Source organism: Zootoca vivipara, chromosome 13 (assembly GCF_965207765.1).
Source record: "Zootoca vivipara chromosome 13, rZooViv2.hap1.1, whole genome shotgun sequence".
Taxonomy (NCBI): domain Eukaryota; kingdom Metazoa; phylum Chordata; class Lepidosauria; order Squamata; family Lacertidae; genus Zootoca; species Zootoca vivipara.
The window spans coordinates 25,170,301-25,312,454 of NC_142596.1; the positions used below are offsets into that span (position 1 = coordinate 25,170,301).

At 45.0% G+C, this 142,154-nt stretch overlaps 5 protein-coding genes and 6 non-coding genes across 11 annotated transcripts; 4 read left to right on the plus strand and 7 right to left on the minus strand.

Annotated features, from left to right (window-relative positions):
• The first annotated feature begins 3,353 nt into the window (after positions 1-3,353).
• Positions 3,354-43,644, plus strand: MAP2K1 (mitogen-activated protein kinase kinase 1). Its single transcript, XM_035131171.3, has 11 exons — positions 3,354-3,692; positions 19,313-19,523; positions 21,351-21,497; positions 25,995-26,072; positions 27,031-27,082; positions 36,849-36,973; positions 37,729-37,936; positions 39,492-39,556; positions 41,039-41,100; positions 41,912-41,957; positions 42,225-43,644. Exons 1-11 carry the CDS (start codon positions 3,613-3,615, stop codon positions 42,336-42,338), a joined length of 1,188 nt encoding a protein of 395 aa, XP_034987062.1. The 5' UTR covers positions 3,354-3,612; the 3' UTR covers positions 42,339-43,644.
• Positions 43,572-50,525, minus strand: SNAPC5 (small nuclear RNA activating complex polypeptide 5). Its single transcript, XM_035131172.3, has 3 exons — positions 50,400-50,525; positions 46,019-46,108; positions 43,572-45,442 (listed from the first exon to the last, which is right to left on the minus strand). The coding sequence occupies exons 1-3, from the start codon at positions 50,487-50,489 to the stop codon at positions 45,341-45,343; spliced, it is 282 nt and encodes a 93-aa protein (XP_034987063.1). The 5' UTR covers positions 50,490-50,525; the 3' UTR covers positions 43,572-45,340.
• On the plus strand, positions 46,297-46,373 carry TRNAR-CCU (transfer RNA arginine (anticodon CCU)). The gene has a single exon. It is a non-coding gene; the product is annotated as a tRNA-Arg (tRNA).
• Positions 50,526-50,573: 48 nt separating the features above from the next.
• On the plus strand, positions 50,574-54,972 carry LOC118093057 (tigger transposable element-derived protein 1). The gene is made up of 2 exons (XM_035131795.3): positions 50,574-51,838; positions 52,077-54,972. Exon 2 carries the CDS (start codon positions 52,090-52,092, stop codon positions 53,095-53,097), a length of 1,008 nt encoding a protein of 335 aa, XP_034987686.1. The 5' UTR covers positions 50,574-51,838; positions 52,077-52,089; the 3' UTR covers positions 53,098-54,972.
• On the minus strand, positions 54,967-61,043 carry RPL4 (ribosomal protein L4). The gene is made up of 10 exons (XM_035131859.2): positions 60,989-61,043; positions 58,696-58,867; positions 58,272-58,378; positions 57,820-57,958; positions 57,244-57,368; positions 56,846-56,975; positions 56,399-56,555; positions 55,749-55,832; positions 55,289-55,409; positions 54,967-55,203 (listed from the first exon to the last, which is right to left on the minus strand). Exons 1-10 carry the CDS (start codon positions 60,989-60,991, stop codon positions 55,054-55,056), a joined length of 1,188 nt encoding a protein of 395 aa, XP_034987750.1. The 5' UTR covers positions 60,992-61,043; the 3' UTR covers positions 54,967-55,053.
• On the minus strand, positions 56,718-56,788 carry LOC118093331 (small nucleolar RNA SNORD18). The gene has a single exon (XR_004693622.3). It is a non-coding gene; the product is annotated as a small nucleolar RNA SNORD18 (small nucleolar RNA).
• Positions 57,044-57,111, minus strand: LOC118093332 (small nucleolar RNA SNORD18). Its single transcript, XR_004693623.1, has one exon. It is a non-coding gene; the product is annotated as a small nucleolar RNA SNORD18 (small nucleolar RNA).
• LOC118093333 (small nucleolar RNA SNORD16) lies at positions 58,027-58,126 on the minus strand. The gene has a single exon (XR_004693624.1). It is a non-coding gene; the product is annotated as a small nucleolar RNA SNORD16 (small nucleolar RNA).
• On the minus strand, positions 58,458-58,529 carry LOC118093330 (small nucleolar RNA SNORD18). The gene has a single exon (XR_004693621.1). It is a non-coding gene; the product is annotated as a small nucleolar RNA SNORD18 (small nucleolar RNA).
• Positions 58,943-59,043, minus strand: LOC118093334 (small nucleolar RNA SNORD16). Its single transcript, XR_004693625.1, has one exon. It is a non-coding gene; the product is annotated as a small nucleolar RNA SNORD16 (small nucleolar RNA).
• A 153-nt stretch (positions 61,044-61,196) lies between the features above and the next one.
• On the plus strand, positions 61,197-86,287 carry ZWILCH (zwilch kinetochore protein). Its single transcript, XM_060282473.2, has 18 exons — positions 61,197-61,534; positions 65,256-65,307; positions 66,057-66,152; positions 66,242-66,357; positions 67,307-67,503; positions 68,202-68,281; positions 69,087-69,257; positions 69,449-69,520; positions 70,045-70,138; positions 70,551-70,603; positions 75,272-75,377; positions 75,549-75,628; positions 79,366-79,522; positions 80,781-80,809; positions 82,303-82,439; positions 83,318-83,413; positions 83,515-83,633; positions 84,743-86,287. Exons 1-18 carry the CDS (start codon positions 61,449-61,451, stop codon positions 84,826-84,828), a joined length of 1,827 nt encoding a protein of 608 aa, XP_060138456.2. The 5' UTR covers positions 61,197-61,448; the 3' UTR covers positions 84,829-86,287.
• Positions 86,288-142,154: the final 55,867 nt, after the last annotated feature.

Consider the following 142,154-nt stretch of genomic DNA (forward strand, 5'->3'; position numbering starts at 1 on the left):
ACACATTACCAGCTTAAAACTCAGCTAGGTTGTTCTTTTTCTTCAATTTGGATTGAAGCTGGCTTGAGGGGGAAATGCAGCAAAATGCAGTGTGTGTGTATCCAAGAGAACAGGTTGCAATATAGACACAGATTGTAGCTCATGTAATGTGTGCACCACTTTCCAGACCAGCAGTGGGAGCACACTGGATGCAGAGTAAACAGAAATATGCATGCAGTCTGAATTTGTTCCTTTGAGTTTCTCCCAGCTACTTTCATTACTTCTCTTCCTTCCTAATTGTCCTGGCATGACATTTGGCTCTGGATACTGCAAAACTCTCACGGTAATAACAATTTGCTTCTAGCATCTCTGCAATGTTTTTAATTAGGTTGATGCTTTTTATGGGACCTTTATTTATTGCCAAGATTAATCTAGAAAATATAAAAGCAATGCTCATCCTAGATCTTATATCAAATTTCTGCAGTTCGTTATGCTTTTTTGTACTTAAAAAGTAGGTATACCAAATATTAAACAAAAAATTTCATGTTAGAAAAAGAAATAAATTTTAAAAAAAATTAAAAATTGTCCAGTAACACCTTAGAGACCTACCTGAAATTGGAAAAAGAAGTACTGTAAAAAGAAGTACCTGTATATGTAAGAGTACCAACTCTGTCCTATAGGTTCAGGTGCACACACATTGCTGTATCCTATAGGGTCAAGGCAGCTTACAGCAATATAGTGGTTGGACTAGGACCTGGGAGACCAGGGTTCAATCTCCATTTGGTTATGAAGCTCACTGGCTGGCCTTGGGCTGGCCACTGTCTCTCATCCTAATCTACCTTGCAGGGTTTCTGTGAGGATAACACGAGAAGGAAGAAAACTGTGTATATCTCCTTGTTCTCCTTGCACAAAAGGTAGCATATAAATGCAAATAAAGACCTCACAATCTATTGAATTCTATGAGACATTTCTAAATAAACGCACATTGGTCCCCTGTAAAAATTCTTCCTGTCATCTAGGAAAAGGCACTGATAGAAATGCATAAAGCGGTTGTATATGCCCACTGTGTAGCTTGGCAAAGGAAACCATACCAGGTCAGTTGTGTTGACAAATAGGAGGTGCAACATGATATTGGGTCATCCAGCAACCTTGGCACAACATCACAAAATGCACCTATCTTTACACCGCCTGTGGCTTGCAGTATCATTGTTTAAAAAATAAAAATCTAAAATGGGTGCACAAGTATTCCAGACCTCACCTGGAATACTGTGTCCAGTTCTGGGCACCACAGTTCAAGAAGGATACTGACAAGCTGGAACGTGTCCAGAGGAGGGTAACCAAAATAGTCAAAGGCCTGGAAACAATGCCTTATGAGGAACGGCTTAGGGAGCTGGGTATGTTTAGCCTGGAGAAGAGAAGGTTAAGGGGTGATATGATAGCCATGTTCAAATATATAAAAGGATGCCATATGGAGGAGGGTGAAAGGTTGTTTTCTGCTGCTCCAGAGAAGCGGACACGGAGCAATGGATTCAAACTACAAGAAAGAAGATTCCACCTAAACATTAGGAAGAACTTCCTGACAGTAAGAGCTGTTCAGCAGTGGAACTTGCTGCCAAGGAGTGTGGTGGAGTCTCCTTCTTTTGAGGTCTTTAAGCAGAGGCTTGACATGCATATGTCAGGAATGCTTTGATGGTGTTTCCTGCTTGGCAGGGGGTTGGACTGGATGGCCCTTGTGGTCTCTTCCAACTCTATGATTCTAAGTAGGGAGAATACTGTTGTACTCAGGTTCTGCTTGTGGGCTTCCCTTTGGTTAGCCTCTGAGAACAGAGTGCTGGACTACTGTAGATGTGTCCCCTTTGGCCTGATCTAGCAGCCAGACTCTTCTTGTTCTTAAAATCTTGAAGATATTTGGCTATGGCCCAAACAATAGCAAAGTCTCCCTGAAAAGGGCATTCCTGTCATGCTTCAGGCATTGGACTTCTCATCAGAGGAGGAACAGGAGGATTCAACCCCAGAAAGTGTGTTTTAAGTAGTCCAACCAGAAGCATGGATAATACAGGAGAGGCCACAGGGGGCAAATCAGCCTGAGTTGACAAAATACATTTATTTGGGCACTGAGGCTTCTTGAGCCTCCTGGATCTACGGTAGGGAGCAGTACTCCCAAACTGTACCAGAGATCCTTCTGAGTGTGTGCAACCCATTCCACAGCTCATTGACATCCAGCTGTTCACCCTCAAGCGACCCCCTCCTTAGACCCTAAGGGGGAAAGCACCTCTGCAGAGCAGCTCCAGTTCACGTAATGTTCTAGAGCAGGCACGTCCAACAAGTAGATCGTGATCTACCAGTAGATCACTGGACGCCTGTGGTAGATCAATGGCAGATCACTGGCTCTCCCCAAAGAAGCTCAACAACTTTGGCTCCCCTAAAAAAGCTCATTTTTTGCCCTGTACCCCCCCCATGACACTTTCCTTCTCCCTAAAAAAGCTCAACAACAACTTTTATATGAATGCCTTAAAAACGGGTCTTCCTCCTCCCCAAAAAGCTCAACAACTTTGACCTGAACCCCACAAAAGGGGGTAGATCACAGCAAGTTTTTAATTCTGTAAGTAGATCGCAGTCTCTTGGGAGTTGGCCACCCCTGTTCTAGAGCTGTGATTGGTGCTGCCAAGTCAATTTGTGCCACCGAAGAAAACACAACAGCAAAGAAGCACAGCTGATGCGCCTTACTTTAAGTCTCCTATAATAAAGGAAATTATAGGAATCCAAGAATCTAACTGAGAAACGAGCCAGATCACTGGTCCATACAGCGCTGTCTATACTGTCTACTGGCAGCAGATGACTCTAAGGTTTCAGGCACGAGGGTTTTTCAAACCCTTCCTGGACACGCCGGGGATTGAACCTGAGACTATTTGCCGCTGTTCTTGTCCCAGAAACAACTTGCCTTGTTCCGGGTACTTGTAACTCAGTATTCATTAATTGATTCATTTTTCATTAACTCAGTATTGTCAACGCTGATTACTGGGAACGATAGGAAGCACCCCAGGAGATGGTGGGGGTGGGGGAATTGAACCTCTGTCCCGTTTTGCATGCGAGGTCTGCCGCTCAGCTGCACCGGCTCTTCCCGGGCTGCTCTGGCCCCGGAGCGCGCCTTTCGCGGCCCCTCCTTGCCGCAATTTCCCACGCATTCCGGGCAAAGTAAGGGGAGGGAAGCTTCACCCCTGTGCAACGTCCATGCGCACGGCTCTGGGCACATGCGCCCTGAGCTAATCCGGATCCCTTCGCTCGTCGGGGGAGGACCCTCCGCCCTCTCGCGCCGCTGAGGCGCTTCTCTCCCCGCCTTGTTCTTTAAAGCGCCCAGGAGGCGAGCGCTCGCCTCGGCACAGGAGCTGCAGCCGCAGTAAACGCCGCCCAGAAGGTGGCGGAGCGCCCAGGCAGCTTCCCAGAAGAACCTCGGAAGGCGCAGAGCGAGCCGGCGCCTGCTTTGCCCCGGGCTCCTCCGCTCGGCTTCCGAGCCTCGAGGAGGGAGCGCGCGCGCCCAGCGCAAGGCAAGAGGACCGAGCGCGGGGCTCGGCGGGCAGAGGCAGCGCGGCGGCGCTTTTGCAGCCAATCTCCTCGGAGCGCGCGAGAGAGACCATGCCGAAGAAGAAGCCCATGCCCATCCAGCTCCACCCCGCGCCCGACGGCTCCGCCATCAACGGGACCAGCGCGGCCGAGTGAGTCAGGCTGTGGGGACGGAGGGGGAGGCAAGCGGAGCGCGACCGGGCTGGATTCCCTCGCCGGGCCGCCCTTGCGCTTTCCTGCCCTCGGAGCGCGCCGTCCCCTTGGGAGGGTTTCGTCTTCTTTCCCCGGACTTCGGTGGAAGATGGGGGCGCTGGGGGAACTTGGAGGGGTGGGGAAAGACGCCCGGCGGAAATCCAGGAGCCCCCTCGTTTCCTTTCGCATTCTTAGTTGCTTTTAAAGTGGTTGTTCGAAACTGTAGGCTGAAGAGCACAGAAATATGCTTGTGCGTTAGGGCTCGTGTGTAGGGGTCGTTTCAAAGAAAGGGAGGAAATGAGTGAATGGACTACTGACAACTCGGAATCTGCGCTCATTAAACCACTTTATTCTCTCTAAAGAGAAAATTATGGCTGGAGATTAAGTTGTAAACTGCCCTAGTGCAAGGAGGACTCGCTATTTCAGCCTAGCTACAGGTTTCTCTGCTGAAGACCGTTGTAGCGGACTTCCCGGAATGTTTTGTAGCTGCTACATCGCTAAAAGCAGCGCCTGTAAAAAATAGACACTTTTTAAAATTTATTTGTGAGTTGGCAGAGCCTTTCCACACCCTCCGGCTCCAGTCTGCAGTGACAGTTTTGTGGCCGCCAAAACTGCATTAATTGTTTGCAGGAAATGCTACTTAAACGCGAAAGTAAGACACCTGCAATAATATGTTTGCATAACCCCACGGAATCGCCATACTGTGCTGTTGTTGCTATGCTGACTACAAGCTATTCTAACGAAGTGCATGTTCTCTGACATCTCCAGATAACAGATCTGAAGATGTTCTTGTGTTTGCACATCACAATCCAGGCGCTGGGGATGAAGGGTGGAGTGTGGGATGAAACAGCAAGCAGCTCATTGCCTTAGCCTCTCATTTGAAATGGTACCAAGATGTTTGCATTAATCAAAACTATTGCCTTTGATCGTCAGGATTACCTGTGAATTGACAACTCTGAGTGCCTGGAAAGTTCTGTATTGAAGCCCTCTGCCTAGTGAAGGGTGGGGGAATGAATAATACAAGTACAACAGGTCCCCAATTTCCTCTCCATTGCAGTGCTGAGATGTACGCAATGGAATTAACGGAATCCGATATTGTACAGTATTTCTAAACTCAGATACAAACTGATACAAACTTACACTTTCAGGACCGATGGGAATTTTTTTGGGGGGGGGCATTCTAATTGGAATTTATCAACTGGCTTTTGTACTTTCTGAATGCTCTCTCATAGTCCCAGGGTCAAAAACCTATATACCTACATTTAGAAATGCAAGGTTAAAAGTAAAATGCAATTTTAAAAGTATGTACTTTTAATACAGTTTTCCTTTAGTTTTTCTTAATCGCAGGTTGATGTAGAAACTGTAGGCCTACACAACAGAATCATGCAAAAGTAACACTGCCCAGAAATGGATTGATTCATCCTTTCCTAAAGTGAGAGTTCTGCTGTTGCTTTGTCAGGATCCTGTAATCCTTTTCCATTTTTCATACGTGTACATGAATTGCTGTTGGTCATAACCACCCACATAATGTTTTTATATCCTCGAGTCCATTTTTTAACGATTCCTGTATATGTAGAAAAATGTTTATCATTGGATATCCACATGACTCTTTGAAGTGAGAGGTTCCCCTCAGAAAAAGGCAGGGTAGATATGTATATATATATTCTTATTTGTTTGTAAAGGTCTATCTCTACCACCATATCATAAACTATCCAGGCATTTTTCAATGTTAAAACATACAATACCATTTAAAAATAAATATATATATATAGATAATCATCAAGGTGACTGGCTATTCAAAATAAAAAATTAAACAGCTGCAAATAACAATATTTACTTTAAAAATCCACATGGGTGGGTGGACAGACTGTTTCTGGTGTGCCATTTCCCCCTTCAAAATACTTCCACAAGCAATCACAGTGGCAAAAATTGTGCTACGGTCAATGGAACGATGAATCAGTCTTCTGGAAATGGCCAAATGCTATTGAGAATTGAACATAGGTTCTGACTCAACCTGTGTGCAAACTCAGGCTGCTAAGTAAGCTCAGCAGACATGAGATAAAAAGGGTAGGACCTCTTATCAGTTAGTTACTAGGGTAGGATGAGGAAGTAGAAGGCAAAAGTACGGTAGGTTTCACAATGAAGGAAGGAAGTGCTGAGCTTCTGTAAGAAGCTGGTGCTAATTTAACATTCTTAAATGGTCTGTAGTCATTTGGGTGATGTTTGGGATGGCCAGGTTTGCAAATGTCAGCAGATTGCTCAGGATGGTGAAAACCCAAGCAGAATCTGGATCTGGAAAGCTCCAGGATGATCTGTCTGTATTGTGTGAGTGGGTAACAAAATGGCAAATGAGGTTAAGTGTAAGTTAATTGCAAAGTGATGCCCATTCAGATACACTGATGGGCTCTGGTGGTGCCTGACCTTGAAAGAGATACAGTATTGGGGACACGGTGGATAGCTCAGTGAGAGTGCTAATTTGGTACCCGGCTGAAATGAGTGAGACAAATTCTGTGCTGGGAAGTATTAGGAAGCGGGATGAAAACACTGTTTGGAATTCTGTGTGCAGGTCTGGTTGTCTGCTCTCAAATGAGGATATCTTAGTTCTAGAAAGAGGTGCAAAAGATGGCAACCAACACCCTTAAGAGGTTGGAGCACTTTTCCAATGCAGAAGGGCTAAATAATGTTGGACATATTAATTTGGGGGGAGGCTAAACAGAAGTCATAAGAGAGGTTTATAAAATGATGCATTGTGTAGGATAGAATAGGTAAGATACATGGAGTGGATAGAGAAACATTTTTCTCAATTTCTCAGAACTTTAGAACTTGTAGCCACCCAGTGCAAATTATATATAGCAGGCACGCCCAACTCTCTAGAGAATGCAATCTACTCCCAGTATAATAAAACTGGCAGTGGTCTACCAATTGTCATTGCCAATAGTTCTTGAGCTTTTTGGGGGGTGGGGACCGGAGTTGTTGAGCTTTTTTTTAGGGGGAGATGTCAGAGTTGATTAGCTTTTTTTAGGAAGGGAATACTACACTTGTTGATGGAGGAAATACAAGCTGTCTCAGCAGCGATGCTAATTAGCACCAGGGGCAGGGGGCATGGAGATCGCTCTCAGGAGCAACCAGGTGAACACTTTCAAATATCCCGCGATCAACCTGGGACACCCTGGCAATCTACCTGTCTATCACGGCTGACCGGTAGACATTGTTGATATATAGTCCCTTTACCTTTTTAAGGGACCCAGGTGGCGCTGTGGGTTAAACCACAGAGTCTAGGGCTTGCTGATCAGAAGGTCGGCGGTTCGAATCCCTGCAATGGGGTGAGCTTCCGTTGCTCGGTCCCAGCTCCTGCCCACCTAGCAGTTTGAAAGCACGTCAAAGTGCAAGTAGATAAATAGGGACCGCTCCGGCGGGCAGGTAAACGGCATTTCCATGTGCTGCTCTGGTTCACCAGAAGCAGCTTTGTTATGCTGGCCACATGACCCGGAAGTTGTCTGCGGACAAACGCTGGCTCCCTCGGCCTATAGAGCGAGATGAGCGCCGCAACCCCACAGTTGGAAACGACTGGACCTGATGGTCAGGGGCCCCTTTACCTTTTTACCTTTAGTCTCTTTAAAAGAATTCTTCATACAATGCATTATGTCTACCTGGAAAATGCTGGTGCGGAATGTATAAAAGAGACCTGGTTTGCTTAAGGGGTTCAGACTGAGTCTCTCAGATCGGGGTGTCACATGAGCCATTGCTTGAGGTGCAGTTCTATAACCCATCTCCTTTGTCAGATACCCACTTCAGGAATTGTTTGGTTCTGAGTGTCTGTGCCTATTGTTGTTGTTGTTACATATTTATTTGTACCCCACCTTTCCCCCTGACGAGACTCAAGGCAGCTTACAGATAAAAGCTACAGTCGCTAAAAACATAGGAAAAGCAATCATTAAAAAGCAATTAAACATTAATAGAATGAAAACTATACACATATATAAAATCGTGATTAAAATTTACAAACGGTTACAATAAAAACAGCACGTCAGCAGCCGTTTCATTAAAAGCAGTCAATTCCAAAAGCCTGCGGGAACAAGGAGGTTTTCACCTGCTGGTGGAAGGACAACAAGGAGGGAGCCAGTCTAGGTTTTGCAGGGGGGGCGTTCCAGAGTTTGGGAGCAGCCACCAAGAAGGCCCTTTTCCACGTCCCTACCAGGTGTGGCAGTCTGTGGGTACTAGTAATGACTGTTGTCATGAACAAATCACTATTTGATCAGGTCTGGGCTGTCTGCTGTAATTAAGCTCCATAGATATGGAGGACCATTTTGATGGTTTGACCCTGAAGACTGTTAGAGCTTCAGAACTTCCCACAGATTTGGCCAGCAGTCTTACCAGGGCCATAGCCTACCCCTGGATCAGGAGGTAACCTGGGTCGTTGGAACGACTGCTTCCTAATGTTATTGGCCAAGCCATAGAGTAAATTTAGCTAAATGGTTTTTAGCTCTGCACCATATCAATGAAACTGCAAGGTTGACTGTTGGAGAGCAGATGGTGGAAAACTAAAAGGGAATACGCTCAAGCACAGATTAGAGCCCATTTTAGAGCTTATACTACTGCTGTGGAGAAAGCTCGCTTCACCACCACCATTGATTCTGCACAATGCCAGCAAATGCAGCCCTTCTCAGTGGTGAAAGGCCTGTGCTGCAGAGGCCCAATGGATCAACCTGTTTAACTCTCAAAGGCCTATAGGTGCCTTCTGCAGATGAGATCACTCATGTCAGCTCTGGCATAGCTTTGACAGAATCTGAGAAAGATGCAACTAGAACACCGTCTGGCCCTGTTATGAATTATTTTTAGCTTGAACAGCCTGAGGTTGTTGATAAGTTGCTTAGAGGGTTGAGACATCGTGCTTGCTTGTTGGATGCTTACCTTTCCTAGCTGATAAAATTAGCCAGTGCCAGGTTAACAATCACAGGAGGTAAATGCTTTTTTTTTACTTCTGGTGTCAAGATGTTGGAAGGGTGGCCCTGCATTTTAACTTGCCAAATTTGTGACCGCCACACCAGTAAAGTTAAAGGGACCCCTGACCATTAGGTCCAGTCGTGACTGACTCTGGGGTTGCGCGTTCATCTTCGCATTATTGGCCGAGGGAGCCGGTGTATAGCTTCCAGGTCATGTGGCCAGCATGACAAAGCCGCTTCTGGCAAACCAGAGCAGCACATGGAAACACCGTTTACCTTCCCACTATAGCGGTTCCTATTTATCTACTTGCATTTTGACGTGCTTTCGAACTGCTAGGTTGGCAGGAGCTGGGACCAAGCAACGGGAGCTCACCCCGTCACAGGGATTCGAACCGCCGACCTTCTGATCAGCAAGCCCTAGGCTCAGTGGTTTAACCACAGCGCCACCTGGGTCCCTCTCGCCACACCAGTGGTGCCTTTTAAAAATCATTTTCATGGTATGCTTCATTCAGGAGGGAAAGAAAGTATTTTCCGTTCTTTAGACCAGCCTTTCCCAATCTGGTGTGCAGCAGCGGGCTGCTGAGGCTGCTGGGAGTTGTAGTCCAAAACGTCTGAAGGGCACCATGTTGGGGAAGGCTGCTTAGTGTAGACATTGGATAGGAATATGTTGATTTTATTTGGAGAGCTTTAATTATGCAGCTCAGAGTTGGTAACGCCAGAGATAAAACTAGGCCAGCTCCCAACGTCTCCTTTCTATGTTGGTACCGCTCTATTATATAACATTTTTGTTGTTGCTCCCAACATCATTTTGTTCTTAATGCTTTTTCTATGCACGCCTGTTCTTCTGTTCCTCCATAAATATATTTTTGTCTTAGATGGGAAGTATGTGCCTTGCAAGCAGCTCTCAGAGAGGCGGCTATTGCTTCAGAAGAGGCCTTGTGCCTCCGGCGAAGGGCACGGGATCTGGGTGTTAGCAAGGTGGCCAACCTGGTGCCTTCCAGATGTAATTGGACTGCAATTCCAAACATCCTGGAACACTAACCATGGTACATAGGTGTAAGGGGGAGAGAGTATAGAGAACCTCCCCCTCTCATCAGGAGTAGCTCCTCCCCAAGCAGCGATGGAAGCGCGGACTCTGAAGAGGCTAGTCAGGAAGCAGAGAGAGAGTGCCTCTCTCTGGCAGCATGGTCACTCTCTCTGGCAGAGTGGTCTCGGCTCCACAGCCCCGGCTCCACAGGCAGGAAGAGAGAGAGGCGGAAAGGGGGGAAAGGGAAAGCACGGAGCGTAGACCTTTTCCCCCGTTTCCGGAATTACGGAGGAGGAGAAAGGGGAGGAGATTCGCTGTCCCGAGGCTATTATGTTGGGAAAAATCATGAAAAGGGGCAGTGCCGGATTCTGGATCGGAATGAGCAGACATGTTTCCAACACCCCGTTACACTGTAAATAGAGTGCACCAATAAAGACTGTTAAAGGACAAGCATGTGGAAGGTCGTTACTCTGGAGTAGTCGCAACAACCCCTGACAGTAGGAATATAGGAAGTTGTTTTCTGCCAGGTCGGATCACTGGTCAGTCTAGCTCATTGGTCTTCAGCTGGTGGGTCTGGAGTCTGGACTACTTCCAAGCAGTATCAACACAGTTGTTGTTGTTGTTGTTTTAAAAAACGAGAAGCTATAAGTTTCCCTTAGCTTTGTATCTTCACAACACCCCTGTGCGGCTGGACATGCTGAGAGATTGTGACCTACCCATAGCTGCCTAGTGGGCTTTGTAGCTGTGTGAGGATCTGAACATGGGTCTTCTTAGTCCCTAGTGGTGTGGCTGTGGGTGTGAGTGTGGATAGGTGGGTGGGTGGCACACACACACACACACACACACACAGAGAGAGAGAGAGAGAGAGAGAGAGAGAGAGAAAGAGAGCTGCCCTGAGATTAACACATCATGCATCTGATAGAGTGTACTTTAGTTCATAGAAAGCTTATGCTTATAATACATTGGTTAATTCTTCAGGTGCCAAATGAGTCCATTTACTAAAATTACAGTCTCTCTTTTCTATATCTCCGGTCTCTAAAATGGCCTCACTTACATTTTTGTCTTCTAAGTGCTTGTTGCTTTTTTTTTGGGGGGGGGGGAATCCATCTAGTTTGTTTAAAACAGTCTCCTTTCCCATTCCCTACTGATAATATGTTAACCAGTCCACCCTGGTTGTGCCAGGGTGTACTTTGCGAGCAGGGCATTATGAATTTAGCATAATTCCAAGCTAATGGTGGAACTGTTTGTTATTAAATGTACTATTCAAATCCACCTTAAATCCCTATTCAGTTCCAAGCACAGATTGGTGAGCCAGCTTTCCAATCTACCCCCAGGAGAAATAAAATATTCTCATCAGTATCCATTATAATTATAAAGAGCTAGGTAGAAATGTACACGGAAAAGTGTGTTGGCAGTGTTTCTTAACCCTTGTATGTGTTGTCACATGAGATTCTTTTAAAATGAAATTTATGAGCAATTAATTACTGTACTGTATGTTGGTGAGGATGCAAAGAGAGATGGGGGGGGGATCACCTCCAGGCATCATTCACCAGGGTAACCTCTAAGACAAGTTCTGGATTCTCTGGGAGCATGTTGCTTCCCTTGGGTGCAAGGGTTCCTGGGTTCAGCCTGCAGGCAAGGCCATTCATAGAATCATGGAATTGTAGAGTTGGAAGGGACCACAAGGGTCATCTAGTCCACCCCCTGCAGTGCAGGAATCTTTTGCCCAACATAGGCCTCGAACCCATGACCCTGAGATTAAGAGTCTCATGCTGTACAGACTGAGAAAAGATTTGTGTTTGAAATTTGGATACAAAAAGATGCTGTGTGATAACATGAACCATTTTGATGCATTTTCATGTTGTTAAACTGGAAGGAAATCCAGTGATGGGAGTTAAGGACACATTTTTAGATACAGAGGACCAGTGTTAGCAACTGAGATATGAAAGCTAGGAGCTAAATGGCACCTTAAACCTAGGTTATGGGTGCAAGAACGGAATGTCTAGGCACATTTTTTTATAACAAGAATACAAAGCTGAAAATGAATGAACTGCAGCTAAAATATTATGTTCATTTTTCACGTGGTCTAGTCCTTCTCCTGCCCACCCCCTACTATTATTAAGAGGGTCTCTTCTCCAGTCTTCAGAGAAGAGCTGGAAGCGGGGAGACAGAAAAAGGCCCTCCTTTCCTTCCACTCTGCAGTTTTAATCTGAAATCTTAGGCGCAGTACTGCGCCCAGAGCTCAGAAACTGCTCCAGCTAATGAAATTCCCTGTTGCAAAATACGCCTAGAACAACGGGAGTTTTGAACACTGCAGAGGACTTTTTAGGAAGTGTCAGATCATCCTGATATAGCACATGCTTTGCATTCGTGAGATTTCACGCCAGTATCTCCAGATAGGACTGGGGAGGTCTGAACCCTTGAAGGGCCACTGCCAGTCAGTGTAGGCAGCGTTGGGCTAGGTAGCAAAACAGTTTGACTCAGGATGAGGCAGTGCAAAGAGGCAGTCAGCCAACCCTCCAGGGATGTGAGGGCACATTTGGAATTTTTAAAGAGTGTTGCAGGTGTGGGCAGCTGCAGGAAGTTGCAAGTGCAATCCTGCTGTGTGTGTCTTTGTTGTCATTTTTTTTAAAACTCGCACATATCACACACACACACACACACACACACACACACACACACACACAGTGTGGTAGGTCCAGGCTGCTCTACCCACATCCAGTCCAGGGAAAGTGACTGATAAGTGTGAGGGAAGTCTTTCTGCAATGGGCAAAAGATTGCTTTCGCCTAGCATTCTCTTCCACTCCTGACAGCAGCCAGACAGATGTTTCTGGAAACTCCACAGCAGGACCCCAAAGCAGCAACCTCTCCATTGCTGGTGGTATTCTCCTGACATCTGGTATGCGGTGGTTTCTCTTGTGGCTAATTTCTCTGGCCAAAAACCACTTTCTTTTGGCAAAACGTCTTCTGCGGTGCTGGCTTCTGTCAGCTCCAGAAGATTCTGTTCTGTTTTTATTCATATGCTAAGCAAGGCAGCCTTGCCAACCTGGTGCCCCTCAGATGTTTGGGAGGACAACTCTGGCGCTGATGGGAGTTCTCATCCCAAACATCTGGAGGGGAGGCACCAGGTTGGCAAAAGGCAGCATCAAAGACTTTGGTTGAGTCTGTCAGGAAGGGAAGCATTCTTTGTGCAAGTGCTCTCCGATTAATGTTATTATTGGAACTGAATGGTGAACTTTCCCCCTGCCTTCCAAGCAGGCAAATTTCCCTCCCTTCCTCACCCCAACCGCAAAAGGGTTGCATCCGAGGACACGTTGCCGCCGAGAATCGCATGCCAAAAGTCTTTGCTGGCTGTAACCCTGCAGCAAAGCAGCAGCTGTTCGAAGGGGGAAAGGGACCATTTGCCGCTCAGAAATTCCTAGCAAACATCTGCTCTCGGATGGACGGAAGGTCTCTCTCCTACTCTCACAGCCCTGTCTGAACAGGAAAAGAGCAAATTCCTTTGGAACGTTGTTGGCTGGCATTCCTCTGTGACTGCGACACGATTTATGGCCTCTCTGAGAGATTTCATCACTTCTTAGACATTCCATCAGGAGTGTGTGTGCGCACGCACTAATGTCAGGGGCAAGGAGGGCTCCAGGAAGCTGATTAGCTTAATCTTCAATCTCTAGAGGAGATTCTCCTGTGAAGCAAGTCGGGGGGGGGGGGAATGCTTCAAATTCCTAGGAGCCAAAATGAAAATGTTAAAGAGTCAGCTGTACATCGTCAGAGTAGACATTTAAATGCCTACATGCTAGTGTAGTGGATTTCCTGCAGTTAAACACTCCAGTTGTGATAGAATTGTAGAGTTGGAAGGGACCCTGAGGATTGTCTAGTCCAATCCCCTGCAATGTAGGAATATGCAGCCAGGACCGAACCTGCAACCTTGGCATTATCAGCACCACATTCTAACCAACTGAGCCATCCAGATGGTAATGTTCCAAGACAGCTTTTATTTGGTCGCAACAGTGGTTGCTGGGGAATCAAAAAAAGTGGAGTCCACAGGCCTATACAGTAACTTATAGAGGCTCATATAGAGGCATTCCCTTGCCTTAGGGAAGGGAATTAGGGAAGCTTTTAATCTTTAAGAAATTAGTGTATTTTAATATTTCTGTTGGAAGCCACCCAGAGTGGCTGGGGAAACCCAGCCAGATGGACGGGGTATAAATAAATTATTATTATTATTATCATCATCATCATTAGCTTGATGCAGGTGTAGAAATTAAGCAATGTTCTTGGAGGGAAAGCATGCCTGCATTATCAGAGCTTGGGTGCCTGATTCAGCAGGAAGAATTCATTGTCTGCTTTCTATCAAGCTGGTCCAAGCCTGAGATTTTTCCTGCACAAACCTTCTTGACACATAGAATAAGCAGATTCTCCTAACAATATCCTTTCACACGCTTTTTACAGCTCTCACATATAGGCTACCTATCAATGTGTTCATCAATACATTTGCCCACTGCACTAGCATCAAAAATGTCAGAGAGCCCAGGTGGTAGGAGCCTGAGTAGGCCCTGCTTGTCTGCCCACCCCTGCTTGCTGCTAGGTGAGAGCACAGCCTAGGGAGCTGCGTTGCTGCTGTGTGTACCCAGATGGATGGGGGGAGGGGACCCTGGAAGAGGAGGAGAAGGAGGTGGCCTCAGGAGAGTCTTGGTGCTTATGTGGGACTTGCTCAGCTGGTGGCTATTGCAGTAAAGTGATTTTTTTCCCCGGGTAGTGGTGCCAGTACAGCTCCTTGTCAAGGTTGCTAGGAATGTCTCTGCCCAGGAATGCCAGTGAAGAGAACAAGGAAGCAAAAGATCAGAAAGATCTATCTGTGTCTGAGATCCTTGAGGGCTGCTGCCAGTCAGATAGTACCCTGGTATAAGGGAGTTTCCCAGGCTCCTCAAGGCTGAGCTGGCTTCTGTTACCGGTATTTCTTGAGATGCTGCTCTTGAAAAGCAATTAAAAATTACTTTGCCCTCTTGTTTCAGCCACCATGTGGAAGCAAGCATGTATTGCTTTTCAAGATGCATGGAGCTCTCTGAAGAATTTCAGAGTTTTCACTCTCCCGCACCAGCAATTTTCCCAGTTGCAATTGTTCATGCAAATTGTACTGTCAAACACCTCCTACCTTTTCAAAAACAGACAGGTGCGTAGGTGCTTTAGATGAGCACTCGTGCCTTTACGCCTGTACCCCCAAATCTGTGCCAGTAGATTTGAAACGCAGTTAGACATGATACGATTCATGCAATTAACCATGACAATATATATATATACTGTATCTTTAAAGAGCAAACTGCAGGCATGATGTAAAATTGACCACACGAGGCAGTGATGGCCACCAACTTGTATGGCCACTCAAGGAGCATGTCTATCGAAGCTAGGGGAAAGGGGGTGTGGTTAGGGAGAGGTGTGGTCCGGAGAGAGTTCTAGAGACCAGCTCAAGAGATCTGGGGGTTCCATTCGATTCCCGAGCCTGACGGTCCCCACCCATGGCCTAGCATGTTGTTCTAACTGTTGAATAACAAAGGCATAACTGGGAAAGGCCTGTTTTGCTTCTTATCTTGAGGGGGTGGGCAGTAATCTGCTTAGGCCCTTAGAATGGCTTGCTTAATTGCGGAATTTGTGGAATGTGGGTTCCTCCCTTTATCCCTATGTTCCATCCTACTCCTGCTTGAAGGCAACCACCCTGCACTCTGTGTGGCGGATATGGCTTGCTGTTATTTGCTTCTCTCTCTGCCAGAGCAGAAACCTGAGAAATGGTGCATCCCCCGAAACTAGATTCAGCACAAGAACCACGTAGCTGTTTCTCTCTCTCTCTCTCTCTCTCTCTCTCTCTCTCTCTCTCTCTCTCTCTCTCTCTCTCTCTCACACACACACACACACACACACACACACACACACCGCAACTTACAGTAGAAGTTTATTTTATTTCATAAATGCACATATTATCTGTAAATAAATTGGCATTCTGACCTGGAATTGCATTGCATTTTCAACCTACAGTGGTCAAAACAAACAGTTTAGAATGAAGCGTTTTAAATGTGCAGCATGGGTCAAATGTATCTGCGCAAATCTCTGCGAATGGTGCTGGCAATTTTTCTCGCATGGCTCTTGTCATTTGACCAGGATATTCTGTCTCTGGCGCCACCTGATCTTTTGCTGTGGAAGCTCCCGGGTCCTAGCTCAGCTGGCTCTGAGCCAAGGAGTTCAGCTGACCAGGTGGGCCCTGCCAGCGGATGCTCTTTCAGAAGCCTGAGCTGCTTATTCTGCTCTCCTGCCCTGTCAGAAAACTTCCAGGGCAGGAAGTGAATAATCAGATTGCACTGACATGCAAATATTTACTGCCGTGCGATAAGACAAGTGCTCTGCTCCTCCTCTTAATGAGAGCCGCTTCTAATTTTGTTTTCTGACTGTTGGGATAAAGGGGTAGAAGGCAGCTGTTTCCACCTGTGCCTCTTCTTTCTTTTAGCTGATGCATTGGTTGTTTTGCAGGGGCTGTGAGAGAGAAACTCTGTTTCTTTGTTTTAATTGGGGGGGGGGTTGGCTAGGAAAACACAATCCTCTTGCATTCTTTGTGTCCCAGGCCTGAAATAGATGCAGATTTCCTGTTTCAGGAGATGTTCGGTTTCCCATCTTTCTATTGTAACAGGAGGAGAGTCATGTGGCAGGTGGAACATGGCTATTATAGGCAGTTCATGTATGTTGCATAAACCCTACCATTCTATGCCATTGCATAGAATGCAATCACTCCCTTTTTGTTTGTGAAATGTGCTAGTCTGAAAACTTGGGAAACACATGTTGGCAGTCGGAGCTTGCAACCGATTTGCCGCTACTGGGTTCACTTCTGGCCAGAGGTTAGCTAGCTACTAGTCACGACAACTGAACAGGGACAGCCACACTGAAAGCCCTGCTCAGAGTTATTGTGGAGCGGGTTTCGGAGATCTTTGGGACTTTTATTTATTTATTTTATTTCACAACCTGTAAAAGCCTCATGAGACTCTTGAGAGTCCCATGGACTGCAAGAAGATCAAACCTATCAATTCTGAAGGAAATCAGCCCTGAGTGCTCACTGGAAGGACAGATCGTAAAGCTGAGGCTCCAATACTTTGGCCACCTCATGAGAAGAGAAGACTCCCTGGAAAAGACCCTGATGCTGGGAAAGATGGAGGGCACTAGGAGAAGGGGACGACAGAGGACGAGATGGTTGGACAGTGTTCTCAAAGCTACGAACACGAGTTTGACCAAAATGCGGGAGGCAGTGGGAGACAGGAGTGCCTGGCATGCTCTGGTCCATGGGGTCACAAAGAGCCGGACGCGACTAAACAACAACAAAAACCTCAAAGCAGATTACTAAAAGGAGAAGCTGTCCTGCAGACCACAGTGGGTATATAAGGGATATGCCTCTGAAGAAGCCCATTTGCTGGGTTTCACAATCAGGGAGAATGCCTGGAGGTTTCCCATTGGGGCATCTGGTTGGCCACTGTATGAACAGGATGCTGGACTAGATGGGCTTTGGTAGATTAATAGCCTTTGACTAAGTGACACACAGTGAGCTTCCTGACTGAGTGGGAATTTGAACCCTGATCTCCCAGGTCCTAGTCCGACACTCTAACCACTACACCACATTGGCTTCCCATAGTACTTCTGCTATGGGGCAGCTATATATAAATTAAGTAGGTAATGAAATATGGGGAAAGCAAAATGTCACTTTGTGAAGGATCTGAAATGTTTTCCTTGAAGCTTGAATTTGTTTTATTCTGGATTGCTTTATCTGATGTTTTAGTGTGTTGTAAACTGCTTTGAGATTTTTTCCCTTTAAAATATGAAGCGGTATAGAAATGAAATTAATAATAATGATAATAACAACAACAAGAACAATAATATTTCATTGTAAAAATAAATGGTGCCTAGACATTCTGTTGTGGTGACTGTAACCCACGTTTAAGTTGCCTTTTGACAATTAGCTTATATATCTGAGTTTCTAACACTGATTATTGTTCCGCACATGCAGACAGATTCAGCCCTTGCTTAGCCACATCCTCTTCATTTGAGCATAGTTCTTTGTTGATACATCCTCCAAACTTCATGGATGAAGGGAAATGCAAGCTGGCCGCTGTTTCGTTGCTGGCAGGGCTCACTTGGGTGCTTAGCAAATCAAGTGGCTTTTAGATGAGTGGTGTACTTGGTAAAAGGGAGTCAGTTCAAAATCGGCAGGAAATGACTTGTAGCAACCAGAGGTGTTGGCGATCGGTGTGGATTCTGGAAGGGAAGCTGCCCTCTTGTGTTTCCTTGGTTTCCTTTCAGTGAGCAGACACGTTTTATTTATGTAGGAAGGGTGGGCGAGGGAGAAGCGCAAGCAAGAAGCTTCCATACAGCGTGCCCATGGTTATGTAATTGCCTTTGAATTGGCACAGATACGCATCTGAAATATTTACACAAGCTCTGCAGGGTATGATTGCACATTCTATCTGCCCCCCTCACTGAATCCGAGAACCCTTTCTGCAGAGGTAGTGATTGCTCACTGGAACATGAGTTAGCACTGCTGAGTCAACGGGACCACACGGACAATGGAAGAGTTGAGTCAAATATTAACTCCGTTTCCTGTCCCAAAGGGGTGGCTGGCTTGAATCCAGCTAGATGTTCTTATGCACAAATTCTTCCTTTTCCTGTTCATGTTGCATCCGCCGCCACCAAACATGCAAGTTCTGCATGTGCTCCAGTTCTGGGGAGGGGGAAAGGAGGCAAGCAGAATGCGGTATTGGGCTCAGCTGGTTTTCAGATTCCTGACAATTTCAGCTTCCAGTTAGAAGAGAGGTAAAGTCTCCAGGTCTTGTGGTTGCAGATAGATGCTTGGAAGCGCGTTGGCAAAAGCTGCCGGAATCTCTGAAACTTGCAGGAAGTGAGGTGGCTAAAGAGGATTTCTAGAATGTGTGTGTTTTCAGTATCCCGCTAATATATTTGCCCCTCCCTGCGACTAGCAAAACCACAATACATTCTGCTAACAGTAAAACTGAGTAACAAATGTATAAAATCATAGAAATTTTGCCAATTTCCATGGCACATGTGACGAGAGAAACAGAATTGCACTTCCTCTGGTGCAGAATTCAGGTGACCTGGCTTAGAATGTTGATGTTTCTGGCAAGGAATCTACACAGCTCTCCTTTTGACTTAGAAATCCTAAACAGTTGGAGCCCTGAATACCTTGCTCCAAGGGCTCGTGGAATGCCTTTTCTGTGGCTGTGCCACAATTGTGGAGTGTCTTTCCCTTGAGATGGAGATTCATCCAAGTCCCAACCTCAGCATTTCCCCGAGCCATTCTGAGATTGGTGCAGTGTATATTTTCCAATACTGTGCTAAGGAGGAGTGGGATTGGTTCTGAGCCACAGATCAGGGAGTACTGCTACTGCTTCTGTTTTACAGCAACTGCCACCAGAGGCAATTCCCTCACTCTTCCTAATGGTAGAGCTTGCTCTGCTGAATTGCGTTGGCTCCTCCCTCTCCACTTTCTCATTTAGCAGTGTCTGTGAAGGTGACTCCAGTTCAGTTAATGGCTATTTCTTTGCTTTCTCTCTCTTTCTCCTCCCAGGACAAATTTGGAAGCCCTGCAAAAAAAGTTGGAAGAGTTAGAACTTGATGAGCAGCAGCGAAAACGCCTCGAGGCCTTCCTTACCCAGAAACAAAAAGTTGGGGAGCTAAAGGACGATGATTTTGAGAAAATAAGCGAGCTGGGTGCAGGAAATGGTGGGGTGGTCTTCAAAGTCTCGCACAAACCTTCTGGCCTCATTATGGCAAGGAAGGTGAGCATTGTTACTGACCTTATAGACTAAGGTTACCAGATTTTTTTCCAATGAATCTGGGGACACTTTAAATACATACATACATACATACATACATACATACATACATACATACATACATACCGGTACATACTACATGTTCGGGACGTTGATGCTGCTGTGATGGCGGTGGCAGAGGGGCGGCCACCGCCTTGACCTCAACCACCACGTTTCCCCTTCCTCCAAGGCTTCTATCTCCTTTCTCCATGAGCCTGGGCAGCCCCTGAGTTGTTAGTTCTTCGGTGGTGGTGGTGGGAAAGCGGTGTGCGGTGGGTCAGGCATGAAAGGCGGAGAAGGAGGGTCAAGAGCAGTGGCGACAGCGAGGCTCGGGCAGCGCGATGCCTCCCTTCCCATCGGAGCAGCCCCAATCCCATTCCTACTTGTGTGCAAGCAGGAGGGGGCAGGGATCCCTCAGCTGGGAAGGGAGGCTTCCCATTGCCTAACTGAGAGGTCCCTGCCCCCTCCTGCTTGCATGCAAACTCTTATAGCAGGCATCCCCAAACATCGGCCCTCCAGATGTTTTGGACTACAATTCCCATCTTCCCCGACCCCTGGTCCTGTTAGCTAGGGATCATGGGAGTTGTAGGCCAAAATATCTGGAGGGCCGCAATTTGGGGATGCCTGTCTTATAGGCAGCGTGAAGCCTCCTTTCACAGCTGAGAGATCCCTGCCCCGCTCCAAGTAGGAGTTGGGAGGCTGCTCCGATAGGTAGCATGAAGCCTCCCTTCACAGCTTAGTTGCTGGGGTCAGGGAAGGTGGAGGCAGCCCGGAAGCTGCATCTTAGAGCCCCTGCACCACCAACATATGGGGACTTCCGAGCAGCTCCTGAAGCCAGCCAGAGCCAACTGCTCTAGGCTGCTGAGACTGCCGCTGCTGTGTTTCCCAGGGACATTAGATGAAATCCGGGGACATTCCAGAGATGGAATTTGTCCGGGGACTTATTCACAAATCCGGGGACTGTCCCCGGAAAACGGGGACATCTGGTAACCCTATTATAGACCAGCCCTTCCCCAACCTGATGCCCTCCAGCTGTTTTGGACTACAAATCCCATCAGTCCCAGCACAACCAGCACAGGATGAGGGAAGCTGTTTTGGCTAGCTTCCCATTGACAAATTTGCCCTGTGTCTCTCCCTGTTGACCCATTCTGTAATCTTATTTATAATTTATTTTATTTAAAAGCACCTACATATAAACTGATTAATATTTAAAAATCTCTAAGTGATGTATAAAAACAATAAACAGTATGACTAAAACAAAAGTACATCATAAAACCAGTAAAACAGTAGTACAAATTTAGTTTAAACCAAATAAAATTGGGAATTCGGGGAAATGAAACGAATAAAAACTAGGAATCCCAAAGGAGCCCAGGGCAGCAATATATCAAAACATTTATTATTATTATTTTATTCAGTACAAACTTAAAATAAATGCATGAAAAAGCAATCAAATGTCCACATAGTTATTTATTTCACAGTTGCCATTTCTACCAGCTGGCAAATTCTTGAGTAAAAGTCTAGTATGTTTTTGGTACGCATCCACAGAGATCAGTCAGTACAGCCCATAATTCTGGGAGGAGGATGTTCGGATCACAGGTGTTGTCCTCTGTGGCTTCTAACATTCAGACTTCACAAGGGATTCCTCCATAAAATGCACCTTTGTAGCTCTTGGGGTCAATCTGTGTTTGGTATTTTATGACTTTTCTGCCTTCGTAGAGCAGACCCTGCATCTGGGGTATGCTTATTTTCTTTTAAATGCCCCAGAAACTTATGGCAATTATCATTTTGCAGTTAATTCACCTGGAGATCAAGCCGGCAATCCGGAACCAGATCATCCGTGAGCTACAAGTCTTGCATGAATGTAATTCTCCCTATATTGTGGGCTTTTATGGAGCATTTTACAGTGACGGCGAGATCAGCATCTGCATGGAGCACATGGTAAGTAAGCCTTTTCTCTCCACCCCTCTCCCAGCCTTTGGGCTTGTTCCCTGATTAAAGGCTTCCCCATTGTGTGTCTTCATGGAGAGGTGGATAGCTAAGTTAGTAAAGCATGAGACTCTTTAAGCTCAGGGTCGTGGGTTTGAGCCCCACATTGGGTGAAAGAGTCCTGCATTGCAGGGTGTTGGACTTGGATGACCCTCATAGTCCCTTCCATCTCTACAATTCCATGCGGTTGAATACAGAACAGCTATTTGTGCATTCTCAAAGTACCAGAATTTTGGGTCCTCACGAGGCAGGGTTAAGGCACACAACATGGTGATTTGCATGATTAATGCATAGAGCTCATTTACACCAAACACCGAACTGCTTTGGTTAATCAGAACAGCCCTGCTGGATCTGGTCCAAGGAGGCTCACCTAGCCCAGAATCCAGTTCTTGCAGTGGTCAACCAGATACCCCAAAGGGAAGCAGACAAACAGGATCCAAGTGCAACAGCATTTCCCCAACTTGTGAATGCCAGCATTTGGTATATGCTTCTGACAGCAGAGATGGAACAGAGCCATCATGACTTGCAGGCCATATCCACTGCTAAACCTACTCAGCATAGACCCATTGAAATGAATTAACATGACAAACTTGGGGGGGGTGAATGTCAGGATCTGCTCTTGAATAGGGCTAGCACTGGGTGCATCCCTAAAGCTTCCTCTTCCATGGATTTGTCTAATGACTTCAGAAAGCCATCCAAGGAGTGCTTTAACTGTGTGTCCTGCTCAAGAGCTTCATCAGATCTCTTGGTGGCTATTGGACGGAAGCACAGATTGTATATGGAAGGACCTGTGACGAGGTAGGAACACAGGAATCTGACTCAGACCATTGGTCCGTCTTACCTCAGTATTGTCAGCTCTGATTGGCAGCTACTCTCTGGGCTTTCAGACATGAGTCTTCTCCTGTTGTCCCTGGGGATGCTAGGGATTGAACCTGGGGCCTTCCGCATGCAGCGCAAGTGCTCTGTCACTGAGCTATGGCCCCTCCTGTCGAGACAGTTGTAGGATTTACTGCTAAGGCGAGTTCTTCCTTATGTGTGCCCTACCCAAACTGAGAAATATAAAGTACGAGCTTCACCCTGAATACAAATCTATGTAGTATCTCTTCCATACTGCTCCACTTCACCTCGTATTTTTATTTGGCATTCACTGCTGCATTTGTCGTTCTCACCTACAGGGAAGGAAACAGTGAGCATGGGCTGTCTGGGGTTGCTCCCATCTTCCGTTTTTGAACAAAACTAGAAAGTTCTCCTTCCATATTCTCTCTCTCTCTCTCTCTCTCTCTCTCTCTCTCTCTCTCTCTCTCTCTCTCTCTCTCCCTCCCTCCCTCCCTCCCTCTCTCCCTCTCTCCCTCTCTCCCTCTCTCCCTCTCTCCTCTCCTCCCCCTAATGTTTCAGGTTTACCATTATTTTAACATTTATTTTCACTCTGATAGAGGAAAAAACGACACTTTGCTCTCGACATCTGCCAGCCTTTGTCGAGCCAGATGGAACCCCTAGTTTTAGAGCACTAGTTCTCCCCCCCCCCCAATTAAAGGTCAGCCCAAACCCTCCCTCTCTTCAACCCCAGTGGAGGCGTCGAACAATTTCACATGTGTGACCAAATGTTGTTGTGCAATCCGCCCCTCCCCCCAAAAAACCCCCCAAAGTCCCAGCTTTGGAGCTAGATGAAATGGTGCCTACAAAAATAGCTGGCATTCTGAGCACCACGATGCATGGTTATTTCTGCCCTACTCTAACAGAAGTCTTTGTTTTATTTGCCCTTTCTGTTGCGAATGTTTCTTATGAAATGAGAAGGACATGAGTTTTTTTATTTATACTATATTCACGGAAAATGTACTTTGTAGGAAGAGCAGTGAAGAACTTAAAATAAAGGTGTATGAGAGAGAGGGCAGGAGGTAAAAAGGACCCTTCCAGGCTTTGGGGTTGTTGTTTTTTGCAGGTGTAACCTACAGCTACCTATCTATTTAGGGTTTCCCAAATGTGGCTCTCCAGCTGTCATTGGACTACAACTCCCCAGTGGCGTTCCTAACCCAGCTGGTACCGGGTGCGGTGCCTGTGCGGCATCCTGTACAGACTGCGCACACGCAGCATTCAGCATGTGCAGAGTTTGCACGAGGCGCTGTGTGTGCGCAGTCCGCACGGGGCAACGCTGGCATGTAACATGGTGCCGCGCGAGAGTGCGGACGGAGGCGAGGGGCAGGCCGGGGAGGGGCGCACCGAGTGTCACCCCTCCCAGGGTGGCACCCGGGGCATCCCGCCCCCTTGCTACGCCCCTGCAACTCCCATCATCCCTATCTAGCAGGGGCAGTGGTCAGGGAAGATGGGAATTGTAGTCCAAAAATAGACCCAAGTTTGGAAAACCCTTATCTATATCCTACCTTTTCCCCCAGAGCAGGGCAGTCTCGAGCAGGTCGCGCGCCCTGGTGCTGAGGGGCGGAGATCGCTCCGGCACCCCGGCCCGGCGCCCTGTCGCACCGCGCCACCGGGGGTCTATCTAGAGCTGGCCCTGCCCCAGAGCCAGGACTCAAGTCGGCTTGCAAAAATTTAAACAAATACACTTGAAAGAAACGTAGCTGAAAACATAAAAAAAGCTTAAGTAATTAAACTAGCCATGGAATCAAAATGATATAAAAAGCATATCTAGTATTGCAGAATAGTAGTAGTAGTAGCAATAATAATAATAATTAATAAGGTCCCTTCCAGCTCTACAATTCTGTGATTCTGTTCTATGAAATAACTTTACCATTCCGTTCACAATGACACTATCCAGATGAGGAGCTTTAAAGTGTCCTGGACCACCCAGCTTGCTCCTTGCTTGGGCAGCTTTTTCATCCCTGCGTCTCACCCACACTGTCTCTTCCTTAGAGGAAAGTTAGAGGGTTAGTAAATAAATTAACTGCAGAGACTGTTTGTCCCTTGTTAATCAAGCACTTCAGGAAGTCTGGAACACCACGAACCTCTCCACCACCCTGGAAACAGACGCTTCCCGGCTCTATTTGTGAAAACAATTAAAATAAAGATTTTGATTGGGTTTTTTTTTCGTGCTGTGGAAGAGAGATGGGCTCTTTTTAAAGCCTGTTCTTTCCTCAAAATGGTTGTGCTTTGCAAAAAAAAAAATTAATTAATGTGACTTACACCGTTCCTCTCCCCTTCTGCCTCCAGCTCTTAGCAACAGCAGTATATATTTAACTTGGAAAGGGTGTGTTTGCGTTCTGTAACAGGCCCCGATAAGCAAGGGAAGAGATTTTCTTTCAAAGACTGATGTCTAAGGATAACAGGCTTTCTGTGCTGCTTAGTTATGTCTTGCTTGCCTTCCTTGCTCCACCCCCCCCCAAAAAAATCCATGTTTTGGCAGGTCATGGGTGTCCCACTCCTTACCTAACTAATTCTGCCTGACGGAAGAATGTGCGCTCTGCCCACAGCTGTACAGAACTTCCATGTTCAAAGGCAGTATACCCTGGAGATGCTGAGGACCAGTGGGGAAGGGCTCCTGCTTTTGTTACCTGCATGGACCTCTGGACAGGGGTGCCAGGTATATGGGACTCCAGTCCCCTAATATTTTGGGGCAGGGGGCTGTGCACCCCCCATATTGAGGGGGCCAACCCCTCAACCACTGCCGCCGGGCACCATCCGCATGCCCCAGCCCCAGCCTCCGCCTGGCAGCCCAGGAGCCAGGTGAGGGCTGGGAAGAGGGAGGGTGATATTCGCCTTCGCTCATCCCAGCTTCCACCTGGCAACCCAGAAGCTGACCCAGGGCTGGGATGAGCAAGTGCGATGGCACCACCTCAGGTGGGTGGGGGGCAAGTCGGTGCCCCTGCCTCTGGAAAACCCAACAGGCTGACATGCTGTTGGGAAAAGGATGCTAGAGGATGTTAGGCCCCTGCCCCATTTTGATACAGCATGGCTCTTGCATTCTCATGTTGTGTGATGACCAGTAACCTGTTGATTAATTTGTTTAGAAATGTGGAAGTAAGATAAGGTATTGTTAATTCAGCTGTAATCTTATGCAGTGCAAATTCTAGAGGGTGTGTGGGTGGCACGGGGGACACACCTGCCAACCTCCACACTTGGGTAAATAATGGCTTTATTGCACAGAAACATGCTGGTGGAAATGGGTTTCCCTGCCTGCCATCACCACTTATGAACCTTAAATGTGTCATCCGAGTTCAGAGGTTAATGGGATGAGTTACAGAAAGTTGTGTGCCTTTTACGTCCTCAGGTTGTGGGTAAGAAATTGCTCTGTGTGGCCTTCCTTTGTTCTCTCCTTTTGCAGAACTATTTGCCATTTGATTTCATCAAAAACATGGTCCAGCTGTTCCTTTTCTGCTATCAGATGTCAAGCTGCCTTTTTTCCTGCCCCCTTCAGGCCTTTCAGAGTGTCTTTCACACTTTGAGGATAAACATGATTAACGCTCTGAATGTTTAAGCATTTCTTCTTCTTCTTAATAGGACGGCGGCTCCTTGGATCAAGTCCTGAAAAAGGCTGGCAGGATCCCCGAACAGATTCTGGGCAAAGTTAGCATTGCCGTAAGTATGTTGCTTTGGCATTTTAAAGCAAATAAAATCGAAATGCAGTCGGTGATGGCAGGTCAAGTCCAGAAGGCAGAGACAGCTGGTTGAAAGTTTCTGCTTGAGGCAAACTGAAATGAGATGGACAGCTATGACTCGTGCTTCTAAATGTATTGCTTTCCCCCTTTTAAATAGACTGTCTTTAGAAAGACACACTTGGCACAGGAAATATAGCCCACATAGAAGTTCCATTATCACCAGAAGCCTTTAGTTGACTGCGGCAGCTTCTGGGTGGGACAGCCACTACAGTCACCCACAGAGAACTCATTTGTTGTAGTCTAATATGTCCTTCCTGTTCCCCAGCATGTGATGCAACTTGGGGTCAGAGGGCAGGCGGATGGGAGAGAGAGAGAGAAGTATGTGGTGCAAGGAGAGACTCTCCCCATGCTCATTGCTGTCTCTGCATCTGTCTCCTCCACTTCAACCTTGGAAAATAGCTTCCCAAACCTCCCTAAAGTTTATTTTGCTTATTTTTATTTATTAATTAAATTTGTATACCTCCCTTCATCCAAAGGCCACAGACCTGCTTCCTTTCCACCTGGCCTGGGAGGACAGGGCCCTGACTGATTCAATCTACGAAAGCTGAGGCGGCTGAACAGATTTTTGGGTTGGGGTATTGTTTAGGGGGTTCTGCTGCTATTATGATTGCCCTACTTGTTTAAAATGTTTTCAGCTGGTTTTTAACTGCTTCATAGCTTGTGTGTTTTTAATTTGGGGCGTGTGTGTTGCTTTTTAAAGCTTAAATTAAAAATTTTAATTTAATTCTGCTGTATTCTACAAGCAAGTGGAGCCAAATTTGAGGAGTTGTCCTGTAATTCTAAATTCATTTAAAGCACAATTCGTTACATGGAGGAAGAGCATTTCATTTCAATTGCTATTTTTTTGTTTTAATTTAAATTTTTGGTTTTGGATGCAGGTCATAAAGGGTCTAACATACTTGAGAGAGAAGCATAAGATCATGCACAGAGGTAAGGATGCAATCTTCCTTCTTTACAATCAAGTATATTCTGCATTCCTTTGTCTATGCATTTTAGCTGCATTTACCTGTAGGTGTCTGTGAGGTCAGCTCAAAGGATGATAATAGTCTAAGAGAAGATCCACTGAAGTTAATGAACATGACTAAGTTAGGCCCATTAATTTTCAGTGGATCTACTCTGAGGACAACTAGGGTTGAGCTCAGCCCATTCGGAGGAGTGTTAAAAGAATTTTAAGGTCTCAAATATAGAATAAATATTCATAAATGCACACATATCTAAATATATGAACCATGTGTCTGAAATAGTATGGGAGAGCAATCCTGAAGCCATTTTGACTCTTCCAATGACCTCAAGTATTCCTCTGCAATAAGAGAGGCAAATATGGAAAGCCTTCCCATTGTCTTTTTGCTTACAAATCCTGTCTTAAGGGTGTTTTTGTGTATGAATAGGGTGAGCCTGTGACCTGGATTCAGGAACTAAAGTATTAACCATCGTAAAAGAATGGCTAGGCTGCCCAGGTAATGCAGTGACCATTATCAGGTATCCTGGCAGACAGGATTTCTGCTGTAGACCACCTCCTTCTGGGATGTATGTATGATGGTTTGGGGGGTGGTCTTGGGCTACAGGGTGGGCAACTTCAAAAGTCTATATAAGGGCTTGTGCACCATTGTTCAGGGTTCACCTTCCTGTGTGTGGCGAGTGGGGACCCTGTTGCAACAGTTCCTTTAATAAAGATCAGGCTCACTAGCCGCTTTACTTCCCAATATACAGTCAGACCTCATGTTATGTCCGCTGTGGGTTATGTCTTTTCAAGTTACGGACGTGCCGAACCCGGAAATCCCGGAACGGCTTACTTCCGGGTTTGGTGTGTGCGCATGCGCAGAAGTGCTAAATTGCGCTTTGCGCATGCGCAGAAGTGCTGAATTGCATCACGCATGTGCACAGATGCGATGCTTCAGGATGCGGCCTTTTTATGTTGCGAACTGGCCTCCGGAACGGATCCCGTTCGCAACCAGAGGTACCCCTGTACTCTGGTTGGCCTCTGTTGTTTTCTCCTACTGATAGGGAACCCAGTGTGCTGCGTCATGTGTGTGTTTGCCAGGGGAACCTAGAGGGGGCACCACTTGGAGAAGGCTGCCTGATGGAGTTGTTGTGAGGGTAAAATTGGGCTGGGATGGGGAGGGAGAGCCATGCCTGATTCCTTGGAGAAAAAGGCAGGGCACAAGCATAATAAATAAGCAAAATTAAACTTGGATTTCGAGGTTCCTGCTTGCAGTTTGAAACAGGATGTTGGACTTTGGGCCTGAACCCAGCAGGGCTGCTCTTGAATCCCAGTTACAAATTGTAAGGACATACTTTAGGCCCCATTTGCACCATATGCTTAGAGCACTATTACTGTATACCACATTATTAAACCATCACGGCTTCCATAAAAGGATCCTGGGAACCTACAGTTCCTAGAGTGGTTCAACAATCAATCCCTCTTCCCAGGGAACTCTGGGAATTGCTGCTCTTTGAGAGGTCTCTCAACCAACTCTAGCACCCTTAGAAAACTACCATTCCCATCATTCTTTGGGGGGACTGTTTGAAGTCTGTATGATAGTGCTTTAAATGCATAGTGCAGATTGCGCCAGAGACACTTGTTTGCAGAGTTGTTTGCATGGTTGGTGGAGGGGGTGAGGAGACTGGCGCTTTGCATCATATTATTATTTCCAAGGCCAACTTGTTCTCTTCTCTTGCTGCTTCAGCCTTTCAAGGTTAAAAAGGTACCTACAATGTACGCATTTAAAAAAACCAATTCTCACCTTCAGATGCGGTGTGAATTTTGCCTCCTTTGTCAGCTCCCCAGCTGCTCCCCAGTTCCTTAATAGTGCCCGTGTCCCAACATAACCCCTCTTTCCATAGATCCCCTGCAGCCAAGCACCCCTGGGGGGTTTATAAACCTGGAGGAGGCTGTTTGCAAAAGCCAATATTCCAAAGGTGTGTTTGTGTCAACTTATTCTCCTCCTGACAACCATTACTGGATGTTCGGACAGTGGAAATCAATAAAACCGGAGAGCTCAGATAAATAGGAGATTAAAAGACTGAGAAAAAAGAATTATATGAAACTGCTAGAACAGTCATGTTGGGCTGCTTAAACTGGTCTACTGATTCAGGTCAGCAGGGCCAAGTATGTTAAAAACTTCTAAATTGCACCCACTCTTTACCCTGAGATGATCTTTGCATTTATTTACTTATTAAACTTGTAAGCCACCCATCATCCAAATATCTCAGGGCGGTTCACAGAATAAAAATACAAGATAAAAACACAAAATACATAATAAAAACAAGAACAAACCCAAAACAAATCAATAACTTCCGTTCCCCCTGCAAACACATTATTATTTTGTAAACATTTTTATTTGATTTCACAGATATAAATTTATAACAAAATACATATCCATATGAAGAGATTTCTCTGAATCTCGGGACTTCCCCCCATCCCCTCCGTTTTCAACTGCATATTATAGCCTATATTTTATATCTATCCATATTGTCCATAGTATTTGTTACATTACAAGTGAGATTAAAATCCTGCTAATGTTTTCATCTGCTTACAGTGGTCTCCTAAGTAAATTACAAAAAAAAAAATCCATTCTTTCTTGAAGTTTTTGTCTTCTTGGTCCCCAAGCTTTCCGGTCAATTTTGCCATTTTGATGTAGTCCAAGAGCTTGATTTGTCATTCCTCTCTGGTAGGGATTCTTTCTTCTTTCCATCTCCCCGCAAACACCGTTAAAATGATGCACGATGTCAGTCAGCCAAAGGCCTGGTTGAAGTTGCATGCTTTCACCTGGCACCTAAAGGTGAGCCTCCCTGGGGAGAGTATTTCACAAACTGCAGAAAAGTGCAATTCCTCTCCACTTGTGTATCTCCTTTCCTGTGGATTAGGCTGCCCATGCAGGACACACACCCAGCCGGCAGGGGGTGATTCTGTGCATCCTTCCCCCAAAGAACCTGGAATTTGTAGGTTTTATTCTGTTTTCTGTTTGCCTTGTTTCGAGCAGGAAACCCAGCCTTGGCCAACCTTTTGCCCTCTGGATGTTGTTGGGCTACAAGCTCCTAGCAGTCAACACTGGAAGTCTTCAGTAGGCACTGAAAAGACAATAACTGGACTTAACCAGTTTGACTGGACTTAACTGTCCAGGGGTCCTTTACCTTTTTACCTTTTAATGGGAGTTTCAAAAGGGAGGTGCCACCCCATTAAAGGTCCAGTTCCTGCATTGTATGGAACGGTGTGGACCTCCTGGTGAGATGGTATCCTATAGAGCCCAGTTATGAATATAAAAGGCAAGACACTCATTTCGGTATCCTAGAATATAGGATAATACAGTTCACATTTTTTAAGGGTGGTGTGTTTCACTCAGACATCTCCTAACATGAAAACAAAAAGGTGAACATTAGAAGCTGCCTAATACAGAGTCGACCTATTGCTACATTTTGCTTAGTATCATCCACTCTGACCGACAGTGACTCTCTAGATGAAGTTTCCCAAACTTGGGTCTCCAGCTGGTTTTGGATGACAATTTGCATCATTCCTGACCGCTGGTCCTGCTAGCTAGACATGATGGGACTTATAGTCCAAGAACAGCTGCAGACCCAAGTTTGGGAAACCCTGATCTAGACTTTCAGACAGGAGTCTTTTCCATCCTGCTTGGAGATGCTGGGGATCAAACTTGAGACCTTCTGCATGCAAACCAGACTCTCTACCACTGAACTATGGTCCTTCCCTTAGATGGAATGACTTGCCCACCCTACCAAAGGGAAAGGCACAGCAGAGGACTGGAGATCCTGACTCTTGCTAACTTCCTTAAATATGCTGAAGAGCCTTTGGGTCCTGGTGCTGGCAAGGGAGTGATAAAGAACTAGCACTGTACCCTTGCATTAGTCTAATTGACTGCATTTACGTGGGCTCTTAGCCAGCTCCTTCTGCAGCTGTAAAGCACTGGGTTGTTATGGCAGCCAAGATGCAGGGATGTGAGGTTTGGAGAAGCAGGTGCTAAATATTTCATCTGGGAGGGCATAGATCAGGCATGTCAAACCTGCGGCCCTCCAGATGTTTTGGCCTACAACTCCCATGATCCCTAGCTAGCAGGACCAGTGGTTGGGGAAGGTGGGAATTGTAGTCCAAAACATCTGGAGGGCCGCAGGTTTGACATGCCTGGCATAGATGCAAACTGTACTGGTGAAAATCTACTGTATAGTGATCAAGAGGGCTGCCACTTCTCTTGGCTGTAATGACCATTCATGTGAAAGCTTCAACACATGTCAGACCAGTGGAGATAAGAGATTGCAGCTGGGTGCTTCCTTTGAAAACTGAGAGTGAAAATAGGGACAACCTATTCCATAGTAGTAGTAGTAGTAGTAGTAGTAGTAGTAGTAATAATAATAATAATATATTTTTATCTTGCCCATCTTACTGGGTTGCCCCAGCAGCTCTGGGCGGCTTACAACATATGTAAAAATGTAAGGAAACATTAAAAACATTTTAAAAACTTCCCTATTCAGGGCTGCCTTCAGATGTCTTCTAAAGGTTGTATAGCTACTTATCTCCTTGGCTCGGAGGTCGCATAATTTTTAAGTCTTCCCACATGATGGTTTGGCCCTACTGTTCCATTGTGGGAAGTCTCCATTTCTGGTGCCAGAGGTCTGCAGGAACATGCAGTGGTGTCATGGAGAACCCCAAGACAGTGGTGCCTCGACTTACGAATTTAATCCGTTCCGAAGGCACCTTCGTAGGTAGAAAAATTCGTAAGTCGAAAAGCGCCATTGGAATCGCGATTTCCCATAGGAATGCATTGGAAACGGAAAAATTCCAGCAACCCCATCTAGAAATTCGTAAGTCGGAAAAAACCTATCTAAAACTGCCGCGGTTTCCATTTGAATGTCGAGAATTCGTAAGCGTGCGGCCTCCAAAGACCTTAGGCAAGCATACATAATTTCTCTCCCTTAGTCCTATCACAGCATCCTTGTGGGGTAGCTTAGAAGGAGAGAAATAGAGATGCTGTGTGGCTCAACAGGGCTGTGAACCCCAGTTGAGTGATATTCTGAGGTTGTGACTTTTGTCCCATAATACCACTTCTGGGGTTGTGAAATCAAAGAGCAAAGACGAGAAGCCTTGTCCCCCGTTCATGTTTGCGTGATAAAAGACTGTAGGAATTCAGCTGGGAATTCTTGCTTTTGATCCAGGGAAACTGTTTGGGAGGGAATGAAAACATGTGAAGCCTCATGAGTGGAGGAAGTCTGTTGACAGGCAGCACACAGGCAGTGAGGCTGGCGTTTCGGAGGACATATTCTGTGTCCTGACTGTGCAATCTGTCTAAGCAGCTGTAGCTTGCAAATGCTTATGTCAGTGGGGTGCCACGGGCAGAGAGTCCGGGACTCTGTGTGTGTGTGTGCAGTGTTTGTGTGGAACACTTGCCATTGTTTTCAGAAGACCCCCTCTGCTCAGCCCTTGAGATCTCCCATATAAAGGCTGTCAACTCCCAGGACCAGGGAAGGCCTCTCTCTCTCTGCTACCACTCCAGCTCTGATTGGACAGTACAAGTTTATATAAACGGATGGGGCCGGATTCTGTAGAATCCAAGTCCTTTGTGATATTACTATTGGTCTGCAAAGTGCCACAGGATGCTCTTTTCAAAGACGTGTTTCTTCTTTACATGAACAAGCTGTATCTGAAGAAGTGTGCATGCACACGAAAGCTCATACCTATGACAAACTTAGTTGGTCTCTAAGGTGCTACTGGAAGGAATTTTTTTTAAAATCCCCCCCGACTATGTCAGACCAACACGGCTACCTACCTGTAAGCTGTTTAGGTTCAGTCATCCTTGGAGCAATCCACAAGGAGCCTTTATTGCATAATTGCCCCATTCGTAAGTCGAAAAATTCGGTTGTCGAGTCGTTCATAAGTCGAGGTACCACTGTATTACGATGAAGCAGACTGACACAGCAACTTCCTGTACAGTAAGGGAATGGACCAAGCCAGCCCAGCCATATCGGGCTCCCACCCCACCACTGGCTTCATCTGTGCTTCACATGTTAGAGTTACCGCTTGTATAAGTCCTATATGTCTCAGGGAGCAAATCAGCTGTCTGTGCCCTGAAAACTCAAGGAGTGATAGCCAGTGCAGTCAGTACTGTACTCTGATTAGATCCACTGAAATGAATGGACTTGCATCTATTGATTTTTGCTCTGAGTATTGCCCAAGGTGTGCAAAACATGCAGGTCGGTTTTCATCTGCACCCTTTCTTGAGAGGCTCCTTGGGTAAATGATGTTCTGGCTCTCAGAACTCCAGGTGGCAGGTGAAGCTGTTGGAAGTGCTGGAGGAACGTGGAAACTCCTCCTTCCATCCTTTGTGCTCCTGTCACAGGGAGTGAGGCCATAGCGAAAGAACACACACAGAGCTACACTGCCCTGGAAGTGTGTTACTCAGCACTAGATAACGGTAGCACAAGACGTTGATGTCCAGTGAGGACGGGAGTCCTTTGTGCTGAAATGTGCAAATTAGTTGAGGATTAAAGGTTTGGTGGTACACCAAAGGGATCATGGTGAGCTGACATGATCCCAGTCTCCCACCACTCAATGAGTATGAACATCCACATAGGTTTAACATACATAGATGTTCCTATGTGGCAACTATACCACGGAGATGGGCTTTGACTCAGGAGATTTACTGTTTTCCCATCCACCTTAGAAGCCCAGTAGATGCAAAAGACTTAGCACAGCTAACCCTCTGGAAACATCAGTGATGTTTTCTCTTGTCCACTGTAAGGTGTTTTTTTTAAAAGAAGAAGTGAGGAAGGAACTCTGGGCCCTTGACTTCCCCCGCCCTGCAAGTAGAAATTGTGAAAGGCTGCTACTGCTTCCTTGAACTTCCACCACTTTTCAGCAGCTCCATTTCCCCTCCTTACCAGAAGAATTGATTGCAGAGATGCCTGCTTATTTCAGAAGGCTTAATGCATTGCTAATGACTGGATAAGTGCTCTATTCTACAGTGGTGTCCTCCGCCTACAGCAGAAAAGATGAAAAGAATTGCTTCCAGTGCCTGAGCATTCATAAATAGTTTTCAGTTGCCTAGTTACAGACAGCCTTTATTTAAGGAAGCAGGGCTGCATATTGTGGTGGCTTGGTTCAGGCAACCATGTTTTTCTCCAGTGAGCCTTGATTTCTGCAAAACCAAAGGACTCACCAAATGCTTTTGGTTCATATAGTTTTGTTGGAAAAGTGTGGTGGATCAAAGTTGGCCGAAGAGGTCTGATGAGCGATGGGCTCCATCATGTTTTCCAAATTTTTTCCAAAGATGATGGCTTGAAGAGCTTCTTGCTTTGGATCCCTTTGCACAATCAAGTTTTGGTTTTTCATCCCATAACTTGGTGTTTTCAAAAATGTTTTATCACTTACTGTATTTGTGTGGCGGGGGGAACCTAAGTTTTCCAGAGTCCACCTGACATTTATTTACTACTGCTGTTGACTCAGCCATCCATATGCCAGGTAGATCAGGGTGTAGTTTTCTCTGCTTTTGATGCTTTGTGTATGTTGAATACACTGAATTTGAAGTGGGAGGTGGTTGACAACAATCTCGCCACCTGCCTGTTAGTGTGCAAACAGTCCTTGCTTTATTATGCATTGAATCCAGCAGAATCGTTGCATGTGTGGAGCGGCTTCCAAAAGTGCAACAGAACTTCTACCTCTCCTTGCACCACCCCAATTCTGCCCCAGAGGGTTGGAGGAACCCCCAGAACAGATTTGGGGAGCATCCAGAAAGAAGCGAGAAAGGAGTTACATTGAACTCATGGAAGTCGTTCTGCTCATTTAGTGACTTATGATATTATCAATAATTTTATTATTTATATCCCGCCCATCTGGTTGAATGTTTTTTAATCCCAGCTTTCCTCCAAAGACCTTAGGCAAGCATACATAATTTCTCTCCCTTAGTCCTATCACAGCATCCTTGTGGGGTAGCTTAGACAGAGAGAAAGAGAGATGCTGTGTGGCTCAACAGCGCTGTGAACCCCAGTTGAGTGATATTCTGAGGTTGTGACTTTTGTCCCATAATACCACTTCTGGGGTTGTGAAATCAAAGAGCAAAGACGAGAAGCCTTGTCCCCCGTTCATGCTTGCGTGATAAAAGACTGTAGGAATTCAGCTGGGAATTCTTGCTTTTGATCCAGGGAAACTGTTTGGGAGGGAATGAAAACATGTGAAGCCTGAGTGGAGGAAGTCTGTTGACAGGCAGCACACAGGCAGTGAGGCTGGCGTTTCGGAGGACATATTCTGTGTCCTGACTGTGCAATCTGTCTAAGCAGCTGTAGCCTGCAAATGCTTATGTCAGTGGGGTGCCATGGGCAGAGAGTCCGGGACTGTGTGTGTGTGTGTGTGTGTGTGTGTGTGTGTGCAGTGTTTGTGTGGAACACTTGCCATTGTTTTCAGAAGACCCCCTCTGCTCAGCCCTTGGGATCTCCCATATAAAGGCTGTCAAGTCCCAGGACCAGGGAAGGCCTCTCTCTCTGCTACCGCTCCAGCTCTGATTGGACAGTACAAGTTTATATAAACAGATGGGGCTGGATTCTGTAGAATCCTAGTCCTTTGTGATCTTACTGTTGGTCTGCAAAGTGCCACAGGATGCTCTTTTCAAAGTCGTGTTTCTTCTTTACATGAACAAGCTGTATCTGAAGAAGTGTGCATGCACACGAAAGCTCATACCTATGACAAACTTAGTTGGTCTCTAAGGTGCTACTGGAAGGAATTTTTTAAAATCCTCCCCCCGACTACGTCAGACCAACACGGCTACCTACCTGTAAGCTGTTTAGGTTCAGTCATCCTTGGAGCAATCCACAAGGAGCCTTTATTGCATAATTGGACTGAGTTTGGGATATGTTTGGACCAGATCAGCTTGGTTCTTGGTCTGTAGCAAAACTCCTGACCATGTAAAGTGGGGAAGGGAAAACTCAGAACTGTGAGCCAAATGGGGGCTTCAGGCCTCTCTGTCCAGCCCTTTGAACTGCCCCCAAGACACTTGGCCCTCTTTTTGCTTGACTGAAAAGTGCCCTTGAAATGTGATGATGCCTCTTGCTTGTCTGGATGTAGGACGAGATGGGTGTTGTGAGTGCATGTAGAAACGAAACTACAGTACAAAGGTAAAATGTCATTGGTTGCCTTGCCCACTGTTGCTTCTGGCCCTGCCCACCACTGGCACGTGGCCCCTGGAAGGTTGCCCAGAATGGAATGCAAATGAACTCTGAATTGGACAAGCCAGTGAACTCTGAATTGGACAACTTGCAACCGCAGCTGGTGTTTCACCAACCTGGTGCCCTCCAGAAGACTTGGGCTACAACTTCCAACGGTCCCAGCTGGCATAGTCATGTGAGCTGACAGGAATTGTTGTCCAAAGCATCTGGAGGGTGCCAGGTTGGGCAAGGCCGGTATGGAAGGTCAAAGTATCTTGTGTCCTGTATGTCATGAGGTAAATAGAAGGCTTACCGAATGAATTATTATTAATTTTTTCTGTTGCGCTATAAAAAAAGGAAAGGACTGCATCAAGGAAGCATTTCTCCCTTTCACTTTTTGGTTTGTTACTTTCATGATCTGTTTTCGAACCACCCTCTCATTTCATTTTAATACATACTGAGCACCAGAGATTTAAAAAGCAAGGCAGAAATGCCTGAAAGAAAACAAGTAATTAAATTATCGTCCATTCATCTTTTTTTTTTCCCCTCCCAGATGTTAAGCCATCCAACATTTTGGTAAACTCTAGAGGGGAGATCAAGCTTTGTGATTTTGGTGTCAGTGGACAACTGATAGATTCAATGGCTAACTCCTTTGTGGGCACAAGGTCCTACATGTCCGTAAGTACAGACAACGATGATGATGATGATGATGATGATGATGATGAAACTGTGATGGTCCAGTTGAGTCAGGACAAAATGGCCATGTGCAGAGAGCACTTCCGTGTCCTCGTGTGGTGTGCTTTCCCCCATGTGCGACAGTTGCACATTGGTGTGCTTTGCAGTTGTGTATGTGCCACCCGTGTGCTATTTGCAGTGCTGGAAGGGATGCAGTTACGACAGACATTGCTAGAATCAAACCTTGCCAGGATTCCGTGGCTCGTGAACTTCAGATGCGGTTGGGGCCGGAGATTGACTCAGAGCCGGACCTGCCTTGCCTCTCCCATTACTTGTGGTTGGTGTTATTCCCAGGATGAGCTTCAGAGAGGGCTAGTGGAGGAGCTGTGCTCTCTTCAAGTTGAGCGCCACGTAATTTCTTGTGGCATAGAGGCTTAACAACAGATGGCAGGCCGAGCAGCAGAAACTACAGCTAAAAATTGGGCAGTTCTCTTTGATATTTATGAAGGCTTCAGCAGTGCAGCATTCCTGAAGGCTTCTGAAGGTCCCGCAGGCTTCCAAGTCTCTTGCTGTAGGGGAAAGGAAAGCCAAAGAAAAGGGGCCTGCCCGAGTAAGCAGAATTAAAACACCTTCCTCCATTTTGTTTTCTTTGCCACACTCGCCAGGGGTTTGCTCTCTTTTACATTGCAAATTTCCGCTGTCTTGGGCTTTTAGATTTATTTCTGTTCTATCTTTTGTGGGTTTTTTTGTGCATGTAGCCAGAAAGACTACAAGGGACTCACTATTCAGTCCAGTCAGACATCTGGAGCATGGGGCTCTCCCTGGTCGAGATGGCCATCGGCAGGTATCCAATCCCCCCACCTGATTCGAAGGAGCTGGAACTCATGTTCGGCTGCCCCATAGGGGGCGACTCTCCTGTCTCTGAGGCATCCCCAAGGCAAAGAACACCCAGCCGGCCGATGAGCGGTAAGATAACGTTGGCTGATGCAACCTGTGCCCAGGGCCTGGAAATCTATTTGCTAAGACAAACCTGGCTTGATGCAGCAAACCTTTGGGTTTCGCTGAAACCCACCCAGGTCCCAAGGTTCTGCTGCCTATAGGGAAAGCTCTACAAAGGCAACAGGAGAGTTCACAATGCAGCAGTCTTGTGGTCATTTATGCTGTCTTTTTCTCTCTAAACCTAAGATCCTGCTTTCTGTAGCAAATTTGCCCTCTTCGTGCCCATGGTGTAGGTTGTCCAGTTTAACACAGGGAGGAGGACCATGTCAGCAAAGACGTATGATGCCATCCCAGAGCTGGTCTCTGTATGGAGGCCTTCTTGAGGTTGGTGAAGACAATATACCTAGGAATAAAGGAAGCTGCTTATACTGCATCAGACAATGGGTCCAGTTAACTCACTCTACACTGACTGGCAGTGGGTCTCCAGGATTTCAGGTGGGGACACTTCCCAGTCCTACCTGGAGATGCCATTTGGGATTAGGAACCTGGGACCTTCTGCATGCAAGGCAAATGCTCTGCCACTGAGCTATGGCCCTTCCCCAAAGAGTAATTATACTCTCATCAGGATAGGAGTTGAGACTCGTTTCTAAAGTAGCCATTTGTGCGATGGCAAATTGAGTACACCTTTGGGGAATAATTTTCTTTTGCTGGATGGTGGTTCAGCAATCCAGTCATCATGCAACTTCCTAGCTCAGGGCCTTATTATTTTCAGCACCTGCCCTTTTTAGGCAAACCTACCCATTATTAAGTATGTATATTGTTTTATTTTAAAAGACTGCTGGTGTTTATCTATTTACTTGGATAAATTTTTATGCCTGCTTGTTCTCAACGCTGGGTTTTTATCAGTATTTTTTTAATCAGTATTTTGCATTGCTTCATGTTAACGTGGTTTTAGTTGTCCAAGCTTGCTCTAAACCTTGTTAGATAAATAGACATAAATAAATAAATAAATTGAGGCTGAAAAAACTGCACAAACTTCTCCTCAAGAGTAATTATGACAAAAGGAGGCACTTGGAAGACTTTTTTTTCCAATTCAGAGCTTTTTCTGCAGACATGGCTATTTTCAGATTATTGACGGAACCTCTTTCCTGACTGCTTCCTGTTTCACAAGGGGCTCACTGTAACTAAAACAGCCTTCTCCAACTTGGTGCCCTCCACCTGTTTTGGACTACAACTCCCATCATCCTCAGCCAGCATATGCTGGCTGGGGTTGATGGAACTTGTAGTTCCAAAACAGTTCCAAAGCACCAGGTTGGAGGAGGCTGAACGAAGGAAATGAGGTACCTAGCTACTGCCAAATGTTTCTTCCAGACAGCATTTTTTTTGTTTTTTAAAAAAGAAATAAAGCAGCAATGAATAACAAAACCTCAGTGCTCATGTGAATATCTGGACTTCATATGAGTTTGAAAACCACCATTTACAGATGGCTTTGGTGGTAATAGAACTTACTAAAAAAAGTACAGTAGTTAGAAAGAGAAATGAGTTGTCACATTAACCTCCAACCTCTGTTGTGACTTTTCAGCTTATGGCTCAGACAGCAGACCACCAATGGCTATATTTGAACTCCTAGACTATATTGTCAACGAGGTAAGCCAGATGCTATCACTCTGTATTTTGCATCTTGTCGAGTTTTGCAAGGAGGAAAAGTGCCTGGAAATGTGCTGTAAGCAGGGTTTAGACTTCACCCCATTCCAGCATATGGATCCTTCACGAGTTCAAAATGTAAAGGTAGCTTGCCTCACCCTGGATGTGGGTGGGGTGGGTGCAAACTCCCCTGCACTGCACACAGCTCAAGCAACGTGTTAGGACAAGGAGGAGGGGAAGCTCAGGCTCAGGGGCCGAATGTGGTCCCCAAGCCATTCTATCTGGCCCTTGGAACTCTCCAGGCCACAGGCCCCACTCATACCTGGGCTCTACTTCACATGCTGGGTGTTTTTGCCCAGCTGGGATGTGTCCTTGAACTCTGATTATGCTTCTCGCTTGCCTGCCCATACCTGAGCAAAATCCACACCTGTTGCTCTGCCCACTTTTGCCCTGCCCTTCACTCTAATGTGGCCCTCAGGAGATTGCCCAGAAGTGAATGTGGCCCTCTGGCTGAACAGCTTTCCCCAACCCTGCTTTAGAATCAAGTTAAATAATCAAGCGAGACAAGCTGCTTTCAGGGGCTTCTTCACTGCATTCTGTGCCAATTTTGGGGCTGAGAGGGAACCCCTCCTCCCCCTCCAGTTGTGGTGCTCTTCCATTTCCCCTGGGAAAGAGGGGAGGGCGCCAATCCCAAGCCTAACATGTTCAAGTCACGTGGAGCCTAAAAGATTGCACTTTCGGACCCACGATCATTTGGCGGGCCTGAAACAAAGCAAGGGCTGCAAGATATTGAAACACTCCCATTCCAGGATGCAGAATCCAAGAGAGAAGACCATCCCAAGGATTGCAAATGTGAGAGGGCTGTACATTGTCCTCGCTTGTTTTAATACCTTGTCATGCAAAAGCACCACTGCATTAGGATCAGTGTCTTATTCCCCCTTTGCAGAGTCCTGATTTCCAACCCGGAGACTCTGGGGCTTGGAGTCACTGTACGCGTTGCATGATGCACACATAGCTTTTATGCACTTCTTTTGGTGACTCACAGATGTGCTTTTGTGTGCAATTTAAAAGTAAAACCCTGTCTTTTAGACACTTGCTGCCATGCTCATATCCTTTTGACATTGTCAACATGTGTACACCCCCCCGCCCTCCAATAAAATACCCAGTTTGCCTGCAAACACTAAATCTATGCTTCTGGTCTCAAAAGGCAGCTAATGTTTGTATGGGGGTGGAGTTTTGAACAAGCTGATTTTGCCAGCCCCTTCACACCACGCAAAATGCCGCATGGACCTTTCTCTGATGTCACACATATGAATGCCTTAATTGTCAAGAGAGTGCTTAAAACCCCTTCAACTCATTTGCATCCTTTTTATGCCTTCCTAAAGAACCATTAAATAAACTGCAAGTTTCAGGAGTTATACTGTTGCAATGTTTATTCTTTTTTTTTTGCTTTCATCTCTTTGCCACGTCTCCCCATGCCCCCAGCCTCCTCCAAAGCTTCCCAGTGGAGTCTTCAGTCCAGAATTCCAGGACTTTGTTAACAAGTGGTGAGTTCAGTTCTTGAGCAGTTTATTTTCAGAGGAAATGTTTTTTTTTACGTGTGTTTTTCAAAGTCTGTTTTGGGTACACTAGTACATAAAAAGTGTGGTTTTGCTTTTTGGAAAGGATCCTAAGCAGGCAGAGTCAAAATGCTTCTGGGTCTCCCAAATGCTAGACCTCTTTCCCCTTAATTTAATGAGGCCCTCCCAAACCCCACCCACATTTGACCCATGAGGCCATATTGGCCAACCCATACCCACCTGCCACCGTATATGACATCAGCTGTGGGACAGGTAAAGGCAGGGCATGGACAAAAAGGACTTTGGCAATGCCTGCATTCAGCTGTGGCTGCAAAGCACTTTGCGCCATGTTTCCCAAGCGCTGGCTATCAGCTGATAGTTGCTGCTTGGGTAGAGCTGCACACAGAACCTAGGGCTAGCAGTCAGCTGATTGTCAGCAGAAGGGAAATGCTATACATTCTTCTTTGCCCTCATGGTTTGATTTCCAGCAGCGTGGCAAGAACAGGTCATTTGAATCCCAGCTGTCAAACCTGGCCTGTGGGTGCGTGAAGGATCTGCTCCACTGGTCAGGATCCAATTCCCCACCCCAGATTCAGCCCACAGCACAAGCCAGGGTGAAGTTCTCTTGCACAAGCCCTGTTGAAATGTTCAGGAGCCACACAAGAGTACGGTAGTCATTCGGTGCCGTATCACCATCTAAAGCCGGCCAAATTGTGAGCAATGATTGGCATTGTCCGTTCTGCGGTGCAGATAGAACTGAAGTGGCAAGAAGAATATGACACTCTTTCCTTTTATGCAGCTTGGTCAAGAATCCAGCAGAGAGGGCAGACCTGAAGCAGCTGGTGGTGAGTGGAAACTCCTTTCTCTGCTAACAGTATTCTGGGGCTTTCCAAGATTCCTTCTGCCAGCTTTTGATATCTAGAGACTAGACAGAAGTCACGGTCTTAGGGAAGCTGGTATAAAAAGGGTCCCCTCTGGCCTCTACCTGTGCAAGGAAAATACATTTTGCTGCCTTAATCTGCTCCATGCTAATTATGTAACAACTCCCATGGGATCATCAAAGGTGGGCTTTCTTTGTTGTAACTCCTCCCCCCTTTTTTTGCATCCTCTAGGTCCACACATTCATAAAGAGATCAGAAGCCGACGAAGTGGATTTTGCAGGCTGGCTGTGTGCCACCATAGGCCTTAACCAGCCTAGCACCCCAACCCACATGGGAGGAGTCTGAATTTGGAGTCTCCAGGGCAAGCAACACACCAAGAGCTCCTGCGGCCGATTCCTCCTGCTCTTCCCACGCCACCTTCATTCCAAGTGGAGTCTGACCAGGACTTCCCCCTGCAGGACCCACTGAAAGCAAACTGGAATGGCGCCTGGTGGATTTGTGTTCCAAGCTACTTCCTGTTCCAACTGTTTAAAGCTGTTTTGGTCCCGTTTCTCAGAGCTTCTGTCTACTAAAAAAAAAGTCTATTCCCCAGCCCATAAACCTCCCCTTTAAAAGTGTCTCCCTAATTTTAGCATGTGCCAAATTCTCCCCCCCCTTTTATTTCCTCTTTAGGGTTCTAAATTAACAGCTGTTGTGTTTTGATTCCTTATTTGTTAACTGACCAAACATGTGATGCTTTAAGTGATAGTGATATGGCAAATTTGGCACTGGATGTTGGGATATCCTTTCAGAAGTAGGAAATCCTGCTGGAGCTGCTTCCTTCTCACCTCTGCTGGGTTGTTTTGACCGTGAGCCTTTTGTGACTTTGGTGGTACTTTCCCCCAAGCCTTGCTTAGCCAGTGTTGCGGGCAGAACAGTTCAGAGATGCCCCAAGTCAAGTCTCCCCTGAAGCATGTCTTTGCTGCTGCTAATCTGAGACTGAAGTTATGAATAATGGCTCTGATATTTTGATTTGTATAACAGACTCTTGGTAAATGTGAGTAGGACCCCGTGCTGTAGACTGCTGCCACCCCCCACCCACCCCGGTCAACACATAGAAATCTGTTGGCACTTCTATTTATTTTTAAGTGTCTTGTTGCATATGTTTGGGATTTGCTTAGTGTATACATCTCTCCCCTTCCAGTTAATTTGGTACAGGCAGCTGCCCGGATATGCACATTCAATATGTGTGAGACCAAACCTGGAAGTGACCCGGAAACGCCCTAAAGACATCACTGAAACGTCATTTTAAAAGGGCAAGAACGGTGTTTGTGGGCTTTTTCAATGGGTTTCAATTATGCGCAATTTCACTGATGCGCACGGTGCCTCGGAACATAATCCCCGTGTAAACGGGGGGCTGCCTGTATCTGTATTTTGAGAACAGGTGATGAAAGAACTATTTCTCTCAGCCAGAATCAAAGACCCTTTTTGATGAATAAATAATAATAATAATAATAATAATAATAATAATAAACACATCAGAATGGTTTCCCTTCTAGGTCTGCTGAAGTTTGATAGGACAAATTGTGCATACTCAAGTGTTTGAAAATTCTTTTAATCATTTTTATTATTTCAGGTGTTTCATCTTACACTAATAAATGTCATGAAGTTACTTCAGGGAGTGGGTTATTAATTGTGGTTCGTTGGTATCAAGACGGATTCAAGGCATTTGGGCAAAGGGGGGGGGGAAGGAGAGGTTTGCTTCTCCAGCGCTGCCCTTTGTGATCTGCGCATCCTCCTCCTCCTCCTGGGCACATTGTCTCCCATTCAGTTTGTAGATTTCCTTCCATTCTTCCTTGTGGCACATCAGGCTAACCTCTTCAGCGCATAGCTAAGCGATGGAATTTGCTACCACAAGATGTAGCAATTGCCACCGACTTGGGTGGCTTGGAAAGAGGATTAGACAAATGCATGTAGGATAAGGCTATCAATGTCTAATCAGCCACAATGGTAATATATTACTACTCCCAGTATCTGTGCATGCCAGAGACTAGCAATTGCAAGTGGGGCAATTTATAATGCTACACACCCATGCACCAACCCGCCCACCCACCTGACTATTAGTTGGGAGTTTATGTGCTGCTTGCAGTTGTTCACTCCACCTCAAAGCCTGTGACGGATAAGGAGACCCCTCAGCTGTTTGCACACATCTGTATGGCCATACATCTGGGTTTAGCCCCACTCCCTTGGGTGATGTTCAGCTATTACACCGTAAACCAGCACGTGTGAAATCCTGACACTGGATCACATACACATGAAACAAGAGAGCCAAAACTCCCCAGGCCCCTCTCTGGTCTTGCCTAAGCCCACTGGGGAAAAAGCACCCGGGGCTGAGAAGGACATGGAATAAAAACACCCAGGAGAACAACCAGCTTCACTTCCCCTTCACTAAGAGGAAGCAGCACTGCTGGGTTGGCAGGTAGGAAAGAATCAGCTTCTTCTGCCATAGCAGCACAGAGCTAAGGGAGGCTGGAAAGAAGCGCTTCAGCTCTGAGGACCAGCACCCATTGCAGGCACTCAGCACCCTTGATCATAAGTACAGCACTTGTTTCCAGCAGGACCTATCTTAAAAACCCTTAGGTGGAAGCCCAAGGTATTTTAGACACGCTGCAATCAAGCCTGTGGTAGCCAAACTAAGCGTTTTTTGGGGGGGAGGGAGAATACTTGGGTACCTCATTCAAGGCAAGAAACCCCTGATTTTAGGAACAGTCTCCCCCTCTATTTTACACACAAATACAATCCGCTGACTTTTGCTGAAAGGAACACTGTTCCATATGCCCACTTCAGAAGTAAAAGCTTCTGTCTCAAAATGTTCCCCATTATTACTTGTAGACAATACGTAAAATGTTCAAAGTTTCATACCGTGGGTTAGAATCAAATGCTACATGCAAGGAAAGTCCCAAAGTACCGTTTCCGTTTGTAGTATTTGAGGTTGGATAGTGCCATTGGCTTAGACTTGGTGCTTTTTCATCTTACTTTCACCAGCAGCGGATGCTGCCAAGGGTAGATTATTGCTTTGGGAGGAGTTGTGTGTTGTACTTTTCCCAAATGCTACTTGGCTCAAAGTGTGTTTGTGTTTAAAAGGAATCATGCTACATAGTGATGCATCGACACTGCATTCTCCCAACACCCGCCACAGTTCATCACCGCCTCTGGAAGCCTTTGGGAAACCCAGATGCACTTGTGAATACTGTTTGGTCTCTGTAGCACCAAGCAAAGTCCAATGAAGTAATTTGCTTGAATGGTGGTGGACAGGGAGGTTCCTGAGTTTGGGAGGAAAAGGCTGTCAGGCTGCTGCATGCTCCACTTCATGAATCGGATTCCTCCTCCTCTTCCTCCTCCTCTTCCTCTTCACTGACATGCATTTGCAACTGCAATTTAGTTTGATTGATAGCAGCTTCATTGTCCATCTGTCCCGTCAGCATGCATAAAATAAAAAACCCAGTTACTTCAGGACAAAGAACGCAAACCAGAAGTGCCCTCCTATTTGAGAGATGCAACAACGTGCATAAACACCCCCAAATAAATCTTTCCAGGTTACTTGCAGGGTTGCCAAAGTTCATAGGTTCTTGCTTAGCCATTTTGATTTGTGGAACAGACACTGGTGCCACAGAATACTCATTCCACACTTGTTTTGTGTGGCAGCAATGACTACATTTGACTACCTGGGGTCACCAGGGGATGGCAGAAACCGAAAAGGAACAGTTGTTTAAGGAAAATTATGTTTTTTCTGCCTCTCTCCTGGTGCTACTCCCTACCCCCCACTCTTAGCGTGTCAGCAATGCTACGGGGACCATTCAGCTGGCTCAAATCCATTTTGGCACAGGAGGCAGCCTCCTTTCCAGGCAGGGGGAAATAAACACTAAAAGGATTAGCGGATGGCATGTTGCACCTCCTCACCAGCATTCGATCAGGGTCAGTTGTCTCTCTTGGCAACCTGACACTGCCTTCGTCCCAAAAGAGAACAGCGGGGAACGGGAACTTACGTTCTGATGCTCCTCCATCTCGGTATCGGGAGGTGCGGTCATTTTTCCTTCCCTGGCGCTGATCATGGACTGAAGGGCCAACTCTTCCACCTAGAAATGTTTTAAAGAACAGTTAAAGCAGCTCAGCCAAAATGTTAACCCCTGCAAGCTCACCCTTCGGCCACCTGGTGCTCTCTCCAGCTGGCATCAATAGAAGTTGGCAGTCCAAAACATCTGGAGGGCGCCAGGATGACAAAGCCTGTTCTCGTTCACCACCCAAAGTTGGGAAATTGGCATGATGCTGGTGAAATAGCTCAGTCGGTAGAGCATGAGACTCCTAATCTCAGGGTTGTGGGTTCAAACCACACATTAGCCAAAAGATTCCTGCATTCCAGGGGGTTGGACTAGATGGCTCTTGTGGTCCCTTCCAACTCTACAAATCTGTGATTCTATGAACACCAAAATTCAAATCCTCTAAGCTCTTGGGAGTATAAAAAGCTGCCTTACACTAAGTCAGACCATTGGCCCACCTAGCTCAGTATTGCCTACACGGAACGGCAGCGGCTCTCCAGAATTTCCGGCAAGGAATCTTTGCCAGCTGTACCTGGAACCTTCTGCATGCAAAGCAGATGTTCTACCAGTGAGCTAGAGCCCATTTCCCTGTGGGTAAATTATGCAATTCCCCACCCCAATAAAAAGCAATTTGGCTGGATTCACTAGAATAGGGGTCGGCAACGTGAGGCCCATGGGCTGGATGTGGCCCACGAAGACCGTTTTACCAGCCCACGAGCCGCCCCTGAACCGAGCTGCCCGCTTGGTGAGTCCCCTGCGCGCTGCGCTAAACCAGCACAGTGCGGTGACTCACTGAGCGGCACCAGAAATTGCGTCTGCGCACGCTCAGATACTGGAAACCGCACCTGTGCATGCCCAGATGCCGAAGATTGCTTCTGCACAAGCACGATTTCTGGCATCTGGGCATACACAGAAGCAATTTCCGGTGCAGCGGACATGCGCAGGCGCGCTTTCCGGCATCACGCTGCACCAGTCCGGCCCACGGAAATCTCCGTGGGAGTGATCTGGCCCATGGCTGGTAAACCTTGCTGACCCCTGCACTAGAAGGTAGGATTGTCAAGAAACAGCAGAACCAAACAGCTTACGGCAAACATTCAGGTGCATGGAGTTTAGTTAGTCTTGCTCCTTTGAATATAAAGTCATGTTGACATGTTAGAATGAAGAACAGAAGTAGTGGGTTACAGCAGGTGGAGGAGAAAGAGCTCGGGAAGACGGGTAGCTGTAAACAAAATTAAAATTCCCACTTCAAAAGCATTCGAGTTTCATTAAAAAAAAAAAGTCCACAGGGATGGATGTGGAGACAGCATTGCCCAGATTTACAAAATTACCGCATCACAAGGATTAGAAATTTAGGGTCGTAGAATTGTAGTGTTGGAAGGGATTTTTAAAAATAATTACTTTTAAAAGAAAGCTGAATTCCATGCTTGCAATGCACACTTAACAGGCACATGGAATGAAGCCAGCTCTAACTGTGGGTGCCAAACAATGGCGAGCAAGCATCAGCATAGCATCTAGCACTCTGCACATGCCAGGAAGCTTAAACTCTAATCTCTTCCGGAAAGTGCATTCCCTAGCTCTCTATTTATAACACTGCCGTGTTTGTGTGCCCCCCCCTCCATACCAGAGCCTTAGCACTCAGCTGAAAGCTGTACTAATGCTCCCAAAACCTTGTGGCATTTAAAACAAAACACTGCAAACAACCGCTCTGGTGCAACACTGGCCGGGCCCTTTTATACCTACAAGTTGCAGAAGAGGAAGCAAACAGTCACACTGCTTGGTCTATGGAGAAATTTCACTTTTGAATAAGCACTCTTCATCTGACCTTTGTTTAGAAGACCGATGAAAAGCTCACAGGACTGAAAAGACTACACCAGGTTTGGGGAACCTGTAGCCCTCCAGCTGTTGTTGGACTACAACTGCCAACAGCCCTGGCTAGCATGGCCAAAAGCCAGGGATGCTGGGAGTTGCAACACAGGAAATTGCTTGATACCGAGTCAAACCATTGGTTCATCTTACTCAGCATCGTCTACCATGGCTGGCAGTGGCTCTCCGGGGTTTCAGATAGGAGTCTCAGTCCTACCTGGAGATACCAGGGATTGAACTTGAGTGCAGAATTCTGTCACAAAGCTATGCCCCCCCCCCAGGAACACCTGAAGAGCCAAAGCTTCCTTACTCCTGGGCTACGCACACAAGGCTGCCTGATTTACAGCAACTTCCTTATGGGATTTCTTCCTTGGGGGAGCTTCAAGATGAATATTGCTGTTTCTCTCCCCCCCCCCCCCCAATCTTGGGGCTCTTTGAGAGACTGAAAGACAGGATATAAATACGTAAATTTCTAAATTATTATGTATGCCAATACAGCTTTCTGATATGGCGGTAATCTTTTCATATTGGGTGATCTCCAATTGAGTCACACTCAGGCTAAATGAGGCCTGCTGTGAATAGCTGTAATGTTGGATAGGACCCATTCAAACGGCAATATTGCCTAGCAAGTCATATTGAGCAATACGCTTCAGGTGGGAGAGAGAATGAGTGATATTCAATGTGAGCTGTACACAAAATAGATCCACAGAAATCAGTGAAACTTAAGGAACTCAAGCCCATTCATTTCAATGGGTTTACTATTGAGTATGACAAAAAGGAATTGTTGCAGGAAGAGGATGGATAGTGCACAAGAGCTGAGGAGAAGGCAGGCCTAAGGACTCTATTGAAATGAGGAAAAAATAGCGGCCGACTACTGTGAAAACAGAGCTGGATAAAGAGAAGAGGAAGGAAAGGGTTTGATTCTTAAGTCACATCCATACCATACATTTCAAGCACATGACTTCTCCCAAATAACCTTGGGAACTATAGTTTAAGGGCACTAGGAATTGGAGCTCTGTAAATTCCCAGGATTCTTGGGGGAAGCCATGTACCTGAAATGTATGGTGTGGATATGCCCTTATTTGCACAAACACATGTGTGCTACAGAGGCAAATGAGAACATCCAGGAACATAAAATGTACCTGTGAGGGACAGGGGATATCGCGAAGTCCCTCCCCTCCTGAGTTCAAGCCCATCCCCGAGCGCAGGGGAAAGCAGGGAGAGTTCCGATTCCAGTGGGGAAGCAGGAAGTCGTGTCCGAGGCTCAGACAAGGTAGCGGAGCCAGGGTCCCAGGTGGGACAGGAAGGGGCAAGCAAGGGGGGCAGACCCATCCCCCCAACTCCGGAATTGCGCAGAAAGCGGAGAGGGAAGAGGATGGGTCTACCAAAGTTGTTATGTTGGAGAAAAACGCGCCAAACGCCATTCGGAGGTTCTGATTCAAGCTGAGAAGATGTGTCCTTGTAAATAGCATTGCCTTCAGCACTGTAAATACGCAGCACCAATAAAAGATAAAATGCAGAGCTGTGTAGAGTCGTTACTCTGAAGTAGCCCGCTCCGGCCACTGTGACAGCACCCATATAAAAACAAATAAAGAGCCCAAGGACCTCCAGCCTATGTCAATCTGGTGTCCTCCAGTTGCGTAGACTGCAACTTTCTCAAGCATGGGATCCTCTGTCACACAGGAGACTGTCTTATATAGAAACAGGCACTGGGCCTCTCCAGCTCAGTACTATCTGTCCTAGGGATGGAGACCTGCAACCCTCCAGCAGACATCAGCCTTCACCTCGCACCATCCCTGGCCATTGGCCACGATGGCTGGGGCTGATGGGGACATCCAACATCTGGGAGGACTACATATTCCCCACCCAGGACCTGAAATAATTCCAATAAGATGCAGAATAAAATCTAATATATTTTCACCCAAAAGGAAAGCAGTGTCCAACCTGGTGATAACCAAATGAGCAATGTTAAGGAGGGAGCTGCAGCTCAAGATAGGAAAAGAGGTGTTAAGGGAACACCTAGCTACATTAAATGAATTCGAATTTCCGGGACCTGATGGGCTGCACCCAATGGTAATAAAAGACGCAGCCAGGCAGATCCTCTACCACGGCGCTGACCCGTTCCAACCAAAGCCTGGGTTCTGCCAGCAAACCCACAGCCGTGGTCCCCCAAAGTCTCATTTTGCATGGGAGGGGATCAAAAAAACCTCAAACTCGCTGACAGAACGTCCCTCCCCCCCTGCTGACGGGCTGCACTCGCCAGGCGTTTGCACCAAGTGCAACTCAAACACGGGTTGAGGAGACGCGTGCACACGTGCACCTGCATAGACGCACACCAAACGACCTAAATTGCATATGCAAATGAACCCCCTTCCCCACCCCACCCCCGCAGCATCCATACACAGGCCCAGAAAGCCTCTCCTCCCTCTCGCTCCTGTTCTTTCAAACCGCGCCCCCCCCCACCGACCTTGAGCCGGTTGAGCTGATCGTGCAGTGCCGCCTTGACCCGCAGCAGCGTCTCCTCCTCCTTGCGCAGCTCCTGCAGCCGGCTCAGCATCCTGCTGCTGCTGCCGCCGCCGCCACCTCAGGCCGCGTGGAGTGATGACGCTACCTTCGTCGCGGCCACTCGCCTACCCGGAAGGAGGCAGCGCCATTTTGCTTGATGGCGGAAGTACTAAAAATGTTCCGCCAGATAGCTGCCTCGGCAATCCTTTTCCCCGACCCTTTTATTGGCCACTCCGCTTTCCGGCAGCAATTGGAGGCCCGCCTACAGGATCTCCCATTCTGCACTTCGGGCAGGGAATCACGTCTGCTCCTACCGGTACTTTAGCAGACCGGTTTACCCATTGCAGCGGCATAATTTCTCATTGCAAAAGGAAGCGAGGGAAAGAAATTTCTTTTCTGGTTCCTCTCCTGCATCAGGATGAGAGGTAGCGCATAACGTAACAGATTCAGCAAGAATGTTTCCAATTCTGCTATCCTCTTCGTTGTATTTAAAATAGCAAACCTGCAGTTGTAGTAGCCCTTATGTAGCTCAGAGTCTGCTAGTGGGATAGGAGAGCTGAATATATTGCCAATATATTTCACATCTGGCAACTGATGTGCCCCTTTGGTTTCAGATAGTACTTGGGTAGTCTAAAAATCCCGACACATAGTGGCCATGGTGGCTTTTACTAGATGTAATGTATTTAAAAGGTAAAGGGGCCCCTGACCATCAGGTCCAGTCGTGTCCGACTCTGGGGTTGCGGCGCTCATCTCGCTCTATAGGCCGAGGGAGCCAGCGTTTGTCCGCAGACAGCTTCCGGGTCATGTGGCCAGCATGACAAAGCTGCTTCTGGCGAACCAGAGCAGCGCACGGAAACGCCGTTTACCTTCCCGCCGGAGCGGTCCCTATTTATCTACTTGCACTTTGATGTGCTTTCGAACTGCTAGGTGGGCAGGAGCTGGGACCGAGCAACAGGAGCTCACCCCATTGCAGGGATTCGAACCGCCGACCTTCTGATCAGCAAGCCCTAGACTGTGGTTTAACCCACAGCGCCACCTGGGTCCGTAATGTATTTAGTGTATACTCAATTCTGACCAAACTATACCTCGATGCCAGATGTGAAATATACAGTGGTACCTTGCAAGACGAATGCCTCGCAAGACGAAAGCGTCTTGCAATTTTTATGGTGACTCGCAAGACGAATTTTTCTATGGCCGTGCTTCGCAAGACAAATCCCCCTCTGGGTTTTTTAGATTGTTTTAAATCGCAAAACTGTCAATACCCAGGATGCATTGTGTCTGGAGCTTTAGAAAGCCTCCCCAGTGCAGCCTGGGCTCACTTCTCGACGTGCAGTTCCAGGGTTGACTTCGAGGAGAAAAGAAACTTTTTAAAAGCTTTTTGCAAGGTTTTCAGCAGTTAAGGTAAGTTTCTTTGCACTTTTCGTAACTTTTCATAAAAAACCTTTTTAAGGTTTTCAGTACCCTTCTTCAAGGTTTAAACTGCCTTTTTAAAGTGCCTTTTAAGGTTTCTCAGTGCCTTTTTTAAAGGTTTTAACTGCCCTTTTTTTTCTTCAAAAAAGTGCCTTTTAAGGTTTCTCAGTGCCTTTCCTTTTTTTAAGGTTTTAACTGCCTTCTTTTTTGCAAATTTTGCAAATTGTAGCAATTGTGCTGACATGGGTCCCAAGAAGGCTGCTCCTGCAGAGGCAGAGGCCGGGAAGAGGACCAAGGAGAAGATTACACTAGAGATGAAGAAGGAGATCATCCGGAAGCACAACGGAGGCGTGCGAGTGACAGACCTCGCCAGGGAGTACGGGAGGAATCCATCCACCATCGCAACCATCCTGAAGATGAGGGAGAAGATCCTTGCGACAGATGTAGCCAAGGGAGTCACCAGGATCGTGAAGAACCGGCCAGCTGTTCTGGAGGAGGTGGAGAAGTTGCTGCTCATCTGGATGGAAGAGAAGCAGCGTGCAGGGGCCACAGTGACTGAGGCTGTCATTTGTGAGAAGGCCAAGGCCTTGCACGCAGCCCTCGTACAGCAACAGCCAGGAACCTCAGCTGAGTCTGAAGTCTTCAAGGCAAGCAGAGGTTGGTTTGAAAGATTCAGAATCAGATCTGGAATCCACAGCGTGGTCAGACATGGAGAAGCTGCCAGTTCTGATGTTCCTGCGGCTGAGGACTTTGCCACGGAGTTCCTGGAGGTCGTGAAGACACAGGGCTACCTTCCACAGAAGATCTTCAACTGCAATGAGACCGGGCTGTTTTGGAAGAGGATGCCCAAAAGGACCTTCCTGGTGGAGGACCACGACCAGCTGTCCACCCAGGAGCTGGTCGAACTGCAGGCAGGGGCTACACAGGAGCAGACCCCTTTGGAAGAGGAAGAAGTGACAATTGAGGAACAGCTGTCCTCCACAGAACTGAAGGACATCTGCCAACAGTGGGAAAACGTGCAGACTTATGCACGCCAGCACCACCCAGACAAGTCTCTGGCACATGACCTTGCGAACACATTTGACACAAGGATCATGTCCTCCTTCAGAGGGGTGCTGAAAAGGCGGCTGAAGCAGCAGACCATGGAGAGGTTGATCTTGAAGAAGGAAAGAGTGGAAGAGGAACCTGCTGCTCAGGCTAGCCAGCCTGAGACCGTTCCTGCCTACTCTGCAGCGCCTTCTACCAGTTGAAAAGCGTTCATGCCATCCCCAGAGACACCCTCCACAACTCTGGGTTGGACCACGTAAAAGGTGGTCCTGCCTCATGTTTGCTGATTTTTAAATGTTTTTGTCATGTTTAAAAAGTTGAAGTTTTGTGCTTGAAATTTTTGAAATCCTCTGTACTGTACAGTATTTATGCCTTTACAGAGCACTTTATAAACACTCTGTAAACCCAAATTGATTTTGTTCTGACTTTTTTTGCCCATAGGAACACATTAATTAAATTTCAATGCATTCCTATGGGAAACCACGCTTTGCAAGACTAATTTTTTGCAAGACGAAGACTCGCGGAACGAATTTCGTCTTGAGAGGTACCAGTGTATTGGCATTATTTTCAGCTCTCCTACCCCACTGCACCACCTCCATTTTTCTGTAGACATAAGTTTTCATAGTTGAGCACTGCCTCTTAGTTTAAGATTTTTTTTTTTTAAGGGACCCGACCATTGGGTCCAGTCATGAGAGACTCTGGGGTTGCGGCACTCATCTCGCGTTATTGGCAGATCATGTGGCCAGCATGACAACGCCGCTTCTGGTGAACCAGAGCAGCACATACAGCTTCCAGGTCATGTGGCCAACATCACACGGAAACGCGGTTTACCTTCCCGTTTGGAGCAGTACCTATTTACTTGCACTTTGACATGCTTTCGAACTGCTAGGCTGGCAGGAGCTGGGACTGGATGCGGCCCAATCGCCTTCTAAATCCGGCCCACGGACGGTCCGGGAATCAGCATCTTTTTACATGAGTAGAACGTGTCCTTTTCTTTAAAATGCACCTCTGGGTTATTTCTGGGGCCTGCCTGGTGTTTTTACATGAGTAGAATGCGTGCTTTTCTTTAAAATGCATCTCTGGGTTATTTGTGGGGCATAGGAATTTGTTCATATTTTTTTCCAAAATATAGTCCGCCCCCCACAAGGTCTGAGGGACAGTGGACCGGCCCCCTGCTGAAAAAGTTTGCTGACCCCTGCCCTAGGTTGTGGTTTAACCCACGACACCTGCGTCCCTTAAGATACAGGCTTGCTTTTGCTGGGATTGCAGAGCTACCCTTCTGCACTTTCTAAGCAGCAGTTCAAAAGATTGGGCGTGTCAGAAGTTGCAAACTGAAGCTCTAACAGAAAAAAATAATAATCCCAGAACTGGCTGAGTGCTGAACTATTTTGTGTATTCCTTCATATTTACTATTGGTACTATTTCTATAGCAATGAGCTCTCCTCACTTAAGTTTAAAAAAGATTTATAGCCCATCCTTCCATTCTATATATTCAGTGGTCAGGGACAATCTACAATTATTACCAAAAACATTCAGAATCAAAACTGCATGTCAACTGCAACCTGCTCTGCAGCAACTTTGAAAGCAGGCTTTAGTCAAGTGTTTTGTGATATCCCATTAACTGCAAGTTGTATTTCCACATATGCCCATTTAAAAGCCCTTTTCAATATCCCTATAACTCCCTCCAATGCCCATTCCACACTACTGATGAAAGTTTTAATGAGTTTGCATCCTAATTAAATCCATCACCTCAAAACTTCCATCTCTACTTCCCCTCTAATTTTGTTCAGACTCCAAATTCTATCCGTTATAACTTGAGGTTTTGTGTGTCAGAATTCTTCTGAAGAGTAACTCACAAGTCCTATCACTCCACTTCAGAGTAGTTTATGGGGTACTATAAATAACATGGTATCCAAAAAAATAGGTTTTGATATGTCTTTATAACACATGCAAATAATCTTAGGCCTCTGGGCTCAACCATTCCATAAAAATGTATTTACTGGCTTCTGAATTTCCATTCCATTCTTTCAGGACTGAAGGGCCTCAATGCAAATGATTAATAAAGACAGCACTCTGGATAGATTTGTTTTTTATTAACTGTAATCCACAGTACAGCCCTTTTCAGCACTGAAGCAGAGAAGTGCCAATTCTTGTCTTATTTATTCTGCAGTTTCCTTCTTTTTAGCTGCAGTTTCCTTCTTTTTAGCTGCAGTTTCCTTCTTTTTAGCTGCAGCTTCTGTCTTTTTAGCTGCAGCTGCAGCCTCAACCTTTGCTTTGCCCTTTGCTGCTTTCTCTTCTCTAAGCTTGTGCTGTAGGGAAAAATTAAGATGGTTATACTCCGCAATGTTTTGAAAACAGGTAAGCCAATTTCAATCCAATTTTTACCCCACTTACATTCTTAGCATGGCGCAAAATGGTGTTGCGTCTCATAGTCTTGGCATATGGATTCAGTTTAATCATAATTCTCAAATTCTTCAGTGGATTCTTCTTAAGAACTCTGCGGTGAATCTTTTTCCTGCAGAAGGTGGTTGGGTGAGTACATAGCTCTTTTATTTATAGCCTAATCATCACCATAATACAGTCCAGATGGGTTAGGTTATATACAGCTCAATAACATAAAAAAGGATTCCTAAGCTCTGTTAGGATGCCAAACACAGATACTAGAAGAGAATCTGTGTGCAGCAACTAGAAAAATACTGCTACACAATATGACAGAAATTCAAGATTCAAATCTAAAATTCCCCCTTGAAGCTTCATTTCCCCTTATCTGTGTTCCAGAAAACACCCAGTGTCTCACTTGCATCACTACTTTAAGCACTACTATTTAAGTTGAAAATTTAAAACAAACACTAACTTTGGTGCACGGAGGGCCTTCTGGATCTCTTGACTTTTCAAGATTCTTCCAAGATCTGTATTGGTCATCTTGTGCATTGGCAGGCTGCATTTAAATACAGGCATGTTACAGTTTTAGCACTGAGAACTCTCTCACACAAATACATTTCATCTCCTTTAAGTTACTGATGAGTAGATATTACAAGTAGCACTCATTATTTGCATGAGCACCCTTCCATTTGTCATAAGTAGGCCTGGGCAGAATTCAAAAAGGCAGAGTACAAAATGTGACAATTTCTCACTAAAATAGGGCAACCTCAATCATGCACAACCACATTTCTACAATCCCCTGCCCCAACTGGGATTTGAACCCACCTCCGCTATTTCCTACAGCCCTTCCTCACCCAAGCCAATGCCTTGGGGAAGTGGGAGCCATCCACTGTCTGCCATCCTCTCCTCCTTGATAAGGTGTTTTCCAGCCTGAAAAGGAGGCATCAAGGAGGAATGGCAACTATTATGGGATTTTCCAGTGAGCATACTGAACAGTCACCAAGCCCACTACAATACTTGAAACTCCCAATTTATCTGCAGGGCAAGCAACACTTCTAACCACTACTTCTAACCACTAGTGAGGCTAAAGCAAACCCAACCAGAACCTAAAAACAAGCTTACTTGTAGTCACTCTTCAGGGTGGCTGGCTTACGCCAGGTGCCATACAAGTCATCCAACTTGCGGAAAGCACTTTCAGTCCAAATGCAGAAACGTCCAACATGGCCACCAGGAGCAAGTCTTAAAAGGTTCAACTTGTTGACATCAAGAAGGGTAATCCCTGTTAGATAAGAGCACAGTGTACGTGTTTTAAGTACACGTGTTCACTATTCTGATTAATGAATTGTTTTCTTACTGCCTAATACATTGGACCTAGAAGATAAAAGGGAACATATTCCCTTAACCATATTCCCACCTAAAGATTCATCCTCAATCTGGATATTTCGTCAGAACCTCCACCAAATCATGTGTTTCATAAACACGGACCAATGAAGTGGAATATCATCATTTTTTACACCCCTCCAGCCTACAACCTCCCTCATGCATCTTGCATAGTAATTCAAAAGCTACCTGGGATGTTCCTGAAAGCTTTTATGATGCCATTGTCCTCATTGTAAATAATGCAGGGTCCCCTGCGCTGGATGCGGCGGCGGTTCCTCATTTTTCCCTTGCCTGCACGCATACGCTGGGAGGCATAGACCTGGGTGGAAACAAACATTTTGTGTAAAAACCAAGTAACCACTTTCAGGGCTAACAACTGTGCTTCTGCAACTCAGAACTTCACAATCATCACTGTTCATCTGAAACACGGACCAGTGAAAAATTCATCATTTTGCAGAAGCAACAGTAATCAGGTTGCTGAATGCTTTTAACTATAAGAAGCTTTAAAGAAAAAGTTCTTAGATTAGTTACACACACACACACACACCTCTACCATCCCTGATTTTTGCAGACAACACTCAGCACACCTTTTTGATATCATTCCAGGCTTTCAGCTTTTTAAGCAGTAGAACAGCTTCCTTTGTTTTCTTGTAGCCCTCGACTTTGTCTTCAACCACCAGAGGAAGTTCTGGAATCTCCTCAATGCGGTGGCCTGTTCAAGATACGAAATTTTAGATTTTAGTGCACACTGACTACAATGACAAATAAACAACCACCACCACAAAATGTCTGGGTTCATCAATGAACACCAAGAATAGCAAAAAACAAACAAACCCTGCACTCTAAGCCTGTTAACCTGAAAACCCACTTATAACATCCCAATACAGTATGTACTCCAACTGTCCTCCAGATTCATCAGTCACCTTCTATTCCCAGTGTGGTTAAACTGCAAAAGTTGTTGGGACTACAAGTCATCATCCCTGACCGCTGGCAGTGCTGGCTGAGGCCGACTGGAGTTGGTCTGCAACAGCTGGAGTTACAGGCTCTGTAAAAGGTGCTCTACTTCCTATAAACGTGGGCTACAAATACAAACTGCCCCACAATTACAACTATGTCACATTTAGTAAGTACATTAATGGCCCTACATAAAACAACATACTTGCCTTTGGACAGAACAAGTGCCGGAAGAGATGAAGCTGCCAGAGCAGAGCAGATGGCATAGCGCTTCTGAGGTACGTTCACCCTACGATGCCAGCGTCGCCAAGTCTTGGTTGGGGCAAACATGCGGCCTCCACGACACATCTATTTGTCAAGTGTAAAGGATGGAAGCAAAGTATATTCTTGTGGAAGATCCACCCCCCTTTCAGTCTTGCTCAGAGTTAGCTGATCATCAACCATCTGTACCAGCCTGATGACAGCAGGCAACTGTCACTGCATACAGAGTAAGGCGCAAATTACGACATCATGGCAAGTACGATCCCTCTACGGTATTTCTAACCAGTTTCTAGACACACAATACATACTATCACAATGCTGGTAATAAATCATTATATTTCAATTGATTAGCTTTGCTCTCGAGGACATAACCAGAAAAGGCAGCCAGAGTCAAGGATACATTGCCAAAAGCACCCTGGCCAGATCGATGAGTTCCACCTCCACGAACCCTTGGGATACGAGCAACAGCTCTTCCAGTACCCCAAGATTCAGCACTGGTCTGATGACCTGAAAAGAAAAGAAGCATGCCATTAAATAATTACTGATCACCATGTTCTATGTCATTTTCCTGAAGGTGTTAACAGCCAACATCAGAACTTCCACTGATATCACAGAGCTCAAAAACACGGACCAATGAAGTGGAATTTCATCATTTCAACAAGGTATATATTTATTTTTATGCTATACAGATGACTTTTTAAACAGACTTTTATTCAGTCAGGTTTTCATAAATATATCCCAAAAGCTTTTTTTAAAAAAATAAGAAGAGTATCTTAAATTTTCACTCCATAAGTTAATCCCAGTGGTATTGGTACAACTCTTACCTGCAAGTTCACTGACAGCATAGGGTTGCCTGTTGTTTTTCCGCAAGTTGGTATGGACAAAGTTCACAATATCTGGACGAATTGGAGCTTTAAACACAGCAGGCATAGTGACATTTTTACCCGAAACTTCCCCCTTTTCGGAATATACCGAAACCAAAGGACGAGTACAAGCCTGGAGATGGGGAGAGAAGCAATATCTCAAATACAAGCAACTGGTGTTATTGAAGTTCAGCGATAGCACAAATTTTGCTCAGTTTCGGAAAGTCGTCAGCTCAACGGCAACAGCAAGTGGACAGCAGGCTACTGCCCCTGAAGACCGGATAGGACGCAAATTACAGCATCATAGCAAAATGTGCCCTCATGCAATGTAATGCATTCTTGCACCTAACATAAAAATGCCTGTTATGTTAAATAAAGAATGAACATAGAGTACAAGTATTCTGCCTCATTTTTTAGACTCTCAGATGCCAGGGATTGAGAACTTGTAGCCCTCTAGATCGTCCATACAATGCAATTCCTGCCCACTACTCAGGTCTTCTACTGCATGCTATGAAACTGTTGGATCTGCTGACCACATAAGCAAGCAAGTTATAGAAGACACCGTCTGTAGGCAGTTTTCTCATCTGATTTTTGAAGGTTATTTATGATATAATCATTTTGTAGTTTTAGACTATTTGTGGTGTTTTTAATACTTTTTAAAAGTTTTCTATTATAATTTCAGCATCCAGTTTCCCTCAGTTGCCAAATGCATGCCTCTCAAAGTCTGACAAACAAGGTTAAAAAACAGCAGCTGTACTTTTTATCCTGCCCTGCCACATGCAACTGGTATTCAGAGGCATAGTGTCTGAACATGGAGGTTCATTTTAGCCATCAAGAATATAGATATTTAACACACAGCATTGATAAGCCCATTTTGCATGAATTAATTTAATCCCTTTAACCTCTAATAGGTAATATTAATGATTAAACATACAGGCCAGTGTAGAGCAGCAGCAGAGACTGAACTATGGAGTCTTGTTTCTGCTCAACTCACTAAGTAGTCTTAGGGAAGCTGCAACACTCTCAACATCAGCTGCACTTGGAAGTTCTATAGTATTGTTGCTATTAACCATTTTAATAAATATTTACATCATTTAAGTTATGTGTATGGTTTCTAGACATTATGAGGCCAATGGGAAAGTTAGAAAAAACTGGAACATAGGCAACACTTATTTTACTGTTTCAACTACAATCTGCCATATGTAACTCAGTGCAAATAATTTTATATGGTGTCAAGACACATTTATTTAAAAAAACATGTAGCAATTATATGCATGTTTATTGGATTTAGTGCAGTTTACTCACCGGTAAGCACATATAGAATGAAAGCCCAACAAAAGTATAAACACGCTGGCTTAGTACCTTGGTTTACAACCATAATCCGTTCTGGAGGTCTGGTTGTAAACCAAAACAGGTTGTAACCCAAGGCACGCTTTCACCAATGGGGCCTCCCCCCCCCAAAGGGTTGTAATAAAAAAAAAGGGACACGCATTTCAGGGTTTGACATGGTTGTAATCCAAAACGGTTGCAAACCAAGGTACCACTGTAAATGCAAAATTTCCAGCAAAATACTCAGTGTCTTAATTGAAAGGTGCTGCACTCTATCCTACACGCATACGGTAGGATGACTGTCTCCCAGCCAACGTGGTGAATAGTCAGGAACGAACTCCAGCACGACCCTCTTCTGCTGCCGTAGACCCGCCTTGCCGCGCATCTTTGAGGATAAAGGCCATGTCTCTTGCGCTCGGGTGCTGATCGCGAGTTTCCCGCTGTGGGAATGCCGGACTAGGCCGGCCACTGACTCTTCCTTTGTGTGACTTAAGGTCACTCAATCCAATGAGCGGCGGTTGGGAGAGGGAGAGAAACGAGAAGCCAACGGGGAAATAATTTCCCCTTCCAGGCCATCTGCATCCCCAGCGTTATCGGCTTCAGGCTGCGTCCCTCTTTCCTAGCTAAAGACCCTCCCTCAGGCAGCGGTCGGTGCGAGCGGGGAGGAAGACAAAAGAGCCAGGCAGCCAACGGAGCGGGCACTGGGCCTGCCCTCCCGAGTCAGCCAGGCCTCCACGCGGCGAATCCTCCGCTCCAAAATGGCGGCCGACCCGCTGTAACGCCGCTTCTCCCCTCCGCACCGCCCGGCTTATTCCCATTCTTCTTCTCTTCCTCCTCCTTTCCGCTCGCCATGGCGGCCTCCCCGCGACCACTCTGCCTCCCCAACCTCACCTCCGGCAGAGCCCCCGGCCCCTTCCCTGCTCACCATGATGGCGACTAGCGGAGGAGCCCCTCACGCTGGCTTCCCTCACCAACTCGGCCCCGACCGGAAAAGGAAGGACTGCTCGCGGCCGCTCCTCTTTTGCTGCTTGCGCACCTTTCCGCTCACAGGTCCGCCCTCCTTCTCCCCACCCCCTCCGGCGGATTCAACTCTCGACGCGCGTGCACAGCGCCCTCTTTTTTTCTTCCCTGGACGTAAATCTCCTCGCTGCCGCTTCCTTTGATCAAAACTAACTGAGGAAAGAGCGTCTTCTCTTTCCTTTCTTTGCATAAGTTCGCCTCAGAAATGCTAGGGATTATTTTGGGGGCGGGCGGAGAGGAAACCTCCTCACTTCGGCGGAGGGATTCCTACCCGAGCCCTGTCCGAGGCCGATTTGTAAGGAAGAAGTTCTGGCGCGCAGTTCGTTTGTCGCTTGAGCAATAGGAAGCGGCCGGAGCTGCTGCGCATGTGCGGGAGTGGCCCGGGAGAACTGGTGATGGGCTCCCGGCGGAGGCAGGAGTCGCTCCTTCGGTTCCACAGCCTCCTCCTGCGGTGAGTATTTCCCTCTTTACACCTTTTCCATTTGAAGTATCTCCCCTCTCCCCTCATGACATGCTGCAAGTGTCTTGAGGGCGGGGATGCCTTCGCCACTTACCTTCACAACAACCCTGTTAGGCAGGGCTGCTGCTGAGTAATAGTTTCCAGCACAAGGAACGCGTTGTGATCTTAATGCTACTTATTATGGGGACATTTTGTTCAGTTGTTGTAACTCACTTTTGCACCATTCGCGAGGAAACCACTATGAAGTCTGCTGGCCAACCACAGTCTCTCGCAGGGTTGCTGCGAGGAGGAAATAGGGAGAAAGACAGCTATGTAATGTGCTTCATCTTGGAAAAAAATTAAAAAATTGTCCAGTAGCACTTAAGTTTATTCTGGATATTAGCTTTCATGTGCATGCACACTTCTTCAGATATACTGAAGCAAAAGTCACCAGACCCTTATAATCCTATATAATAATGTCCATGTTGTCCCTGCGTCCAGATGTCCCGTGTGTCCCTGGGGTACTGCGCATGTCCCCCAGAGACACAGGGATTGGACGGAGGGACAACCAGGGACACAGGGATTGGACCCGTGCTCTCGGGACACAGGGAACAGCCAACTGCCGCTCCGCCAACCGCCGCTCCGAAGCCCAGTCTCATGCTGGAGGTGCGCGGTGAGGCGGCGGGGGAGAGAAGCGCTCCCCCCCCCGGCAGCCTTGCCGCACACCTCCGGCATGGGACGGCGCTTCCTCGGGGAACCCGAGGAAGCCGAAGCGGCAGCGGGCGCGGAGGGAGGCCCGCTTTGGCTTGGCAGCGGCGGGAAGAAGGGGAGGAATTCCTCCCCTTTTTCCCGCCGCCGCCAAGCCAGTCCCGGAGCCGAATTGCGGCGCGGCGGGGTTTTTCGCCGTTTGCCTCCCCCTCGAGGGAAGGCAAACGGCGAAAACCCCCCGCTGCGGACTGGCTTGGCGGTGGCGGGAAGACCCGCCACCGCCAAGCCAGTCCCGGAGCCGATTTGCGGCGCGGCGGGGTTTTTCGCCGTTTGCCTCCCCCAGGGGAAGGCAAACGGCGAAAAAACCCCACTGCGGACTGGCTTGGCGGTGGCGGGAAGACCCGCCACCGCCAAGCCAGTCCCGGAGCCGAATTGCGGCGCGGCGGGGTTTTTCGCCGTTTGCCTCCCCCTCGAGGGAAGGCAAACGGCGAAAAGCCCCCGCTGCGGACTGGCTTGGCGGTGGCGGGAAGACCCGCCACCGCCAAGCCAGTCCCGGAGCCGAATTGCGGCGCGGTGGGGTTTTTCGCCGTTTGCCTCCCCCAGGGGAAGGCAAACGGCGAAAAGCCCCCGCTGCGGACTGGCTTGGCGGTGGCGGGAACATCCCGCCACCGCCAAGCCAGTCCCGGAGCCGAATTGCGGCGCGGCGGGGTTTTTCGCTGTTTGCCTCCCCCAGGGGAAGGCAAACGGCGAAAACCCCCCGCTGCGGACTGGCTTGGCGGTGGCGGGAAGACCCGCCACCGCCAAGCCAGTCCCGGAGCCGAATTGCGGCGCGGCGAGGTTTTTCGCCGTTTGCCTCCCCCAGGGGAAGGCAAACGGCGAAAAGCCCCCGCTGCGGACTGGCTTGGCGGTGGCGGGAAGACCCGCCACCGCCAAGCCAGTCCCGGAGCCGAATTGCGGCGCGGCGGGGTTTTTCGCCGTTTGCCTCCCCCTCAGGGGAAGGCAAACGGCGAAAAGCCCCCGCTGCGAACTGGCTTGGTGGTGGCGGGAAGACCCGCCACCGCCAAGCCAGTCCCGGCAGGCCGCTTCCTCTAGCGCCCGTTTTTAAACGGGCTAAAATCCACTAGTACTGTATATAGTGGGAGGGTGGGGTGACGTTTTTCTCAGCGTGGGTATGGTAAACCTGTTGAGGACTGTTAACGACTGCAATTAGTCCTACGGGGAAAAAGCAAGGGATAGTATGCAGAGAGCAAAAAAAGCATGGGATAATATGTAATGAGACAAGAATCCAGTATCTCTCCTTGGAGGAAAAGTGGGGGTGCAATAAATAATCAAATGTTCTTATGTCATGTTGTGGTGCATTTCTTTTTGTGTGTGTATAATTTTTATTAAGTTTTCTATTTTACAATTTAAAATATTCATTAAACAACCTTAAAATGTCAATGACTTCCATTCTTCTCTTTCCATGTTCAGTTTGCATATCATAAATCCCTCTATATTTTACATAAACTAAACCATTCAGTATTCCATTAATATATCCATCAAAACTTGTTTACACTGTTGTTAAATTTATCTTAATGCTGCCAACGTTTTCAAGTGTGGAGGTTTCCCCCATATATTCAATAAACATTTTCCAATCTTCTTAACATATCTTCTTTTTCTCGTTCTTTATGTTAGTTCCACAAGCTGCGCATGTTCCATCAGTTTAAGTTGCCATTCTTCTTTAGTTGGGACCTCACTCATTTTCCATTTTGGGGCTACTGTGGTGCATTTCTTAATGTTGGCTGGTGCAGAAACTTTGGGTTTTAAAAATAATTAAATATAATGCCCTGGCAACGCATTACGTTTTAAAAATTTGCTTCTTGCAGTTATGGTGCATCTTTCAAGTTAAATAAGGAACAGAGTGGTGGTTTTTTGAGCCAAGCAATGAATGAGAATTGGAACCTGGAGCTCTCTGGCTAAAGTCTAGCAATAGGACAAGGGTGGAAGAAGGGCAGGCATGGGCAGGTGTCAAGGCTTTGTCATCATAATCCTGCACCAAGGATGATACAGTACACTGCTTAATATAAATCTATCTATATATTGCTATCAGGTCTTCAATTTATCAAATAAGCTTTCAGAATTTAATTTTGTTGCAAGTTCCTTCTGTGGAATGGGCCTTCTGGTATACCTGTAACAGTTCCTCGGAACCTGCAGGTGGTTCCCTAGAAATTAGCGTCTGGCTCTTTCTGCCTCCTGCTTGCCCCTAAATTAACCAAGATCAGAGGCACAGGATGGGGTCAGGCCCACAAAGGGATAAGGCTGTGCAAAACAGGCTTGATTTTAGTCAGTGGGAGCCCACACAATGCTGCCATGAGAACATAAGAAGAGCCTGCTGGATCAGGCCAATGAGCCATCTAGTCCAGCATCCTAGTTTCACAGTGACCACCCAGATGCCTATGGGGAACCTGCAAGCTGGATATGAGCACAACAGCGATTTTCAGCAACTGGCATCCAGAGATATTTTGTGGAGGTTCTACCATGAAGAACCTTCAATGGAGGTAGAACATAGCCATTGTGGCTAGTAGCCATTGGTAGCCTTGTACTCCATCCTCTTTTAATGCCATCTAAATTGCTGGCTATCACTGCCTCCTGTGGGAGTGAGTTTCATAGTTTAACTATGTGCCAAAGGTTCCTTTTTATTTTCTCCTGCAGTGGATGGGTGCCATTCTGGCTTAAGGGAAACTGCAAAATGCTGCACTCGCTTGGGGACACTTTTGGCAATGAGTCTTCTCCTGAGCTTTCAGTAACAGCTTGACAGACAAAAATTAAATGGATGTGAGCATTTCTCTGCTGCTGCTTAATTAATGTTTAATGATTGGAGGTGGGAGTGGAATAGCAACCTTAAGACAGATGGTGATTTTAGTAGTATTTGTATACTGACAGTGTTACCAGAAGATTATTAGGGTTGGCCTGCAAAATATTTCTGTTGAAGTCTGTTTGTTAATTCAGAAAACTAAATACCTACTATAAATTACTTATGTTACAGAGTATATGAGGAAGGAAAAAAGAATATCAACCAAGGACCACTTACCTTTGAGGTAGGAATGTATAATTTCTCCAAAAAACACCCATTTTGTTTTACAACAGTAGATGAAAATGTATAGCTTTGCACTTGTGGGGGTGCTTATTTTAGATCTACATTCAGAAAAGGAGGAGGAGAAATCTGATTGAGAAACTTTAAAATTGTAGTATTTCTGAATCTGAGAAATTCATCTGATTGATTTGAAATGGCAGGTCAACTCATGCTATAAGAACAGCTATTGAGTGAATTTCATTCTGTGCCTCGAAAGTTGCAGGTGTTGGAATGAACTCTTAACAGTTTCTTGTAAGGAAAATATAGATCTTCTCTCATTTTTGCCATATCGTAGACCCTAATCTCAAGATTTTTGACGTAGCTTTGGTGCTTTTCCCTTAAAGAGATGCTTCCTTGACACTGATCAGCCTAATTTTTTAAGTATATGTATGCTGCTACCGTATGTAGATTACGGCTGCAATGTAGTTCAGTAGGAGAGCACCTTCATTAAATGTGAAAAGTCCAACTCTGGATCCCCACTAAAGAGATCGCTGAGATAGGGGGTGGGGGACAAATATGCTTGCGATTTGGAGATCAGCTTTTTAGTCAGGGGATATGGAAATGGACAGAAGATAACTCATTCTTATCTCACTTCATATAGATTTGCTTATGTATTGATGCTCTAAATTATAGCAGATAATGTTCTGTTCCTCAAGTGTCATTTAAATGCTTCCCAAAGCTGTGCTGCAGAAATTAAACTCTTTGTTCTTCCAGGCTGATGTACAAGTCTATTTGATTCAAGAAGGATGTATAAATCCCTTGGAGAGCTTCTGGGACAGGAGTGATACAATGTTCATTATGGAGAAAGTAGTATGTTTAGTGCCTTTATTTTAAAACAAACATTGAGCTTGCTTTTGTCTGAGTGGTAATCAGTCTAACACAATTGCTTATTCTTATAGAGACCTTGTGAAGAAATGCAAGAACTGGAAGAGCAGCATATAAGTGACACTTCTATTTCTAGGACTTTCCCCAAAGAGAATGTTTCAGCACTTGCTTTACCCCTTCCAAGAGCAAGGTGTGTGAATCCTAATTTTTTATATTTTTATTGAAAAGAATGCACTTTCTTAACAACCAGTGGAAAACTAATTGTTTATTATGCAAGTCAAGAGCTGTAATTGAATGTGTAAACTTCTGTGAAATGCTGAAAACAAATGTTTCATGTTGGCCTTAGTAGGCAGCCACCTGTAACTCCTCTAAGAGGAGCCTATGTTAAATTTGCATGAAGAGATGTAATAGCTTTTATTACATGTGAGACATAAATGAGCTTTCTTTGATTTGGGATAGCTTGCTATAGCATGCTGAATTGTAAGATCAAACGATCCAGCTCAGAAGCTAGTGGCTTGGTTTGGATTGTCTTAAGATGGGATGCGTACTAGACTTACCCTGTCAAGCCCAACCTTTCTGCCGCCCCTTCTCAGTGCAGTGTGATGTGATAAGCCAGGATGTCTTCAGTAAATCACCGTTTCCTATGATGTCTGAACTAGGTAACTATAGTTACATTTCATGGTTTGAAGTTGTTTTAAGATGCTTGCTCATTCTGAAACTGGTAGTCATAGCAGTAACTATATCTTCCAAGTTTGGACATTGCAGGAAACTGTAGTTAATTTAAGATGTGCCACAGCATGCCAGCAAACAGAGCAGATGTTCCTTCCTATCAAGTCAGGTACCTGCAGTTTTGATGTTTCATCACCTGCTGAAAACAATTCCGCTTCGCTAAGCATTTTCAGAGAATTAATTGAGTCAGTGTTTATAATTTATTCTGTACTCTATGGTGTTTTAATGCTTTTATTGTACATCACCATTGTGTTTTCTTAGGATAGCACATGCGTTTCTTGGTTTATTAAGCGAACAGCTTATGTTCTAAATCAGGCTACTGTGGCATAGAAAGGAATTAAGCATTTTCCCCTCATAATACACTCCTGACAGTTATTGAACAATTCTGATGTCTTTAAGCTTGTTTCCAGGCAGTTGATTTCATTCTACACAATGTCTCAAAATCCAAACATGGCCCACCCCAACATAAACGAGTCAGCACCGCTTCCTCCACTGTGGGTGCGATGTGATCGCTCTGACCCCAAACAAACGGTCTGGCTAGGAGCTGAACCTTTCTGCACTGGAAACAAGATTACGGGGATCCATCTATACACAGTTGCCTGCAATGGTAAGATTTTCCTTTGGATACCTTACTTGTCAGCAACCTCTTCATTGAATTTGGGTGAGAAGAAGTAGAGATGTTAAGACTATTAATGTAACCCCCCCTTTTTTTTTAGTCTTTAAAATGCAGTGTCTGCATTTCTGGTCCATAATCAAAGTCCTAGTTCATCACCTCTAGTCCTTAATATATTTTTCAGAAAGTGGTTGTTGGCTATATTGGTTAATACAGCATGTAGTACAGTAAACAAGTTGGGTTTTTCTTAATTCAAATGGCATTACCTGTAGCTATTTAATCTTCATGGTCTGGTGGGTGTACTTTACTTGCTGTTTTAAAGAGATGTAGGCAAGTGGGTGTGTATTACTGGTTGCCAGTAACAATTTTTGTCTCGGAGAAACCCATAATCTAGATCAGGCATCCCCAAACTTCGGCCCTCCAGATGTTTTGGACTACAGTTCCCATCTTCCCTGACCATTGGTCATGCTAGCTAGGGATCATGGGAGTTGTAGGCCAAAACATCTGGAGGGCCGCAGTTTGGGGATGCCTGATCTAGATTCTTTTCATAGCTTCTCAGTGTTGGGAGAGGCAGTAGGATACTGTACTGATATGAGGGGAATCTTCTGATGCAAGCAAATCCCAAGAGAAAACTGACATGTTGTTCTTCAAAAGTTTGAAAACTTCCACTAAATTCAGTTTTTTTTATTCAGGTCCAATATCAAATAAAAATTATTCAGCAGACTTGCAAGAACTAAAAGATACTCACAGAATAAGGACTCACTCTTCTGATGTAGGTTTCTCTAGTTTTTTTTTTTTTAATTATTATTATTATTTATTATTTTATTCACACCTATACAAATATTGGAACTAAGATACTTTAATTTTCAAATGCACACAACTGGCGAAACCTCAAGTCACTTACTGCCTAGACCCCTAAAATACTGATATTTAGACTTAGGACATGGCCTCTGTAGGGCTAGAGCCTAAACAATCTGGGTTTAGCTCTTGTTTGGGATTTAAGCCTTAATGGGATTTTATGGTAACCACTTGGGTGTTTGTCTTGTTCTAAACTATGGATGACATCCAATGTTAGATAAGCAGACTTCCCCTTCCTTACCTGCCCCCCTTCCCAGGTCCCTCCTCCCTCAGAAATATGCCCTGGAAGGTCACCTTTGCAACAGTATTCTGCAACTGTAAACTGTTAATTCTAGTTAACAGCCTTGGCCCAGTGTACCTGAAGCAGCGTCTCCACCCCATCGTTCAGCCTGGACACTCAGGTCCAGCACCGAGGACCTTCTGGCAGTTCCCTCACTGCGAGAAGTGAGGTTACAGGGAACCAGGCAGAGAGCCTTTTCGATAGCGGCGCCCACCCTGTGGAACGCCCTCCCATCAGATGTCAAGGAAATAAACAACTATCTGACTTTTAGAAGACATCTGAAGGCAGCCCTGTTAGGGAAGTTTTTAATGTCTGCTGTTTTATTCTGCTTTTTGTTGTTCTGTTGGGAGCTGCCCAGAATGGCTGGGGAAACCCAACCAGATGGGCGGGGTATAAATTATTATTATTATTATTATTATTATTATTATTATTATTATAGTTGACAATAAAGGGTTTTGCCCGTTACAAGTTCCTTGAAACCACTTCATTAGACTCCCTCTCACTGGAGGACACCCTTATTCCATTGGAGAGAAATATATTCGCTGATTTTTCTTGGAATTCTGTAAAGAAGATGGTGGAGGTCCCTCCCCTGACTTCTGCTGCCACACTGGTAAGGAAATCATCTCTCTTAACATATTATCGTAGCAGAGTAAAACTCTGCTGACCTAACTATGAATAGTGTAAATTAACAAACTAATGTTAGGTAGTTTAACTAGTGATAGTGCATTAAATGATTTATTAATCTTCCTGGGCTCTAGCAAGGATCCACATCAAGAGTTATGCTTTTTTTTGAACTTTCAGAAGATTCAGATGGCATCTGGGAGCCCTTTGAGTTCTGTGTATGAACTGAATAGGGAGCTGCAGTTCCTTCTTGTAAGTATAGCTATGAAAATCGCATTTCAGAAGAGAACTATTGGTCATATAGTAACGAGGATGGTTGTGTGATTTTAAAAAGCTGCCTTAAATCAAATTCATATTTGTAAGAATACTCCAAATTTTAAAAAATGTTTTGAAAGTCGGCTCACTCAGTAAAGATCATGGTAGTTCCAGTGGTATTTCTTTTCTTTTCTTTCTGAAGAAATGGAACAAAGTATGAAGTCCCAAGTACAGTCCTAAGCGCACTTACCAAGGAGTAAGTTTAATGATCTCGGTGGGTCTTGTCTGAGTAAACATAATTGATTCTTAGTTAGACCAAAATCCTACCCTGAGTACACTTTTTTGGCAGAATTTACACATGGTTTTTATAGGGGCAGATCCACTATACATTTAAAACAGTGGTTCCCCAAAAAAAATGCGCCAGTTTGGTTCCATAAACTTAACCCCTGTGCACCCTACCATAACCAATACAAAGCTCTTGAATAGTGATCTTTTTGTTTTGTTTACACTGCGCTGTCAAGAGTTTGGCTGAGAGCTTGAAGACTGGCATGGCTGACTGGCCTAAACCTGTGGGGCGGGAACCAGCTGTTGAACTAGTGCAGAAGCTTTTGAAAGGTAACTTTGTAGTATTCTGGAAATGTTTGCTGTGAAAAGCTGGACATGGACCATAGCTCAGTTGTAGAGCATTTGTTTTTCATATAGAAGGTCCCATGTTCAAACTATGGCATTTGCATTTAGAGCTGGGAACGCCCTCTACCTGAAACCCTGGAGAGCCTCTGCCAGTCAGTGTAGACAAACTGAGCTAGATGGACCCAATTGTCAGACTTGTCGTAAGGCAATTTCTTGTGCTTCCAATAGAAGTAGAGGTAAATTTGTTGGGTTCGGTAAATGTCCATTGCAGCCAAAGCTTTTTAGCAAAACTATTTGCATTACATCAATGGCATTTGCATTACAGTATTTATTGATACTCTGCTATGTATACCTTGCCAAAGATCTGTAATGTCATCCTCTCTCCCTCCCGCTTTAGATTTAAAGGACACGATGGACGGTTTGAAGATGCCAAACAGTAGTGATGCTGAGGTATTCAGGGCTGTGAAATTTTTCATTGTTTGTCATTGCCAGGGCAGTTTCAGTCTGTAGTTGCTGGATATGTGTTGGCTGTTCATTGTTTGTTAACTTCACTTTTACTGTTTGTCTGTTTGTTAATTGGTTAAGCCTCACAGGTGTATATAGGAGGGACTGTGCTCTTAGAACTTTCTTCCAGTGCAACTGTGCTTTTTGTTACTTTTAAAACTTAAATACCTTTTTATTTCTAAAATCTCGAAGCACTCCCTTGTTATGGTTGGGTCCTGTTGCAATTCAGATTGGTACCGCCACTTCCATTTATTTATTTAAAAGCGTTTATAATAATATTTTTAAAATTACTAAGTGGTGTGCAATTTTTTAAAAAAATGTCATTTAAAAATGCAGCCCTAAATATGTTAAAAGAGCAATATAAAAAGGTAAAGGTACCCCTGACCATTAGGTCCAGTCGTGACCGACTCTGGGGTTGCGCGCTCATCTCGCATTATTGGCCGAGGGAGCCGGCGTATAGCTTCCAGGTCATGTGGCCAGCATGACAAAGCCGCTTCTGGCAAACCAGAGCAGCACATGAAAACGCCGTTTACCTTCCCGCTGTAGCGGTCCCTATTTATCTACTTGCATTTTGACGTGCTTTCGAACTGCTAGGTTGGCAGGAGCTGGGACCAAGCAACGGGAGCTCACCCCGTCACAGGGATTCGAACCGCCGACCTTCTGATCGGCAAGCCCTAGGCTCAGTGGTTTAACCACAGCGCCACCTGGGTCCCATGAAGCATATAAAACAGATACAATAGGAATTGGGGAATACTAACACATAAAACAAGAGTCTGATCTTCTGGGTCAAGAAAAGCCTGGGCAAAAAGATATCTCTACAAAACATCTGAAGTATATGATGGCTGCTGCTCGCACATGGGGCAAACAGAAAAAGGCATGGCACTGAACGGGCAGTAGCAGAAATGCTTGTTTTCAGGTCACCACCCTATGGTAAAAATATCATAGGGTGTGACGCAATGAGTAGAATTTCTCCAGATGATCAAAGTTACCTTACAGGTCTATATTGTTGCAGTTTTTCAGGTCCTGTGGTGCACTAGTGCAACTCATTTCAGTGATAGGGTCCTCTTAGATTAGTCTAACAAAGAGTCTGATGGGTTGGGAGTGGCATGTCTGCTCCTGTTGATTCCCTTTGTTCAGCCTTCTCCAACCTGGTGCCACTACCAACCTAACATTGTGTGATCCAAAGGAACTCTTCCATATGTAACTATTTGGCCTTTTTATTTGTTACTGCTGTTGGTTAAAAAAAAGGTGTAGTGTTTTTTGCTTCTTTATTGTAAATGCATGGTGATAGATTTATTTGAAGAGCAAGATATAAATAACTGTTGTTGTTGTTTAGTCATTTAGTCGTGTCCGACTCTTCGTGACCCCATGGACCATAGCACGCCAGGCACTCCTGTCTTGCACTGCCTCCCGCAGTTTGGTCAAACTCATGTTCGTAGCTTCGAGAACACTGTCCAACCATCTTGTCCTCTGTCGTCCCCTTCTCCTAGTGCCCTCAATCTTTCCCAACATCAGGGTCTTTTCCAAGGATTCTTTTCTTCTCATGAGGTGGCCAAAGTATTGGAGCCTCAGCTTCACGATCTGTCCTTCCAGGGAGCACTCAGGGCTGATTTCCTTAAGAATGGATAGGTTTGATCTTCTAGCAGTCCAAGGGACTCTCAAGAGTCTCCTCCAGCACCATAATTCAAAAGCATCAATTCTTCAGCGATCAGCCTTCTTTATGGTCCAGCTCTCACTTCCATACATCACTACTGGGAAAACCATAGCTTTAACTATACGGACCTTTGTCGGCAAGGTGATGTCTCTGCTTTTTAAGATGCTGTCTAGGTTTGTCATTGCTTTTCTCCCAAGAAGCAGGCGTCTTTTAATTTCGTGACTGCTCTCACCGTCTGCAGTGATCAAGGAGCCCAAGAAAGTAAAATCTCTCACTGCCTCCATTTCTTCCCCTTCTATTTGCCAGGAGGTGATGGGACCGGTGGCCATGATCTTGGTTTTTTTGATGTTGAGCTTCAGACCATATTTTGCGCTCTCCTCTTTCACCCTCATTAAAAGGTTCTTTAATTCCTCCTCGCTTTCTGCCATCAAGGTTGTGTCATCTGCATATCTGAGGTTGTTGATATTTCTTCCGGCAATCTTAATTCCGGCTTGGGATTCATCTAGTCCAGCCTTTCGCATGATGAATTCTGCATATAAGTTAAATAAGCAGGGAGACAATATACAACCTTGTCGTACTCCTTTCCCAATTTTGAACCAATCAGTTGTTCCATATCCAGTTCTAACTGTAGCTTCTTGTCCCACATAGAGATTTCTCAGGAGACAGATGAGGTGATCAGGCACTCCCATTTCTTTAAGAACTTGCCATAGTTTGCTGTGGTCGACACAGTCAAAGGCTTTTGCATAGTCAATGAAGCAGAAGTAGACGTTTTTCTGGAACTCTCTAGCTTTCTCCATAATCCAGCGCATGTTTGCTATTTGGTCTCTGGTTCCTCTGCCCTTTCGAAATCCAGCTTGCACTTCTGGGAGTTCTCGGTCCACATACTGCCTAAGCCTGCCTTGTAGAATTTTGAGCATAACCTTGCTAGCGTGTGAAATGAGCGCAATTGTGCGGTAGTTGGAGCATTCTTTGGCACTGCCCTTCTTTGGAATTGGGATGTAGACTGATCTTCTCCAATCCTCTGGCCATTGCTGAGTTTTCCAAACTTGCTGGCATATTGGGTGTAGCACCTTAACAGCATCATCTTTTAAAATTTTAAATAGTTCAGCTGGAATATCATCACTTCCACTGGCCTTGTTATTAGCAGTGCTTTCTAAGGCCCATTTGACTTCACTCTCCAAGATGTCTGGCTCAAGGTCAGCAACCACACTACCTGGGGTGTACGAGACCTCCATATCTTTCTGGTATAATTCCTCTGTGTATTCTTGCCACCTCTTCTTGATGTCTTCTGCTTCTGTTAGGTCCTTACCACTTTTGTCCTTGATTATGGTAATCTTTGTACGAAATGTTCCTTTCATATCTCCAATTTTCTTGAACAGATCTCTGGTTTTCCCCATTCTATTGTTTTCCTCTATTTCTTTGCATTGCTCATTTAAGAAGACCCTCTTGTCTCTCCTTGCTGTTTTTTGGAAATCTGCATTCAGTTTCCTGTATCTTTCCCTATCTCCCTTGCATTTTGCTTGCCTCCTCCCCTCCGCTATTTGTAAGGCCTCGTTGGACAGCCATTTTGCTTTCTTGCATTTCCTTTTCCTTGGGATGGTTTTCGTTGCTGCCTCCTGTATAATGTTACGAGCCTCCACCCATAGTTCTTCAGGCACTCTGTCCACCAAATCTAAATCCTTAAACCTGTTCCTCACTTCCACTGTGTATTCATAAGGGATTTGATTTAGATTGTATCTTACTGGCCCAGTGGTTTTTCCTACTTTCTTCAGTTTAAGCTGGAATTTTGCTATAAGAAGCTGATGATCTGAGTTACAGTCAGCTCCAGGTCTTGTTTTTGCTGACTGTATAGAGCTTCTCCATCTTTGGCTGCAGAGAATATAATCAATCTGATTTCGATGCTGCCCATTTGGTGATATCCATGTGTAGAGTCGTCTCTTGTGTTGTTGGAAAAGAGTGTTTGTGATGACCAGCTTGTTCTCTTGACAGAACTCTATTAGCCTTTGCCCTGCTTCATTTTGAACTCCAAGGCCAAACTTGCCAGTTATTCCTTTTATCTCTTGATTCCCTACTTTAGCATTCCAATCCCCTGTAATGAGAAGAACATCCTTCTTTGGTGTCATTTCTAGAAGGTCTTGTAGGTCTTCATAGAATTGGTCAATTTCACTTTCTTCAGCACCGGTAGTTGGTGCATAAACTTGGATTACTGTGATGTTAAAAGGTCTGCCTTGGATTCGTATCGAGATCATTCTGTCATTTTTGAGATTGCATCCCATTACAGCTTTTGCCACTCTTTTGTTGACTATGAGGGCCACTCCATTTCTTCTACAGGATTCTTGCCCACAGTAGTAGATATGATAGTCACCCGAACTGAATTCGCCCATTCCCTTCCATTTTAGTTCACTGATGCCCAGGATGTCGATATTTATTCTTGTCATCTCATTTTTGACCACATCCAGCTTACCTCCATTCATGATTCTTACATTCCAGGTTCCTATGCAATATTTTTCTTTACAGCATCGGACTTTCCTTTCGCTTCCAGGCATATCCGCAACTGAGCGTCCATTCGGCTTTGGCTCAGCCGCTTCATCAGCTCTGAATCTACTTGTACTTGTCCTCCGCTCTTCCTCAGTAGCATGTTGGACGCCTTCCGACCTGAGGGGCTCATCTTCCAGCGTCATAACTTTTATATGCCTGTTGTCTTTGTCCATGGAGTTTTCTTGGCAGGGATACTGGAGTGGCTTGCCAGTTCCTTCTCCAGGTGGATCACGTTTAGTCAAAACTCTCCACTATGACCTGTCCATCTTGGGTGGCCCTGCATGGCATAGCTCATAGCTTCTCCGAGTTATTCAAGCCCCTTCGCCACGACAAGGCATTGATCCATGAAGGGGTATAAATAACTAAAATAATATTAAATCCATGCCTTTATTTTGAAGGATGATTTTAAAAATTATTTTCAGAATCTCCAGGATGACACTGCTGCAGTTTATGGCACCATGAAAACACATTTTAGCAGGAGAAGAGACATGGATTTTGTTGAGCAGTTCTGGTGTAAAATATGGAAGAGTAAGTATGCTTCTAGATGACCCTTGGTATCTTATATTTTAAGACTTTTAGCCTGTAAGAGAAATGGCTGAAGGTTTATGCACTGTCCTGTTTGTTTGTTTGTTTTTCATTTGAGCCACTTTTAATTAACACTGATTTTATTTAATGCTTTGCTCCCCGCTCTCCCCCAAGATGTTACTTCATATGAAGAATTGGTGAAGTGCTTCACGTTGATAATGAAAGCTCTCCAGCGTGGTGAATTGAAGACTTGGGTATGTAATGATTAATAAAGCTTACATCTTGGGCAAACCAATCCTATCTAGGGATGGTCAGACTTCAAGCTTTTGGGATCTGCTTTTTTCCTGTAATCCTGCTGTCTACAAATTGGAACCATGTGCAAAGTACTGTCTTAGAAAGTGGAGCAGGTATATCCTTAGAGTTAAGGAACAGGGCACATGTTGGTGCCCAGAAATTTGTTTTCAGTGCCAGAACCTGAGCTCGCTTTTGTTTTGCTGAGAAATCCATTCCTCCAGCCCACCACTTTCTTTGTTTCGTTTTGGAAAACAAGAAGTTTTTTTCTATTGTTCACCAAGAATTTCATTACCAATTGTTAATCTACTGCAAATCCCCCATAGATTTACCAGTAGATCCCAGTCCACCTTCTGACCACCCCTGCTATATAGTAATTATGTTACTGGGAAGTAGGCAGGGAGACAAGATGCACAACTACTATGCTAGCTGAGCTGCTGTGGTATCCTGGAAGTTTTTGGTCTGGGACTAGGATGGGGAGAAGCACAACCAGATAACCAAAAAAATGACAAGCTCCCTCGGCATTCCTTGATGCTACAGTCCAATCAGGCTGCTTTGGAAAGGATGCCTACATTGCAGGCATTTTTCATGTTGGGTTTCCACCAAATCTTGTAAACCCCCAGCCAGAGGGACTACAATATAGGATTGTTCCCTTAACTCAGCAGTGGCTAGCCTTTTTCAGGCCGAGGGCCTCATTGACCCTTAGCCAGCTCTCCAGGGAGCTACCTGCTAAAGTGGGTGGGAAATAAATACCTTTTTAATTAAATGCTGAGTACATAGATTATAATCCCTCATTGTATTTTAATTCCTTCCATATTGACGTGGGTCTCAGATTTAAGAGAACAGGGGTTTTTTTGCTTTGTTTTAAACCAGCTGCTCTCAGGACAAAGAAAACTCGAAGGGGAAAATAGAGAAGGTGCTTTTGGTTTTAGATTTACCTTGATGAATCTCCAAAGGAGTACAGAGGAATATTGTTCTTAAAATACTGTGCAGAGTTGCAGAGGAGCTTCTCCTTGCTGGGCAGACAAAGCAAAAGAAATCTCCCCTGCTGCCCCATACCGGCACCTCTTTACAACACAACTGCAGGTGCACCTCTCTGGCAGATCTCATTTTCTCTCCTCCTTTTAATTTGAGTTGGTGTTCACTAGAACTTGGACCAAAGTTTGTTTTTTACTGCCAGGACTCAGCTCACAAACAGGTTGAAGTAATGAAGTAACTAATGCCTAGAAACCATATATTAAGTGATACCGTATGTTTTTTCTTTACTTGCTGAGTAACTGTAAGCAGTCTTGTAAGCGGGTGGCGCTGTAGGTTAAACCACAGAGCCTAGGGCAGGCATCCCCAAACTGCGGCCCTCCAGATGTTTTGGCCTACAACTCCCATGATCCCTAGCTTACTGGACCAGTAGTGAGGGATGATGGGAATTGTAGTCCAAAACATCTGCAGGGCCGAAGTTTGGGGATGCCTGGCCTAGGGTTTGCCGATCAGAAGGTCAGCGGTTCGAATCCCTGCAACGGGGGGAGCTCCCGTTGCTTAGTCCCTGCTCCTGCCAATCTAGCAGTTCGAAAGCATGTCAAAGTGCAAGTAGATAAATAGGTACCTCTCCGGCGGGAAGGTAAATGGCGTTTCCGTGCTCTGCTTTGCTTCTCCAGAAGCGACTTAGTCATGCTGGCCACATGACCCGAAAGCTGTACGCCGGCTCCCTCGACCAATAAAGCGAGATGAACGTCGCAACCCCAGAGTTGTCCGCGACTGGACCTAATGGTCAGGGATCCCTTTACCTTTACCTTTTATAGTCCTTGCAGAATTCCTATCAAAGCAGTTTCCAGGTTATTTTCTCTTAAGCCAGCTGCAGCTTCTACAAATGTAAATGGCTTTTTGGAGCTCACTTTACACCTTCCTAATGAATTAGCCTCAAGGCAAAAGCAAACAGAAGGTGCTAAAGATCCTTCCAAATACCATTAACAATCTGCTCACCCTGAGTCTTCATCTCAGTTTACAGAGTCTTGATCGTGAAATGACAGTGCTTTCCACAAAGTCACCCAGGAGGCTTATGGGACAAAGATCTAGTTCGATATAATTGGCACTGAAAGGAGCATATCCAGTGAATTTACTTTGGGTTTTTTTTTAAGGACTAGGCTCGTGCTGGGGAATGTGCTGCATATTGAGGAGTCTTGAGTCACTGCCTGGTTGCCTGGCAGCAATTTCTGGTTGCCAGTGGTGACCACGAAACCTCTTCATGGCAGGTCTGCTTCGAGCCCCTAAGAGGAATGCTTTAGTTCAGCCAGTGCTATTCAGGCTCTGTAAGTGCGGGTAGGGGCAGGCAGGGGAGTTTCAGGGAGAATAAATATACCACTTTCCCCCCCTTTCCCACCCCTATGATACCTTTCCCAGCTGTGCTGAGGATAAGATAATGCATCCATATGGCAGATCTCTATCCGATTCCCTGGAATAACACTGCCAGTCAAAATTAGGCAACAGTGGGTGAGATGGACAAACAGCCTGTTGTGGTAAAAAGCAGATTATTATTCTCAGTGGGCTCTGTTTTAAGGCTGGTACGCATGAAACCAAGCATCTGAAACCTAAGTAGCCAGCATGGTGGGAGGGTTCTGGAGAATGGGAAAGAGAATATATGTGTTTTCCTTTCCTTGCTCCTGAAATACAGTGCAGAGAAGGTAGGTGGGCTTTTTAATGTCCTGTCATACACCTGCCCCCACCTTAATCCCTTTCTGTCAGGTTACTGTCTATCTTAGGGGTTTGCAGAGGCCAGTTTTCTCCCCCACCCCACAATTTCCCTTTATTTGTCATGCTCTCTGTTAATTTAATAATAATAATAAATTAATTTACAAACTATTGTATTTCTTTGTACCCAGGGCAGGGGTTGCTCTGCACATGCTCCTGGGTTACAACAAATCTGACAATTTGCTGTGCTGGGTGGGTCTGATGGGAGTTGTAGTCTACTGACATCTGGACGGTACTATATAGGCTTCCAACTATGAAATCACTCCTATTACTGTTGAGTGACCCTGCTTTACTCATAGCTGCCAAGTTATCCCTTTTTTACAGGGATTTTCCCTTATGCTGAATAGGCTTCCTCGCGAGAAAAGGGAAAACTTGGCAGCTATGGCTTTACTTCCAAGCTAAGAGGTATTCTACTACCTGACCTTGCTAATTGAGGGATTGAGTATCAGTGAATGTATTTGGTTGAATGATTAGGGCAGAATTTTACTGTTACGCACTGAACTGACTCGTAGACGTATAGCCTTCAGAAATGCGTTCTCTTAAAACTACCGGTACTCTTTATGCTGTAATTCTGCTTCACTGTATCTTGTCAGTAGACAGGATGTATACATTTATTTATATGCCTGTTGTCTTTGTCCATGGAGTTTTCTTGGCAGGGATACTGGAGTGGCTTGCCAGTTCCTTCTCCAGGTGGATCACGTTTAGTCAAAACTCTCCACTATGACCTGTCCATCTTGGGTGGCCCTGCATGGCATAGCTCATAGCTTCTCTGAGTTATTCAAGCCCCTTCGCCACGACAAGGCATTGATACCAGCATGAGTTTGACCAAACTGCGGGAGGCAGTGGAAGACAGGAGTGCCTGGCATGCTATGGTCCATGGGGTCACGAAGAGTCGGACACGACTAAACGACTAAACAACAACAACATACATTTATTTATACAGATTATGTCTCTGTAGGTTCATCAAGGAAGTAACAGCTTACTGAGCAAACTGATTAAGCAATCTTATAATGGAAGCATAGAATCAGTTTCTCTTAGTGGAGATACTCCAGTTCAAATGCTTCTAGAAATTGGTGTGGATAAGATGAAGAGAGATTATGTTAGCTATTTTGTAGGTAAGTCTATTTTGCACAACCATCATCATATTGGGTGACTGCGTCCAAACAATCCATCACTTTTGAAATCAATCTCTTTCAATTAAAAAAAATCTAGATGGGCATGTCATGAAAAAGGATTTGAAGTTCTGTTGGGCAAATTACATGTTAGGACTGTTTCCATGAATGCTACTTTGCATATAAACCAACAAAAGTGACTGTCTTACTCAACAAACTATCAGCTGAGTTTGCCTTGTCCTTACGTTGCTGTTCTACATTATTTTCACGTAATATTTAGAAGATTGCTCTTTTTAAAAGACATTTCTCGGGGGGGGGGGGATTGCGGATTTTCTTTTTTTAGGAGCAGAAAGTGTTCATAAGTTGGGCTGGGGTAAAGCAGTCAGATGGGCAGCAAATAAATAATACATTATTATTACTAATGAAATATGAATGTTTGCCAAGGTTTAAGTGAACCTTTGCAAAAAATAAAATAAATCTAACGTTCCTTCCCATATTTGTTAATAATATACAATTTATGCACTAGAATTTTATTGATGGAATTTATTGTTTTTACAAAGTATTTAGCAACTAAAATTATTGGTTGAAACAACATTTTTGCCACTGTACATCTGTATTTTTATATGTGTTACTAGGCAATAGTTCTAGTACCAATTTCCTTTTACATTTTTTACATACCTTAATGACTCTGATTGCACTTGGTGGTCATGCTCCTAGATCGATTCATTCAGGGGTAATTTTGCTGACCTAATGGATACTATCAATACATTGCCACTAAAACAGCCTTCTGCTGCCTGTAAATATTAGTGGTTAGAAAACTGCCCTCTTTTTAAACAAGTTTTCTGAACCACTCTTCAAATAATAATAATAATCCCAGAGTGAGGTACAATATAATAAACACAATAAAGCATATATTATATTAGCAAATAGAAATTTAAAACAGCAACAAAACACACAGATCCAGTAGAATTCTCCAATAAGAAGTCAACCAAAGGCTGGGATACAAAAAAGGTGTTTTTAATTTGTTAAGAAGTTAAAACTCTGCTGTGGCCAACTTGCAAGGTCTCTTACTCATCTGGGTTTCATCTCAAGTTTTCTCATTGGTCTTGGGCTCTTTGCAGAGCCAACTTGGAGGGAGGCTTGTGACTTTCTGTGTGATATCCCCATTTGGTTTTTTTTTTATAAATGCAAGGTAAGCCCGCAATGTTATAAGTTTTCCTTGTATTTAAAATTATGCTAAGTAGAACTATCTTTGTTTCAGGCAAGGAATTTGCAATCCGTACTCACTTGGTAAGAGACTTCCAATTTTCCTCTCTTCAAAACAGTAGTGAATGACTGGCCCAGCCTGCACAGTGCTAGTTCTGCTCTGAGTAAACCAACTGGAATTAATGGACCTATGTTAGTCATTCCCATCCATTTCAATGGGTCTACGGTGAGCAGGGCAGGACTAGCATTTGATACAACTCACTGATCTTGGCTACTTTGTTTCCCCTTGTGCTTTATCAAGAAGCAGCAAATCACAATCCCTGGATTAGCATTGTTTCCAAACTGGAGATGTGGTTTGTTTCATTCCCAACAGACTATAGTAAAAAAATTAAAAATCCTTCCAGTAGCACCTTAGAGATCAACAAAGTTTGTCATTGGTCATCTTTTGTAATAAGACAGCTACTTTGAGATCTTGTATAGAATGTCCTGGGAGATTGAAGTGTTCTTTTGGTTTCTCTGTCTTGTGAGTAAGTATAAGAGTAGCTGTCTTATTACAAAAGAATTTCAGAAATAGACTGGAAAGAGAAGTTGCTGAATTGCAACTTATTACCAAACTTAAAACCATGGAGAGACCTGGTCTTAATAGAGACATTGGATTCTTCTCTCATTATAAATGATAAAGCTATTTTTAGCCATCTCACCCCTTGCTTTTTCCTGTAAGTCCAATTGCAGTCGTTAACAGTCATCAACAGGTTTACCACACCTATCAGCCAATCACCCATTCCCACCACCCTTCTGAGTAATACCCCTCCCCACCCTCTCACTATATACAGTATAAGGGTCTGGTGACTTCTGTTTCAGTGTATCTGAAGAAGTATGCATGCACACGAAAGCTTATACTACAGTATTGACAAACTTAGTTGGGCTCTAAGGTGCTACTGGAAAGAATTTTTTTTATTTTGTTTCAACTACGGTAGACCAACACAGCTACCTACCTGTAACTAGACTATAGTCAGTGAGCCAAAAACTAACATTGGTTCATGGGGTTCATGGGGTTAAGGGAGTGGGACAGACATGATCCCTGGTTTGGACAGAACACTAGGCCAAGAATCATAGTTTGTTTCCACCACATGATAACAGGGGGAGCAAAGCAGCTGTTCACAGTAAACCATTAACTATGGTTTACTACAGGCATCCCTAAACTGCGGCCCTCCAGATGTTTTGGCCTACAAATCCCATGATCCCTAGCTAACAGAGCCAGTGGTCAGGGTTGATGGGAATTGTAGTCCAAAACATCTGGAGGGCCGGAGTTTGATGGGAATTGTAGTCCAAAACATCTGGAGGGCCGAAGTTTGGGGATGCCTGGTTTACTATGATGAGCAAACTAGACCTTTTATGAGCAGAACTGCAGCAGTTCTTTTGGCTTAGCCTTTCTTGAGTAAAGTAGGGGTGAGCACTGCCTTGCATGTATTGAAGTATTTGTGTTGTATTCTGTCTTAACCCAGCAACTTACATATATTTGGTGTCTCTCTTAAAGGATATTGATTTTTGTTCTTTGCCACCTCTTTGTCTTGAAGGACTACTTCATGTCAACTTCAGTAGATCTACAGGAGCAGGTTCATCGCATCCAGAAACTCCACCATATGCTAGAGATCGTGGACAATTGTGTAGAACTTCTTAAACTTGAGCAAGAGAACCTCATCTTCTTGACACAGTAATTGTTTACCAGCAAATGTCAATAGCAAGGACAAGTGAAATTCTCTGGAATACTGATATGTGGAAAGGGAAAATGGCCATATTAATTGAGGATGGAGACTGCAATTGGGGGCAAATATAATGATTGGATTATTCTTGGCCACCCAAGTTGCTGTATGTCAAGTTTTTTGGCCATAGAATATATTTCTAAAGGGGAGGGGAGTACTGTTTAATTCTTAACAGCTAATCTCTAAATCAGTTGCTTCCAAAAAATTTCATGCCACCAACTCCATGGTTACATAAATTAATACCCAGTGCCGCCTACTCTATAAAAACCATTATTCAGAATAGTGGCTTGTACAACCCACTAGGGAAGATAATTGCACAATAAAATTCAAAACAATAATTAATTGTACATTTATTCAAAATCCAATGAAACTATTTAGTTCAGTTAATTCAACTATATTGATGATACCAGCTTTTCAAAGTCTGGTGGCCATTTACACTTCTGCTGGCCCCCTGCTGCCCCCTTGCCTTTTAGCGCCCTCCAGAGGACAGTACTTTGAGAACCACAGCTCTAAAGTTATCTCTGCTCCTATTTAAGAAATCAAAAATCAATTGAAGGTATTTCTGTTGCTGCTATTTCCTGTAAATGCTCCTAAGTTTCTCAGCATGAATGTGCTCTTTGCACAACTCCTGTTCACTCTGGCACTTACGAAAGTACCTTCCAAATAGGTTGTGCTTTGCCTGAGTGTATCTCGTACCTTTTTGCCAGCTGATCACTGTAAAGATTAAGGATGTGGCTGGTTTGGAATTACTGTGTAGGGATCAATAGTTAACATTCCCTGGGTATCTCTTCAGAGTGCTGATATTAAAAAAAAATACTCTTTTTCCTAGGTCCTGTATAAATTACTACAAGGAAAACCCCCTGAATGAAAATAATGTATTTCAGCTGCCAGTCAGGACAACTTTTGTGAAGGAGTTCTACCAAAAGTAAGCTAGTCCTCAGTATTTGAACCCTGGAATTTAAATGCCCGTAGAGCGTTAACTGCCAGGTTGTCTTATAATTGGCTTTCTTCTTGACTGTCCTTCAGTGCAAATCCTCAAGTATGGAGAATGGAAATCAGCAGTGGGCAAGGAGAGAAAAAAGTGAAAACAATATGGCAACTGAGCACCACAGTGCCAGCTGAACACATGAGCTCAAGCAGTGTAGGTGAGTGGGTCTCTATGATCTGAATTTCACTGTTTGTATTTGCTTCTTTGTCTCTCCCCTCTCTGCCTCATTCCACTTCCTGTAGCCTACCTTGCAAATGTCTTATTATTGGGAATCTTATTTTCCAGTACTGGAGCTGATGGCAAACTGGTGATTGCCAATGCAGACACATCTTACATGTGGTTTAAATGGATAGACCTGAGGCATGTGTGAAGACTTGCATATCAGCAAGGGATAGGCTATTTATACGTATGAGAGATCACTGATTACAGTTCCTTTAGGCCTCCAAAAATGAAGGGAATTTCTGGGGTGTAGCTTACAGGAGTGTCATTCTCTAGAAAGAGAGGAAGATGGGTTTCTTCTGTGAAGTATGTGTGTGATACTGAGGAAAGGTAAACAACAAGGGCGCTGGCTCAGATAACTCCCCAAACAAGTTAGTAGACTCTAGAGGCATTATAGTCTTTCAGTGAGTTTGGAATCAAGTTCCTTATTGGTTACAGTCAGGGCCATGCAGCTGATGGGTTGATTAATTTTGATGTCTTTGCTTTGAGGTCTTCAGAAAGGGAGAAGTACCATCTTTCCACTTCCAGCTATGGCTGATGTAGTGGAGGTCAGATGTTAAGATGAAGGTTGCCACCAGAATGTAGGTGTCAGATCCAGGTTTCATCCCAAACTGTTCAGAGATTCTCTGAAAAAACATTGGACATTTTGGTCCTGGAAAGAACATCCTAGATAGACCAGGTCTCCACATTCTACCTAGGGACTATGTGTTTTTGTCTTAGTTAGAATAACTAAGATCCTGTGAATGGGCTTCTGTCCTCTTTTTCTGTGCAAGAAAGTGTTCCGTGTCAGTGAGGTTCCGAGTTTCTTGAATTGCATAGTTCAGCTTATTCCTTCACGGTGGGAGCTTCCAAACCTGAGAAAGTTTCTCTCCCACCCCCCACCCCACCCCACCCCCCAATGGAAAACACAGAAGCCTCCTTTTTTACTTAACCAGAAAAAAGTTTCATGGATAAGTCCAATGTTTTGCTTTTAACATCCTGTATAAGCACCTCATAATCCACTTGTTGTGGTTTCTCTACCTGTCACCAATTTCTTTGGTCTTGCAGGTCTTCTGGATGATACGGAAGATGGTGGCAGTAAAGAAATGTGTTTTATTACCTTCACCGAGTGCTCTCAGGTGTACTTTACATAAAATATTGGCAGTATTTCCTGCTCTTCTTCCCGCAAGAGCCTAGGGCATCTAACAGTAGCCAAATATAAAATCTACACAAGACAGTTATTAAAACCAATATAGTAGTAAAAATGCAGTTGAGCAGATAGCAGGAGGAGGACCTATTTTGCATGCAGAAAGTTTTGAGAGAGAACTTCATCTGAAGTCCTGCAGAGCTACTGCCAATCAGTATAGATAATACTGAGCTGGACGGACCAATAATCTGACCCCCCAGAACCAGGCAGCTTTCTGTGTTCCTGACATTTAGTAGTCACAAGCCTCTTGACACTGAAATTGTGCTTATGTCTAGTAACCGCCAATAGATCCATTGAAGATTCGTAGATAGTACTGAGATAGAAAAACCAACGTTCTGACTCTGTATAAGACAACTTCCTTATGTTTAGGGAAGCTTTTAATGCCTGGTGTTTTAATGTATTTTTAATCTTTTGTTGGAAGCTGCCCACCAGAGTGGCTGGGGAAACCCAGCCAGATGGGCAGGGTAGAAATCATAAATAAATAAATGATGGTGATGATGTTCCAGATAAGTGGACTGTTGGACTCCACTCCAGCTTTGTACCAAAGTCAATACATGAAGCAGAGCTGCAGCCTTAAAGTTTAAGCCTTATTCTTTGCTCCTGCTAAACGTTTATCTAGTGTCTACAGTGTGCCAGAAGTTAATATACTCATTTGTCCACAATGCTTGGAATTTATGTTAGGTAGATGGTACTAAGGAAGCAAGGAGGGTTGTGGACTAGCAGAGGAAAATTGGGGATGTTGGGGAGAGTGGCAGTGAAAAATGAGGTAGTGAGGACTGTGTTGAAAAGCAAGACACTTCTATTGACAGGTAATCTAAAAAATGCTCATTTTAGCTATTGAGTAACCCTGAACCAGTTGGCACCTAATTCTCTGTAATTCAAATAACGTTTTCTTAATGAAAGCCTCAGCAGAAGGTTGTATTTTTGCTAAATTAATCAGAAAAGACTTTGGACTGGTGGATCTCAGTGTTTGTCACACTTTTCAAATTTACCATTCCAGAAGCATATCACAAGCATTGATCCTTAGCTAACAAGACCAGTAGTCATGATCCTTAGCTAGCAGGACCAGTAGTTAGGGATGATAGGAATTGTAGTCTCAAAACATCTGGAGAGCCGAGTTTGAGGAAGCCTGCTTTAGGTGGTCTCTGCAACCGTAAGGAATACACTTAAGTGGTGGCCATGGGAATTACCTAAGAGATGCAGAAGGGAAGCTATACCCTTCCCCTTCCCTGGCCGAAGATGGTATCAAGGTCTTTGTGTTTGAAGGAGAACAAAGAACAGGCAGTGTTGAAGTGGGATTGGAAGAGGCATAAAGGAATGGCTTGAGGGGGAAGCAAATCTGTGGAGACCTTCCACCTTAAGCTCAGCCTGTATGAATGTACAAATAAAGCCATGTATCCCAAAGACCACCACAAGCTTCCAGTGACCATTCTAAGGAAACCATAACCCAAGGTATGCCCAGAGACCTCTGCAATCTCTTAATGCTCAGAGATTGAGGTGCACTCAACAACTATGCATCTATAATCTTGAGTCCTAGTGAAATATTAACCTTTTTTTTTAAAAAAAGCACAAACTCCCCCACACTCAGAAAACTTGATGCCATAATGTTTAAGCTCTCCTCTGTCTCCAAGCTCTGGCCATTATGCCCCATATTGCTGTTACAGAAACCTCGATCCTTGCTGTTACGGCACTGCACTGTTTGTGTGGATCTTTGGATCCTTGTCTTAAGTTCCCGTGTTATACAGATGTTTGGCTTTAATGTGGCATTCTTTCCGGACGAAAGTTGGCACTTACCCAGGGGTTGTTAAAAGTAATCCAGTGCTTCACCCGGTCCCCAAAACTCTCAAAACACAAATCTGCATAATCCTTAAAACAACTTGCCAGGCTCGCATTCTGCCACCCTCCGTATTTTTCTTGAAGTACCTGCGTGTGTGCAAGAAATTTTTAAAGGGCTATTTTTTTTTAAGTGTCCAACATTCTCCCTTGATTTAATAAATGCAAGATTAATATTTAAAAAAAAGTTTGCGGCTGTGTCACTCCATCCATCTTAAAGCCAAATCTTTAAGTTATACCTCAGGTTAAGTACGCTGCGGGTTGCATACTTTCAAGTTGTGTACTTGGCGGACCCAGAAGTGTTTACTTCCGGGTTCCGCCGCATGCGCAGAAACGTTCTGCGCACTTTGCGCACGCACACTATCGCCACTCGGGTTGAGTGCTTTTCAGGGTGTGAACAGCTCCCCGGAACGGATTGAGTACTCAACCCGAGGTACCACTGTACTACTACTACCACCACCACCACCACCACCACCATCAATTTATTAATAAGCAAGTAACAAATGCATTTGCAGAGAAATGGGGGAAATAATTGCAACATTAAACTCCAAGATGCTTTTATATACCCATGTACTTTTATTTTTCCCTTATATAACTTAAGATTTACTGGGATGGGTCAAAAATTTTTTTAAAAATGTTAGTTCTCATTCCCCAACCCAACCCACATTATCAAAGTATCCTCCTTCAAACCTGAGGCAGATCCCAGTAGTGGAGGGTTACAAAGGGAACAATCTTGTTTTCCAAGAGTGCATTGATGGTATCGTTGTAGAAGTGTACGCCTTTCTCGTTCACTTGAGCTGTGAACAGGTGGGGTGGGGTGGGGTGGGGGAGAATAAGAGGATCTCAATATTAAGATGTAATTCAGGGGGAAATACATAAACTGATATATGGGGCAGAAGAACTTTTTTGGCCCACATAAGTCTTTGCAGTCACCCAATGGAATGTGTTAAATTGCTTTCAAAACAAAACACTAACAGAAAAACGAATGGCATGTTCTATCACAAACCCTTCCTGAAACTTCTTTCAGTTCCAAGAGTGGTTTATCATGCAGCAAAAACAAAAACTGAAAGTTCCCTCTTGGCCTAGTATGATACATGTATGAAGAGGGTGGATCACCACCAAATCCCACACCATCAGTTAGTTGCCATATTGTAGGAAAATATTGATGTGTTACCCCAAAATGTTAGTCTTACATCTAATCCCTGTGGGCAAAATACGAGGCCAGGAAATTGAGAACAAGTAGTGATTAACCTTCAGTTCTTTCAAAAGCTGAATGTCATCCTATAAGCAGAGAGGGAAAGAGGGGGGAAATAAATTAGTTTTGCTCACGTCTTTAAAAACATCCTACAGGTCTTGCTACAAATTGGAGATTTGCAAGGCTGAGTCAGGCTAGTGATCCATCCAACAGCATCCTGCTTACTGAATTTGCTGAAATCCAGTCCTGAAAATTAAGAAGGTTGGGGAGGAATCTTACTTTAACGGTATAGTAGCCTTTGCATGACGAATCTGCTGTGTGGTTCATAAAGACCTTCCCTGCCTGGTGCCCAAAGGAGTCCCAGATACTTGGGCCTTTTCCATCCTTGTCCCAGGCGCCTTCAGTTTGACAGGCAGAACTACCAACGCCCCAGAGGAACTCTGAAGATATCGACAAATGAGCACAGCAAAAAACAAGTCGGCAAGCAGGAGTCCCACCAAACCGTTTCATTTCTATTTATAGCACATTTCCCCCATGGTTTACATGACTTTTCCAAAACAATTTTGGGGACTGTAGTTTGCTAAGGGTGCTGGGAAGCATAGCTTTGTGGGTGTTAGACTACAGTTCCCAGGATTCTTTCGGGGAAGTAACATGCTTTAAATGGATGGCATGTGCAGAAACCACAATCAGACAGCAAACTGCTGTTTATATTGACACCCAGGGAACTGCTCTCTGTCTATGCAGTGTTATTGTGGTTGCCCAATAATTCCCTTACGTGCACTGGCATGTTTGTGCCTGATTCTTTAATCTGGCTTATGTTATTACAGTTTCTGGTGTGCTCTGCAGAAGGGGGAGGAGAGAAAAGAAAGAGGTATTTGAGAAAGAGGTTTTTTAAAGAAGAGCTCTAGCTGTTTATGTCAAAGTATTGTCAAGATTGCATTTATGAGGGTTTGCTGTATTGCTTTTAATATTCGGTTGGAAGCCGCCCAGAGTGGCTGGGGAAACCCAGCCAGATGGGCAGGGTATAAATAATAAATTTATTATTATTATTATTATTATTATTATTATTATTATTATTATTATTATTGGCATGTTAAACATTTTTGGCACTGGATTTTGGCAACATTGGTTTATTTGTTGTTATCTCCAGCCCTGAACTAAATCTACCTGTTTGGAAACAAGTCCCAAAACAAACAGCCACATTCCTAGCCCACCAGATTCCCCCGCCCCAGGGCACTAAATTTTAGATTACAGTAGCCACAGCCCTGAAGTAAATGTATCTCTTCGGAAACAGTAGCCAGATCGGCAGACTCTTGTACCAAAAACAATGCAGTCTTGTGGCACCTTGAAGACTAACAAATCTATGAAATTGTGACATATGTGTATTTATTTATATATAAATAATTTATATATAATATTTATAATATTTATATATAAAATTATATATAATAATTTATATATAAATAAAATGATGGTGTAAGCTTTCTAATGAAGCAGATTATGGTCCATGGTCACTGAATAGATAGATAGATAGATACCCTGTTTCTCTGAAAATAAGACGTAGCCATAAAATAAGACGTAGCAGGATTTTTAAGCATTCAAGGAATATAAACCATACCCCAAAAATAAGACATAGTGATAGGCGCAGCAGCAATGCCGGCCACGGCAGCAGCAGGAGGAGGACGACGAAAAAATAAGACACCCCCTGAAAATAAGCCATAGTGTGTTTTTTGGAGGAAAAATAAATATAAGACGGTGTCTTATTTTCGTAGAAACACGATAGATAGATTAGATACTGCATTTATATCCCACCTTTTTCTCCACGGAGCTCAAGCAATTCACCCTGAGTTGCTTGCAGGGTGCTTACACTTCTTCCCAGTAGTCATTTGTTCATCCCCACTTTTCAGTTCGTTTCCCTGTCACTTTCTTAACCATAAAATGCCCGTTTCTTTTTCTTTCTTTTTTAAGTGGGGGGGGTGACAGAGCACTTCCATTTACTTTTAATCACACAAACCTGGGCAGGGCCAGCCAAAGACATTTTCACACCCGAGGCAAACCACAAAACGGCTTTCTCCCTTCCCTGTGCATGTCGGGAAAGGAGGGGTGAATGAAGATCTACATCAGGAACAAGAGTGGGAGGAGACCAGCAGCAGCTCCTGTGGGCTGAGAGGATGCTCTGGAGAATTGCTTGGGGAAGGGGGCTGCCAAGGAGTTGGCAGATCCAGCCTCCGAGAAGACCACTGCAGTCATCACTGCCATCGCGGCAGCAGTAGCGGGTGATGCATTCCTTGAAGGCCAGATCTGCCCCTGGGGATACTGCCACCCAAGCCAGTCACCTCCTCTTGCCTCATGGATGGGCCAGCTCTGTTCCTGGGATGTGTTTGAATCCCCGCTACAGAATACTGGCAGCCTGGAGGTGCACTATGAAAGCCCTAATAAATTTGTTCCATCTTCAAGGTGCCACAAGACTTGTCTTCAAAAAAAAGCAGGCAATCTTGGGTCGGCAGATAAATTCACAATCTCTCACCGCCCCCAAGCAAGGAAAGAAAAGAAAACCAGACCTTGATGGAATATGCCTTTGGGGAAAACTCCGTAATGAAAGGAAGATGGGCTCTGCTTTGTCCATGCGAAGTCCTCTGTAGGCTTTAGAGCCTGTGGCAGCCCAAGCAGGAAGGCTGCGCCCAAAACACACATCTGCACTGCTCCTTGGACCAGCGTTGCGACGAAAAGGCTGTCCCAAGGGTCCACCTGATGGAACAAAAACACATTTGATCAACATTTCAGGGGTATTCCAAACAAATCTAGATTTTGCCCTTCCTTCAACTAACCTGTTTGGAACTAAGGATTGCCTTGCAAGATCAGTAGAAGCCCCATCTTCTCCATTCAGCCGCTGCCAGTGGCCAGCAGGATGCCTCCGTAGAACCTTTGCAGCATCTGGTGAGCAGAGAGAGACTGCTGCTGAATAGAGAGGCTCCATTTTGTTACTGCACTGAACAACGGCTCTCATCCAGGACTGATCTTTTTACAGGAGTGTACCTTCTTATTGGTTCTTCCAGATTCTTATCCAAAAAGAAACCGATGAAGATTCAGGTAGGGCAGCCCTTGCTGACCTGGTATCCTCCAGTCATTTTGGAACGTAACACCTGTCAGCTTCGGGTATTGATGGGTATTGTGGTCCAAGCCTTCTGGAGGCCATCAGGTTAGTAAAGTCTGATGGAAGAGGTTGTTTGCTGCTGGCCCTTTAACAACAGCTTGACACACAGCTTGCATCCTATTCCTCTATCACCAGGGCCCAGGAAAAACGTCACCTGCTTCCCTCCACCCCATTCCTATTAAAAGACAGGAGAGCAGGCCCAAGCTGCAAGCAGAAAACCTGTGTGAATAATTACTTTAGCAGTGATCATTGCTAAGATGTGTGAGAATCAGTCTGAAAATTCTGATTTATAATGACGCACTCTTGTACACTCTTGATCTGGAGGCATATTTATAAATTACCTTGCTTTTTCTTAGTATGCTACCTGCTAATTAAAATAGCCACTGCCCCCCTCACTCAATTACTGTTCTCTTTGCTTGCTCTTACCTGCTAATTTTCCTTGCGTGGTGCTCTGATGGGGGGAGATTTCCACATAGCAGCTGGAAAATTACCAGAGCACGCACAACAAATCCACCTTTACATTGCTTTACAGATTGCCTCATACATATGGTAGAAACTTCTAGGTAAAGCGCCTCCCCATCTATGTTCTATTGGTTAAAACAAGAACAACAACGACAACAAAAATCACCCAACAACAATACAGAACAATCCTTCTATTTTGTCTGCAGCCATTGATGCAGCAAAGGATTTAGCTTAACTATACAAATAATTTTCCCTTCCCCTCCTTTTTTTTTCTTTTTCGCAAAGGACTTGGTGAGCACAGTTTTATAATGAAGGACGAGCCCCATCACCATCAGTGGGAAATTTAAGTGTGGCATCTTCCTTGAACCAGACGGGACTTGGTCACATTCATGCTCTTTTTGCCAAGGCTTTGTTCATTTCGTGGGGGGTTCTGCAAGAAACTTGTTGGACCGCAAAAAGCGGTTTTGCCGAGTGCAATGCAAAGGACATGACATGAGCTGTCCAGCAAAAGCAGTTTTGATCAGAATGAGGACAGAATGAGGAAATCACATATCAAAGCAAGAAGGAATGAGGTTATCCCAAAACATAGAGCTTTCAACTTGGAGTATGACTGGCGAGGAAGTTTTTTAGTGAGCAGTTCACTTTTCAAATATTGGCATTCTCTCCTTAAAATTAATAGTTGCTGCTCTAATGCTTGATGACTGGCCTCCAAACAATTGAATTCAAATGGTGACATCATCTCCACTATCCACCCAGAAAGCATCTCAATTTAAGCTAGACCATTGGCATTCGATAAGACCGGAGCCAGCATCAGGTGGGTGGTGTTACAGCTTTGGATAATTGCACCAATTGAAGCTCACCCACCCACCCCCTTTTACAAAAGTGAAATCTATTCTCAACAGAGTTTGGAGAGAGCCCTGCCTCCTGGGCCCAACGCAGCAAAGGCAGCCACACAGACAGGGCTTTGGAGTAGCCCATCCATAGGGCACAGGTAGCTTCATCTGATACGCACACCACAGATAAATTGCCCTCAAGTCACTTTCACAGCCATTAAAATGCCATTAAGGTTTTTTTTTTTTGCAAATCCCTGACTGATGAGCAGCCCCTTCAGGCAAAACTGTAGTGATGGAGACACTTTCACAGCAACCAGGCACTAAAATTCGCAAGAAGACAAACCGTAGAGGCCAGACGGTTCCATGTTCCATTCCCCCCACAAGATGGCAGCATGAGAATAACACTTCCACTTGCCTTCCTCTTTTCGTTCCCCCAGTGCAAGCTCTGAGCCGCCCTTCTTAAAAGACAGGGGAAACCAAGGCCTTAAATTAGGCCAGTGTGGTCAGGCGAGATTACCTGGCACTATTTGGTCTTGACGTTACGCTTTCCGGACTGTTGAGGCTTCTCGTTCAACCCTTCCATGCCCACAAACTCCGGAAACCAAAGAGTGGCGTTAGTGGAGGCAAGGCAGGCCACAGTGAAGAATGTTCAGAGACGTTAGGAGACGAACAATTATTCATTAGGGGGTGGAGAAAGGTTAGGGGTGCAAGTTGGTCTGTGGGAGGCAGCACAGTACGAAAGTGGAGCATTAAGCAACATGCCAGCCCCAGCAGTGGAAGTCGAAGACCCCCAGTGGGTTGTCAGTTCCAATTAGCCAGAGCTGTATATTTACTCTGTAATCAAGCTATTAATTGGTTAATCACACTGAGTAATCAACTAATGCTTCCAGGCCTAGTTGGTAGCGCTCTGACATCCACGCAGCGCCTCAGGCAACAATTCCGCGACATCAGCCCAAGTTCACTCTCTTGTCTTGTGTAAACTAGACTTTAAAACATGAGCATTTATGTCACGGAGGAAGCCAACATCTGCAACTCAGCACCTTTCCCAAAGATTTGGGTTTCAGTGGCTGGATTTTATTACCTAGGGGAGGGGGGTAGTTTAATATAGTGTTTGGGGAGATTTCAAAGTGCCTCACACACATTTTTTTCAGCAATCCTTAAGAGCAGCCTTGTAAAGTAGGCCACAGTTGTTCTTGTCGCAATGCACATGCGGGGGGGGGGGGGCTGAGGAAGATGAGCATGCCTTCCAACATTTTTCACTGTGCCCGCAGCTAAACTGAGTAGTATTAAATTCTCTGTGCATCAGCTGAGCAGGAGTTCAGTTGTGCTTTCTGCAGAAATTGACTGGCATGCACAGGGATTGATTGGCCCTGTTTGGCACAGGGACTGACTATGTGAGCCAGTTCCCTATGGAGAACTGGCACATGCAGCCAAACCAAGGCAGGAATGAACTGCCTTGGGCTCAGCTGATGGGCGAGGAGCGTTCAGTCCTGCTCAGTGAAGGGATCAGCTGCACATGCAGCTGAAAGCAGGACTCAATTTCCTACCCATCAGGTGGTGAGCTGGGGTTCAATCCTGCTCAGTGCAGGGCTCCATTGTGCATATCAAACCTGCCCATCAAGGTGCACACACCTCTAACTGACAGGTGCACGTGGTTTAACAAAACCAACTTCATGTGCCAAATCAGAACTCCTGCTGGACCAGTATTGGCCCACCAGCCAGAAGTTCCTGCCACTCTTGTATCCCAAAAGAAGAGAGATTTATTCAGGCTAATGGCAATACAGGCTCAACAAACAAGCACAGGGTCCAGAAGTCGTGATTCCAAGGTACAAGAGCTGCAGGACTGAATGGAAGCAGCGAAGATGTCCCAACTGTTGTCATGCCCCACTCCTTATGTTGTTGATATTTGTCTGTCTCAAAAGACAATGGAGTGCACCTCTGTCGTGAAGTCAAACAGCAGTGAAGCGACCTCCCTGGGGTGAAAGCCTGGGCCGTGTACATACCCTCCAGCGTTTCTCCGATGAAAATAGGGACATTCTACAATACCCTCCAACATTTCTCCAATGAAAATAGGGACACCCTAAGGAAAAGTGGGACATTACGGGATCAAATCAGAAACTGAGGCGGCTTCTCTAAGTCAGGGACGTCCTTGGGAAATAGGGGCAGTTGGAGGGTCTGAGTGTGTATGGAGGTCCTGGGCTGCCCAGGTGACAAAACCACACCCTCAACCTTGCTGATATGGTCCAAAGGAAAGCCGAGCAATATGTTTGGAACCAGCTTGGCTGCAGGAGTTGCTGGAAGGAGGCATACAAGGCACCACCCAACTATCTTAGGGTCTCCACTCCAGATTTGTTTAGGGTTTACTCCTTAGCCTTTTCTTCTCCCAAATATATCCTTCAACGCAGCAGAGGTTTAGGACCAGAGTTCTCCTTCTTCTAGAAGGGCTACCTTCCCACGTTGATGAGCTTCATCTGCTCCTCACTTCCCTCTACAGCAAGTGCAGAAACTGCCTCCTTGACCGTTGGACCCACAATTGGTCTCTTTCCCTCAATCTACCAGAGCCTGTCTTCACATGCAGTGGAAGTCCCTAACTCACTGGGGGTTTGAGACCCATCGACTAGCCTCTCCTGGTTTAGCCAGCCAGTCATTGTCGTTCCTGGGATGTGGCTGCTGTCATAGGTAGGAACCACAGGTGAGAGCTGAGCATTTTTATACACGTTGCTTAGCTAGAGAACTGCATTGTTTCAAGAAAGTACAAATTTGGTAGTTTCGCCAAATTCCTTCTCCCTCTCTACTGAATTTTTTTTTCACCCTGGTGGGGTGGGGGTCAATGTTTTCTACTGCACCTGTGGGGGTAGCATGCTAGCCTAGGGAGTGGCACACACAGCTCTGTTTCCCAACACCTTGCTGCCATGCCCTTCTCCCTAGTACCTTCCTCACTCTGCCTAATGGTAGGGCTGGCTCTATTGCTATGCATTGCTTTGATCCATACAAGACTGATGCATATCACAGAAGGAAGCGGTTGCTGAATCACTAGGAGCATCTCTGCCATGTAGGTCTCGTGGAATGTTAGGACTGCATTGCAGAGGGCTGTGAATAATTTCCTTATCCAAGAGGAGCACTCGCTCCACAAATCTTTCTCCAGCACTGAAGAAGCCCTGTTCCAAATAGGAAAAACACACTTAGCCAGAGTTCCATGTGTGTGCTGTGTGGAGTTAGCAGTGGAAGGTGCTGGATTGGCTGTGCCTTGCCTTGCTTTTCGATACAATATCCTGCAGCGTGAAATGAATGGCTGTATTTAGAGGTATCTGGAAGTGATGACTGATACTTGGAGACATTAAAAAGCTTTTTATTTTCCACATGAACTCTCCAACCTGGCATAGCCACTACAGTGGAATATTTTTGGAGCTGAGGTCATCTGATTATTGTTTCCTGTGTCGTGGGGTGAATTCATTATTATTACTATTATTATTTTTAAAAGAATACTTAAAATTTCAAACATATTCTTAAGTTTCCTAAGGGCTGTGTGTGTGTGTGTGTGTGTGTGTGTGTGTGTGTGTGTGTTCGTTCTCCAGCTAACTTTGTTGGCATAGTTTGAAGAAAAGAACTTTGTCTCCTGTGGGATTATTACTTAGCTGTAATCATCTATTTAAAAAAAACCTGATTTGTGCTCATTCCAGCTAAATTTGTAACTCTTTAATGCTCTGCCAGTTTGCTTTCTAGCCAGTGATGCAACATTTAAATTTTGTATTTAAATTTATTAAAAGCTAGGAATTAAGAACATTTACTCGATTCCATTGTTATCGTTACAGCCGACAGCTAATTAAAATATATTCTTTCCTCATTTGGCTGGGTTTCTTGGAAGGAAGGAAGGATCAGCTCAGGTCGTCTGGTTCCAAAGGTTTGTGAAGTCAACAGGATTCCAGCGCTGTTACCTACTGAGTTTCAGATGCTCTTTACCCTGTAAACATAGCCTTACTTTATACCCCTTTGGCTCCTGTGACTACCTCTGAGACTGATGAAGTGATGAGATTTCTATTAGAGATCCATTGTGTTTTCCTCACCCAGCATATTTCTTAGAATTCCCTGGAAGGAGGAACGACCCTGGTTGTTGTGGGGTGCTGGTGTTCATAGTTGCTGGGCCCCCCTGCAGCAGGGGTTCCGCAGCCAATTTCTCTGTCAGCCCAAATAGGGACTTTATGCACCTTACAACAATTCAGTTCAAAGTTGCTCTGTAGCCCTTATCCATTTTATTCATATTGAATATTTTTTATTGGATTTTATAGTTTTACAAAGCTAAAAATGAAAACAATAAGCATAATAACATTCTTCATTTTATGATCAAGGCTGATAATCAAAGCTTTTCATTACTTTGCTTTCTCATGTTCCCCAATGGACTTGCCCATCATCTTTTCTCCTTCCCTGTTACTGGGCAATTTGGTACATACACCATTTGGGATACTTGGTTGCATCATTGCTAAGACATCTTTACATTTTTACTCAGCCAGGCTTAGGGCACCTCTAGTTACCCTACTCTGAAATATGGGGAGATTATGCTGTTCTGTTGCATGGATTTTGATGTTTTACGACATTTTTATCTGGTGCAATTTTGTACTGCTAATTTTGTTGATTTGACACTGCACCTTGCTTGTAAACCATTGCGCAAACTTTCCTATGAAAAATGGTATAGAAATACTTTCAATAAATAAGACAAAGGTTTAATAGCAGGTACCATCTGTTTCTTCTGCACGCTGGATTCTTTCCAACCCAGCAGAGTTTTCTGTTCCATCTTCCATAGGTTCCCCCTTATTCCAAGGCCAAGAGTTTATGCAGAAGACAGAAGAGATTCCAACTGGAACTGACAAATATTCATTTAGGTTATGGCATAAACAGACCATCAGATACCCAGATTGTTCCTTTTATCGGTGCGTAGCATCAGCACTTGTTTAGGTTCCCTTGGGAAGTCTGCCTTTCAAGTCGATATTAATTATGTACTGCTAGACAGTAGCTACCTTGAATGAAAAGGAGCAGCTTTACTTACCGTGTGATTTTGCAGGCACTCGCTCTGCTAACCCTGCCATGTTTCGGCTAAAGCCTTTCTCTGGGTGTTGGAGAGTAAACTGCCTTTAGTTCCTGGTTGCAATGTTTTTTGGCTTTTATTAACAATATTATAGGGAGAAAAGACCATATGATGAGGCAGCTGGATCAGGCCAATGGCTCATCTAGTCCAGCACCCTCTTTTCACTGTGGCTGACCACATGCCTGTGGAAAACCAGCAAGCAGGATTTGAGCACCAGAGCTCTCTCCCCTCCTGTAGCTTTCAGAAGCTGGTATTCAGGAGCAATGCTGCCTCCAACTGCGACTATCGTGGCTGGTAGCCATCGATGGCCCTCTTCTTCATTAAATTTTCCAATCCTCTTTTGAAGCCATCTAAGTTGGTGGTCATCACTGCCTCCTGTGGAAATGACTTCCACAATTCAATTACACAGTTCAATGAAGAAGTACTTCCTTTTGTCTGTCCCGAATCTTCCAACATTCAGCTTCATTGGATGTCCACAAGTTCTAGGGTTATGAGAGAGAGAGAGAGATTTTTAAAAAGTTTAATTTGTCCACTTTTAAGTCCTGGTCCGTATAGTTAAAGCTATGGTTTTCCCAGTAGTGATGTATGGTAGTGAGAGCTGGACCATAAAGAAGGCTGATCGCCGAAGAATTGATGCTTTTGAATTATGGTGCTGGAGGAGGCTCTTGAGAGTCCCATGGACTGCAAGAAGATCAAACCTATCCATTCTGAAGGAAATCAGCCCCGAGTGTTCACTGGAAGGACAGATCCTGAAGCTGAGGCTCAAACACCGTGTTTCTCATATTTTAAGACATACCTACAAAATAAGCCATGGCAGGATTTTCCTGAGTTGAAGAAATATAAGATATACCCCAAAAATAAGCCATAGTGGTGGGAGCAGGTCTGGATGGCGCCATGGAAGAGGAAGATGCCTGTCAGTGCCCGGAACCGGATGCTGCTGCCCCTCCAAAATGCCCAGCAGCATGCACCGCGCCAAACGCAGACCTGGCGGCAGGACCCGGCAAGAGCCGCAGCACGCGCCGCTCCGAGCCCCGACCCGGCGGCGGGACGCAGCTTGGCGCGGCTCTTCCTGCGTCCCGGGCTCTTTTCTGCCTGGCTTGCGGCCTACGAAGGGTTAAAGACCTCGGCGGAGAAATCCCGCCTTCTGCATTTAAGGATTGGATGCTGGATGCCAGCGGGGGGGGGGGGGGGTAGAACAACAACAAAAAACACCCGGCACCGAGCCGCAACAGGAAGAGGAGGTACCATACCGTAATTTTTTTTTAAAAAAAATAAGACACCCCCCGAAAATAAGCCATAGGCTTATTTTCTTGAGTAAAATAATTATAAGACGGTGTCTTATAATATGAGAAACACAGTACTTTGGCCACCTCATGAGAAGAGAAGACTCCCTGGAAAAGACCCTGATGTTGGGAAAGATTGAGGGACCTAGGAGAAGGGGACGACAGAGGACGAGATGGTTGGACAGTGTTCTCGAAGCTACGAACATGAGTTTGACCAAACTGCGGGAGGCAGTGCAAGACAGGAGTGCCTGGCGTGCTCTGGTTCATGGGGTCATGAAGAGTCGGACACGACTAAACGACTAAACAACAACAAGTTTCAGATGAGGAGAGCGAAGTGTGTGTTCAACTCACCTTGATGGGACTAAACGAAGGACACTGAGATACTGTCCCAGGTGCCATGTCTGATGGGTTGGCCCAGGACATTTTGTTACCTGAGACAAAGGAAGAGATGGAACCTTTCAGGGAGCTCAGTTTTGGGGGAAAATCTGCACACAGGGTGAAGATAATCACCCTACAAAGCTGTGGAGTGGATGGAAGAGAAATGTTGAACCAACATTTGGCTCATGGCTGTAGTAGTCCTGTCTTGAAGGCAGAAATGCTTTTCTGTCTGGAATGTGAGAAGCAGATAAGGCCATTGTCAAGTCAAGACCATGTATCTGAGTGAAGAAGATACAGGATTTGTTCTTCCATGTGTGGCCAGCAGTGTTCTTTGTACCCCCATACAGCTTGGAATTACATGGTTTCTGCTGGTGTTCACCGTTTAAAAATACAAAACTGAATATTGGTGAGAAAATTGTGGGGCGAGAGAAAAGGACAAATCAGAATGCAGGAAATTTGGAGTGTCAAAAAAAGACTGCTCACGGTGCTAGAACTCACTTGTGCTTTGCTTTTTTTTTTTTTAGCTCCAAGTTTTGCTAACAGATTAATGCTTGTTTTGGGGTTTTTTTTGAATGTGACATGCCTTTTTGTCTTCCCTTTGAGAGAATATGCTTTGAGCATGTCTCTCCTTCAGCTTTTGAAGCTGCTCTCAACCAGCCTTCTCGGGTCTGGATATTTGGCTCATGAACGGTTTTTAATTGAATCAGTTTTGAAATTTTATTTATCTATTAACCCTAAAATCATTTTTTATTTTACTTTCTGTTTATTCTCTTCTAAGGTTCAGACATCCAGTTTTAAACATTTCCCCTTATTTTTATACTGAACTTCTTTTCTCCTCGGATCCTTCTGGATCCTTTACAATGGATCCTGGATTATTCTTTCCCAACTTTCCCTTCGAGCCCACAGAAGCCAGTTCCTCAGATCCCTGCTTGGATTGGCAGTTGTAATCCACTCCTGATCTTTGTTAAATTGCTATAAGGCTGGAATTTAGTAAGCTCTCAACTAGTTTGGACTGGTGGAAGTTTTAGGAGGATGCAATTTAGGGCTTAGGAATATGCGTGGTTTATTAGTAACTGTTGGGTTACTTACTTAAGGGTTCATTATTTTTATTTGCCAATCTGATCTCGTTTTCCATTTATAATATGCACTCTTACATTTCATTCATGCATTCTTTTTATATTTTTTAGTAACTGAAAAGATTACTGTATATATTTTCACCATTTCTTTGTTTCAATTCAAACAAATCTTTCCACTTTATTTTACTTCTGATGTGACTCTGCGACTGATGCGACTCTGGTCTGTTTCTGCTTGCCAACAGTAGCTCCATGGAACCAAATTTAAGGACCTACTTTCAGTGCTCCTTACCAAGTCTACACACAGAAGCTGCCTGGGCCAGCAGTCGAATCTAATGCTTGTGATAGGATAACATCCTCCAACACACTGGAGGCAGCAGGCTGAATTGGGGGGAGGGCATAGGAGAGGCCATGTGCCATCAGAGGGCAATTACTGGGGACTCAGGAGGAATAGTCAGGGGCTGCCCCTGAGCACCTGCCACCTGAGGCAGTTGCTTCACTTTGCTTAATGATAGGGCCAGCCCTGAATGTTAGTGGGAAAAGTAGTTTAAAGTCCTCACTTTCCCAGGAGTTGGAGCTATAGTCATTGTAGAGCAGGGGTGGGGGACTTTTTTTTCCTCCCTGGGGGCCACAATCCCTTCTCTTTGGGGGCCACATGCCAGAGGAAAAAGTGCCACAAATGTAAATTTGTAGGCTGTATTCCCCATCCCTCCTTTAGCAGAACCAGTGGGGTGTATAGGCAGAATGCATTCCTTCAACCAAGGAAACATCCATTCTTGTCCTTGCTGAACCATGAATCTCACTAGGGGACCCTGAGCTGGCCCTACCATTGGGCAGAGTGAGGAAACCGCCTCAGGTGGCAGACTCTGAGAACTAGGTAATGGTTGTGAGATGTTGGAGGACAGAGTCCTGTATGCTATGGTTGCTAGATGCCTAGACTTATTTGACAAATATCTAAATGGGCACTTATTAATGGTGACAATACTAGCTATTGAAAAACACCAGAGGAATACAATTGGAGCTACAGTACTCTTTCATACTGGTACCACAAAGTGTGGTATATTGCTTTTATGGAGAAACGAACACCAAAATTGAGAGTTTTATGTGGCATTTCGGAATCAGGCAAACTTACTTCAACTTATTAGTTAATATCACTAATAAGACAATCCACAACATCCTCCTTCATGCAATGTAAAAAAATTGCAGTGCTCAACACCTGTATTGATGTTTTAGTATTCCTGTCTTGTTCACTGAGCTTACTGGTGATGATCTTATCATTTTCTATCTAGTCATGTAAATTGTTTTCCTGGCCTTATTTATCTTCTTTGTCTCTCACTTATAACAGAGTTTTGCTAAAGTGTTATTCTGGAGGAGGGACTTAGTGTTGATTGCTAACAAGAATGAATTTCAATTTTTGGCATTGGGTGGGTAAATAGTTATTTGTTTTATTGTTACTGGATGTATTGCATTCATAAACCTTTGCAATAACCATTACTGACTTAAGAATGACAAACATCTGTACTGCTGAAGACTTTTAATTATTATTCTGCACCTAGATATATTATTGAAAGTAAATAAAAAATATACAACAAAGAGAGAAAAAGAATGACTTGGCCTGTGTGCTCGGGGTTCTGGAACTTCCAGACTGGATTATTGCAATGTGCTCTACCTGGGGCTGCCCCTTGAAGATAACTCAGAAATTTCAATTGGTTAAATGCAGCACAGTGGTACCTCTGGATACGAATGCTTCTGGTTGCGGACGCGTTGGGTTACGAGCTGCGCTAACCCGGAAGTAGTTGCTCCCGGATGCAAACTTTGCCCTGGGATGTGAGTGGAAATCGCACGCCAGAGGCACGCTTTTGCTAATGGCGCCTCATGTTAAGAACAGTTTCAGGATAAGAACAGACCTCCGGAACGAATGTAACAAGAAGTACCACTGTAGTTTGATTACTGGCTGGGATTCTGTTTAGATCTCATATACCCCCTCTTTTAAAACGGCTGCACTGGTTGCCGGTTCATTCCCGGTGCCTACGTTAGTGTTTAAAGTCCTAAAAGATTCAAGTCCCAAAGACTGCCTTCCTCCCTACAGACCCCCTCAAGTATTAAGAAGGGCAGAAGAGGCTTCATTGGTCCTTCTACCTCCAGAAGTTCAGGTCCTTGCAGCCCAGGAGCTTTCTCCCTTAAGCTGTGGAACTCTCTTCCCACAGAGGTGTGTCTGGCATCTTCATTATACAGCTTTATTATTCATAACAATAAATACCCTATCCTGCACCTTCTAACTAGCCTGTGGTTCTCAGGTACAGTGGAAGATGTTGTTCTGTCCTCCGTCTTGGAGGAAGATTCAGCTGCTACTCAGGTTGGGGTGTGGGGATGTCATCTTGACATTTGCCTCTTTATTATATTTATTTTATTTCGATCCTTTATATACCAATTAATCATTTGTAGTTCTAAGTGTTCCTGGCCTGGCCCTGGGGTGATGTTGGCCAATCATCATCTCCAAGCCTAGCCTACCTCTCAGGATTGTTGTTAGAACGAAGTGGAGCAACATCCCATTCACCAATGCACCATGCCCTCAGCTTGGTGATGAAATAGCTGGGTTACAAAAGTGACAAATTCATAAGCGGGCTTTCCTCATTTCCCAAAGCATCAGAGACTGCTATTCAAAAACAATCAGCCCTGGATGATTAATTGCCTGCTTTCTATGAGCAGCTAGCTTTGGCAGCGAGTGAGGTAACAGGTTGCAAAACATCAGATTAGATAAAACAGCAACTTTCTTCCCTCCCTCCCCCCCTCCAGATGCTATTCCAAGATTGTTATCTCGCCCGCTTCTTTTGCAATGCAGGGTACAGCTTGTCCCAACAAAATAAATATATATTTAATTTAGGGTTGCTTAATGAACGATTAGCACCCCTATTTGCATGTGTAATACAAGCTGCTATCTGCTCCTAATCGGTGCAATCTAGCTGCTTTGCCTTTTAGTTTATTGCACGGGCAACAAAAAACAACTACAATTTAAGAGTTAGCAATAAAGCCAAGGTTATAAAAGTGTCAATAATACGTGACATGGAAATGTCTCCAAACCATCAATCATCTCTCCCTCGCTTTGAGGAGAGCCAAAGACAATGAAAAGAAGCCTTGCAGGTCCTCGGAAGTTGCACGGGGAAGGCGTGCAGCAAACTTGTCTCTACCAAGTCGACCCCATGTCTTCAAGAGGCTGAGGTTTATAGGAGTGGGGAGGTAGAAAATGGTCACAATTTCTGTTAGAATGGATGTAGATGGAACAAAGCATTGAAATCCTTGTGTTCTCTTCATCACTTTCACTCTTCTTTTTTGTACTCCTCATTTGTTGAAAATAAGAACTGGATAGAAGGGATGTTATCTTGGCATCAGATAAAGAGTTCCTGCAGTACTTTTGTTTGATATGTATTTTGTTGTAATGTCCATGAGGTAATAGGTAGATGAAGTGCTAACAATAATTATTTCAAAGCGTTAATTCTAACATGCAATAAGCAAGTTATCACTCTGGCTTTGGAACACATTTTTGAAAGAAAAGCCCGACTAGCTTTTCAGAAACCTTTGAATGACTTTTTGAAGAACTGATATTATAGTTTGAATTCTTGTTTATTCTATTTTACTCCAAGAAGACCCATTTATCCTAAAAAGAACCCAATAAGGCGGATGTGCATGTACAAAATATATTTTAAAAATCTGATTCTATTGCATGAAATTTTGCAGATAGCTCTTAGAAATATTAAATAATCAATACTTTTTTAAAATCACTTTTTAAATTTTGTAACTTAAATTTTAAAATTTGGCATATAATATTAAAGCCCATGTAGCTCTGAAGAAATTGGTGTCTTTAGTTTTGACGTATCTCAATTCTGGGCTGAGCTTTTAAGGCTTTTGTGTACTCTGGTGAGGCCAAAATTGTCCAATTTTTAAAAATTTCAAATCCTCATAACTCACAAACAGGATGAGATAAAAAAAATCAGATTTAAACTTAGTTTTGATCATTCAACAAGTGTACAAAATATTAAGAAAATTGACAAGGGGTAAAAAAGGTTGGATCACTTGATATGGAATGACTCAATTATTGCTGTTGATTTCGCCAAGTGATACTTTTACAGTATTGTTTTATCTTTTTCGTAAACTGCTTTGATTTTGTGTGTGTTATACAATCAAGCAGTACACAAATTTTATGAAATATATAAATGAAAGCACAACTTGTGTGCACGCAAATTGTGGGTATCTTTGTTTTAAAGGTTGCCCTGATAACCGTTACACTGCATTCTTGATGTTTAGACCAGCTAAACCAAGCTGAACTCTTCAGTCGTGTTTGCATGTGTGTCAAAAGTGGGAGGTTTTTGCTGACTGTCTCTCACTCAGCCCATATTGTTAATCAGGAAGAAAAAAAGCCACACCAAACCCTCATGAGATCTATGTCGATAAAATCCAGTCTACCCCAGAACCGCTTTTATTTGTGTGGATTTCTGGTACGGATGTTAACAGATCCCGGCTACTTAAATTGGTTGCTAGGTGACCGGCTGAGAACATGAGGGTTAATGACTGTAAGGCCCAAAGCCGTCTGTTCAGTCGTGCGGACCCTGAACGGAACGGACATGAAGACCAGGGCTGTCAGGAACATGGGCCACCTGTGCTGCCGGGTTATTAGAACATTTCGTGTCAAAAACGTTTGTGGCGCTTGAGCAAACAGACCCAATTAAGAGGCCCAAAAGCCTCACTCCATCCATCCATCACTAACACTCCAGATAAAATTTGACATCTTTTTTTGGGGGGGGGATTTCTCCTTTTACAAAACTCTAATTAACGCGAATGGCTTTTCGAGGGGGACTTTGGCGTTGCTGAAAAGGCAGAGGACTTTGGCCGGGTGAACCAGCTTGAATGCTGGGCTGCTTCCTGCCTCTCTTTCTCTCTTTTTTGCTCCCAACTTCCCTTTCGGGATAAATAATAAACTCCAGTAGTACCTCTTCAAAAGACTCCTGTTACGTCTTTCCTTAATGTGACCTGTATAATAAATGCAGTGCTTGGAGTGAACAGATCCACTAATTCACTGAATTAATTCTAAAACAGAAAATGGACACCCACGGCATAGATATAGTCATTCATCTCGGGAAGCTGGTTGGAACAAAAATGTCTCCCAACTGTTTCTGGAAAGTGGTTGCAATCATTGAGTACTGTAATGTCCCTGAGCCTGATGAGAGATTTAAAAATCCACAGTACAGTTTTGAACTCTTATTGTCTTTGGGAATCTGCACCCAGAACTTTCTCTAGGATTCTTTGGAGGGGATTCTGTTGCAATTTGATAAATGAGAATGATCTGAGAAGCAAAATGGTTTAAGAACAAGATCTAAGCAAAAAACCCTCCACCTTAGATTCTATCCCAGATGGATTTACTTGGAGGAAATCAAACATGTTTGCAGGACTGCTTGATCTTTCCTCGCCAGCATTCCTGCCAAACAGGTTTCTGAAGTGGGCCTCCTTGAGTGTTTGAATGGGGCGGAAGAAAGTTTTCAACAGAATCACTAGATCTACGTTTGCCTCTTGGATTGAGGTGCACACATTCCCTACACATTCCTTTTACAAGTAAGAGAACCCAGAATTTCCTTACAGTTCACACATATAAACAGCCCTTTCTCTCCGCAATTGCAAACCTGAGAACGTAACTGTGGGGAAAATGTTAACGATTAGAGCTTATTCCACGTGGCAATGATGGATGGACAAATCTGTCAACTTAAGTTTCTCATTTTTACAGTCTTAACGTTGGTTCTTCACATTTGCACAGCAATCTGTGATTTTTAATCTTGTTTCTTTTTTAAATCTTCACCAGCATTTTTGTGTGAATTTCTCCCAATATACAGATTGTTTGTATGCACTGCAGTTTTGACTACTACATAGCCTAGCGTCATGTGGCATTCCAGAGAACAGCAGCATGTTTCCTGCCCCCTTGAACAAGGCTACTTGCCCTAGCTGTTTATTTGTCTGAAAATTCTATTTGTCTGAAAATTCACTTGTGTAGGGTGGTGGTACTGTGAAATATTTAAAAATGGGCTTGCATAATGCCCTTCAGCTGGTAGGTGTCCATCAGTGCATCTCAGCCTAACCTCTGATGGAACACACTTATTTTATTGATTCGGTTGCAGATTTATACACCACTTCACCACGCAGAGTGCCATACAATTAAACTAAATTATAAAAGGTTACAAACTCAGTAAACTGAAACCAAGAAAAACAATTTCTACAGCAGTACAATCGTTATTCCATAACATGACCGAGTCACACTTCAGGGAAATTCTTCTTGAACCAAAAAATATGACAGTGGTGATTGTTAAATTTATTTGGTTCTTAATTTCCAATGTGGCTTCTGTGCAATTTACAAGTATAAACCCAATTTATGGGGGGGGGAATACACATAATTAAAATACACAATAAATCAAAATTCTGTTGAAACATGAAAATAAACATCCACAATTAAACTGTGCCATAAAACAAGGCCATTAAAACAGCACAATTAAAACAGCAATTAAAACAGGAGGTTGGGGTCAGGAGATCAGGGGAATGCTTGCCTAAACAAGTGCATCTTTAAGAATTGGCAGAACACTAATACCAATGGCGCCTTTTGTATTTCAGCAGGGAGAGCATTCCACAACATTGGTGCTACCTGTGAAAAAGCCAGCTGATCATCATAATCATCCACTTGTTACCAGGCAATGGAAAGGAAGACAGTCTTTCAGGTAAAAATGGCTTCAATAGCTGTAAACAGTTCAGGACTGCAGTTCTTCAAGGGCCACCTCTCTCCATATGAACCAGACCCTGCAATCATCGTTGGAGGGATTTCTTCATGTGCCTCCGCGAGAGGACCGGAGGGTGACAGCATGAGAATGGGTCTTTTCTGTGGTGGCTCCCTGCTTGTGGAATGCTTTCCCCAGGGAGGCTCACCTGGAGTCTTTCTTACATATTTTTAGGCGCTAGGCAAAAACCTTCCTCTTCTCCCAGGCTTTTGGCTAATTCAACAATCAATGGCCTTTTAAACTTGGGGGAGGGAGGGTATTATTTAATTCAGGCTTCCTCAACCTCCGCCCTCCAGATGTTTTGAGACTACAATTCCCATCATCCCTGACCACTGGTCCTGCTAGCAAGGGGTAATGGGAGTTGTAGACCAAAAACATCTGGAGGGCCAAGGTTGAGGAAGCCTGGTTTAGTTTGTTGCTGTGTTATGTGTTTTCATATTGTAAACTGCCCCATGATCCTTGGATGAAGGACGGTATAGAAAATAACTAACTAACTAACTAACTAACTGGTTACAGGTAGGTAGCCGTGTTGGTCTGGATCGAAGTAAAATAAAAAAATTCCTTCGTGCATGCACACGAAAGCTCATACCAAAATAAAAACTTAGTTGGTCTTTAAGGTGCTACTGAAGGAATTTTTTTATTTAACTAACTAACTAACTAACTAACTAACTAACTGTCAGGGCTGGTGTGCGGCTTCCCACGACCAAGGACCACCAAGGCTCGATGATGGGTTTTCAAGCTTTATTGCTATATATATATATGTGCAGTTCATAGTTCAGAAAGACATGACTGCCTATTCCGAGTCAGAATCCGGAACTGGCGCGCTACGATCTACGCCAGCAGAACAACTTCGGCCCACCTCATTTCCTCCTTTGCTCCTGACGCTTTCCCCGTCTATGGACCTCAGGGGAGGGAGCGGGACGAGACCCCTCCCCTGAACTGCTCAACAGCCTCCTCGTTGCAGTACTTTCGGACACCTCCTCTCCTGCGTGTGCGCCGGTAACATCCCTAAACCCCTCCGCCTCGTTCAGAGCCCTTGCACCGCTTTCCGGTTCGCTCTCCTGCCAGTCCTCCTCTTACTCTGCCCCTTCTTCAGGTTCCTGTCCCTGTGTGAACTCGCTCCCCTCCCAGGGTCCCCTGACACTAACTAACTATTCAACTAACTGTCTAAATTCAGTTGGTAACTAATTCCAGAGCGCTGGAGCTGTAACATTTAAATGCCCAGTTTCTAGTGCATTGTAAGTGCACCACTAGAGAATGTAGTACCTCTAGCACTGTCACATCTGAGGAGCACAGTTTTGGGGCAGGGTGAGACGGGGTGAGATGGAACAGATGACCTTGGAAGATGGTGGACTCTCCTTCATTGCAGGTTTTTAAAAAAGAGGTTGGATGGTCATCGCTCAGGGATTCTTTAGCTGGGATTCCTGCATTAAAGAGGGTTGGACGAGATGACTCCTGGCATTGCTTGCAACTCTACGATTCCATGAGGTGGTAACCTTATGTAACCAATACTTCTGCCACCATTTGTTGCCAATTGTGAAGGATGCAAATACAGTGGTACCTCGGTTTAAGTACACAATTGGTTCCGGAAGTCTGTACTTAACCTGAAGTGTACTTAACCTGAAGCGAACTTTCCCATTGAAAGTAATGGAAAGTGGATTAATCCATTCCAGACGGGTCCGCGGAGTACTTAAACTGAAAGTACTCAAACCGAAGCGTACTTAAACTGAGGTATGACTGTAATGAAAAGAATAAAGATCTAGAAGAAATTATAAGAAAGGGGGTGTCTAAAATGGATGTAGCTGCTTGCGAGGCAGTTGCACAATGTACTACCAAAGTCTGCTATATGAGGAGAAAGAAAAGGGAGTAGCAGGAAATAAAACTATGTTCCTTTTTGAAGGTTGGGACTGAAGGTGGGTTCTGAGTCTACAAAGCAGGTGCCCCCTAGGCAGCCAGTAGCCGTGTGCTTTCAGGATCCTGCAGAAAGGCCCCAGGAGTCTAGTGATTTATATATGTTTTATCAAACCAGTAGGGGACACCATTTATCAAAGAAAAATAGAAGAGTGAGTGATAATCTGGGAGTTAGGAGTGGGAAGAGGAGAGTTAATTCAGGCCAAGCAAGGAACAAAATCTAATTTCCCTGGGAATGCTCCCATACAGTCTCCTGAGTTTGCTAGATGCACTTTGATATTTGCAAAACCAATCGACAGAGCACTGTTAAGTAAGCTGGTATAGCACATTAATTAAGGCTGTAGAAGAATCCAAGAGTGACTGAGCTAGAGACCCTCCACGCCATATGTTTAAAGCACTATTATACCACTTAACAGTCATAGCTTCCCCCCAATAATCATTGGAGCTGTAGTTTGTTAAGGGTGCCAAGAGACTCCTGTTCACCTCTCAGAGCTACAATTCTCAAAGTGGTTTGATATTTGATCCCTCTTCACAGGGAACTTTAGAAAGCTGCTCCCACGATAAGTAGTGATGGCCATCAACTTGGATGGCTTTAAAGGAGGTTTAGAATCATGGAGGGTGTTGTACCTACACTGTCAGAAGCAGTATGTCTCTGAATTCCAGTTGCTGCGAATCACAAGTAGAGAGACTGTGCTCAGGCATCTAGTTGGCCACTGTGAGAACAGGATGCTGGCCTAGATGGGCCACTGGCCTGACCCAGCAGGGCTATTCTTACATTATATTTTAAGCTATACCTTTTACCAATTCTCACTTTATCTGGTTGACCACCCGAAACTTCTATTCTATTCTTTTTCTATTTCTATTATTTATATTTATATGCTGCCCTGTCCCCAGTCCAGGACTCAAGGCGGCTTACACAGATAAAATAGAACAAGCTAAAAACATAGAAAAGACCATGTTTAAAATGTAATTAAGCACTAAGATAATTAAAATAATATTTAGAAGGTCCATTTAAAGCACAGACAATGGCAATTGAAGCATCACAGGACCAGCCCTTTTCTCAAAAACCGTCAGTTCCCAAAGGCCTGTTGGAATAGAAATGTCTTCACCTGCTGGCATAAGGCCAGCAGGCCAGCTTAACTTCTTTAGGAAGGGAGTTCCGAAGTTATGTGGCAATTGCAACCTGTTACCTATCGTACATCATCCTCTGTTCAGAGCATTCCATTCTCATGTATAACCATCAGCCCGGCTTAGTCAATTTCACGGACTCCTGTCACCTCAGGAAAAAAATAAGCACGGAGCTAAGGGAAGCAATCCTGGCAGGTGTCAATTTCTGACAGCTGAGAGCTGTCCAAAATGCATACTGTACAGTAAAATCTTCTGTATGTTTGATGAGCAATTAATGCTGTCATTTATGGATGCCAGCAGTGAGAGAAGTTTGCCCTCCTTCTGAATTATGACTTCTCTCCTCCTTGAATCAGGACACCAAGATGATGGCTCTTCTCTCATTAATTATTTCAAAGGGGGGGGGGAGTCACCCCACGTGATGTGTTGTCTTTTGCAAGTTGCTATGACACTCTGCAACTTAGTGATAAATACTGAGTGGCTTTAACATCAGCAGAGGGGAGGTTTTCTTTCCACATAATGTGATGTTTCCTTACCGTGTTGCCTTCTGAGGTCAAGTTCTGGCTTCACATTTTAAAATTTTACCTCCCCCACCCACCGCCCCACTTCTTCATAGGAAGAAGGGAATTCTCCCTTGATATCTGGTCATAGCTCTATCTGACTGCCACATAGAGATGAGTCCTCTGGTTCATTTCACTGCATTTCTATCCCACCGTTCCTCCAAAGAGTTTAAGGTGGCCTACAGGGTTCTCTCCCTCCTCACTTAATCCCCCAAACAACCCTGTGAGGTAGACTAGGCTGAGAGGCAGCGATCGGCCCAAGGTTACCCAACAATTCATGGTCAAGGAGGGATTTGAAGCCAGGTCTTGCAGGGCCTAGTCTGACGCTCTAACCACTACACCACTGGTCCTCGTTGTGGATAATCAACTGTTTAATTCAGGGAGATAAGTGACCTGCTTTCCTTTCCCAATCTCCCAACATATTCACAGGAGTGCTTTTCCCCTTGATTTCCTTCAGGCAGACCAGTTGTTGTACTTCATGGGGTGGGTTCTTGTGCACTGATGGGGAGGCAATTTAGTTCAATTTGCAAACTGCCTAATTTTACAATGCTGAGAACAATATGTACACAATTGAAAGAAAGCTGCCTTTCAAAATGTGCATTTCTCTGAATTTTGAGATGTGTGCCAAAATGTATATATTAGGACAAAGCCCAAATACCATGTGCTAGTGAAAATAACATATGAACTGCATTATATTAGGGGAAACTGCTTGCAAAAAAAGGAGGGACTTAATCAGGAAAGGCAGAAGCTTAAAGGCCAAATGGTAAATCAGACAGAATGTGAGGACTTAAAACACATACACAAGATGATGTGCAAATGTGATGAACTGTACTTGCTGGCTAGTGCTGATTTGTAGTCCAAAAGATCTGGAGGGTGTGAAGGTTGGAATGATCCAACCTTTTAAACCAATAGAAGGCTTCAAGTTACAAGAAAGAAGATTCTGACTAAACCTCAGGAAGAACTTTCTGACTGCAAGAGCTCTTTTGACAGTGGAACGGACTCTCCTTCTTTGGAGGTTTTTAAGCAGAGGTTGGATGGCCATCTGAGATTCCTGCATTGCAGGGCGTTGGACTAGATGACCCTTGGGGTCCCTCCCAACACTACAATTCTATGATTCTAACCCAAAACAAAGAAGTGGGTTGTGTGAACCACTCTTGAGTCACAGAAGGCAAACCACAAAATGCCTCTGAGCATTCTCAAAGTTGTGGGGAAACAGGGGAGAAGTGCCATTACATCCACCAAATGAAGTATATAGACTGTATCATTCTCCAGCCCCAGCTCTTTGAAGCAAGAATGTTCTTAACGCTGGCAAAATTTACCATGTAAATGGACTGCAAAACTGTTGAAATCAGGCTGAAAAGGATATTTAGTGTCTTCCATTAATGGCCGGAAGGGAATACTCCGTTCCCTCTTCAGCTTCGCACGTGCAACAGAGCACCCATAAAAATGGGAAGGAGATGTATTTGGGATAGATAAACCATGGGAGAGAAGTTTATTGCCTTGGATCAGCATGGCTCTTGCCACTAATTAAGGAAGAAATAGAGTTAGCAAGTTAAAATACACTTTGACTTTGACCTAAATAATTCCCATTCTAGACCCAGGCTTGAGCAAAAGGCAGCTTTCCAGTTGTGTGGCAGAGATTTAGTGCACTGCGATGGATGCTCTCCTTTGGAGAAAACACAGTCCACAGGCCATTAAGTTTCGAAATGGGGGAAAGAGGCATATTCTTCAGGCTTTGGCACTGCTGAGGACACCATGCAAATTCAGACGTGTGGGTTGCCAGGCGCATTCAGACAACATTCAACGGCAGTATGCTCATTCTGTACACTGTGCAGAAAGAAAATGCAAAAGTTTGTGCAAAGCAAACCTGCCCGTACGTACGATTTCAAATCATACAAATGTTCAGATTTGAATACATGTCCCCCCTCTCTCCCTCTCTCTGCATGCAGACCTACCTACATAGAGGCAATAAACAGCCATCTGCTCATCCTCTGACTGCTGCAGCTGCTCCTACCTTCACCTCCTTCCAGGAAGCCAGATGTGGGGAATCTTGCCCCCCCCAGGTCGTGGACTGCATTCCTTTTGGACAGGTTGCTTTCCAGTGGAAGGTGGGGGCAGAGGCAAAAAAACGGACAGAACAATGAGTGTGAATGTGACCTTTTGTAGGGTGATCTCGTTTCTACGTGCACTCTCACCCCCGACACACACACACCACACACCACACACACATCGTGGTACAAACTGTAATGAAAAACATTTGCCATTTACTTCAGATTATGGAAAACTATCCCTCCATCTACAAAGAAACAGGAGAGATGGGGCAGGGAGGGAAGGCAGGTAGCTTCTGATCTCCCTGCCTCAAGGACCACCTCTCCCATACAAACCGCCCTGGACTCTGCATTCATCATTTAAGGCCCTTCACATGAGGATGGCAACAAAAGAACAGGCATTTTCTGCAGTAGCTCCCCATTTGTGGAATGCTCTCTCCAGGGAGGTTTGCCTGGTGCCTTCATTATATATATTTTTAGGAGCCAGACAAAAGCATTCCTCTTCAACCAGGCCTTTGGCTGATTAATATTCTACAGCCTTATAAATGTGTCTGTGGGAAGGGTGGCGGTGGTTATTGCTTTGCTGTTTTATTCTAATTATTTAATTTTTTATATTTTGTATGTTCTTCTGTAAACCACCCTGAGATCTTATGATGAAGGGTGGTATATTATTTGGGGTATATTATTTATACCCCAACCAGATGGGCGGGGTATAAATAATAAATTATTATTATTATTATTATTATTAATCGCGTTCCAACCCACACGCCAGAGGTTTTTAAACAAACACACAACACACCCTCTCTGTCCTCCATCCAGACAAGCAATACCTGGGGTTCAAAGCAAGGCTAGTGAGGGGGCAGCCTGTGAAAAGTGGGTGTGTCTGGGAAGAGGGATGAGAGGCATGGAAGGTCATAAATGGCCCCTGGGGCTGAGGTTCCCCATCTGAAACCTAGTAAGTTTATGGCCTGAGAAGAAATTTGAAGTGGGGCCTTTCCAGCTCTCACTTGTACTCTCAAAACCTTGCCCCATGGCTATTGCCTCCCATACATTCCTTAAAAGGAGTGGTAGTTGGGCCAAATGGAATCCCCACTTCAATGCAGTCTGTGTGTGTGTGTGTGTGTGTGCGCGCGCGCACGCACGCTTACATGTGTGAGGCAGAGCGTCCCTCCTTTAACTGATTTTCCATCTGACATTTAGGATTATGTAAACTCCTGGGCTTCTCTGCATTCTACCATTCCCGGAGATCTTGTTCTGCTCACTCTATAAGCAGCTCTGGCACCATAAAGCGCTTAAAAGGGGAGGGGGAAATCTACACACTCCAGCTTGATCAATTTATGATCATTTCTCCTGGTTATTTAACGCTCCAAGAATGCAAAGCTGCTACTCCATTAAATTACAGTCAAGTCTGGTTTCCTTCAAGGAGGGTTTTGCCTGGCAGCCTCTCCTCCGTTGGGCAGGTCCTACGGGAACGATGTGCTCATTATGCATGGATCTTGAAGCTGCCGCTCGCTCGGTTGCGCAGGAGAGCAGTTGTGTGACATTTTCCACACAATGCTCTCTCCAGCTGAGGAAACAGAGCACTGCCCTCGGAGTCAGCCTCGCCCTAAATAAAGAGGCAGCGGGCACTACCGCCACCCTGGCAGGGCCGCAAAGGGCTGGTGAAAGCACCCGTTGTCGAGAAGTCATGAGGAGAGCTGGTGCGCGGCAATGGGTGCCAATACCTTGGGCCCCGTCTGCACCATAAACTTAAATCACTATTACAGCACTTTGAACAGTCATGCCTTCCTAGGAAGTATAGTTTGTGCTGAGAGTTGTTAAGACATTCCTATTCCCTTTGCATAGCTACATTACCCTACAACAGGAAATGACTGTTCAACCACTCTGGAAATTGTACTGTAGCTCTGTGAAGAACAACTCTCAGTACCCTTCACAAACTACACTTCCCAGGATGCTGCTCTCGCTTCTCAGCAGGCAGGTCACTGCTGCTTAGTGGGCGGGAGAAGGGAGGGGCAAAGTGGTGAGGTTGGTGCAGTGCAAACTCAGCCGTGTAGCCAACATGGTGCTCCTGTTGGCATGTTTGTACCACGCTGACCTCCCATGTGGTCTCATCCCTCCCCATCTCAGGAAGCAACAGCTACTCTCCTGCCTGCATGATGCCTCTGCCCCACTTGGCTGGTCAGCTTCTGAGCAAATCCCTCCTCTGAAGCTGCTATTTGTGGGGGAATAAAAGATGAATCCCTGTGGACCCAGGTGTGTGGGTGAACAAGGAAAGAAAACAGCCGTGTTCCTGGATTCAGAACATGAGGCTTTCTACAATCTCCTGCAGGGAGAGAGCCCCAGTAGCAGAGATTAAACTGTTGTAAGAATTTTAAGACTCACAAAAGTTAGACAGCAGTATAGTGTTAGGAATATAGGTTGTTAAACCTTTTTACCCCGTTCTGAAGTGTTCACAGCGCTTCTCTCTCTACCCTCTTCTGCAGATCAAGAGTAATAGCAGAAAATACCCATTTTCAGATCAACGCCCTGTGATATTCTGTAGGGCAGGGGTTGAGGTAATCTTTGGCCCGCCAGAAGTTGGAAGACTACAGGTCCCATCATCCCTTGCCATTGGCCATGCCTGCTGGGGCTGATGGGGGATGGAGTTCAGAACCTTTCTGGAAGGCCAGAGGTTCCCCATTCCCTCCTGTAGGGTGTGGTGCCACGAGTCAAATTTGTTTATTACAGTTATATATACACACACCCTCATCCAGCCATATATTTTGAGTGGTTTCCATAAGCAATAAAATGCAGATACAGCCTAGAAAAAAAGCATGAACTCCCCTTCCTCCAGCCAAAAAAATCAGCATACAAAAGCAGCTCCAAGAATGAAAAGCTGCGTAAAAATGTGCATGGGGGAACTTCAGACAAACTTCTGCATTTACTTTTAAATGCGCTTTGGATTTCCGCACAGGAATCTCTCCCCTCCTTCCAAGCCACCAGGGGGAATCCTGGTGTAGATTCTATTGCCCTGCAATTGCAGGGTGGCCAAAAAGGATAGGGTGGGGCTTGCAGGGCATTCAGAAGATTCCTTTTAAAATGCACTGCAGCTTGTACTGTCATTGTGTGGCTGGGTGCAGCCCATCACACCGCAACATCTCACCTGGAGCAATGCCAAGCCCATGTTAATTCAGAGTCATTATTAACTTCTGGGTTGCACAAACCTTGGTGCAGAAGTTAATGAGGGCTCAGAATCTGGCGCCACGGCTGGAAAGCAATCAACCCTCGGAGCTTCTTGCTGAGCCATTAGAGAAATTACAGTGGAGAAAGTCAAGTTTACTGGTTGCAAGATCAGCTGCGGCTTTGATCTGGCTGGCTCTTGACGTTATCAAGCGAGAAGACTTTGCTAATGATCTGTTGAAAGCCACAAAACACCTGCGGAAATAACCATAAAGAGGAAAGGTAGCATGTTGAGGACATGCAAAAGACGGGGTTTCCCCCCCCTGGCAGATAAGGCAAATGGGAAGTAAAGACTGGGGAAATAATAATAATAATAATAATAATATATTATTTATACCCCGCCCATCTGGCGGTTCCCCCAGCCACTCTGGGCGGCTTCCAACAAAATATTAAAATACAGAAATCCATCAAACATTAAAGGGCTGCCTTGAGATGCCTTCTAAAGGTCTGGTAATTGTTGTTCTCTTTGACCTCTGGTAGGAAGGCGTTCCACAGGGTGGGTGCCACTACTGAGAAGGCCCTCTGCCTGGTTCCCTGTAACTTGGCTTCTCGTAACGAGGGAACCGCCAGAAGGCACTCGGCGCTGGACTTCAGTGTCCGGGCAGAATGATGGGGGTGGAGACGCTCCTTCAGGTATACTGGACCGAGGCCGTTTAGGGCTTTAAAGGTCAGCACCAACACTTTGAATTGTGCTCAGAAACGTACTGGGAGCCAATGTAGGTCTTTCAGGACCGGTGTTATGTCGTCTTGGCAGCCGCTCCCAGTCACCAGTCTAGCTTCTTGCTGACCCCTCAAAATCGACTGTATATTTTGAGAAACCGTTTGTTTGCTCTGCATTTGGATGTCTCTCAGGATATCATCTCCAAACTTTGCCAGCGGTTCCTGAAATGGGAGGTGGCCGTTTTCATGGCTGCTGGGATGCTGACTGCCATTTTGAATCTGAAATGTGACTTTAGCATGATGTCGCCCAATTTTTGGTATGACAGATCCAAACTTCCAGTTTCAAACTTGGCACAAGAGTTTCCAAGGTGCGGACAGCAGTGTTCATTGACATTGGGATTCCAGCTGCCATTTTGAACCAAGAAGGCAAACCTAAATGTGGCTTTGGCGTGACTTCACCCAGTTTGTTGTGATAGTTACAAACAAACCTTTCTGAGGTGGAGAAAACAATTTCTGCCAACACTTGGATGTTGTTGAATGCACTGAGTCCTTCATTTGTGTCTGTGCACAAAGCCCCAAAACTCACACTAGCCATATACCGTATTTTTCAGTGTATAAGACTATATTATTTCCTAAATTTTTGAAGTTTAAAATAAGGGGTCGTCTTATACATGGATAGTGGATAGTGCATTTTCTTGATTTTGGGTTAAAAATTATACACCTTATACATGAGGGTGTCTTATACATGGAAAAATACAGTACCGTGTTTCTCCGAAAATAAGACACCGTCTTATATTTATTTTTTCCTCAAAAAAACACACACAAAAAACGCAGTGGCTTATTTTCAGGGGATGTCTTATTTTTTTAATTACATGTCCAGCCTAGCCTCTTCCTTTGTGCCCTCCAGAACTGCGCCTATCACTACGTCTTATTTTCGGGGTATGGCTTATATTGTGCAAATGCTTAGAAATCCTGCTACGGCTTATTTTATGGGTATGTCTTATTTTTGGGGAAACAGGGTAGCTATCACTGTCAAGCATTTTTACTATGTATTGCTCTTTATCATTCTTTAATGACAGCATCTAGGATGCTTTAGGGGAAGCCATGACAACGACACTGAATTAAATCTGAAATCAGTTTGTAGCTTAGATTTAAGCTTAAATGCCTAGTCATCATGTATGATCCATCCAGCTCGTCCCCAGCAGAAATAACATGCTATTATAAGCAGGGACGTCTTTTTCTTAACACTCTTAAGATTTACACCTGATCAGTGAGAGGCCTACCTTTGGGTGGGGCGGGATCAACCAGGGCAGGAAGTCAAAGTTGGAAAAATGCAAATCAGACATAAAAAGAAAGCACAATTAATCATACATGGGTGATAAGTCCTGGAGGAGAGGGGGAAGGCTGCCAAGAGGGATGGTGGATCTTTCACCATCCTCTGATTGTTCAAGACTAGGCACCCTCCTAAAAACCACAGCCAAGCACAATTTAAAGGGCTTTGCGTTGTAAGAATCCGGAGGGTGGCCAGCTGGCACCTTTCACGCAGCAGATCCTGTGTGTGTGTAACACTTTCATGGGCATATCTGCATAGCACTACTTAAACAGGCTTTAATAGCCACCCCAGGGCATCATCCTGGGAGCTCTAGTTCTCCAAAGCGGAGGGAAGCCAGGGATCGCCGGCAGATAAACTATCAGCACCTTTGCCAAATGACAATTCCCAGGATCCTTTGGGAGAAAGCACAACAGTTAAGCTGATATAAAAACTGTACAAGACTTGTAATGTGAGCCACCTCCTGCTGCGGCTTCCTTATTACACACACTCTCTTTGCTGTGCCTTTCTGCCACTCACAACCTTTCTCGCACACCATCAATAAATCAGGGCCGGCTCTAAGGCAGGCCTGGGGGGCGCCGGGCTGCCAGGGGGGCGCCGGGCAGCTGTGCCCGCTGCAGCGGCACTGCCCACTGCACCCTCCCGCCTGCCGCAGTGAGAAACGGGGGGGGGGGTGCCGGAGCAATAATCGCACCACGGCACCAAGGCACCCAACATGCTTAAGACGGCTCTGCAATAAATTGTCGTGTGCACATGACCAACTTGTCATTGGCTAGTGCAGGGATACCCAATCTGTTCCCCATCACATGTTGCTGCACCACAATCCCTGTTGTACTTGACCGCTGGGCCATGCTGGCTGATGATGCATTTGTACATATTGGCCTGCCCCTTATACCCTTGCCTCTTCCTTTCTTGCCTTTGCCTTCCTTTCTGATGAGATTTTGATTGTAAGGTCCTTGCAGCAGGGAATCTGTGTCCTTCCTTTATCATTCTGTCATGCACGGTGATTGTGCAAGGGAAATAATAAACAATCCCTGAGTATCAGTGCTTTAACACAGCTCCCACTCATTTGACTGTGGCCAGGGATTCTCCCCCCCCCCCTCCTTTAAAGTCCTGAAAGCTCCCACTTTCCCTACTTATGCAGATTACATTTGAATGTAACTCTGCCTCTTCCTTATCTCCTTATACTTTAGATATATCTTCCTTTTTAAAATGGCATTATAAACACCAAAGGTCCACGGAATCTTTCCAGCTGTTTTTTTGGGTCTTTCCCCCCCAGATTCCTGCAAAGAAGCAGGCTGAAACGCCTTCTTTTAAGTGAAAATGTTTTGCAATTTTCCAGTGATCTTGCCAGTAAGAGAGAGGATCTTGCCCGTATATCATGGGAAATGGCAGCTTTCTCACAGAGATGTGGTGTTGACTTGGCAGGTTGTTTGGCAAGGAAGAGAAGGTCCTTTGGGTCATCCAGAGCATCGTCAGAGTGTCTTGGCTTTCGATGGCCAAAGCCGCCTTCACCCTGACTTGTAGATGAACTTGGCCTTAAAAAGAACAAGGGAAGCAATGTTTCCATGGCGTGGTGCGTTTGTTCAAGAGAACACCAGAATGCCATTTGTAAGGAACGGGCCCTCCAGTACCGAACTTGGGTGGTCCAGTACCCAAGATTTAGTGGCCCAAGGATATGGGAGTGGGGGGGCAGACACCCATTACTATTTCTGCAGCAGGGTCTCTGTCATCCAGCATCCTAGAATCACTCAATCAGCAGTCTTCTTGCCCTTTGTGCTGATTGGAGCCAATCAGAGTGGAAAGGGGGGATTCAGCCTTGGAGGATTGGCTCCCAGGGTCACTCTGGAGAAGGCAAGCAGGAAGAACACCAAGAAGGATTTGTTCCATATATTCCAAAGTGTGTGGCCCAAGCCCACTTTGAGGACAATGAACATTAAGAAGGGAGACCAGCAGAGAGGTGGGTGTGGGTTTGAAGTTGTCATCAGTGGCAGAGAGGTCAGAGAATTCCCTGTGGAAATGGAAATAGGAGCAGCAATTGCCAGTGCTCACTTATTCATCCCATGTCTGGATGAAAATCAATGCAACGGATACAATAGGCATTCGCTGCTGTTGTTTTCAGTTTGCAAATGGTATGTAATTGATTATGTTTTGTCCCCATTTGTGCTGCATTTCCTTTGCAATGAAATGAAATGAAATGGGGAGGAATAGCGTAATGGCAATGTAATTTATGTAACCGATGAATGTAAATTATGCAAACAATGTAATTTTGCCGCAGTGAACAGCGAGATGGATTATATAGTTTTGGGTGGGAGATGAACTGCAGCAGAACAGAAACAGCGCTACATACAATGAACAGTGAGCACCTGGGCAGCGGACACATCATCTGGTTAAAGTCTGCCTCCACACCATGGTGACATATTTTTTGTATTTCTATTTCATTGGTAGTACTTATTTGTATTATTTGTTTATGTTGTTGCTGCTTTCAGATATATAGCTATATATACACATACATTAGCATATGCAAATGTTATACAGACCTGTACCTGGTGAAGTGCTACCTCTTTTCTGGTCCTCAGTAAGTGGGACATAGGAAGCTGCCTTATTCTTAGCTAGGCCTTATTCTTAGCTAGTCAGTAATGTCCACACTGACTGGCAGCAGCTCTCCTGGGTGTCAGACTGGGGTCTCTCCCAACTTTACCTGGAGATGCTGGGGATTGGACGTGGGACCTTCTGCATGCAAAGAAGGTGCTCTACCACTATCAAAGAAGGATGTGTGCAGGGAGGGCTCTTCCATCAGTTTCTTCAACATACTCTTGATGCAATAAACTGGTGGGTTTATACTGCTGTATTAATTGTCCTGTGATGCTGCCCCACTTCTGTTATATTACTGCTGCCTGGACAAAACTAAACCAGAACATGCACAGTACAAAAGTTACAGGATTTCAGCAGGAGGTTATGCAAGCACCCCAAAACTTTTGCAACGGCAAACGGTATTGAAAGGGGGAATCTCTGCATCAAGGGCACCATGAGCAGAAATCAACATGAATGTGCCATAGAAAGGATGTCTGGGGGGCCCCTGGATCTTCTGTCAGCTCATGGAATGGGGAAAGGCAGGCTAGCCATCTCACCTGCATCCCGTTTGCAGTGTCGGATCCATAAACCGGGGTTTCGAAGGAGAAAAGTCAAAATAACCTTTTCTTCTACAAGCACTCCATGGTGCCCAATTATAATGAGCCCAGAGGCCAAACTCCTAAAGAAAATATATGTAAATCTGAAGCGCAGAGGCCGTCTGCTATGCTTATGCCCCCATGCCAATAAATTGGTTTATTTGTGTTTTTGCTGTGAGCCTCTTAAATCAACAGAGTTCAGAAGCAGAAGATGCTTTTGTCTCCCATGAAAACATTCTCCCACACCCTCTGTAATTAAAAGTAATCTTAAATTTCATCGTACACCCTGAGAAACGGGCTCTCTTGCAGCAAGGAGAGCGGGGCTGTGTGGGCAGGAGGAATGTGACTTGAAAGCGTTACGAGTTTACCCTATAAATCATTTTCTCTGCTCTCCCTGTCAGCTGTAGTGGTGCATTTTATGCATTTTTCCTGACGCGGCTAACTGGGGAATTGTTACTCCTTCCTCCCCTCCGTGAAGGACCGAGAGAGCATGTTCTCCTGGAAGGAAAATAACATATCGGATGGAGTTTGTTTTATTAATACTGTAATACGATTACTCCTTTCGGGGTCAGAGTTGAGCGCCATTCTTCTAATGGAACAAGAGTGTTCTTTCTTGAGCGATTTATTAGCGTAGATGTAATTTATTGGCTCTGGAGTGGGTCACGGCAACACAGAACCTTGCTTATTCTCTCGAAAGTATTGTTTATGCAACAGGGCTCCCTCCACTGAAGGGCCGTCCTTGTGGTTTCGGTATCTTAGCCTAAATAAAATGGTACAATGGCCAGCCAATCTAGAAATCTGGGTGGCATAACTGTGGAGGAACAGGGGCAAAATTCTGTATTTGGATGCCTTCCTTAGATGTCACATGGAGGGCATTAGATAGGTGTTGAGAGTATGTGATTTGTTTTGCCAACTGGCTCCACTTACATCTGGGGCAGAAAACCATTTTTCAGTCTGATGGCCACATTCCCCTCTGGGCAACCTCCCAGGGGCTGCATGGTGCCAGTGGTGGGAGGAACCAGAGGTAAAGGTGGGTGGAACAACAAATGCAAATTTACCTTTGGACAGTAGGGAAGTTTCTACGCAAGCACACCTCTCTCTATCTTTCACCTTGGCAGAGCTGGGGAACTATTTTCCACCTGAGGGCCATGTTCTCTTCTGGGCAACCTCCCAAGGGCCATATGCCAGTGATGGGTGTGGCCAAAGGCAAAGTGGGTGGATCAACAAATATGAATTGTACCTTTGTACTGTAGGCTAGTTTCTACACACATTCACACACCGGTCTCTAGCCTCCATCCAGTCAAGCAAGAGCCTGGCAAAAACACCCAAGGAGGGTGTGAAACAGAGACAGGGATGGGTGTGAAGAGAGTAGGTGTGGCCTTTCTGTAGTAGTGGTGAAGGCTGTAGATTGTTCATATCTTGCACTGGTGGGCTGACAGATGGCTCCCGAGTCTTCACCCCAAAAGTCTTTCTTCCATGACCCTTGAATTTAACTTGCCATGCATTGGACGTAACCTATCTGGGGCTCCTCCACTGTTCCTATGAGCCCCACCCAGCACCCCTGACAGAAGCTGTAGTCCAAAGCATCTGGACGTAGAGATCAGGGAGAAATTCAGCGGAGCTTGCCTTTTTGATTTGCGATTCCTGAAGCCAGGGCTTTCCCCCCCATCTGAACCTCAGTTCTCCAATGTGTTAAGGTCATATTGAATCCCAGCTCAGTGGCACTGGCTGCCCCTCCCAGTTTGGTGTCATCTGCAGATTCAATAAGCACCCCCTCAATACCTTCACCCAAGTCGTTTACAGTACAGTCGTACCTTGGTTTTGGAACAGCTTGGTTCCCAAACGTTTGGGCTCCCAAACGCTACAAACCCGGAAGTGACTGTTCTGGTTTGCGAACTATTTTGGGAAGCCGAACCTCCAATGGGGCTTCCGTGGCTTCTGATTGGCTGCAGGAGCCAATCAGAAGCCGTGCTTTGGTTTCCGAACGTTTTGGAAGTTGAACGGACTTCCAAAACGGATTCCGTTCGACTTCCAAGGTACAACTGTACAGTCTAAAGATGTTGAACAACACCGGGCCCAGGACAGAACCCTGAAAACAAATAACTGATAAAACTAAATAACTGCTCCATGTGCTACAGAGAGCCCTACTTTTTTATACTGGCTTTTGATGTGTCTGCTCCAGCTAGTTAGACTCAGACTTCTCTAAAGGAAGTGCAAGGTTGCCAGTGGAATCCCATCCCTCTTTCACTACAGAAGACCAACGTCGGATCCGCCTGTCAACACTGCCTTTATTATTCTGGGGCACCGTGGCTCAAAAATGCGCTTTGTTGTATCCATATGCAGTGTTCAGCTGTACAATCGCCTGCTGTCGTTGGGCTTCTCCTTCCTCACATTTATCTGGCTGATAAGAAACCGTTGGCTCCCAAGAAGCCTTGAACTCCATACAGTTCATGTGATTTCATTTCGTTTTCGGACTGTGGTCTTTTGGAGAGAACTCGTTTTTCTGCTTTACGTGATTGGGTTTTGAGCCTAAAATATCCAGGATGGGTGTGTGAGCCATCTTATAAATGAATAAATGGCTGCATGCTAGAACTTTGCACGGCTTCAGTCCTCAAGATGGACTTATACCAGCAGCATCCCCTGCTTTAAGGCAGCATCAGTGGTCACCAACTCTTTGGGGCCACACACACTTCATTTTTCTAAGGCCCTGGGCAGAAATTGAACAGATCCATATTGAATTTGCAGAGTTTTACAAGAGGTCCACCCAAAAAAACTACCATCAAATTAAAGTTTATGTTGCTGTACGGCTGAACAATAAAAATAGTAGATCCGGAGTACAGATAATCATGGATCTTCATGGTGGTTGTTTCTTTTGTGGTTTCAAAGGTATCTCTTGTGGGCGGAGGAAATGTGAATCCATAAAAATCCATTCTTTTGTGCTATGGCAATGCTGGAAACCACCGGGTCCACTTTTTTTGCAGCTGAGTCAATGTGATCTGTGATTTGATAGTGGCTGGGGGCATGGGAGAACCCATTAAATAAATATGTAATTTCAAGAGCACCCATTTCACTGGGTTCAACCTGTGTGTGAGAGCACACAACCTCTCTCTCTGGCATTCTCTCTCCTGACTTCTGAGCCCCCCCACCCCCAAGTTGCTCTGTTTTCCACCCTCAGCCCCCCAGATCTCTCCCCTTCCCTTCCTACTCTCTCGGTCACTCCACTTTCTGTTCAGATGCTCAGGTGCCAATTGGAGCCTTGGAAAGCACACAGAACACCAAGAGGAAGTGGGAAAGAGTGTCACTCTTTCAACTTCCCCTTTCACTTTTAAGTGCTGTTCAAGGAAGGAAAAGATAGCCACGCTCACCCCCTCTTGACAAAGCAAGCTGTGATCATGGCAGGGGCAGTTCAGAAGCTTCCTGAGCACCAAGGGAAGTTCTTGAGGGTGCCATTGTGCCCACAGGTGTCCCATTGATGACCCCAAGTATAATGTACCAGGTATAGGGTGTTCTGAATTAGAGTCCTTGCTTTCAGGATCAAAAAGGCAACCAAAATGATCAAGGGGTTGGAGCAAAAGCCCAATAAGGAAAGGGTTGGAGCATTTGAAGCTGTTTAGTTTAGAGAAAATGTGAGTAAGAGGCAGCGTGATTGAAGTTTATAAATTTCTGCATGGCATGTAGAGAGTGGATGGAGAAAAAATTTCCTCCCTCTCTCACATAACCATCAACTCCTGGATTGAAAAATAAGGGATCAGCAGCGGCATGGCACCGGAAGTCGCTTCTACGCATGTCTAGACGTGTAGAAGCGACTTCCGGTGCTGCACGATTTCCAGTGCCCACACATGGACAGAGCGGCACCCGAAATCAGTTTTGCGCATTTCCACACATGCGCAGAAGGAGCCTCCCTGGCCGGTAGGAGTTGCTTTCTAAATCTGGGGGATTTATGGGATTTCCCCCCCAATTTGGGATAACAGCGGGAAACGAGTTTAAATACGGGGGTTTCCCACGAAAATGGGGAGACTTGACAGCTATGCTCTCTCATAACAGTAGAATTCATGGACATCATTACACAGCACATCTTTAAACTACGACACTTGCTTCCAGAGGAGGCAGTGGTGGCCACCAGCTTGGATGGCTTTGAAAGAGGGCTGGACAGATTCAAAGAGAATAAGGCTGCCAATGGCTACTCTGGCTATGTTCTGCCTCCATTGTCAAAGGCAGTGATGTCAGCTGCTGGAAACTACAGGAGGGAAGAAAGAGTGCTCTTGTGCTTGGGTCCTGCTTATGGTTTTCCCATGGGCACCTGGTTAGCCACTGTGAGAAGGGATGCTAGACTAGATGGGCCATTGGCCTGATCCAGCAGGCTCTTCTTATGTTCTTAAGACGTTTGGGACCCCCTGGAAAGTGTTTCTCTGCAGAAAGAGCACATCTGAGGTGCCTGGTGTTCAAGGCCTCAAGCAAAGGCAGGAGGCTCCTTCCCACAGAACTCAGGCATGCTGCTTCTGCTAGAAGGCCATTCAAAGAGGGATCGTTCTGAACCAGAGGAATACGTGCAATTTCTGGAGAAAGGAAGATAGCTTGGCACACAGTATTATTTAGATAACACTTTGTCCTAAAGGCGAATGTGAGACGGGTATAAAAGGAGAGGCTCCATCTCACTCCTCCTGCTTTGCTGTTGACTGATAAGCAGCAACACCCTGGCATATCAGCTACAAGGATCTCCCAGGAAACCTGGCTCCAAGACGTGGGCACAGGAGAGAGACAAGGAAGGCTGAGGGACGCTTGCCCCAACAAATAACTTCTCCAGGGCATGTTCCTAAGGATCCCCCCCCCCCAATTGCTCTGCATTCCTCAGCCTGCAAAGGAAGACAGAAAACAGAGGATGCAGCCACGGGGGTTGCAAGGAGACGGAAGCTTTACAGGAACATAGGAAGCTACTTTATCCAGAGTTTGGCCCTTGGTCTATCTAGCGCAGTATTGTCTGCACTGACTGGCAGCGGCTCCCGAGGGTGTCAGGCAGGACTTTGCCCCAGATCTACTAGGAGATGCAGGGAATTCACCTGGGACCTTCTGCATGCAAAGCATGCAACTTTCTGCAAAATGGAAGGCTGGCAGAGTTGATAGAGAGCAAATGAACGATGGCAGGACACATTTGCTGGCATTGTTTGTGTGACCACCAAGCATGGTGGAGAAGCACATGCTGGTCACACCAAAGAATTCATATATGTCGTTAGGATTCCTCACACTCCCTGCTTCAAGGAAAACCCAATAAATCTTTGCCGGGAATTTTAAAATTTGGTTCTGACATGAATGAAGCTGTGCTGATGGGGAATAGCTGGGGGAGGGGGAGAGACTGCTGTGAAATGTGCTACTTCACTGTGCTCTCAGGTGCCAATGTGAGCATATCCTGACGTCGGCGCAGCAAATCTTCGCTGTTGCAGTCAATGACCAGCACCAAGGAGACAAAATAGGACATGCGTACAACACATTATCCAAATGTGTATGATAGAATAAAACAGAATGCATTAAGTTGGATGAAAAATAACATAAAATAAAATGGTTGTCAACACCTGTCCTCCTAGACATCCAAGGGAGCCAGCACCTTTGGAAGCCGATTTTTGTCTCAAAGGAAGATGCAATCAGATCATCTCCTCCTTTTAAAACCCTTGCTTAGATTTATTCTGGGTCTCGGGGAGCAAAACCTAAGCATAACATCCAAGATGTTTCTTCTTTGGCCTTTCTTTCTTGTTTAAATTGTCACCAATGAGCACTTCACTGCTGAGACTTATTTTTCCCGTGAGGCGGCAGGATCCACTGCGGCAGCAGATCCCAATGTAGATCTTTATTCCCCCCTTGTTCCCGATGTAGGTCTGCACTCATGCCTTCTTCCCTGGTGGGGAGGGGGGTGCCGTTTTGTGGTTTGCCTCAGGTGCCAAAATGCCTTGCAACAGAATGATACACACTCCTCCCCCCACTCTCACCAACCCCCCCCAGCTAATCCAATTGGAGTCTTGGTTAGAGGCTCTGGGGCTCAGAGCGAGGTGCCTTGGCCGTCTTTGAGGCATCTGAGGATCAGGTTTCAAAGCCCTCTTCCTGCCTTGGAGAAATTGGGCTTGATTTTCAAGATAAGCCACTCCAGTTAGGTTGATGGAGGGAATCCCTTTGGCTGGAGTGCAATTTCTGCTTCTAATGAAAAGCAAACTTGCAGTTTATAGGTACTTTTTAAAGGCGTTCTTTCTGGGGAGGTGGGTTACTAGCGCCAGATGCTCTGACTTGCTTACTTATAACGCATGTATTAATTCACATAGCTCAGTCAGTAGAGTGTGAGAGTCTTAATCAGTACAAACAACAACCCTGTGGAACGCCCTCCCAGCGGATGTTAAGGCAATAAGCAAGTATTTTACTTTTAAAAGACAACTGAAGGCCCTCTTTAGGGAAGTTTATAATGTTTGATGCTGTATTTTTAATATTCAGTTGGAAGCCGCCCAGAGTGGCTGGGGAAACCCAGCCAGATGGGTGGGGTATAAATAATAAATTATTATTATTATTATTATTATTATTACCGTATTATTATTATTATTATATAGCAAAGGCAACAGACCTCTTGAAGGGATGAATGCTGGCAGTTACTGATGGGCTGAGTGGCCAAACTCTATCCTGTTTCAGTTTTGCTGGTGCTTAGTTATAGGTCAATTTCATCTCACTTTGTGTGGGTTTTTCACAATAACATGGGGGAAAAATACATTTAAATTATATACATTTCGTACGCGCTTTTTGCATAAAGTAGGGATTTTTGCACGCACAATCGATGCAAAATGTGCATTTTTCAGTGCTTTTTAATGAATTGAAATGCTGTGCATTCCGCCAGCTAATTACAGGCTGCTCTGCCTGTCCTTTAACCTTTTGCTTTATACAATAAAAGAGCGTCAAAATGACTTTCAACCCAATAAAATACAAAGACAGTTAAAAAACAAACAGCAAGAAAAACAAACCAAACAGAGCTAGCAAAATTCCCGCGGTGCTGATCTAGTCATCCTATAAAATCTGACTCCACCTCACTAAACAATGAACAGAAGCCAGAATCCTACTGAGGTCGGATCCATGATTAAGAGCCAAAAAATCTTCAGGAAACTGAAACGCCTGAGGCTGGTGCCAAAAAAAACACTGGTGGTGATGGTGCCAGGCCTGACTCCCCGTTGAGAGAATCCCCCAGGTTCTATTATTATGAGAGAGGGAGAAAAAGCTCTGTCAGTCTCTCTCTCTCTGTAGGTATTTTCTCCACACATAAGAAGTACCTGCTGGTGGCCCATCAAACCATCCATCCCATTCTCATAGTGGCCATCTAGATGCCTCTGTGGAAACCAGCAAGCAGCATCTAAGCACAAGAGCCCTCTCCTCTCCTGTGGCTTCCAGCCACTGGGATTCATAAGCGTTGCTGCCTCCAGCTGTAGAGGCACAGCATAGTCATCTAGTAGCCCTCTCCTCCATGAATTTGTTCCATCCTCTATGAAAGCCATCCAAGTCGGCCATCTCAGCCTCCTGTGGGAGTGAGTTTCCATAGTTTAAACCATGTGCTGCATGAATTAAGTCCTTCCTTTTAATCCAGGCATCCCCAAACTGTGGCCCTCCAGATGTTTTGGCCTACAACTCCCATGATCCCTAGCTAACAGGACCAGTGGTCGGGGAAGATGGGAATTGTAGTCCAAAACATCTGGAGGGCCGAAGTTTGGGGGTGCCTGTTTTAATCTGTCCTGGATTGCTTTGAGGACTTTTTAATATTAAAAACAATCAAGTGGTGTACAAATTTGTAAACAAAATAAATAAACATAATTTCATGCATTCCTTTCGGTAGGAGAACCGCATTGCAAAATTCAGATCCTTGCGGATTTTGAAGGGTGTTGGTGCTTTGATTTGTGTGGGATGTGGGTGGCGCTGTGGGTTAAACCACAGAGCCTAGGGCTTGCTGATCAGAAGGTCGGCGGTTCAAATCCCCGCGACGGGGTGAGCTCCTGTTCCTCGGTCCCTGCTCCTGCCAACCTAGCAGTTCGAAAGCACGTCAAAGTGCAAGTAGATAAATAGGTACCGCTCTGGCGGGAAGGTAAACACCGTTTCCGTGTGCTGCTCTGGTTCACCAGAAGCAGCTTAAACATGCTGGCCACATGACCTGGAAGCTGTACGCCGGCTCCCTTGGCCAGTAAAGCGAGATGAGCGCCGCAACCCCAGAGTCGGTCATGACTGGACCCTTTACCAGGAAACGTGAGTCAGGTAGGTTCACCTTAAGATACAAACTGAACTGGATCCCTCCTCCCGCAGGTTTACTTTTGACATAGGCCTCCTCATGACTTGCCGGTTGATACAGCTCCGTCAGTTAGCCAACTCCTGGGTTAGCTGACTGGGAGGAGAACCCAGAAGGGCCCAGGGTTTCTCATGCACCGTTTCCCATCCTGGAATCTTTGGAATCCTCTCTCATTAAGGGAGGTTTTGCTGGAGGCCAACAGCGGCCTGCAGGCAATGCGGCAGATTAATGCAGTGCGCTATCTAATTACAGCCCTGCTGAAGGATATTGCTAAAACTTGAGCCGTGGTGTGGGGCTCTTTCTGTTGCCTTTTCCTCTCACTCCCCCAGTTCGCCGTCTGCTCTGAAGCCTATGGAATGAGTGGGAGATCAGGGAGGCATGAATCGTGTTTCGGTGTCGCAAAAACTTCTAGCAGCAAATGGCTTCTTCCTCAAACTGGGCGAACCAGAAGGGGCAACATGCTCGTTTTTTAAATTTTATTTTAAATGGACCATCTGGACTTCCATAAGCACTCCAGCTTGGATTATGAGGTAATGTTAAGGCCTAACAAAGGAGTGTTTCTTTTGCTGCCTGGGCACATTTGTGGAGATCTTTCGTCAGATAAGAGCTGCTGAGGAATGTCTTGAGGTGATTCCTTCAAATTTGCTGCCTAGGTTTCAAAAAAAAAAAGAGCGGTGTGTGTGTGTGTGTGTGTGTGTGGCTTTAGAGATTTGTTTTCACAAACACGGAGAGGAATTAAGAACTGATACAAACTATTTGCTTGTTTTCATACATATTCAAACAGCAAATACAGGTGCTAAGTTATAATAGCCACATAGCCTGAACAAGACACTTGAGAAACAAGGGTGGTTCCACACAACGTTGGTGTCTGAGCTTGCTTTTTTCCTCCTCCCTCCCCATCTTCCTTTTCTTGTGTGCCACGTCTTTGAAAACATAAGTCTGCAGGCAGGTACTTTTTTCAGTTCTGATCTTTGGGAGCCTCCCCCTCCCCCTGAAGAGCAGTATAAAAATGAGTAGCTAACCTGTGGCTCTCTAGAAGCCATTCAACTACAACTCTTAATTTCCATGATCATTGGCCATACTGGCGCAGTAAAGTAGAAGTGAAAAGTGCATTTAACTCTGATGCATTAAATGTTCCGTTCACCTGATGCACCACCTTCTGACACCTCTGTTGTGAATTCAGTAACGAGAAGCAAAGAGTCTTGAAAATAAAGCCAGGATGGGACGAGAGCCAAGCAGGATGACATGAGTATACCAGACTCCTAACCAACTTTCTGAGATGCGGGAGGAGATACTGCTTGTAAAAGGTGCAAAATTTCCTACTGGAGGAACTGGAGACTTGGAAATGGAGAGGAAGGAGGTGAGGGGGCAGCATGATTGATGAGGCAGCCCAGCTGGGAGGGTGTTCTTGTTTGACTGAGGTGCCAATCTTTTTGATGGATAAAAGATCTGTATTCCCTCTTGTGACTTAATCCACTGGCTATTGGAAGAGATAAGAAGTGATGTTAAGGTTCGAACTTAAAGTATGTTGTTGTTTTAATTTGAAAATGAAAAAGCAACAGGAAAAAAGCCAATTCCCTGTGAAAAGTTGGGTAAAAGCCCCTTAGATTTCATAAAGTGCACTTATTTATTTCTTGCAGTTGTATCCCACCGTATTCTCCAATGAGCTCAAGGTGGTGGACATGGTTCTCCCCCTCCTCATTTAATCCCCACAACAACCTAGTGAGGTGGGTGAGGATGAGAGGCAGTAGCTGGTTCAAGGTCGCCCAGTGAACCTCATGGCCAAGTGGGGATTTGAACCCTGGTTTCCCAGGTCCTAGTCAGACACTCTAATCACTACACCACACTGGCTCTTCCTGAGACCTCAATGCATTTCATATATTCACCCTGTAATCTTTGCAAACAGGACCATAAAATAGACCAGCATTATATTATCCCTGTATGGCAGATTGGGGGTGGGGGTTGCAGTGAGTGAACTTGGCTGCATTTGGATGTTCTTGTGCTTACAGCCACATCCCTCCTCCATTTGTGCAAGTGAGCTAAGAAACCGGGAGGTTACTCATTAACTACAGTGTCCCGTTTAATGCAAACCAGGAAACTATGGTTTAACAGCTTTTAAAAAACACTAATATATGAAGCTATTAGGGATGGTGAAGTTTGCTTAATATCCTGTATTATGTTAACCATAGTTTCTTGGTTTGGATGGAACAAAAAACCCTACAGAAAACTTTCTGGTTCCTTTGCTCCCAGTACAAAGGAAGAAGAGTTTAGATTTGATATCCCGCTTTATCACTACCCGAAGGAGTCTCAAAGCGGCTAACATTCTCCTTTCCCTTTCTCCCCCACAACAGACACCCTGTGAGGTAGGTGGGGCTGAGAGACTTCAGAGAAGTGTGATTAGCCCAAGGTCACCCAGCAGCTGTATGTGGAGGAGCGGAGACGCAAACCCGGCTCCCCAGATTAGGAGTCTACCACTCTTAACCACTACACCACACTGGAAGAAGTACAGGGGTGGCACAGGCACCCCAGAGGCACGTCCATATCTTGGCTTATTCAGCTGTGATTGCCCAAATCAGCCCAGTGCTTTATTTAAAGTTACCAATGGCATTGTAATGCATTTAAGCGAAGGATGGGTAAATCCTTCAATTTTTGTTTCTCTCATTTTCAAAAATTTCCAACCTTAAGTTTTCCACATCAGTTTTCTTAAGTCCTCAAGAAAACTCACCAGCATTTTACTGTGAATTTATCCTAATATGCACATGTTTGCATTCAGTATTGCCTAATATAGACTATTTCCCCTGATATAACACATTTTTAATGTTGTTTTCACTAATATATGCATTTGCATGCATGTTTGCATATCTGTAAACATGACCTAACTGGAAAACTTCATTGCAAAATTCAGAGAAGTGTGAATTCCAAAGGGTGGCTTTCCCCCACAGTTCACATATTAGGTAGGGTCACCTTTAAATATGAAATGAATTGAACTGACTAACTTAAGTGCAGCCACAAAACCCAGAGGCTGAAATCACTGGCGATTGCTGAACTGTCAGTGCCAAGCTTGCGTATTAATTATTTGCTTGGAATGCATCCCGCTCCTCAGTCCAGAGAGTTTCCAGGAAAAAATTCAAAAGCAACAACATCCCCAGATCCGCAAATAGTTACGAAAGGACAGAGCAACCAAAGTGTCAGTGTTAAAAGCCGACTTCCTTCACTAACATGTAAAAAAGCCTGGACAAACACAACAGTTGTTAAATACTCTGCAAAGTTTTCCATTAGCCGAGGTTGCCTTTGGCACTTCAGATGTTGGAACTGCTTTGTATTTCTGAATGCGATAATCCTCAACGTGTGTCAAATGCTACACAAAGACATGGGGTGGATATTCTGTCACCTTTCTGGTGGCCCCTGCTCCTCCCCACCTGCCCAAACTCCTGGCTAGTGCTGAGGCACCATGAAGTGGCCTCATCCAGCCTGCTCTGTTTATATCCCGAGTGCAGCTACTTTCTACGGGTTGTAGAAGATGGGGAGAGGCCAATTCACAAATTTGCCAACAATCTCTCAGAGTTTGCTGGCTGAACTCTCCGCTTTCATCAGGCCTCTGCAAATCTCCTTTCTTTTATGCCACGACATGCATAAGAATCATTGTGGTTTTATATTATTTGCAACTTTCTGAGGGTGCAGGCTGGAGGAAGGGGATTAGACAGAGGAGTGAAAAGTAGAGAACTTCAGGGTTCATGGGAGGTGGGCGAAAAAAACCCCAAATGCACTTCTCCCCTTAGATAAGAATTGAGGCTGAGTGGTTAGAGCATTTGCGTGGCATACAGAAGGCCCCGTGTCCAATCCTCTGCATCTCAAGGTAAGGCTGGGAGAAATTCCCAGTTTGAAACCCTGGAGCACCATTGTCTTCCAATGTAGACAATACTAAGCTACGTAGGTGGCTCAATGGGTCTGGTTCCAAATAAGGCCACTTCTTATTCTTCTTGCAGACCCATTGGGGGAAGGGTGTTGCTCTTCCCATTGCCAGTGGACTTGTGCAATCTGGTGGAAACGTCTTCCATGAGAGCTGTTTGGCAGTGGAACAGACTTGCATGAGAGGTGGTGAACTCTCCTTCCTTGGAGGTTTTAAAGCCGAGGTTGGATGGCCACCTGTCATGGATGCTTTAGCTGAGATTCCTGCATCTCAGGGGGTTGAACTAGATGACCCTTGGGGTTCCTTCCAACTCTACAATTCTATGATTTTACGATTGCAAAAAAAAAAAACCCCACACGCTGCGGGTGGTTTCCAACCCCACAAACTATTAGCTGTTGGTCAGGGCTTGGTAAGTGCCTTTCGATGCTTTGCCCCAAAATGATTCTCTGTCCAATGAAATGTTGCAGTTAGGATGAATGAAGGATTATCAGAAAATATGGAGCATGGAGGGGAAGGGTTAGAGATTTGGTTTATGGTAGTGAATGGAGACCTGGCGTGCTGACAAGTGTGTTGCAACAGCAGGCAAATCTGATCTTCTTGAGGGTCTGACGCAGCCTGTGGGTGATCTTATGAGAGAGCTTAAGGATTCCAAGCAATGCAAAGGGGACTCCTGACCTCGCGGCCATGCTGCATTTTAACCCTTTGTTGTGTCTGCCCCAATGAGGTTTGCATTTGAAAAGCTTAATGGGTGTTCTTGCATGCTTGCTACAAATTTCACTTTGTATATTGTGCCCTGACTACTGTATTTGCAATATGGGTGAGCTAATTTTGCTTGTGGGGACTGAGATCTTTTGGGCATTTTCTTACTTAGCTGGGTAAATTAAGAGCTTCTCGAAACTTTGGATTCCACAACTGTTGAGCTTGACCAAGACACTCCTTTTCCCCCCCTGAAGTGCCATTGGTTGCTTGCAGATCAGAATGAAACTCCTAATCTGATTCTGCTGTAGTGCAGATTTTGCAGTGCCATTTGGATGTGTAAAAAGTGCACAGAAAAGTACATATTTTGTATTAAAAACATGTACATTTTACAGAAAAATGCATATTCTACATAAAAGGTATGAAAAAAAATTGTGGTTTTGATGCAAAAAGTCCATTCAATATGTACAATTTACAGACTGGAAATCTGTCTGCTCTTAAAAAAGAAGAGGATCCACACAAAGTGAGATGAAATGGATTTATAGTTGAGCACCAGCAAAAACGAAATGGGACAGAGTTAGGTTGCTCCAGTCCTTCCGCATCTAGAAACTTGCTTGAACAGAAAAAGATGTCATAAAATCATAGAACTGTAAAGTTGGAAGGGGCCCTGAGCGTTATCTGGTACAACCTCCTGCAATTCAGAAATCACAGCCAAAGAATCCCCGATAAATGGTCATCCAACCTCTGTTGAAAAACGTCCAGTGAAGGAAAGTCCCATCACCTTCCCAGGTTGTCCGTTCCATGGTTGAACAGCTCTTCTCACCAATAAGTTCTTCCTTATCTTCTTTCTTGTCATTTGAATCCGTTTGTTCAGAACACACACGCGTCAAATCAGCATAAACGACAGCTTGGTGTTCTCCTGCCTTGCCTTGCCAAGTTTCGGGGCGCAGGATGATTAAAAGAAGCTGATGGGAATATGTCAGCCTCACTGCTGGCAAGAGTGAGAGATTCCCACCCACCACTCACAGTTTGGAGCATGTTTCTCGATGAAGGTCAGGATGAAACTCCCCCCCCCAATCTTGTTTCACCTTCTCAGTATTCTCCTGGAGAAGAAGCAAACACTTAATTGTACCCATGAGATCACAAAAAGAAGAAGCACCCCCCCAACTGCTTTTTGCAGAGATATCATCCTTACCTGGCTACCTCTTGGAGAAGATTTAGCATACTTGTCTGTACCATTCAGGCAATTACCTATGTTCTGGCAGTTGCCCTAATCTAATTAAGTTATTTATACTGTCACATTTTGATAAATTCCAATCTTTCATCTTCAAGGACTTGAGTTGTGCCACATCTAACCCCCTTGTAGCTTATGCTTATATTTCTCTAGGGCTGAATTTTTTACTTTTCTATGGTGGGGCAGTCTTCCCCAAGCTGGTGCCCTCCAGATGATTTCAACTACAACTCCCATCATCCCTGATTGTGGGCTGTGCTGACTGCAACTGATTGGTTGGTGAAGGCTGGCTTAGAGGAAACCTGTTCATTAGTTGGGCAGAGTAACTGAGCAATCCCTGTAGGTAGGCAAGTTGGAAACTCATTCCTTTTGGCACAATTTAGTCAGGATCCTAGGCACACACACCCCCAGCCCAAAGCACAGAATGGAACAACCACACCAACTGTGCCCCCAGTTTCCATGGCGACACCACCAACCAATCACTAAGCAGCTTGTTGACAACTTCCCAGGGACAGCCTGGCATGCAGGAAGCGAGTTTGTGAAGTGAAAATATCTCCATGATCTCAACCTGCAGCAACACACATGCAAAGCGCAATGCGCGGCATTAAGGGTGGAAGTGGAATTTGATTCAGTCTGCATTTAATGGCGAGCCTCCCTAATCCACACTTTCTGAAATTATACATGAGCACAGCCATCCCTCAAAATACACACTTCTCTGAATTTTGCAATGCAGCTCTCCAGGCAAGCAATGCGCACAAAAATGCATGCGCTGGGGTAAAGTGTGCATTAAAACATACCTATTTTAGTGAAAAATGACATAAAGGAAACACATTATAGTTGGAGAAATTGCTCTGCAAAAATGTGAATTTAAGGAGAAATCGAGTAAAATGCTGGTGCATTTTCATGAGCACTATTTTTTTTAAAAAAGATGCAAACTGATGTGTAAGTGTGGTAAACTGGAAACCTAAGAAACTGAAATTGACCGATTCACCCAAGCTCCCTGCTGTATCTCACCTCTGGCCCTTCCTTCAGCTCCTCGTTTTCCAACTTCTAGTCTTTCATGCTTTGGGATTACAGCAGAGGGCACCAAGCGAGCACTCCATGCTCTCTTGTCCACTCCTAGCATTCAGCAAGTCATGGCTCTCCCTTGGACTGTGCTAGGACTCTTAGGGGCTGGGTGGCCTTGAAGGGTTGTTTTTTTTATAAGGGAAATACCTTTAGGAGGGCAATAATACTGCTGGAAGAAGCCCCCACCCTCCTGGTTACATTGTGGTTGATTATTCTCACACTGAATGATCCCACCTACAGGTTTGGTGGGTTGTTTGTGAGCTGTGGCCCTTTTGTAGTTCTGAGTAATCAATCATTTAAACTCCTAACACCCAGATGCAGTTGGGCTCCAATTTCCATCAGCTCCACCCACCATGGCCAATGGATAGGAATGATGGGAGTTGTAGTCTAGCAACATCTGGAAGTGACCTGGTTCCTCACCCCTGCAACAGCCCCGCAGCTCACCATTCGTGGAGGGAGGCGCCCTGGATCTGTGTACAGTGGTACCTCGACTTACGAACGACTCGACAACCGAATTTTTCAACTTACGAATGGGGCAAATGGCCGCGCGTTTACGAATGTCTCGACATCCGAAAGGAAACTGCGGCGGTTATAGATAGGGATTTTCTGACTTACGAATTTTTAGATAGGGTTGCTTCGACTTACGAATTTTCCCCTTTCCAATGCATTCCTATGAGAAATCACGTTTCCAATGGCGCTTTTCGACTTATGAATTTTTCGACCTACGAAGCTGCCTTCGGAATGGATTAAATTCGTAAGTCGAGGCACCACTGTACTTATTTTATTAGTGGTGGATAGGATGGGAATGTTGATTCTTTGCCTGTGAGTTGCTGAGAATCCTCCCCTACTCTTTATTTGCAAACAACTGCAGTATGGAAGTTTCCCCTATCCAAACTCTGTTATACATTGTTGCTTACTGTACTTATTTCTGTAAAAAAAGATTTTAGCATTGAAAAGGAGTTCCAAAAGGGAACTGGGCCGTTCTTTCCACTCTGAATAAGTGAACAATCTTTTTTTTAAAATGTCGGAAGCCTTTCTTATTTAAAATCAGATACCGTGCCTAGTTTTTGCTATAAAAAAGAGACAAAAAAACAGCTGAAATAAGCAGAAAAACCACACACACACAAGTTTGTGTGTGTGTGTTGTTGTGTTTTTTTAATATATATTTTTTTTAAAAAAAAACAACTGAAAGATACTCTGTGCCAAGGGGAGAGGCAAACTGCTTCGTTACATTTCCCTTTTGATTTAGCAACTCCAGACTTTTGTCTCCATGCGGTGAACACTTCCTTGCATGATTCATTACAAACACGAGCTTATAAACAAATTGCAACTTGCACGACCATCACAGGTTGCTTGATTGAGAGCCTTGGCAATGGCAGTGCACAAGATAAGACTATCAGGCGCAGAAGCAGCTCAAGTCTTGGCTGTTTGGTCATTGACATTTCCGCTAATTTGGTGCTTTAACTCAACCCTCAACAGAGAAGACGGACTAGAGCAGCCTTTCCCCAGTCTGGTGCCTTGTGGACAAGAGTTTCTTTTCAGCCAGAACTCACCGTTACTCAGTTTCAGCACCTCTTAGGTGGGCACTATTGCTATCATGTGAGATTGAGGGAGGTGTTCATGGTGAGTTCCGGCACCTCTTTTTCTAGAAAATTACCACTGCTTGCTGATGTTTGAGACTAACAACAAAAGACAAGCCTGCTGGATCAGGCCAATGGCCCATCTAGTCCAGCGTCCTATTCTCACAGTAGCCAGCCAGGTGCCTCAATGGGAAGTCTACAAGCAAGACCCAAGAACAAGATCCGTCTCCCCAGAGGTGGCTCAGGGGGCCACCTTGCGGGATTTGACTCAGACACACCTCCTGTTTTGTGAAACGCTTGTGTGTTTGTCTGTCTGTGTTTGAGAGGGGTGGAAAGAGGGGTTGGCCCATAGCTGCCAAGTTATCCCTTTTTTAAAGGGATTTTCCCTTATGCTGAATAGGCTTCCTCGCGAGAAAAGGGAAAACTTGGCAGCTATGGGTTGGCCTCCTCTTGCCAAACTTGCCTCCTCTTGCCATGAGCCTCAAATGATACCATAATGGATTCATTAGCGTGAGTTCAAAGAGCCCTCTTAATTGGCTGCCTGGATGAAGCTGAGGTTTGTTAAAAAATATCCCAAGCAGATCAACACGATAGTAATGCCATGGCAAATGGGCTGAATGTTAATGAACTATGCCTGGTAGCTGGCAGCTTAAGCAAGTTAATGCCAATTTGGCACAATGCTTGAGGGAAGGAAAGTTGTCTGTTTTTTTAGATTTGTTTGAAGCCTGTGGTGGTCTTGTAGTAAGGTTAAAGCTTACTGAGAAATGATATATAATGAATGGGAAAAAAATGTTTAAAATAACATTTGTAAAAAAAAAAAAAAAGCCCAGAAGCTTTCCTTCTGGGAATTATAGGGATAAAAAGGTAAAGGGACCCCTGACCACTAGGTCCAGTTGTGACCGACTCTCGGGTTACGGCACTGATCTCGCTTTACTGGCTGAGGGAGCCGGCATACAGCTTCCAGGTCATGTGGCCAGCATGACAAAGCCGCTTCTGGCGAACCAGAGCAGCACACAGAAATGCCGTTTACCTTCCCGCTGTAGCGCTACCTTGATGTGCTTTTGAACTGCTAGGTTGGCAGGAGCTGGGACCGAAGCTTTCCTTCTGGGAATTATAGGGGTAGAACTACCTAATTGGTATAGAAATTTATTTTGTATGTGACTACAGCGGCAAGAATGCTATTTGCTCAAAAATGGAAGGAAGAAGAAGTCCTGATGAAAGAAGAATGGATACAAAAACTTATGAACTATGCAGAAATGGCTAAATTTACCAGAAAAATAAGAACTTTTATTAAAAGAATGGAAATGGTTTATTGAATATTTTCAAACAAATTGTAAACAGATAAGGACATTGGCAGGATTATTGTAATAACCTGCAGTTTCATACGAGTATATTATTGAAGTAAATGAATAAAAGAATAAGTTAAGTTAATTTAGAATATGCAGTAAATGATAAAAATAAATTTAAGGAACCGCAGAAAGAGGAGGAAGGAAGTCAAGTTTTGAAATGTTAGAATGACTGTAAAACTGTTGAAATGTCTACAACTGAAAATCATAAATAATTTTTTAAGAAACACTCATAAAGCAGTGGTGAAGTTAGCTTTTGGGAACCTTATGCTGGCTAGGGTTGATGGGAAGAACTGCAGTCCAAAGCATCTGAAAGGCAGGAGGCTGGTGAAGATTTGATTAAGTGCTGAGTACTATTCTTATTCCCATGACTATATTCAGGTATCGCTTTCCTCCAGGGATGTGTCTATGAACATTTGCCCCACCTTACAAGAAGTCCTATATGTGTACGGTTGCAATGGCTTGAGAATAGCAGAGCTGGAAAGAATTGCACCCGAGTGGATTTGCACTCTGTGCCATTGACGTATTTTCTTCTTCTTCTTCAATTAAAGCCCTGATGCTTCATTGGCTCACAAATGTTTACACGGTTGCGCATCATAAAGACACTTCTGAAGATTTGTGTGTGATGAGTAAGTGAGCCCCACAGTGGCTCAGCTTATGGAAAGAATTACTTGAGGTGTTTACAACTTAGAACTCAGTTGGATGGGCAGCAAATATTTTTTTCTTAATATAAAAAAATGAGCCTATCCAGAACTCTTGGATTCTGGATAGTTAGAGGCAGATTTATCCAGATTTTAACAGGACCTGCTTGATTTGGGAGGATAAAGTTGGTCAAAATATAGGGATTCTATTAAAGATGTTTTTTAAAATACCGAAGAGAAGAGAACTCACCGAGAATTTAAATCTCAAGGCGGGCTCCTTGATATACAACCTTTTGCATAAACCTACAGACCTCTCCTGTCATTTCTTGTAATAACTAAGAGGTTTACTTGGGAGCTGATGTGGTTATAAATTCTAACCTTTTGAAGTGATAAAAAGAAAGACTGCTTGTAAGCTTCCCTGTGAGAAAAAAGAGGGAAGGGCAGATTGCCATATTTTTTGTGTGGGTTTTAAACTGGTGTGTGGATGTGAAGGAAGATTGTATTGACCTTGGCCCCGAATCCAAGTATATTTTTGGAAGCTTTAAAAGTCCACAACCGAGCATCTTGGATTTCAGATTTGTGTGCTGACAATGCCTCTGCTCATCCCTGCTGATCGGCCTTGCTTGTCCCGGCTGCCTCCTGGCTGCCGGGCGGAGGCTGGAGCTGGGGCATGCAGAGGATGCCCCGTGGCAGGAGGTGGTGACCCCCTCAATATTGGGGGGAACAGCCCCCTGCCCCAAAATATTGGGGGGGGACTGGAGCCCCTTTCACCCCATATATCCGTCATCCCTGTCAAGTAGGAATTCCTAATGAAAATTCCCCCCCCTACGAAATTACTAGGAGATCTAGGAGCAAAGCTTCCATTGCTTAAATCGCCCCTCCTCTGTATGCTATGCTCTTGATGAAAACCAGTTAAACCCCCCCCACCACCATGCCTGCTATTAATTTTAAAAGCTTTGACAGGAGTAGCAATAATGCATTTACCATCCCGTTAGGTTTGGCCCTTTGACTCTCGCTGATTAAGTCTGCTGGGGCAGGAAACCTCGTCAGCTTGTCATCAAGCAGCTCACTTTTAATGGGGCCACCTAGCTTCCAAAGCAACCCAGGTCTTACAAGAACTTTCCTGCAGTTCAGGTTCAGCAAAGTTCGTCTTTTATAATGGGAATTCGGTGTCAGCATGCAAAGAGTTGCACTCCATGGTGGTCCTAAAAATCTGTTTTAGCTATTTATTTGTGCTTTTATCTTATTTTTTTTGTATTGTGAACCACCCTGAGATCTTTTGATAAAGGGTGGTATAAAAACAATCAAATGAAACAAAAAAACAAAGTGTCTCCCATGTCCACCATACTCACAGCTTGATGTCTGCAGTGCCAGGTGATGCCCCCTGCCTGTGGGATTGGGCCACTATTACAGACCTTCCCTCCCACAGCAAACCTTGTTGTCACCTTCAGTTGCCAACCTGTCTCTGGGATGCTGTCCTCAGGGCAGCTTGCTTAACTCACTTTCACCAGCCCAGTCCAGGGAATGTTGTCTGAACTATTTCCGCCTTTGTTCAGTGTCAGGTGCGGTCCTGCTTTGCGGGTGTGGTTTTTTTTGGGGGGGGGTGTACATCGTCCACAGGGTTTTAAATTTCATAACTTCGGTGCTGCTGCTGACCGCATCTGCTGCAAATTGTAGGCGTGAACTTGTTTAATCTGTTCATTACACTCTACAACACCAAACGTTTGAAATAAGAAAAGACAGACTTGCCTCCTGGCAATGAGAGTGCCTTTCTTTTCAGGTGCCGGTTGTGTTGTTGTGGGTTCTTCCTCAACACTGGAAGGGAGAGTGTATCAAAGGGCAGCGCTCCCTTTGGCCAGGAAAGTTTTCCATCTCAAGAGAGGAATGACAGGCGGGCGGATGCCTCTGGCAGGCCGCTTGGCTTGGAATCCAGCATGGGGTCTCTCCGTGCACAAATCCTGTTTGTCAGGTTCAGTGCTCTCTGATTTTATTCGTGGAGACTTTGCAAGGGCTTTGAGCTTTTTAAGACTGGCCTCTCTTTAAGACAGAGAGAAGAGAGGGAAGCAAAGGAAGATGTCTTATATTGAATCAGACTATTGGTCCATCTTGCTCAGTATTGTCTACACTGACTGGCAGCATCTTTCCAGGGTCCTCTGCCAGCCCTACCTGGAGATGCCATTGGGGCATTCTGGGACTTTCTGCATGCAAGGTCACTGAGCTACGGCCCTTACCCACAAATGTCTTTCTTTAGAACAGGCGTGGGAAAACATGTGACTGCATCCCAGAGACAGGCACCCTTGCAGGCCGAATGTGTGATCTGGGTCCACCAAAGGTGACAGTGAAGTTGGCTGTGGTGGTGGCCCATTCGCGCATGCGGGTGGGATT

Coding starts and splice junctions, on each gene's coding strand:
- RPL4 (XM_035131859.2), bottom strand. Junction 57,959..58,271: donor GCCAGGGTGCTTTTGGCAAT/GTATCCTTGACT, acceptor CTTGACAAATAG/ATGTGTCGTGGAGGCCGCAT. Junction 55,410..55,748: donor AAGGCCCTCCGTGCACCAAA/GTTAGTGTTTGT, acceptor CACCTTCTGCAG/GAAAAAGATTCACCGCAGAG.
- LOC118093057 (XM_035131795.3), top strand. CDS start 52,090: ATGGGTCCCAAGAAGGCTGCTCCTGCAGAGGCAGAGGCCGGGAAGAGG.
- SNAPC5 (XM_035131172.3), bottom strand. CDS start 50,489: ATGCTGAGCCGGCTGCAGGAGCTGCGCAAGGAGGAGGAGACGCTGCTG. Junction 46,109..50,399: donor ATCAGCTCAACCGGCTCAAG/GTCGGTGGGGGG, acceptor AAACATTTCTAG/GTGGAAGAGTTGGCCCTTCA. Junction 45,443..46,018: donor AGATGGAGGAGCATCAGAAC/GTAAGTTCCCGT, acceptor CTGACGGGACAG/ATGGACAATGAAGCTGCTAT.
- ZWILCH (XM_060282473.2), top strand. CDS start 61,449: ATGTGCGGGAGTGGCCCGGGAGAACTGGTGATGGGCTCCCGGCGGAGG. Junction 61,535..65,255: donor TTCCACAGCCTCCTCCTGCG/GTGAGTATTTCC, acceptor CTTATGTTACAG/AGTATATGAGGAAGGAAAAA. Junction 70,139..70,550: donor AGTGCAGAAGCTTTTGAAAG/GTAACTTTGTAG, acceptor CTCCCGCTTTAG/ATTTAAAGGACACGATGGAC.
- MAP2K1 (XM_035131171.3), top strand. CDS start 3,613: ATGCCGAAGAAGAAGCCCATGCCCATCCAGCTCCACCCCGCGCCCGAC. Junction 27,083..36,848: donor GCATAAGATCATGCACAGAG/GTAAGGATGCAA, acceptor TTCCCCTCCCAG/ATGTTAAGCCATCCAACATT. Junction 41,958..42,224: donor CAGACCTGAAGCAGCTGGTG/GTGAGTGGAAAC, acceptor TGCATCCTCTAG/GTCCACACATTCATAAAGAG.